The sequence below is a fragment of the Lolium perenne genome, chromosome 3 (genome assembly GCF_019359855.2).
Source record: "Lolium perenne isolate Kyuss_39 chromosome 3, Kyuss_2.0, whole genome shotgun sequence".
Taxonomy (NCBI): Eukaryota; Viridiplantae; Streptophyta; class Magnoliopsida; order Poales; family Poaceae; genus Lolium; species Lolium perenne.
Genome location: NC_067246.2, coordinates 233,234,819 through 233,378,997, shown reverse-complemented (window position 1 = coordinate 233,378,997; position 144,179 = coordinate 233,234,819). Strand labels below are relative to the sequence as shown.

At 42.9% G+C, this 144,179-nt stretch overlaps 6 protein-coding genes and 3 pseudogenes across 8 annotated transcripts; all 9 read right to left on the bottom strand.

Annotated features, from left to right (window-relative positions):
* Positions 1 to 33,088: 33,088 nt before the first annotated feature.
* On the bottom strand, positions 33,089 to 38,116 carry LOC127343697 (uncharacterized). Its single transcript, XM_051369885.2, has 8 exons — positions 37,188 to 38,116; positions 36,759 to 37,070; positions 36,413 to 36,650; positions 36,145 to 36,335; positions 34,905 to 35,140; positions 34,436 to 34,679; positions 34,241 to 34,348; positions 33,089 to 33,423 (listed from the first exon to the last, which is right to left on the bottom strand). The coding sequence occupies exons 2-8, from the start codon at positions 36,975 to 36,977 to the stop codon at positions 33,352 to 33,354; spliced, it is 1,308 nt and encodes a 435-aa protein (XP_051225845.1). The 5' UTR covers positions 36,978 to 37,070; positions 37,188 to 38,116; the 3' UTR covers positions 33,089 to 33,351.
* A 196-nt stretch (positions 38,117 to 38,312) lies between these two features.
* On the bottom strand, positions 38,313 to 47,313 carry LOC127339870 (uncharacterized). The gene is made up of 8 exons (XM_071827468.1): positions 45,835 to 47,313; positions 44,459 to 44,678; positions 44,112 to 44,349; positions 43,844 to 44,034; positions 42,509 to 42,744; positions 40,469 to 40,712; positions 40,274 to 40,381; positions 38,313 to 38,620 (listed from the first exon to the last, which is right to left on the bottom strand). The coding sequence occupies exons 1-8, from the start codon at positions 47,295 to 47,297 to the stop codon at positions 38,495 to 38,497; spliced, it is 2,826 nt and encodes a 941-aa protein (XP_071683569.1). The 5' UTR covers positions 47,298 to 47,313; the 3' UTR covers positions 38,313 to 38,494.
* A 1,473-nt stretch (positions 47,314 to 48,786) lies between these two features.
* Positions 48,787 to 49,355, bottom strand: LOC127339868 (probable calcium-binding protein CML20; annotated as a pseudogene).
* A 492-nt stretch (positions 49,356 to 49,847) lies between these two features.
* On the bottom strand, positions 49,848 to 50,720 carry LOC127339867 (probable calcium-binding protein CML20). Its single transcript, XM_051365671.1, has 2 exons — positions 50,713 to 50,720; positions 49,848 to 50,313 (listed from the first exon to the last, which is right to left on the bottom strand). The coding sequence occupies exons 1-2, from the start codon at positions 50,718 to 50,720 to the stop codon at positions 49,848 to 49,850; spliced, it is 474 nt and encodes a 157-aa protein (XP_051221631.1).
* Positions 50,721 to 50,911: 191 nt separating this feature from the next.
* On the bottom strand, positions 50,912 to 83,691 carry LOC127339866 (probable calcium-binding protein CML20; annotated as a pseudogene).
* Positions 83,692 to 96,090: 12,399 nt separating this feature from the next.
* On the bottom strand, positions 96,091 to 96,978 carry LOC127339865 (probable calcium-binding protein CML20; annotated as a pseudogene).
* Positions 96,979 to 97,169: 191 nt separating this feature from the next.
* Positions 97,170 to 98,012, bottom strand: LOC127339864 (probable calcium-binding protein CML20). The gene is made up of 3 exons (XM_051365670.1): positions 97,951 to 98,012; positions 97,857 to 97,909; positions 97,170 to 97,627 (listed from the first exon to the last, which is right to left on the bottom strand). The coding sequence occupies exons 1-3, from the start codon at positions 98,010 to 98,012 to the stop codon at positions 97,170 to 97,172; spliced, it is 573 nt and encodes a 190-aa protein (XP_051221630.1).
* Positions 98,013 to 99,448: 1,436 nt separating this feature from the next.
* LOC127343695 (uncharacterized) lies at positions 99,449 to 106,287 on the bottom strand. 2 transcript variants are annotated; one of them, XM_051369883.2, is made up of 9 exons: positions 106,216 to 106,287; positions 106,027 to 106,095; positions 104,065 to 104,320; positions 103,719 to 103,956; positions 103,451 to 103,641; positions 102,177 to 102,412; positions 101,713 to 101,956; positions 101,535 to 101,642; positions 99,449 to 100,150 (listed from the first exon to the last, which is right to left on the bottom strand). In XM_051369883.2, the coding sequence occupies exons 3-9, from the start codon at positions 104,281 to 104,283 to the stop codon at positions 100,028 to 100,030; spliced, it is 1,359 nt and encodes a 452-aa protein (XP_051225843.1). In that variant the 5' UTR covers positions 104,284 to 104,320; positions 106,027 to 106,095; positions 106,216 to 106,287; the 3' UTR covers positions 99,449 to 100,027. The 2 variants fall into 2 exon arrangements, with proteins under 2 accessions (XP_051225843.1, XP_051225842.1); XM_051369882.2 differs by having other exon boundaries at positions 104,065 to 104,522; positions 106,216 to 106,267.
* Positions 106,288 to 109,016: 2,729 nt separating this feature from the next.
* LOC127343694 (uncharacterized) lies at positions 109,017 to 118,562 on the bottom strand. Of its 2 annotated transcripts, none has more exons than XM_051369881.2 (9): positions 118,233 to 118,562; positions 118,047 to 118,122; positions 112,184 to 112,223; positions 111,869 to 111,927; positions 111,629 to 111,666; positions 110,163 to 110,226; positions 109,993 to 110,046; positions 109,399 to 109,469; positions 109,017 to 109,322 (listed from the first exon to the last, which is right to left on the bottom strand). In XM_051369881.2, the coding sequence occupies exons 1-8, from the start codon at positions 118,436 to 118,438 to the stop codon at positions 109,401 to 109,403; spliced, it is 606 nt and encodes a 201-aa protein (XP_051225841.1). In that variant the 5' UTR covers positions 118,439 to 118,562; the 3' UTR covers positions 109,017 to 109,322; positions 109,399 to 109,400. The 2 variants fall into 2 exon arrangements, with proteins under 2 accessions (XP_051225841.1, XP_051225839.1); XM_051369879.2 differs by having other exon boundaries at positions 109,399 to 109,500; positions 118,233 to 118,559.
* Positions 118,563 to 144,179: the final 25,617 nt, after the last annotated feature.

Here is a 144,179-nt window from a genome sequence, read left to right as displayed (position 1 = left end):
TATCCCCAAACCCTAGCCGCCCCTTCCTCCTCCCTCTTGCACGGCTACGGCGAAGCCCTGCAGGATTTCTCCACCACCACCGCCACCACACCGTCGTGCTGGCGGGATTCCGAGGAGGATCTACTACTTCCGCTGCCCGCTGGAACGGGGAGAAGGACGTCGTCATCAATACCGAACGTGTGACCGAGTACAGAGGTGCTGCCCGACTATGGCACCGTCAAGATCTTCTGCACGCTTTTGAAAGCGACAAGTGATCGACTACAACAACAACGAGATCTAATCTCGTAGGCTTTGGAAATCTTCGAGGGTTAGTCTCATGATCTTCTCGTTGCTACCATCTTCTAGATTGAATCTTGGCTTGTTATTCGTTCTTGCGGTAGGAATTTTTTTGTTTTCTATGCTACGAATCCCATCAGTGGTATCAGAGCCGTGTCTATGCATAGATTGGTTGCATGAGTAGAACACAATGGTTTTGTGGGTGTTGATGCTTTTGTTGATTTTAGTTAGAGTACTTTGCATCTTGCGGGATGGTGGGATGAAGCGGCCCGGGCTAACTTTACATGACCGCGTTCATGAGACTTGCTCCACGCTCGACATGCAACTTGTATTGCATAAGTGGCTTTGCGGGTGTCTGTCTCTCTCACCATAGTGAAGATTCAATCTACTCTTTCTACTGACAACACTAGTATCACCGTTGCGGTTCATGTTCGTAGGTAGATTGGATCTTGCTCGAAAACCCTAAACCACGTAAAATATGCAAACCAAATTAGAGGCGTCTAACTTGTTTTTACAGGGTTTGGTGATGTGATATGGCCATGATGTGATGATGAATATGTATGAGATGATCTTTATTGTATTTTGGCAACCATCAGGAGCCTTATGGTTGTCTTTATATTTCATGTTGTAGTATTATTTCAAAGTAGTTGTAATAGTTGCTACACACGGTGAACAACCATGAAGACGGCGCCATGGACCTTGACGCTACGCCGACGATGATGGAGATCATGCCCGTTGATGATGGAGATCATGTCCGTGCTTTGGAGATGAAGATCAAAGGCGCAAAGACTAAAGGGCCATATCATATCACATATGAATTGCATGTGATGTTAATCCTTTATGCATCTTATCTTGCTTAGATCGCGACGGTAGCATTATAAGATGATCCCTCACATTAATATCAAGATAATAAAGTGTTCTCCCCTCATATGCACTGTTGCTACAGTTCGTCGTTTTGAAGCATCTCGTGATGATCGGATGTGATAGATTCTACGTTCACATACAACTGGTGTAAGCCATGTTGCACACGCGGAAATACTTGGGTTTGCTTGAAGAGCCTAGCATGTACATACATGGCCTCGGAACACAGGAAACCGAAAGGTTGAACACGAGTCATATGGATGATATGATCAACATGTTGATGTTCACCATTGAAGCTACATCATCTCACGTGATGATCGGTTTTGGTGTAGTGGATATGGATCGTGTACCACTAAACAACTATGAGGGATGTTGTATTAAGTGGGAGTTCATTAGTAATTAGATTAAAACATGAACTAATTATCATGAACATAGTCTGAATAGTATTTTGAATTAAATTTGTAGAATTGGCATCCATTTTCTACCATGCGCTAGTATTGTAATTGAGATAGAAATACTGTTAAGTCTGACAAGTAACTTTACGGACTGGTACCGTATTGTTAAAGAATCAAGAAATGATTAAGTCCTATAGCAAACTTTTAGTAAACCTCACATTGCTGATTCAAAGAACAATATGGTTTCAATTAGTACCTAAAATCATCTTGTCTCCGTGAAACTTGAAGTTCAAATCCGTTTGAAAATTAAGGAGCTGAAAATTTTGTTTTCAGAAATAACCAAGGTATGAGATATATGTGATATCTAAGACCTTATTGCAAGATGATAGAATATAATCTAGTAAGAATACATAAACTCATAAGTTTTATGGGAATGTACGAAGGTTGAAGATGCCAGGCGTCCCAATCCTCCAACTAGTGGGGCACTAACGATATTCGCATATCCATAAAATGATCGTCCTTAGTATGCACCGTTGCTAAGACTCGTCGTTTCGAAGCATCTCGTGATGATCGGGTGTTATAGATTCTACGTGTGCATACAACGGGTGCAAGCCAGATTTGCACATGCGAATACTGAGGTTAAACTTTATGAGCCTAGCATGTACAGACATGGTCTCAGAAAGTCGTCATGATTTGATGGATAAAAATTATGAGTGAAATTCTTCATCACATTAAAAGGTTACTAATAGTGAAATCCGGAACACTTGTCATATAATGATCAACTTCAAAGTAAGAACCTCAAGGTTATTGGTATTTGACCAACAAACCTAGAAGTTATTGAAGGTGAAGTGTTTTCTGAGAATGAGGAAAGCTAAAAGAGAAACTACAAAAGATATTTTGGCAGAAAGAAAGAAAAGACTAGAAAGTCTAGCTCATGTGTATATAGATGATATACATGTTATAGATGTATTCCTTGTTTGGTCACATAATGAAATTCTTGGGTAATTGTACCAGATTGGTTGGTATGAGATGTCATACAATACAACGCAATACAAGAATACGATGGCCTAAGTGACTGATAAGGAATATGGTAATAATGCACGTCTGGAACATAATAAAGTGTTATTATGTTTGCCGTTGGCATTCTACCTAGCCCTTAGAATTTATAATAAAGAACTTAATAATTGTTATTTTGCTCTGGTCAAAAGAAAACAATGAGTTGTTCAAATTATGACATTACACCATGTACGATGGATAAGTTATTATAAATCTTTATGGTGAAACACACATGCATAACACTGACGCTAAAATACTATAAGGCAAATGATTTGAATTCCACTTATTTGTGGAGCCGTCATTTAGGTCATGTTAGAAAGGAGCACATGAAGAAACTCCATGCAAATGGATTTTTGGAGTCATTTCATTTTTGAATCATTTGGCGCTTGCAAATCTTTTCTAAAGAGAATGACTGAAATACCGTTCATAGGCCAAGAGTTGAACGGGCAACTAACTTAGTGGAAACATACATGATGATGTATATGGTTCACTAGGCATAGTTGTGTGCGGAAGATTCTTCTACTTCATGAAAACTTCCAACAATGAATTGAGTATATATATATGTGGATATATGTATTCGATAAGGAAGAAGTTTGAAACATTTGAATGGATTCAAATAAATTTCAGCATGAAGTGGAAATCATCGTAATAGAAAAGTCAAATTTCTATGATTGGATCATGGTGAAAATATTTGAATTACGAGTTTTAGCGAACATCTAAGAGAGTTATGAAATTGTTCTACAACTCACGTTTCTTGGAGTATCATAGTGATGATGTAGTATCCGAGAGATGTATCCAAACCTTGTTGGATTAATGATGAGATAAAATAATATGACGCCATTATATTTTTGTGGATATGCTTAGAGACTACCGCTTTTACACTAAATAGTGCATCATCATAATCCGTTGAAATGACACCATACGAGTTATGGCATAAGTATAAAACCCTAATAGTACTTTCTTAAATTTTGGATGCATAGCATAAGTAAATAAGTTTACAACCAAAATCGGATGAATGTCTTTGTTGATTATCCCAAAAAATTGATTGGGAATTCTTTCCACTATGGAGACAAAGACAAAAGTGTTTGTCGATGTTTCTTATTTCCAAGAAATTGTTTCTGGCGAAGTATTTGAGTGGGAGGACAATAGAACTTGATAAGGTTGATGAACCTGAGCATGATGATCAGAGTAGCGCAGCATCAGAAATGCATGGTTCTGGAAGCGGCCACGATGATCATGGCTCCCATGTCTACAAAGTGTTATAGTCATGAAGATCGAAGTACCTATTGAACCTTGTAGGTATGGTTTACTTTGTGATCAAATAAATGATTTGTGAACAAAGGATTGATTTTTAACAATGATAAACCAACTACATACAAAGAAGCTATGATGGGCCCTGACTCCGTTAAAATGGCTATGCGCCATGAAATCCAAGATAGGTGAATACTTTTTGAAAGTAAATGGATCTATAAAATTGATGGACTGGATGGAATATCCTTGAAGAAGTTTGACTTGTCGAAAATTTGTTTACGACAAAGTTCAAAGAGTTGACTACGATAAGATTAGATCTTCCGTAGCGATACTTATAGTCTATATGGATTATTCTAGTAATCGCTACATATGTTTTTATGAGATATGCTAGTAGGATGGCAAAATACATTGCTTAAGAGAAGTGTGTATGAAAGGTGTATACAAGATACAACCAAGAGTTTTGCTGGTCCGTGGAATACTAGATAGGTATACGAACTTCAATTGGATGAAGTGAGTATCGCGGAGTTGGAATCTTCACCGGATGAAATAGTCAAAGAGTTTTTTGATTTCAACAGAAACGATGAAGAAGCTTGCATTTGCAAGAAATTAAGTGGGAGCGTTGAGACATATTTATAATACTTTATGTAGATGACATATAGTTGGTTATAAATGATGTAGTTATATACTTGATTAAAAAGGTTTCATTGAGAATTAACTTCAATGAAAGGATATGAACTGAAACATATTTAGTGTCAAAATCTATGAAGATAGATTGAAACATATAATAAGTTTAAAGTACATAGAATGAATATTGAAGTAGTTCAATATATATATTAAGAAGGTGTTCTTTTCCATGTGAAGGTTTAACAAGACTTGAGTGTATTTGACACTCGATGAGTAAAAACACATGAGTGATTTTAGATCACGAATAATATGTACAAAATCAGATGTCCTGTGCTCTAAAAGTTTTGAGCATATACCAGAATGATTCATGTGATGATCATTGAACGACAGTAAGAATATCCCTGAGTGCTTTAAAAGAACCAAGGATATATATAGTTTTATATGGGGTAATGACAAACAAATCGATGTAAGGTGTTATACCGATATTAGTTTGGTCACATATAAAATCTCAATTAGGCTAAGTGTTGATTAAAAGGTAGCACAATGAGCTAGAAGATGTCTATACTAGATTTAGATGAGTTCTAAATATTGTGACGGATTCTACAAAAGAAGGCAGAGTATGTCATTGTTTTCACAATGATTGAGGATGTTAAGTCGAGAAGTTCTTTGAGAACTTGGTGTACTTCCGATAGTGTCAGAACTTTGAAGCTATATTGTGTGTGACAATATTAGTGACATATTTCAGACCGCGGAATTAAGGTTCCATCAGAAGACCAAACATATTTAAATGCCGACTGATTTGGAAAATGAGTGATGCGTGAAGACGCAAATGAATTGCAAAATACATACGTTTCTGAGCATGTTAGAGCAGTTGACTGAAACCTCTCCCGTGAGCAAAACATGATAAGCACCAGAAGGCCAAGGTGTTATATCTTTACAAATGTAAACTAGATTATTGACTCTAGTGCAAGTGGGAGACTGTTGAAGATATGCCCAAGAGGCAATAATAAAGGTGTTATTATAATATATCTTTGAGTTTATGATAAATGTTTGCATACACCATGCTATAATTGTATTAACCGAAACATTGATACATGTGTGTTATGTAAACAACAAGGAGTCCCTAGTAAGCCTCTTGTATAACTAGCTTGTTGATTAATAGATGATCATGGTTTCGTGATCATGAACATTGGATGTTATTAATAACAAGGTTATGTCATTAGATGAATGATATAATGGACACACACCTAAATAAGCGTAGCATAAGATCAAGTCATTTAAGTTCAACTTGCTATAAGCTTTCGATACATAGTTACCTAGTCCTTCGACCATGAGATCATGTAAATCACTTATACCGGAAGGGTACTTTGATTACATCAAACGCCACTGCGTAATGGGTGGTTATAAAGATGGGATTAAGTATTCGGAAAGTGTGAGTTGAGGCATATGGATCAAGAGTGGGATTTGTCCATCCCGATGACAGATAGATATACTCTGGGCCCTCCCGGTGGAATGTCGTCTGATTAGCTTGCAAGCATGTGACGAGGTCACAAGAGATGACATACCACGGTACGAGTAAAGAGTACTTGTCGGTAACGAGGTTGAACAAGGTATGGAGATACCGATGATCGAACCTCGGACAAGTAAAGTATCGCGTGACAAAGGGAATCGGTATCGTATGTAAATGGTTCAATCGATCACTAAGTTATAGTTGAATGTGTGGGAGCCATTATGGATCTCCAGATCGCGCTATTGGTTATTGGTCGGAGAGGAGTGTCAACACCCGGATTTTTAAGTCCAGATGCCTATTATGCCGTACATCGCAATCCCAGGAATATTATTTTTGCGAGACATAATAGATTGATATCACAGAACATCATTCATTACAACACATAATTGTCTTACATAGAGGGATCACATGATCCAGTCTCAATACAACATAATGGATCTAGAGATCCTATTACAAAACACATAGCTGAAGCGAAGTAGCGGTCGTGGTCCATCTATTCCACAGGCAACTGTTGACGTCAGGAGTGGTCCTAGTTGTCGTAGACGTCCTGCTGTCCATCTTACTCGTACTGCTGTTCCTCTTCATAGTCTGGCCATTTGAATAGCCAGGGACAAAGCCATGAGTACTTTAAAGTACTCGCAAACTAATACTAGTGTAAACACTATCAATTGTAGTAATGGGGTGCTAAGCTCTAAGTTTATTTGCATAAAGCCAATTTTAGTTCACAAAAATTTAGTAAACGCCTCTTCATTTGCTAACTAACTCAAGTGGGAACATTAGTGTCATTCCCACAACTCTGTTGTGATTCAATTCAAATTCACCATTCACCTTTCAAGTTCAAGTCACAAGTCATATGTCACATTTTTGAAAAATGGTCTGATGACAGAACAATATGGCCTTTCCAACCGTCCATAACCGTGGACGCGGCTATTCGAATAGTTTTACACTCTGCAGAGGTCGTACACTTGTGCCACAACATTTGCAATAATCCTTCAGGGTTAACTGGCCCTGATTTATCACACTCCGTGTGCGGACTACCAACCATAACCTTTTACTTACATATCCTAGTATAGGCACCTCTCCCCATGAGCTTGGCCTCCCAGTGAAGACAAACCGTCGGCCTGGGAACTGCACAGGGCTTGGGCCGGACATTCACCTCATTTCACGTCATTTCACATCATTTCACCTGTAACGGAGGCAGCCTCGGCATAACCCCTATGACGCTTGTTTAGAGGGAACCCATACTAAGATACATAAACTTCCAGTTAAGCCCTTACCCATAATCAGGTATTGTGGGGGTACTTGCAAAATTGGAAATGGTATCGCATCCGAACCCAACCATCAGTTTTTGTAAAGTTCACCATGTCATTCACCAGTCATATTCACCTTCAAAATCTTTCAATCGAAGTACTCATCATTCCAAAGTTTTCCAAAGTCATTTCATTTCACATGCTCCCATCTAGAGTAGTCAATTTTATTTGTTAGCACTAGCAACTAGTCATGAGGGGTGCTAACTAGATTATAGCTTTCTAGGCTAAGTTTGATGCTCTTGTTCTACTCTATATCTAGACCAAGTGAATCATGAATCAAAAAGTAACTTTGATAGATCAAAATCAGTAAAGCTTGCAAAGTAAAAACTTGGGATAGGGTCATTAAGCATAAAGTAAAATGTGGTGATGCCTTGCTCTTGTAGAGCTTTGCACTTTGCAAGAATATTAGCTTGCATTGGTAGTATCTTGCATTAGTCTAGCTTTCCTTGGTTGGTGTATTGATCAAAGTGGTCTTCTTCTCCTTGGAAGTAGACCTCCTCCTCCTCTTGATACTCCTCGGTACTAGCGTCTAAAAACGAATACGATGTACACAATCACCAAAAAAAACTTAAAGGCTAGCCTATGCACACACATGAGTCACACAAGTTAGGCTAGCATCACAACATTATTATTATTTTGGTTGACTTTGTTTTCTTGTTAGGAAAAATAATTTCCTCTCATTATAAATATTTATTAGGGTTTCTATTTAATTCTTTGGAGAAATATTTTCCTCTCATTGAATCTTGTTAAGATTTAATTTCCTCATATGATAATATATGAACTCATGTTGACCAAGGTCAACACTTCATAATCATCATTTGGGAAAGTGATTTAAATGAGGTGATGCACCTCATGCAATTTAATACTATCTCATTAACAATTTAATATCACCAAATAGTATCACATGAGCTAATATATACCGAGGTCCCTACCTCATGTGGTATTACTTGAGACAAAGATTTAAATGAGAGACATACCTCTCATATGACTTAATACATAGTTTTGAATAATTTAAATACTACTATTGAAATGATTTAATATTCTCAAGAAGAACATATGGATTCATGTAGACAAATATCATCACCTCACCTTGAATCACTTGTGAATGTGATTTAAATGAGGTGCTACTCCTCATAGATTTAAAATCCTAAATTTGGAAATAATTTAAATGGGCTAGTATTGACTACATAGACACTTATTGATTCTAGCCCATGATCATATGAAGCAACCCTATCATATTTTTACATAAACAATTAGAGTATTTGAAATGTGAATTATGAGAATTTTAATAACCTCAAAATTCATTTTGGTTGATTTTCTAAATTTATTTGAATTCTGAAAACTCTCTGTCTTGTTATTTTTACTATTCAGATTCTACAAAAGATTTTGGTTTGAATCCAGTGTGGTTGGATAGAGCTTTTCATAAGCTTTCCAAAAATATAAAGTTGGTCAAATTTGGTTTGGTACATTTTGTTTTATTTAAATTTGAATTGGGCACCAGTATTGAAATTTACTGAAGCAAATTAATTTGAATCAAACTGTGGGACGAGGCGGGAAATTAAACGGGCCAGAGGGAGAATGAGAGAGGTGGCCGGCCCAACTGCGCGTCCAGCGCGAGTAGGCCGTCTGACAGGGTGGGGCACGCCTGTCAGCGCCTCATAACTCCCGAACCGGTACGTTTTAACTGGGGCCGTTGGATTAGAACTGGATCGGACGCACGAGGGGCGTCGTCATCTCTGGTGAGCGAGGGCTTACTGGCGGTGAGGGTTTGGTGCTGGCGTGCTCACCGGTAGTCGGCGAGGCAGGGCGTCGATGGTGCTTGAGGTTGTCGACGACGTCGGGTTCAGTGGTGGTCGTGGGAGCGCCTGGGTGGTCGCAATCGACGGTGGCTTGCAGGTGTTCTGGCGGGGCTCCGGCGACGAATTGGCGGGCTCCGGTGATCAATGTGGATGGGAGAGGAGTGGAGGATGCTCAGGCGGAAGAGGGGAAGCGAGGGGTGCGTGGAATTCGTCTCAGGGTGTGTTCTATTTATAGAGGCGACAGGGGCCGAGGCGGAGCGGGGCAGATCAATGGTGACGACGGCGATGGAGTGGCAGAGCGGTCCTGGCGATGACGCAGGTGAATAGGCGACTTCAGTGCGAGTGCAGGGGACTTGCCGGTGCGGAAAAAGATGGTGCGTGGAGGTCAGGAGCATGATGCGAGCGGCGAGTCCTGTGGCGGAAGTCGCCGATGATGACGACGGCGTCCGTCCTCTCCGGTGTCAACGGGCATGTCTGGGAGGTTGGTGGTCCACTGTGGCATGCGTGTGTGCAAGGAGAGGTCAAGGGGAGGGCTGTGCTGACGCGGTGCGAGGGTGAACTGGCGCGTCCAGAGCGCTCGTCGTGCGCGCTCTAGCGTGGCATGGGCTTCACGGGCACGAAGCGTTCCAGCGCTTGTTGCGTCTCCTTAGCTCAGGGCTATGTCCAACAGGATCAGTAGAGTCAGGGGAAGGTGAAGGACATGCTGATGTCGGGTTGAGGTGAAAGGAGAGGATGATGGCATGGTCATGCCGTGCTCACCTCGGCATGGCCTTGTTCTGGTCACCATCGCCAAGGTACTGGGGTACAAGTGCTAGGCTTTGTCTCCTGGGTGCTAGAGGGTGTTAGTGATGACATCGGATTGAGGGTTGAGGTGATTATCCACTGGATTTTAACATGTTTCCCTTCACCCAGATTGTGCACATCAATTGCTCGACATAAGGCCCGCATGAACTCAAGTTTTGAATTTCGGCACCAAATTTTATGGCAGTGATTCATACAAAAAATGTGTTGTAGTGGTGGTGTTGGTTGGTCAAGGAGAGTGGATTTGTGAAATGCCAAAATGGGTATGATCTTGTTTTTGCTTTAGGGTTGCTACTTTGCTTATCACCATTTGAATTTGAGCAAGAATTTGCAGGGGTTGTTTTGGGTAAAGTTATTCATCTTGATGTTGTCTTGGATGAGGTGCAAAGAATTAGAATTGTTTGGTTTAAGAATCTCTCAAAACAGAGGCTCAAAGAGGGCATCATGCTAAAAATGGCAGATTTGACCATTAGTGCATGTGAGCTCATTTTGAATTCAAATTTGATTTGATTTGAGTTTCTTTGATTCCAAAAGTGTTAATAAGTGTTTATTAACATTCTACAACTAATGGCACAAGTCAAAATGGCTTATTTTAAGGATTTGCAAAAATGGCCATAGCCCCATATGTGTATTTCCTATTTTTGTTTTCCTTTCTTTTTCTTTGATCTTCTTTGAACCAAGTGGTGTTGTGTTATGTTCTTATGTACCAATTGAGTTTATATAGGCATCTCATCATTTCAAACCAAGAATTAGGGTTTAGGCTTAAATTGGCAATTTGGCCATTACTCTCATATACCTCTATGGACAATTTTATTTTATCTTTATTTTCTTTTGTTTCACCTTGGATTTGATTTGTTAAGCACTAGATAGGGTTTATTAATGTTTTCTAATTATTGGCACAAGGTAGAAGGGTCTAGGTTAAAGTTTTACCAAAATAGCCATAGCCTCATATATGAAGCTATTTGCATTTTCTCTTTTTCTTATTTATTCCTCTTTAACTTAAATGGGCATGGTTTAGTGTTTATTTAGTGTTAGATTGAGTTTGGTAAAGTTTTCAAACCATTTGGGGAAAGTGTGAGTGCATAGGTCAAGATTTGGTATTATGGCTATGTGCCACATATGCCTCTATGCATATTCTTATTTTCTTTTTATTTCACCTTAGATTTAGTTGGTAAGTGATAGGTTAGGTTTGTTGAGTTTTTGCAAACCATCTAGCAAGATAGGACATGGTGTAGTTTATTATTTGCAAGAATGGCTATGGGTTCACATAGGCCTTTTCTTTTTAATTTGATTTCTTTTTATTTGGTTTTATCTTGGAGGGTAAAATGGAGAGTAGGGTTTAGGGTTTTAGATCATTTCAAAATAATTGCAACAATCAATCATGGCAAAATCACAACATATAAACATGATCACTATGCATCAAACTTAACTTAATAAAAGTTTTTGTTGGTTCCAAATTTTTGAAATAGGGAAATTCATTTTCTTTGTTTTGAAATTTTTGGGATGTTACAAACCCTTCCCCCTTAAACAAATCTCGTCCGAGATTTTTAGAAAAGTTAGGTTCCTAAGAGAGATTGGGCAGTTGAATTAACAGGAAAACATACTTGGCATGGCCTCAGGTGCTTCTTGTGCTTCTGTTGCATTGATGTGGTAGAGGCGGCCGTTGCGGTTGTTCTGGTTTCTTTTTGCTGCAAAGCGGCGCTGTTGCTGAGTAGGTGCAGCGATATTGGCGGCAATCTTGGCAAGCTTCTTGGGGCACTCATTGGAGTAGTGACCCACAACTCCACATTCGTAGCAGTTCACAGTTGACTTGTCTTTGGGGTTGATGAGAACAGCGTTGCTTCCAGTCCTCAGGGCAGTATTGGGGTTGTTGTTGTTACCATTGGGGTGGTTGTTGTTGTTGTTGTGGTTGCTGTTGTTGTTGTCGTTGTTGCTATGGTGGTTGTTGTTGCCTCCGGGCTTCGGTTGTCCTCCATTATTGGTGGGATAGTTCGGGCGGTATGCCTGAGCAGTTGGCTTGTTGTGTCTTGGGGTAAATCCTCTAGAGGAGTTGTTGCAGTACTTCTGGGTATGGTGGGGTCCATTCTGGTTCATCATTCTTCTCTTCCGGTTCTCGTTGGCTTGGTGCAGCTTCCCTTCCATCTGTATGGCTGAGTCCACAAGGGCTTCGAGGTCAGCGAACGGAATGTTCACTAACACAGTTTGCATCTCATCGTGCAGTCCGTTCAGAAATATCTCCTTCCTCTTCTCATTGGTGTCGGTTTCATCCGGGGCGTACCTTGACAGGGTAAGAAATCTGTCGCGGTATTCCACCACGGACATCCTTCCTTGCTTGAGTTCGCGGAACTCGTCTCTCATCTTCTTGATCAGTCCTTGGGGCACGTGATACTTGCTAAACTTCAGCTTGAAGTCTTCCCAGGTCATCATTTGTCCGGCATTCATTGCATGGGCACTTGTCCACCAGGCTCTTGCAGGTCCTGACAGGTAGTGGGTGGTAAACAGTACTTTTTCTGCGCCTTCAACTCCCGCAACTTCTAGGTTGTTCTCCATTTTCTGGAGCCAGTCATCAGCATCAAGTGGCTCTTCTGTTTTGCTGAACATTGGAGGGTTGGTGTTCTGAAAATTCTTCAGCTTCGATCATGGGTGATAATGGTTTCCATGGCCTTGATTGTTTTGAGCTATCTGCTGCAGTGCTGCAATATTGGCTTGTCGTTCAGCTCTCTCGGCTTCACGGTCTGCCATCATCATCCGGATCATCTGCATCATTGCGTCTTGGTTGGTGCTGCGGGTTGGTGGGGCCATTTGAATATTGAGGTAGGTGATACGTCCAAAACGTATCTACTTTCCCGAACACTTTTGCTATTGTTTTGCCTCTAATTTGTGTATTTTGGATGCAACTAACACGGACTAACGCTGTTTTCAGCAGAACTGCTCTGGTGTCTCGTTTTTGTGCAGAAATCCAACTTTCAGGAAAATCCTCGGAATTTATGCCAAAGGTCTTATTTTTCCAGAAGAATTACGGAGCCAGAAGGGCAAGCCAGGTGGAGGCCCGAGGCCCCCACACGCTAGGCCGGCGCGGCCCAGGAGGGGGGCGCGCCGCCCTATTGTGTGGCCGCCTCGGCTGGCCCCCGACGCCCTCCTCTGGACTACTTAACGCCTTCGACCTCAAAACGCACGGGGGGATAGACGAAATCGCCAGAAGACATCCAGTACGCCGCCACCATCGCGAAACTCCGTCTCGGGACCAGAAACTCCGTTCTGGCACTCCGCCGGGACGGGGAATTGGAGGAGACCATCGCCATCATCACCACCGACGCCTCTCCATCGACCAGCCATGTTTCCCCCATCCATGTGTGAGTAATTCCCCCGCTGTAGGCTGAAGGGGATGGTAGGGATTGGATGAGATTGGTCATGTAATAGCATAAGATTGTTAGGGCATAGTGCCTAGTGTCCGTAATTGGTACTTTTATGATATTGTTGCAACTTGTTATGCTTAATGCTTTTCACTAGGGCCCGAGTGCCATGATCTCAGATCTTAACATGTTATCAATTCATGATGATATTCATTGCTTTATGATCTTACCTGCAAGTTGTATACACGTATTGTTGTCCGGAACCCGAGGCCCCAAAGTGACAGAAATTGGGACAACCGAAGGGGAAGGCGGTGATATGAGGATCACATGTGTTCACGGAGTGTTAATGCTTTGCTCCGGTGCTCTATTAAAAGGAGTACCTTAATTTCCAGTAGATTCCCTAGAGGCCCGGCTGCCACCGGCTGGTAGGACAAAAGATGTTGTGCAAGTTTCTCATTGCGAGCACGTACGACTAAATATGGAACACATGCCTATTGATTGATTAGTACTTGGATACCGTTTTATTATTATCTGCAAATGCCCTGCCTTGATTGTTACATGAGTTTCTCTCATCCATGCAACGCCCGTTCATCCATCCCTGTGCCTACAGTATTTTAATCATGCTGTTTACTATAATCACTACTGCTGTCTTTGTTATTCTGCTGCTGTTATTCCACTACTGCTACTGCTATAAAACTGTTACTACTGATAAACTCTTGCGAGCAAGTCTGTTTCCAGGTGCAGCTGAATTGACAACTCCGCTGTTAAGGCTTTCAAGTATTCTTTGTCTCCCTTGTGTCAAATCAATAAATTGGGTTTTACTTCCCGCGAAGACTGTTGCGATCCCCTATACTTGTGGGTCGTCAAGACTATTTTATGGCGCCGTTGCCGGGGAGCATAGCTTTATTTGGAAGTTCACTTGGATTGATATTGTTCGCTGCAAATTCTCCATCATGGGTAAACCTCGCGATACTAAAGTCGCCATATTACCATCCACTACAAGAAAAGGTACAACTCTGAGTACCTCTGCTGCTCTTGATTCACCATCTGTGATAAGTAAACTTGTTTCACCACCACAAGCTTCACATGCTGGTACTTCTGCTAGATCTGAAAGTTCCTCTTATAATTTTGATGATGCTTCTGCTGTGCTTGATAATGATGGTTCATTAGGATCTTTTCTAGATGCTACAATTGCTAGGTCTAGACAAATTGAAAATACTGAAACTCCTAATGAAAATGCTGCTACACCTGTTAATTCACCTGATTATGTTGAATACTCTAGTGATGATCTTGATGAAGATTATGTAGAACTTGATGATGATTTTATTGATAAATGCAATGCTACTACTGATGCAAGAAAAATTAAAAAGTTGCTTGCACAACATACTGTTAGATATAAACAGTCTCCTGATCCTAAATTTGCCACATCTCCTATAAACATTAAGGATAAGGATTATGATTTTTCTCTTGATCTATCTCATATATCTATTGTTGAGAAAACACCTTTTTGTGGTACTGAAAAAGAAAGTGCTGTAGAACACATGATTGAGCTGTCTACTCTAAGTAACTTGTTTTCTGATGATATTAAGAAGCGTACTTATTTTGTTGCTAAAATTTTCCCTTTCTCATTAAAGGATGATGCTAAAACTTGGTATAATAGTTTGCCACCTGATTCTATTAATAGTCCAAAAGAATTGCTTGATGTTTTCTTTCGGAAATACTTTCCTGCTAGTGCTCAACATATTGCTTTGCAGAGAATTTATAATTTTGACCAGGAAGATGGAGAGAAATTGCCTGAGGCTTGGGCTAGATTTTGCTCTCTTATCAGAGCTCGGCCTGGACATGATCTGGAAAAGCATGATTTACTTGATATATTTTATAGTGGACTAACCATTGAGTCTAGGGCATACCTGGATAGTTGTGCTGGTTGTGTTTTCAGGAAAAGAACTCCAGACGACGCTGAAGAATTATTGGCTAGAATAGGCCAGAATCATGATGATTGGTCTACACCTGAACCAACCCCGACACCAATATTGAAGAAGAGGGGTATGATTAAATTAAATGATGAAGATATGAGGGAAGCCAAGAAGTCTCTTAAGGAGAAAGGTATTAAATCCGAAGATGTGAAGAATCTACCTCCCCTAGAAGATTTATGCAAGATAACTCCCCCTTCATCCATGATTGAGGTACACTCTCTTCAACGCTTTACTAGGGATGATATTCCGTATTCAAAACCTCCTGCTCAATGCTTAGATGAGTTTGATAATTATATTGTTAAGCAAGAAAATTTTAATATGAGAATAGAGAATCATTTAATGGAAAATTCTCAAGCTATTAGTGAATTGCATGGTATTGTGGAGAGAACCTCCAATGATGTTAAGATGCTTGTTAAACACTTTCATATGGTTCAAACTCAAATTGATCAACTCACTAAAGTGCAAAATGACTTGTTAAAAAATAATTCTAAAGAAAAACATGCTTATGAAGTAACAACTAGAGGTGGTGTTTCTACCCAGGATCCTCTATATCCTGAAGGGCATCCCAAAAGAGTTGAACAAGATTCTCAACGAACTGAAACTAGTGCTCCATCTAAGAAAAAGAAAAAGAAACATAAAACTGTTGTAGAATCCTCTGAGCCTGTTAATGATCCTAATAGTATTTCTATTTCTGATGCTGAAACTGAAAGTGGTAATGAACATGATAAAGATAACGATAAGAATGATGCTTCTGATAAAGAAGAGTTTTAAGAAGAACCTGAAAAGCATGCTAAAAATAAAAAGTATACTAAAGAAGATTTTATTGCTAAGAAACATGGTAATGAAAGAGAACCTTGGGTTCAAAAGCAAATGCCTTTTCCTGCTAAGAAACTAAAATCAAAGGAAGAAGAACACTATAATAAATTTTGTGATTGGATGAAACCTTTATTCCTGCAAATCCCTTTGACTGATGCTATTAAATTGCCTCCTTATTCAAAGTATATGAAAGATATTGTCTCTAACAAAAGGAAAATTCCTAATGAGGAGATTTCCACTATGCTTGCTAATTACTCTTTAAATGGTAAGGTTCCAAAGAAGCTTGGCGACCCAGGTATACCAACTATTCCTTGTTCTATTAAGAATAATTATGTTAGAACTGCTCTATGTGATTTGGGAGCGGGTGTTAGTGTTATGCCTTGTTCTCTTTATAAGAGAATTTATTTAGATAATTTGATACCAACTGATATATCTTTGCAAATGGCTGATAAATCTATTGCTATTCCTGTTGGTATATGTGAGGATGTTCCTGTTCAAGTTACTAATAACTGCTTGATATTAACTGATTTTGTTGTGTTGGAAATGCCTGAAGATGATAACATGTCTATTATTCTTGGGAGACCTTTTCTTAACACCGCAGGGGCTGTTATTGATTGCAATAAAGGAAAAGTTACTTTCAATGTTGATGACAAGGAGCATACCGTTTATTTTCCCAAGAGGATTGAGAAAGCATGTGGAGTTAATACAATTTCTAATGAGAGAACTATCAAAGTGGGAACTATTGATTGTCCTATATATGAGCCTAAAGAAGAATATCAAACTCTTGTGATTGGATCCATATCAATACAATACAAGGTAACATGATTGATTTGAGGTTTAATTCTTCTTATGCTATGTAAAATTTATTTGGTGGCAAGACTTGATCAACCTTGTTAACAAATTCATTTTATATGCATAGAAGAGCTAAACAACATTTCTTTCTTCCTCCACTTGATCTATTTGCTGTAGTACTTTTGTTTTGCAAAGTTCTTTAGTTAATTAGAGATTTCAAAATCTTTTTCTGCCCAGTAATAATAAATTTGACACCCAGAAATGTGCATTTTTCAAAGTTTTCAAAAATTCACAAAAATTATACCATTGGTCCTATTTTTTGACGAGGCACCTGGGAGCACCTGGGGATGACCAGTGGGGCACCCCAGGGTGGCACCCCACAGGCCAGCGCGACCTGGAAGGGGGGCGCGCCACCCTGGTGTGTGGGCCCCTCCTTGCCCCACCACTTCATCTCTTTCACTCATTGCACTCTCTCTCCCGAAAAAACTCGTACTCATTTTCTCTCACTCGCGTTTCTGCTCAAGAGCTCAAGATTTCTCGATCTCTTTGCTCAGCCCAGATTTCTGTCTGAAATTTGGCACATTTGCTCTCCGGTATGTGACTCCTTCGATTATCCAAGTAGAATTTTGTTTGGTTGAGTATATCTTGAATATTTTGCTGCTGTAGGTAACATGTTTAGTGAGCTTGCATGCTTGTTCTAAGTGGTAAAAACTAGTTTTAATGCATGATTAGTACTCTAGCAAGTTCCTGTAGTAGTTTCCCTCAATTATATGTCACCAAATCAAATTTTATAATGTTTGTTGAAAAATTTCAGAAAATGGAATGGAGTAGGCACCAACTCAACCAACAAGAATTGGAGGTGCAACAGGTTATGAGAGTTCACCGCGAAGAAGGAGTATACCCCTCCTATTACCCGTGCGTTGATTTTATGAGAAGTGCAGGAATCTTGCAAGATGTTCAAAATCTGATTTCCAATGCAGGGTTGGGAAATTTTGCTGTTGGTGAACCATACCAATATGCAAAACTGACCATGTCTGTAGTGCAAGATTTTGAATTTAATTGTTCGTAATCTAACCCCATGGTTCGGTACAAAATTTATAATAAAACTGTCAACTTGCCATTCGATGATTTTTGTGCAGCAATTAGAGTGCCGCAATGGGGATCATGCGAGAAGATAAGGGGATCGCCGCAAGAGCTCTTGAACCTCTTCAAGATGATTTCTCAAGGAAGGAGCTTCTCAGAGGATGGTGGTAAAATCAGTAGTATTCAACTCCCAGCTATTCGCTACTTTGCTTATTTCATCACCAAGTGCGTTCTTGCTAGAAAGAATGCAAGTAAGTTATCTATCCAGGATTTAGCTTTTCTAGCTGCTGCATTACAAAGTGATAGGACTTATAACTTGGGTGCTTTGATAGCCTATAGACTTTCTACTAACCGTGAGAAGGGTGGAATTTGTGGAGGTCTCATCGCCTCTCGCTTATTAGCTATGCACGGTGTAGAACCTCACCATCTTGATATTCAGCTCTCCATAGAGAAACTTGACATAGTCTCCATGATTAAGCATGAATTTGTTTCTGATTTGTCTAATTTGAGTAACCTGTCTTACAAGATAACATTTTATAAGAAAACTTGGAGAATCACTAAGAAAACTGAAAGGCTAGTAGGATTACCTGCACCTTCTTTGCTTAATCTTGATTCCAGGAAGGATTGGTCAGTCACTGAAGGTGACTGAATGCATACATAGAAGGGGAAGGCCATCATGCAGGGGAAAGCACGGAGGAGGCCGAGGAACGCCTCGACTCGTCATCCGATGCAGCAAGTTCTTCGCATCAATATGTTGGGCATGAGGAGCCTTCACCCTTTTCTTCTGCACCGGGACCTTATTATGACTACGCCGTGTATGATCCACCGGCGTGGAACCCTGACCCTCGCTGGGGTTGATCTCCACTTAGGCCAAAAGCCTAAGCTTGGGGGGAGGTATACCAGCATCACTCATTCTTTGCATATTATGGTTGCTGGATACATGTATATACTTCTTTAGCTTCTTAAAGTGGTTTCTAATGAGAGGGAGATGATATTTTGGGAAGTGCTGTCTAAAAAACAGATTCTGGGCTGTTACTAAAAAAATTCCTGTGCGCAGCCAGAACGTCATTTTGAGCTTCCAATTTTTGTGCATGTTCCCCAGGTTGTTATCTAACATTCATTAGTTGAACACTTTTCGATCTGAGCAGTGGAAGATTTTCGTAAAAATAGATTACTGTACTGCTGTCAAGTTTTGGCAGATTTCTGCCATCTTGCTTTTCTGTGTTTCTGCTAGTTTTTATTCTCTTGTTTTTGCTTTGTTTCTTTCCTAAAACACAAAAAGACCAAAAATATTTTTGTTGTTTCTCTTTACCATTTATTTACTTTGGTTTCTTGCTTTTATTTTGCTTTGTTTGCTATCGTTGGTTTGCTATAAGAAAACCCAAAAAGATTTCGCTTTGTTTGCTTGTTTCCTTTTGTTCTTGTTTCTAATTCGAAAACACCAAAAATATTTGCTGTTCTTCTTTGGTTTTGTAAAGTTCATTATGATTTCAATGGTCTTCGGTGGCTGGAGCGTGGTTTTCATTCCATATTATTCAAGCTATACAAGTGAAAAGGCAATAATGACGATCTACGACAATCCAATTGTGGTGAGAGGCTGGTATGAACTCTATTTGTTTTCATTTTTGTACATATACTCATCCATGTGAGCATGCTTAGTTGGTTCATGTGAGGTATATTTCATTTAAGAAAGTCTAGTAGTTCATGATCTCTCATGATTAGCTCCGATTTATTAATATGAGTAGCATGTCATAAATATTTGCTTGCATTGCTTTATTCATAGATAGATATGACATTGTGGTATCCTCCTCTGAATAATTCACTTGAGTCAACTTGGCACATGCTCACGCATGCATATGACTGAACAAAAGTCAATTAAGCCTCGATGATTTACTTTACCTCAGAGTTCTTGTATCACTTTTATGCCTCTGTTAATTTATTTTGTCGCAAGCATGATTATGACGATTCTTTGCTCTCTTGATTGTCGCTTCCCAGTCTATTGCTAGCCTTCATTTGTACTGAGCGGGAACGCTGCTCGTGCTTCCAAACCCCTGAAAACCAAGTTATTCCAAAGTGTCCACCATAAATACCTATGCATGGCATTTCAAACCATTCCAAGTAAATTCTCATGTGCTACCTTTAAAACCTTCAAAATGCTTCTCAATTTGTGTTTATGTTTTATAGCTCATGAGGAAATATGTGGTGTTTATCTTTCAATCTTGTCATTTACTCCTGACAGACTTTCACAATGGACTAGTGGCACATCCGCTTATCCAATAATTTTGCAAAAAGAGCTGGCAACGGGGTTCCCAGCCCCAATTAATCAACTTTCATTAATAATTCTCTTCACATGTTTTGCCCTGATTTATCAGTAAGCAACTTAAATTGCAAATAGACACTCCTCCATGGTATGTGATTGATGGAAGGCACCCGAGGATTCGGTTAGCCATGGCTTGTGTAAGCAAAGGTTGGGGGGAGTGTCATCCATAATAAAACTAAAGTACGTGTGTAAACAAAAGAGAAGAGGGATGATCGACCTTGCTAGTAGAGATAACGTCCTTCATGGGAGCCGCTCTTGGAAGTCTGGTTGATGAGGTAGTTAGAGTGCCCACTATCATTCGTTGACAACAACAAACACCTCTCAAAACCATTTTACTTCTGTCTTTACAAATGAAAAGCTCTAGCACATGTTAATCCCTGCTTCCCTCTGCGAAGGGTCAATCTTTTACTTTTACATTGAGTCTCCATCCTTTCTTTGAGCACTTTCTTGAGAGCACAACTGTCATTCTTAGTATAATATGCTTGTCCCAAAATATGATTAGCTGTGTTATAACTTTGATGTTTTTATCTCTGATAACCTCTACTTCCAGTCTTCCCATGAACTTCAAAGGTGCCCGAGCATTTATGTTTTGCTGTACAAACACGGGCAAGCAAGATACCACTTTATCATATCCTTCTATGAACATTGCAATCCTGTTTATAGACATGATTCATGATGCTTATTATTAATTTGTTGGTACCTTTTCCATGATTGACATAGCTATTAGATGATTTTATTTGCATGTATCTTATTATGAATTGCTTAAGTACTTGCCATATCATGAGAATATTTACATCATATGAACAAATGTGTTCGTGAAAGTTCTTTTATCGCACTCAGTTGTTAACTGAATTGCTTGAGGACAAGCAATAAGCTAAGCTTGGGGGAGTTGATACGTCCAAAACGTATCTACTTTCCCGAACACTTTTGCTATTGTTTTGCCTCTAATTTGTGTATTTTGGATGCAACTAACACGGACTAACGCTGTTTTCAGCAGAACTGCTCTGGTGTCTCGTTTTTGTGCAGAAATCCAACTTTCAGGAAAATCCTCGGAATTTATGCCAAAGGTCTTATTTTTCCAGAAGAATTACGGAGCCAGAAGGGCAAGCCAGGTGGAGGCCCGAGGCCCCCACACGCTAGGCCGGCGCGGCCCAGGAGGGGGGCGCGCCGCCCTATTGTGTGGCCGCCTCGGCTGGCCCCCGACGCCCTCCTCTGGACTACTTAACGCCTTCGACCTAAAAACGCACGGGGGGATAGACGAAATCGCCAGAAGACATCCAGTATGCCGCCACCATCGCGAAACTCCGTCTCGGGACCAGAAACTCCGTTCTGGCACTCCGCCTGGACGGGGAATTGGAGGAGATCATCGCCATTATCACCACCGACGCCTCTCCATCGACCAGCCATGTTTCCCCCATCCATGTGTGAGTAATTCCCCCGCTGTAGGCTGAAGGGGATGGTAGGGATTGGATGAGATTGGTCATGTAATAACATAAGATTGTTAGGGCATAGTGCCTAGTGTCCGTAATTGGTACTTTTATGATATTGTTGTAACTTGTTATGCTTAATGCTTGTCACTAGGGCCCGAGTGCCATGATCTCAGATCTGAACATGTTATCAATTCATGATGATATTCATTGCTTTATGATCTTAGCTGCAAGTTGTATACACGTATTGTTGTCCGAAACCCGAGGCCCCAAAGTGACAGAAATTGGGACAACCGAAGGGTAAGGCGGTGATATGAGGATCACATGTGTTCACGGAGTGTTAATGCTTTGCTCCGGTGCTCTATTAAAAGGAGTACTTTAATTTCCAGTAGATTCCCTAGAGGCCCGGCTGCCACCGGCTGGTAGGACAAAAGATGTTGTGCAAGTTTCTCATTGCGAGCACGTACGACTAAATATGGAACACATGCCTATTGATTGATTAGTACTTGGATACCGTTTTATTATTATCTGCAAATGCCCTGCCTTGATTGTTACATGAGTTTCTCTCATCCATGCAACGCCCGTTCATCCATCCCTGTGCCTACAGTATTTTAATCCTGCTGTTTACTATAATCACTACTGCTGTCTTTGTTACTCTGCTGCTGTTATTCCACTACTGCTACTGCTATAAAACTGTTACTACTGATAAACTCTTGCGAGAAAGTCTGTTTCCAGGTGCAGCTGAATTGACAACTCCGCTGTTAAGGCTTTCAAGTATTCTTTGTCTCCCCTTGTGTCAAATCAATAAATTGGGTTTTACTTCCCGCGAAGACTGTTGCGATCCCCTATACTTGTGGGTCATCAGTAGGTGATAAGATAAGAGGGAAATTTCTATGGTTTGTTTGAGTTAAAGTTCACAAAGTTTCAAAACTTGAGTAGTGTTGAGGGGGTAAAAACAAACAAAACTTTTTCATTCATACCAAGCATAACACATTACAAAGCTAACACACCGTTGGTTTTAAGAACCATTCATTCGCTCTACGATACAAGGGGATCCTGATACAAACTCACACTAGTGCTCTCTTCCGTAGGTGTGAGTTCTACTAAAGTGATCAAGTGTGCAAAACTTTAGGTAGAATTTCAAGAAAAGTAGAGCATGGATTTCTCATTTTGAAAAGATCTCAAGGATAAGAGTGAGAATAAGTTTTTATAAATATTCCCTCATTTGTTTTGGAAACTAAGTTTTTCAGACGTCCATTCTAACTAGGGTCTCCTAAGGTCAACAATGGCTCTGATACCAACTTGTCAACACCCGGATTTTTAAGTCCAGATGCCTATTATGCCGTACATCGCAATCCCAGGAATATTGTTTTTATGAGACATAATAGATTAATATCACAGAACATCATTCATTACAACACATAATTGTCTTACATAGAGGGATCACATGATCCAGTCTTAATACAACATAATGGATCTAGAGATCCTATTACAAAACACATAGCAGAAGCGAAGTAGCGGTCGTGGTCCATCTATTCCATAGGCAACTGTTGACGTCAGGAGTGGTCCTAGTTGTCGTAGACGTCCTGCTGTCCATCTTACTCGTACTGCTGTTCCTCTTCATAGTTTGGCCATTTGAATAGCCAGGGACAAAGCCATGAGTACTTTAAAGTACTCGCAAACTAATACTAGTGTAAACACTATCAATTGTAGTAATGGGGTGCTAAGCTCTAAGTTTATTTGCATAAAGCCAATTTTAGTTCACAAACATTTAGTAAAAGCCTCTTCATTTGCTAACTAACTCAAGTGGGAACATTAGTGTCATTCCCACAACTCTGTTGTGATTCAATTCAAATTCACCATTCACCTTTCAAGTTCAAGTCACAAGTCATATGTCACATTTTTGAAAAATGGTCTGATGACGGAACAGTATGGCCTTTCCAACCGTCCATAACCGTGGACGCGGCTATTCGAATAGTTTTACACTCTGCAGAGGTCGTACACTTGTGCCACAACATTTGCAATAATCTGTCAGGGTTAACTGGCCCTGATTTATCACACTCCGTGTGCGGACTACCAACCATAACCTTTACTTACATATCCTAGTATAGGCACCTCTCCCCATGAGCTTGGCCTCCCAGTGAAGACAAACCGTCAGCCTGGGAACTGCACAGGGCTTGGGCCGGACATTCACCTCATTTCACGTCATTTCACATCATTTCACCTGTAACGGAGGCAGCCTCGGCATAACCCCTATGACGCTTGTTTAGAGGGAACCCATACTAAGATACATAAACTTCCAGTTAAGCCCTTACCCATAATCAGGTATTGTGGGGGTACTTGCAAAATTGGAAATGGTATCGCATCCGAACCCAACCATCAGTTTTTGTAAAGTTCACCATGTCATTCACCAGTCATATTCACCTTCAAAATCTTTCAATCGAAGTACTCATCATTCCAAAGTTTTCCAAAGTCATTTCATTTCACATGCTCCCATCTAGAGTAGTCAATTTTATTTGTTAGCACTAGCAACTAGTCATGAGGGGTGCTAACTAGCTTATAGCTTTCTAGGCTAAGTTTGATGCTCTTGTTCTACTCTATATCTAGACCAAGTGAATCATGAATCAAAAAGTAACTTTGATAAATCAAAATCAGTAAAGCTTGCAAAGTAAAAACTTGGGATAGGGTCATTAAGCATAAAGTAAAATGTGGTGATGCCTTTCTCTTGTAGAGCTTTGCACTTTGCAAGAATATTAGCTTGCATTGGTAGTATCTTGCATTAGTCTAGCTTGCCTTGGTTGGTGTATTGATCAAAGTGGTCTTCTTCTCCTTGGAAGTAGACCTCCTCCTCCTCCTCTTGATACTCCTCGGTACTAGCGTCTAAAAACGAATACGATGTACACAATCACCAAACAAAACTTAAAGGCTAGCCTATGCACACACATGAGTCACACAAGTTAGGCTAGCATCACAACATTATTATTATTTTGGTTGACTTTGTTTTCTTGTTAGGAAAAATAATTTCCTCTCATTATAAATATTTATTAGGGTTTCTATTTAATTCTTTGGAGAAATAATTTCCTCTCATTGAATCTTGTTAAGATTTAATTTCCTCATATGATAATATATGAACTCATGTTGACCAAGGTCAACACTTCATAATCATCATTTGGGAAAGTGATTTAAATGAGGTGATGCACCTCATGCAATTTAATACTATCTCATTAACAATTTAATATCACCAAATAGTATCACATGAGCTAATATAGACCAAGGTCCCTACCTCATGTGGTATTACTTGAGACAAAGATTTAAATGAGAGACATACCTCTCATATGACTTAATACATAGTTTTGAATAATTTAAATACTACTATTGAAATGATTTAATATTCTCAAGAAGAACATATGGATTCATGTAGACAAATATCATCACCTCACCTTGAATCACTTGTGAATGTGATTTAAATGAGGTTCTACTCCTCATAGATTTAAAATCCTAAATTTGGAAATAATTTAAATGGGCTAGTATTGACTACATAGACACTTCTTGATTCTAGCCCATGATCATATGAAGCAACCCTATCATATTTTTACATAAACAATTAGAGTATTTGAAATGTGAATTATGAGAATTTTAATCACCTCAAAATTCATTATGGTTGAATTTCTAAATTTATTTGAATTCTAAAAACTCTCTGTCTTGTTATTTTACTATTCATATTCTACAAAAGATTTTGGTTTGAATCCAGTGTGGTTGGATAGAGCTTTTCATAAGCTTTCCAAAAATATAAAGTTGGTCAAATTTGGTTTGGTAGATTTTGTTTTATTTGAATTTGAATTGGGCACCAGTATTGATATTTACTGAAGCAAATTAATTTGAATCAAACTGTGGGCCGAGGCGGGAAAGTAAACGGGCCAGAGGGAGAACGAGAAAGGTGGGCCGGCCCAACTGCGCGTCCAGCGCGAGCAGGCCGTCTGACAGGGTGGGGCACGCCTGTCAGCGCCTCATAACTCCCGAACCGGTACGTTTTAACTGGGGCCGTTGGATTAGAACTGGATCGGATGCGCGAGGGGCGTCGTCATCTTCGGCGAGCGAGGGCTTACTGGCGGCGAGGGTTTGGTGTTGGCGAGCTCACCGGCGGTCGGCGAGGAAGGGCGTCGACGGTGCTCGAGGTTGTCGACGACGGCGGGTTCAGTGGTGGTCGTGGGAGCGCCTGGGGTGGTCGCAATCGACGGCGGCTTGCAGGTGTTCTGGCGGGGCTCCGGCGATGAATTGGCGGGCTCCGGTGATCAATGTGGATGGGAGAGGAATGGAGGATGCTCAGGCGGAAGAGGGGAAGCGAGGGGTGTGTGGAATTCGTCTCAGGGTGTGTTCTATTTATAGAGGCGAGAGGGGCCGAGGCAGAGCAGGGCAGATCAATGGTGACGACGGCGATGGAATGGCGGAGCGGTCCTGGCGATGACGCAGGTGAATAGGCGACTTCAGTGCGAGTGCAGGGGACTTGCCGGTGCGGAAAAAGATGGTGCGTGGAGGTCAGGAGCATGACGCGAGCGGCGAGTCCTGTGGCGGAAGTCGCCGATGATGACGACGGCGTCCGTCCTCTCCGGCATCAACGGGCATGTCTGGGAGGTTGGTGGTCCACTGTGGCGTGCGTGTGTGCAAGGAGAGGTCAAGGGGAGGGCTGTGCTGACGCGGTGCGAGGGTGAACTGGCGCGTCCAGAGCGCTCGCCGTGCGCGCTCTGGCGTGGCATGGACGTCACGGGCACGAAGCGTTCCAGCGCTTGTTGTCGTCTCCTTAGCTCAGGGCTATGTCCAACAGGATCAGTAGAGTCAGGGGAAGGTGAAGGACATGCTGATGTCGGGTTGAGGTGAAAGGAGAGGGTGATGGCATGGTCATGCCGTGCTCACCTCGGCATGGCCTTGTTCTGGTCACCATCGCCAAGGTACTGGGGTACAAGTGCTAGGCTTTGTCTCCTGGGTGCTAGAGGGTGTTAGTGATGACATCGGATTGAGGGTTGAGGTGATTATCCTTTGGATTTTAACATGTTTCCCTTCACCCAGATTGTGCACATCAAGTGCTCGACACAAGGCCCGCATGAACTCAAGTTTTGAATTTTGGCACCAAATTTTATGGCAGTGATTCATACAAAAAATGTGATGTAGTGGTGGTGTTGGTTGGTCAAGGAGAGTGGATTTGTGAAATGCCAAAATGGGTATGATCTTGTTTTTGCTTTAGGGTTGCTACTTTGCTTGATCACCATTTGAATTTGAGCAAGAATTTGCAGGGGTTGTTTTGGGTAAAGTTATTCATCTTGATGTTGTCTTGGATGAGGTGCAAAGAATTAGAATTGTTTGGTTTAAGAATCTCTCAAAACAGAGGCTCAAAGAGGGCATCATGCTAAAAATGGCAGATTTGACCATTAGTGCATGTGAGCTCATTTTGAATTCAAATTTGATTTGATTTGAGTTTCTTTGATTCCAAAAGTGTTAATAAGTGTTTATTAACATTCTACAACTAATGGCACAAGTCAAAATGGCTTATTTTAAGGATTTTCAAAAATGGCCATAGCCCCATATGTGTATTTCCTATTTTTGTTTTCCTTTCTTTTTCTTTGATCTTCTTTGAACCAAGTGGTGTTGTGTTATGTTCTTATGTACCAATTGAGTTTAGATAGGTGTCTCATCATTTCAAACCAAGAATTAGGGTTTAGGCTTAAATTGGCAATTTGGCCATTACTCTCATATACCTATATGGACAATTTTATTTATCTTTATTTTCTTTTGTTTCACCTTGGATTTGATTTGTTAAGCACTAGATAGGGTTTATTAATGTTTTCCAATTATTGGAACAAGGTAGAAGGGTCTAGGTTAAAGTTTTACCAAAATAGCCATAGCCTCATATATGAAGCTATTTGCATTTTCCTATTTCTTATTTATTCCTCTTTAACTTAAATGGGCATGGTTTAGTGTTTATTTAGTGTTAGATTGAGTTTGGTAAAGTTTTCAAACCATTTGGGGAAAGTGTGAGTGCATAGGTCAAGATTTGGTATTATGGCTATGTGCCACATATGCCTCTATGCATATTCTTATTTTCTTTTTATTTCACCTTAGATTTAGTTGGTAAATGATAGGTTAGGTTTGTTGAGTTGTTTTTGCAAACCATCTAGCAAGATAGGACATGGTGTAGTTTATTATTTGCAAGAATGGCTATGGGTTCACATAGGCCTTTTCTTTTTAATTTGATTTCTTTTTATTTGGTTTTATCTTGGAGGGTAAAATGGAGAGTAGGATTTAGGGTTTTAGATCATTTCAAAATACTTGCAACAATCAATCATGGCAAAATCACAACATATAAACATGATCACTATGCATCAAACTTAACTTAATAAAAGTTTTTGTTGGTACCAAATTTTTGAAATAGGGAGATTCATTTTCTTTGTTTTGAAATTTTTGGGATGTTACAAGGAGTCTCAACCATGTCTGCATAGTTCACGAACCGTAGGGTGACACACTTAAGGTTTGATATCCTTTTAAGTAGATATGGAATATGGAATGGAGTTCGAATGTTGTTCGGAGTCTCGGATGGGATCCAGGACATCACGAGGAGTTCCGGAATGGTCCGGAGAATAAGATTCATATATGGGAAGTCATTTTCCGGGGTTCGGAAAAAGTCCGGTGTTTTGACCGGAGCTTCTAGAAGGTTTTGGAAGGACCGGAATAGTCCGGAATATTGTGGAAGGTTCCGGAAGTGTCCGGGATGACCCGGGCTGTCTAAGGAAGTCCGGCGGGTTCCATAATAGGTGTATCCATGTTTTCCTTAAGGGTTAAGAAGTTTCCCCTAAGGCAGATTCGGATTTGGCAAAAGAGTCCTAGTTCTAGTAGGTTTCGGCTGACAGAAACCTACCGGAACTCTCCCAAACTTTGGGGGCAGGTCTTGGACGACCCAAGGACATTTTCCACCTATACAAGGAGGGCAAGGGGAGCCCCAAGAGCACCACAAGTCGCAGCCCTTGCCCCCTCTCCCCAAACCCTAGCCGCCCCTTCCTCCTCCTCCCTCTTGCACGGCTACGGCGAAGCCCTGCAGGATTTCTCCACCACCACCGCCACCACGCCGTCGTGCTGGCGGGATTCCGAGGAGGATCTACTACTTCCGCTACCCGCTGGAACGGGGAGAAGGACGTCGTCATCAACACCGAACGTGTGACCGAGTACGGAGGTGCTGCCCGACTGTGGCACCGTCAAGATCTTCTACGCGCTTTTGAAAGCGACAAGTGATCGACTACAGCAACAACGAGATCTAATATCGTAGGCTTTGGAAATCTTCGAGGGTTAGTCTCATGATCTTCTCGTTGCTACCATCTTCTAGATTGGATCTTGGCTTGTTATTCGTTCTTGCGGTAGGAAATTTTTTGTTTTCTATGCTACGAATCCCATCACAGTTGACACATATAAAGTAGTAGAGCGCATTCGGGTGCGATATCACGCCTCACAGGACGGATCCTGGGGACTTACCTTCGTAAAGTATTACGGCATCCAGAATTTTCATCGCAGCAGACGCGCTGTGGGAATATATTGCCGAGTGCCTTTTTCGGCTGCTGGAATTGCTAATTTCTTCGAGTTGCTAATGATAATGTCGATCTCCCGATGGGAGTACATGACGAGTTATATGTAACTCGAAGATGTACGACGATAACTTCTCGCCTTGTTTTTTGTCCTATCATCCTATTTTTCCTTCTTCTCTTCATGTTTCATCGGGTGCGCGACCAGCGCTCCCGATGGGAGTAGCCCCCGAGGCTACAGGCGAGTATTTGCACTTGGGTGTAGGCTCAACACATACCATCTATATTTTGAGGTTGAACTTTTCCATTTTCTTTCTTTCTTTATTTTCATCGGGTGCGCGACCAGCGCTCCCGATGGGATCAGGTTTGATCTTATTACCTCCGTCCATCGCGTTGCTTGCTAGTGATGATGTTGTCGATGTTGACAATGCCATCGAGATCAGCTCCTTGTCACCTCCAATCCCCACAGACGGCGCCAATTGACAAGTTTTAACTTGTCAATGCCTACAAGTTGTAGACTAGGATTTCACGGAAAGTAGAGGGCAAGTAGATCTCGAAGGTTCAGCCGAAACAGGTGCTTGACTATGAAAACTAGGGTTTGGGTTCACAATGATTTGATCCTTTCTTTCTCCCTCGGCTCCCCTTTATATAGGAGGTAGAGCCGAGGTTTTCGTATTGTACAAGTTACAAAGTCCGGGAAACTTATTTGAGTCATTCCCGTATTGATACAAGACTATTCCTAATCTATCTCTATTTTCCATATCGATGCTTATTGGGCTTCCGAGCTTCATAAACTTCGGGTCATGGGCCTTTAGTTATCCCCGGGTACCTTATTCGGCAGGCCCATTCGGGATGCCTATGTCACCCTGTTCCGGGAAGGGAACTACGAGCGCGGCAGGAAAGGAACTCCGTGTAGTTCTGGTCAATCTGTGAAGACTGGCGGTCATAGTTTTCATAAGAAAATCAACCATTTGAAGAAATGATTACGAAAACTTGCATTCACCTATGACTTTCTGGTCTATGGTTGTAGCTAGTGCATGATACACCTATTTCCTGTAATGAACTTGCTGAGTACGCTCGTAATCATCTCTCTTTCAATCCCCTGCTTAGTTATGGAGGCACCGAAGGAGAAACTACCGTGGAACTCGAAGTGAAAGGAGTCAAATACAACAAGATGGAGAACCTAATCAATAGAGGCAATTGAGTTAGCTTCTGCATCAGCTAGAGTGGAAACCTAGACTAGAAATATAAGGGAGCAATTTTCCTAATCCTAGCACCTTAGTAGTTAGAGTTCTATATCAGCCTAGTATCTCCAGATCTAGAGTTAGCCATAAGTTAGGCTACCAGCTGTTCTTTTGGAGTTTTATTTGAAGTTTACCTCACTGTAAAGTAGGAGGCTGTGTTAATCTTCTGTAAACAGTTCGTGTATACTTCTATAGACATGCCTTGGACTCGCATATGTTTTTGTTGTACCACTCTGGGGGATGTAATACGAGTGAAACGATTGTGTTATATGTCAACGACTTGCGTATTACACCATGCAGTGGTATGCTGGATCACCGCAGCAATGAACCGGACAATCCTATGTGCAAACCTCCTCACTTGCACGGAAACCCCCATCAGCTCGTAGTGGGTATGATCCACATCTTTCCCACGATCATCCTTTATAATCATGTTATGGTGTCATTTCTAGAGTGAAATGAAGTGGCGTGTGGATGCAATGGTAAGTTGATTCTTGTCCGGTGCATAATAGACCGGACTTGTTGACTACGTAACTTTTGCTGACGTAACATATGTTTTTTTTTCTCTGGGTTTGTTAGAGGGGGTGGCAGTGTTGATCGTTACTAGATCACGAAAAGACATCCTCATGCCCGACCCATATTTATATCAGGCATCCTCGATGATTACATGCCTATCTATCATTGACTTGATATAGTGTGACGTTGTAACCCATTCTTGTATGGCACGCTTAGTTAGGTGTTAATCCACACTTTGGTAGTACTATATTATTGAAACATACTCCTATAGTATGATTCCTTTAATTAAAAGAAATAGTGGCGGCACCATCGATTTAGTATTGAATGACTATATAGTATTGCTAAAATCTAACTCCCAACTTCCAACAGACCTCTAACCCCTTAATAGTTGCTCTAAACTATCAAATGGTAATGATATGTACAAGTTGATTCAAAACTACAGTTTGCATATAAAAGATAAACGACAGCAAGCTTCCGTGATTCAAATTCCGGCTGAGATATTCTTCCCCACACACACCTGGCAAGTTCATAACGCATAGGTCCTACTGATTACATATTCTTCCTAAAAGACTAGACGAAGCCCAAGATTAACGGCCATAGAGAATTGTACTCCTTCCATTCAAAAGAATAACGCTTATAAATTTAGTTACAAGTCAACATTCTCTAAGTTTGACCAATTTTACTGGTAAAATATGAATATTTACAATACCAAATCAATATTAGTTTATTCACTATAAAATCTATTTTTATAATCTATTTTTTCATATTGTAGATGTTTATATTACTGTATTTCTTTTGCCTTTGGTCAAACTTAGTAAGATTTGACTTTTGACTAAATTTATAATCCTTATTCAACAGAATGGAGGTAGTAAGTACTAACTGATGGGGCACACGGTGAGGAGATATACAACCTCACAGCCCACCAGCCCGTGTGAAATAATAAACTTCAAGAATAGCTTCAACCAGTAGATATGCAGCGGAAAATTAAACACAAGCACCCGCACAAGTAACACAACGATTTACGTGGAAGCCCTCCTTAACGTGAGGGTGTGGACCAACCGGATCGCGCAAACTTCACTATAAGCAAAATGGGTACAAAGTCTTCTCTAGAAAATATAGAGATCACAACACAGTTCACCTCATTGTCCACTGGCAGCAGCAGTAGCAGCCACCACCACCACCATCACCACAACAACAACAACTACTACTACTACTACTACTACTACTATCATGTGGTATCAGATTTCTGGGTTTATCATGGTGAGTATTCTCTGTTGATTGATCTGCTGATTGTTCTTCAACCATTCAGTTTTTTAGATCGGCGAGTGGGAAGCTTTTTTTGTCCGTGGTTCCCCCAATATTGTTTGTGGACACGACTGGAGATGCTCTTATGCTAGTTACAATGTGCATCTATGGTGTCATTTTTTTAAGTGGAATCAAGTGGCGTGTGGATGCAATGTTAAGTCAGAAACGTCATTCTTGACCGAATGCATTATAGACCGGCTTTATCTGGTATCTAACGTTTGTTGATGTACTGTCGTACGTGCTCGTATATATGATTTTCTTTTCTCTGGTTTTGTTAGGGAGCGTCAGTGGTGATCTCAACATGAGCACGAAAAACATCTACCCCTCTCATAAACCATTCTCGTATGGCAAGCTTAAATTTTACAATACAGATTGGTACTACTATACTATTGCAACATATGATACCTTTGATTCAAAGAAATAGTGACCGCACCATTGATTTAGTAGACTATACTACTGCTAAAATCTCACTCCCGACTTCAATCAGACCTTCCAACCCCCTTAATAGTTGCTCCAAATTATGAAATGATAATAATAGTGTACAAAAGTATTTCCGAATGATAATGATATATACAAGTTGATTCAAAACTAAAGCTTGCATATAAAAAAGACAAACGAAAGCAAGCTCCCATAATTCACATTCTGACCGAGATTTTCTTCCCCATACACACTTGCAAGTTAATAATGCATACACCCAACGGATTATGTGTTCCATATTTTCCTACAGGACTAGAGGGAGCCTAAGATTATCGGGCCCGGAGAATAGTAAGTAGTAGCAACAAGCAAAATGATTGACTGATCCACATAGCATAAATTTGCAACAACCAAAAACACAGGAAACTTATATGGCATATCTCTGTCTCCATATATGGGGATTCTCTGATACATAAATTATCAAGTGTCCACAAGTCTCATATTGCAACTACTGGTTCACACTACAGGTTGCACGCCCGTTGATGATTATTTATATTTATAATTATACAGTGTAAACATATTCATCGTGGATTGATTTTTGGATGTTTGTCACTACGGTGCCACTGTTCCATTTTGGTCTTGTGTTGCAGGAAGGTGTCCATCCTACGTGCACCTCAGAACATCGGGAGTTCTTCTCAATTTTGGTCCATGCCCCAGGCGTTTTGGCCTTATATCCTATATTAACAATCGAAATGTCATGCACTGGAGTTTATAACAAAGAAATACTCATAATATTGAATCCATGATTTGCCATTATAACTAGCAGCCCCCTTTGCATCTTTTTGAATATGAATAATGCTGGCAGCCAAATTATTCTGAATATTACTGGAAACTGGCCAGGATTAATCACAAAGTCAGCGAATTCGAGAATCGAGATGTCTCTGTGCATTACTTTGCCGCCATATTTGTGAGTACTTCATGCAAACTTCTGGAAATGATATTTACAGGCTATAACATAACTGCAACTGTCAAGAGAGATATTTGCATGCGATTCCGCCAAAAAGAAAATAATTGGATGCTATAGGATTTTGAGTTAAAAGGAATAAATTTATGAACCAAATCACCCACCAAGTGCAATCAGGCTTACTCAGACAACTTAAGCAAATGGAGAAACTAACGAGTGTCTAGATACATGTATATATACAGCATGCCACTACATCAGCTAAGCAGATTACTGGTTGGACTCACAATTTCAGGGAGTAACTGGGCACTTACTTAAAGTGCTTTTGGTTAAACATACCAGTATCGATATTGACCTGCTGTAATACATAAACCCTACATGCATCTGTGTACTAATTGCAACGGATGCCACTCTTTGGTTTCTCCAAACAAGTTATATCAATGAAAGCTTAAATTGGATCTAAGATCAGACAAAAGCATTAATCGCAACCTTGAAGTTCTGCCCTTATTAAGAACAGATAATCGTGCAACAGATACGATGCACATCATTTAAAGTGCCCAAAAGAATTTCTGTTGAGCGATTGCAGGATACCTGGTCAAATATTGCTGTAGGGATGGCAAGTGTCGCCACTGCATTAGGAGCGTCTACTATTCCAGATATTCTACCCTCACATGGACAGCATGATAGTAAAAGATAGACCTGCATATAACCCAAAGTTAAGAAGGTCAGATAACGTTACTTTCACATGACTCTTACAGGATGACAATTAATAACCCTACTGCCTACCTGCTCCTTGGAGTACCCAAATCTGGAAAGGTATTCAATGGCATTGAGAACTGCACACTTGAAGGCAACTGATGCATCAAGGAAATGCTGTTTCCCAGTCTCATCTACACTGATGCCCTCAAAGACTAACCATTCTGAAAAATGTGGCTCCACTGGACCTATCTCAAAGATAGGATTCACATGAAGTGCTGTCGGACCAACAGGAGTCAAGTATTCCTTCATCCCACCTCTTATAATCTCACACCTACACAAAATGCGACAATGAATTAGTGCAATTTTACAAGCACAATGCAAGAAGCAAATCCGCATGGTGTCAGGTTCTCTTGCATTAATGGATCTGGTTTGTTGTGACTGGTTGTTTGGGTCCACCCCTGGAACAAGAGGTCCGGTAGACAACTATGAGATACCAGGCGCATTTAAAGATATAATATAAGTATTGAAAAGTTTAGACAAGAACAAAGTCCATTACTTTAGCTCAAGGAACCCACTCATTTCTATTGCTCCACAAAATGAGACTTCACCGTCACCTTGGGAGAAGTGCATATCACCAGTACTCAAATTTGCTCCTTCAACAAATACTGGTAGATAAACTTTGGAACCTCTGCTTAGATTCTTAATGTCACAGTTCCCCCCGTTCTCTCTTCCAGGAATAGTTCTTGCTGCTTCGTTTGCAATCTTTTGCCATTCAGCAGTCCCTTTTTCAATCTGCACGTGTTGTAAGCATTGTCAAGGATAGCTCTTTAATAATACAAATTCTAAACAGAGTATCAATGAACATGTGGCGTTCCAAGCCTGCCGGTGAATCTTTTTTTTTTATTGTATGGAAATTTACAATCTTCTGAAGTATGTTCAGTTGATCTAGTCAGTATATCTATGCAGTTGTAATAGTTTTGGTGGGATTTTTCCTATCTACACCCCTGCAGTATGGGAGCTTACAGTATCTCACAAATCAATAATTTCTTCTGGCTCATGGCGCGATAGGCGTCAGTAGAAGAGGTCATGTTGATAAAGTCAGTTGTTTACTATTCCCCACTTGTTTTTTGATTGTGTGGTAACTACGAAGTACAAACTTGGTCTGGTGTTTAATAGTGAATGACTCGTGTAGCTCGGCTGTTTTATGGAGTTTACAGAAGCTAAAGAATGATGTGTGTTTTCAGGGGTGCTGCTGGAGAAGCATACTGCATGGATGAACCCGATGCAGTGATGGGATATTCTATGCAAGGATACACAATCTCAGCTGATAGAACACTGCATTTCTCTAGAGGAAAAGGGAGGTGAAGTAATGAGGTTGAGGATCACCTGGGGGAACGCCGAAGATGATTTGTTTATGTAGCTGTGTGATGCACACGTCGCTGTTCACTATCCGACAAAAACATTTAGCAGTAGAAAACAATATGTTATCTTTTAGTTTTTTCAGCGGTGTCTGCATACACTTTTAATTTCAGTCTAGGGCAGATAAATCCCTCTGCCTGAGATCCATCACACTGTAAAACTCATGCTGGTTTCATTAATGCAAAGAAGACGGAGGATCAACCCTGTTTTTTAACACAAATATCTTAGATTTCCTAGATTAACATATGCGTGTAAAATTGTTGTGCTGGAATTCTGGGCCACGTAAGAAATATAACCTAATTTATAAATGCTACAAATAATGTTTGATTTAAACCTTGGAGTTAAAGTGAAACCATTAATCAGGCAGTGGGTCATACCATTCCAAGTAAGCAGTTTTCGGAGGTTGGTAAGATAGCGAGGGGCCTCTGGTGCAGAACTTCACACAGTTTCAGAGACTCATGACTTGTCTCGGTCAATTTCCTTTCCCTTTCGTTCCATATATTAAGAAGTTCGACTGATGGTGCAGTTCCCACTATACCAGGATGAGTTAAACCCGGAAACCGAACACCTGGTATACACGAAATGGAGCTATTGAATGATCTAAAGTTGAAACGCTTCATTAAGAGCAATAGCAAGAACTCTTACCAGGAATCTGAGGGGAGTATGCATAGATTCCTTCAAAATACCAAATGGCTTTTCTTGCACTTGGGAAGTGGTCCGTTAAGAATCCACCTCCACTATCCCTTTCAAATATTCCAGTATAACCCCACTCATCACCAGGAAGCGGACCAAGGTTGCAGATCTCTACCGCAAGAAGATCACCGGGTGAAGCTGGAACCCCTTCAGAATCAACTATTCTAAAGGGGCCACTAAGATAATGAGCCTGTGGAAAATCTATATTCAGTTTGGCACCAGTATTGCTTTTAATGACAATACAACAATAAATAGAACATCAAACAAAATCTCTTGCATAAAGAAAATGTCTACTTACAATTGTGAGATCCAGAAACTTGATATCATCTGCGGAGTCATCATCTCTAACCCGTCCTCCAGTACAATCGACCATCTCAACACGGAATAATTCCCCTTCAATTACATCAGCAACAGGTGGGATATTTGGATGCCAGCGGTTATGGAGATGAACCTTTTGCTCCCAAGGCTTCTTCTTCACATCTATGGGCACTACAAGTCTTGGAGTCAGAGGAGCCATGCTTTGTTATGTTACTTCAACTTCAGAGCTTCATCCTTTTGTAAGCTCGGTGCATCTTAATATGTTACATATCAACTTCCATGACGAGGCACACTGAAGGCAAACGAACAAAGACAGAAAAATCCAAGGAAGACAATTAGATATACATCCACTTTGAAAGCACATTAACATATGAATGGTGGTGCTTCCAAGAGTTACACGCATCTTTACCTAGCAATAATAGTGAATGCTCAGGAGTGATTAATAATTCATAACTTGGTCACCATCAAGTAAGAATATTCATGTTGGCATTTGGATGTTTGTATTGGCAGGCTTGGCATTCCATTCGGTGAAATATTAATATCCTGGGATATTCCAATTGAGATCAATGCGAATATTTCTGTTTGGGTGTTCAGATATTTGGTACAAAGAATTGATATCCTAGTTGAATACCAAATCCTGTTTCGATGGTTAAAGTGATGTATTGCATTTGTATGAGAGTATGATCATGATACATGTTTGAAAATGATTTCTTGTGTAAATGTTGAATATCTGAATGATTATATGACATACAATTAATAAAAGGCAAAGAAAATATTATATAAAATTGTCACATCATCTTATAACTTCAAACAAACATGGAAAATGGAATGAAAAAAATGTACCCAACTGTCACAACATTTTAGTAATCTAGACAACAATCACACATACATTATTAATAGGCCATCCATAGCTAAGACGGCGAGATATTATTAATTGTCCAAAGCGGTACCGTACCAACTACTTGGGTTGTCTTATTCATTTGTATTATTCAGAGGCTTATTAATAGGCTATCCATAGCTAAGACGGCGAGATATCATTAATTGTCCAAAGCGGTACCTGACATAGGCATCCCCAATGGGCCTGCCGAAGAAGATACCCGGGGTTTACTGGAGGCCCATGACCCGAAGTTTTATATAGTTTGGAAAGATAGAATTGTATTAGGAATATTAACTTGTAAATATCGCGGGACGGGTCAGAAACCCTCTCCCGGGTATTTTTCAGTACCAACTACTTGGGCTGTCTTATTCATTTGTATTTTTCAGAGGCTTGTGTCATGCATGACTTATGCTACTGAGCGTCAGTTAGCTTTTATGGCAATATTCAAATATAATCTGTTAGATGCATCACATCACAAATTGAAGAAGCCCCTAATATTAGGAACAGATTAATTATGTCTAATTCTGCACCAAATATACAGTTTACATGTAGTCAATTAAAATTTTATTCTTCATTCCAAGAAGCAAACTCTAACTAATAAAGCAGCGAGAACGCTCTTTTGTTTTAAAGTGATGAACAGCCTCGTGAACCTCAGGGTTAACACTTAAAAATATTACATGGAACCAAGCATGCAAATATATTACTTTTACAAATGAGCAACAAAAATCACATACTGCAACTACTGGTTCACATTACATGTTGCACGTACGTAGATGATTATTTATATTTATTATTACGAGTGTAAACATGATCATCATGGATTAACTTTTAGATATTTATCACTGTGGTGCCACTGTTCCACTTTGGTCTTGTGTTGCAGGAAGGTGCCCATCGTACGTGCATCTCAGTACATCCGGAATTCTTCTCAATTTTGGTCCATGCCCCAGGCGTTTTGGCCTTATATCCTATGTTAACAATTGAAATATCATTCACTGGAGTTTATAGCAAAAAATACTCATAATCTTGAATTGCCTACCAATGAAGGAGATACTCTCGTGAAACATGATTTTTCATTATAACTAGGAGTCCCTTTGCATTTTCAAAAATATGAATAACGCCGAGAAAATGACTAGAAACTGGCCAAGAATAATCAGTCAGCAAATTTGAAATGTCTCTGTGCACTACTTTTCCCCCTATTCACGAGTTCCTCGTTCAAACTTCAGGAAGGGATTTTTTACAGACTATGAGTTGGTCTACCTCTAGTTTGACCTTAACTGTAACTATCTGAGAGAAATAATTGCAAGTGATTCCGCCTTAGAGGCAACAAATGGATTCTATAAGGTTTTGAGTTAAAAGAAAATAATTTTATGATGCACACCCACCAAGTTAAGTCAGGCTTACCCACACTGCTTAAGCAAATGGAGAAAGCAACAAGTATACATATACACTACATCAGCCCAGCGGATTACTGATTAGACCAACAATTTGAGGGAGTAAATGAAGCAGCACAAGATTGTGGAGGAACAAACTCCGCCTTGCTGCTACAATGTGGACAGCACAAATGTTGAAGGAACCACTCCAACGTGCTGAGCTAGATATCGCTCTATGGGCGGGGCTGTCAAGAGTTTAGTCCAAAACTGTCAACACACAACATCTAGTCCAAGATCTAAGATAAAAACACAAGGTTCCATTTATTGGATAGGTGGTGGGTACATAGTCCGATTACACATGTAGAGGTTGGACCTCTATTTATAGGCTGCATGAGTCTTCATTACTTAGCTCTAATAACAACTAGAGTGTTCTAGCGAACATTACATAAACTAGGAAAAGAGATACAAATATCCTAGTTACAACTTATAGCTAGAACATGCTAGAAACTACTACAACACATGTGACTAAAGGATCATATTACCTAAAATATAGTAGAAGTGTGTGAAAGCAAGAACCGGATCTTACTTCTGTTTTATTTTTTATTTTATTTTCTCTACTGTCGCTCATCATAACTGGGCACATGATAGGAACTAGGATCCTACCAGGCCTCGGCCTTAGGTTATAGGGGTGGAAGGGAGGAGGGCGAGGAGCTTGGCGCGGACGACGGCGTGATGGCGCCGTGGCCGCACGGTTGAGGAGGCGGTGATGGCGCAGGGGGAGGCGGCTAGGGTTTAGGACTCCGACTCCTGAGGGAGTCGGCAACAAATATGTTTATTGCGTAAATCCAAACGTGTGATTACAGATGTTTATATAAGCTAAGGAAATAGAGATAACTTGGGCTAAGCCCCTAATTAGGCCCACTATTCGGCTTCCTCCGGCTGTACGTAAGGCCGGTCATAACAGCACATATCTACAATGCTTTTGGTTAAACCTATCAGTATCGATATTGATCTGCTGTGCTACATAAAACCTACACGCATCTCTTTACTAATTGTCAGCGGACGCCACTCTTTGGTTTCTCCAAACAATGTAGCACGGAAGACTTGAATTGGATCCAAGATCAGACCAAAGGCATGAATCACGCCTGTTGTTCTGTTCTTACTAAAAAGATGTAAAGGGCACCACAACAGATATAATGCACATCATTTAAAATGTCCAAAGACTTCTGTTGAGCTATTGAAAGATACCTGGTCAAATATTGCTGTAGGAATGGCAAGTGTGGCCACTGCATTAGGGGCGTCTACTATTCCAGATATCCTACCCTCACATGGACAGCAAGATAGTAAAAGATAGACCTGCATATAACCCAAAGTTAGGTACTTCAGATAGCGTTCCTTTTGCATGACTGTTACAGGATGACAATTAATAACCCTACTGCCTACCTGCTCCTTAGAGTACCCAAATCTGGAAAGGTATTCAATGGCATTCAGAACTGCACGTTTGTAGGCAACTGATGCATCAAGGAAATGCTGTTTCCCAGATTCATCTACACTGATTCCCTCAAAGACTAACCATTCTGAGAAGCGTGGCTCCACTGGACCTATCTCAAAGATAGGATTCACATGAAGTGCTGTCGGACCAACAGGAGTCAAGTATTCCTTCATCCCACCTCTTATAATTTCACATCTATATAAAACGTGACAGTGATATTAGTGGAAATTCACAAGCATGCTGCGAGAAGCAAATCTGCATGAGGAGAATTTCTTTTAATCCAACCAGCAAATTAGTAAGTCTTGCGAAGTGAATCAACTGTGTTTTGTCAGGTAAGCTATGAGTTAGCAGTGTGGTTAGAAATAAATTTATGTAATAGTGGGGTAAGTCGGATCCCAACAAATAATTGCCTGTGCGACAGAAGCATCAGCAAAGTAATTCTATGAAGACATAACACATTAAACCATTGTGGTGGCTATTGTAGGTCTTGTGGCTTAGAGTAGTACTGCTTGATCCAATGAAGTAATATCATTTATATTTCTATCTCCATCTTGTTATAGTATATGTGGATTGCACAATCTTCTCGGTCAGTTCAGATGTTTGGTTCTACTAGTTGGTGCATGAAACTTAATACGGTATATTTGGGTTTGTGTCTAGGTTTTCACAATTTAGATTAAAAATTGCTTGCCCTCTTTCTGTTCATGTTTAGGCCTTACCGAAAAACACATGAGACAGGGTGTTAAAGCATAAGTGGATTGCACAGCTCCCTCCATCAGTTCAGACCTTTGGTTCAATGGTTGGTGCATGAAACTTAATATATCTGCTACTCTGTGTTAAACATCTAAAAGTCACAAGCAAACAGCCATCGAGATGCTTCCTGCTAGTGTGCTGGCCTAATTTATTTCTTGATTTTAAATGTTTGAGTTAGTGGTTAGTTCACTCACCCTCCTGTACTCTTACATGGAGACCTTTTGCAAAAATAGGCAGAAATAAAATACTGGGGCAGCAGAGAGTCAAACTCGGCACCTTATCTAGAGGGTTCTAGCTTCTTACAATCTAACATGTACCAGGAGAATGGCAAAGGATCGAATGGTATCCATTGAAGTACCTCGCAATCATTTCATCATGAGTATTCCATCTGACAGCTTTCTCCTCCAATGGAATTATTTTTCAGGTTTGTGAGCACAAATTCGTTTATTTTGGATTCGGTGTGTGCACTTTGCTAGTCTCAGTTAAGGATTGTAAACCTGTTGAAGTATTAATTGTCCACCTTTATCCATCAGCTTAGACTTTTGGGTGAACTGGTTTGGTGCATGCAATTCTACATGGTACCAGAGCCAAGAGATCTCAAGTTCAAGACCCGGCCAACTCAGTATTTAATAAAAATATTTACGGCTTACATCGATCCCATTCCATTGTCTAAGGTTTGAAGTAGAATTGCATGCACCCTTCTACCCTGATATCTCAGACATTGGAATGGGATCTCAAGTTCAAGACCCGGCCAACTCAGTATTTAAATACTTCTGTTATTGCTTTTAAATGTGCCTGGTATCTCATAGTTGTCCAATGTGACGCGAAGTGTTGATATACATTGCCCACCAATCTCCATTAGGTTTGAAGTCTTAGGTGAACCAGCTGGTGCATGAATTTAATATGGTACCATAGCGAAGAGGTCTCGAGTAATTTGGGCGGGAGGAAGTATTTAATAAAATTATTTGTGGCCTTCATCCATCCCACATGTAAGGCCTGACGGAGTCTGGATGATCTCCATCTACTTATGCTTTTGGGTGAATTCGTTTGGTGCATGAGCATGATCCTACAAAACCTAATAATCAGAAGTTATCTTGCATTAATGGATCTGGTTTGTTGTGACTGGCTGTTTTGGTCCACCCTCTGAGCAAGAGGTCCAGTGGACAACTATTAGATACCAGGCACATTTAAAAGCAATAACAGAAGTATTGAAAAGTGTAGAGAAGAACAAAGGTAATTACTTTAGCTCAAGGAATCCACTCATTTCTATTGCTCCACAAAACGAGACTTCACCATCGCCTTGGGAGAAGTGCATATCACCAGTACTCAAATTTGCTCCATCAACAAATACTGGTAGATAAACTTTGGAACCTCTGCTTAGGTTCTTTATGTCACAGTTCCCCCCATTCTCTCTTCCAGGAATAGTTCTTGCTGCTTCATTTGCAATTTTTTGCCATTCAGCTGTCCCTTCTTGAATCTGCACACATTGCATGCATTGTCAACAATACGCATTCTAGACAAAATATCGATGAACCTGTGGCTTGATGCTGTTCAGGACCTGGCCAGTACATCGTATTTTTCCTGTTTGGCAATTAGCATCTTCAGGAAGATATTCAGTTGATCTGTTCAGTCTATTTATGCAGCTGTGATATTTTTGATGGGGTTGTTCCACAAATCAATATTTTCTTCTATCTCGTGGCTAACGACAGACGTCAGCGGAAGGGGGTCAGGTTGATGACCTCAGTTGTTTACTATTCCCCAACTGTTGTTTGACTGTGTGGTGATTAAAGGCTTCATGTGGTGTTTAATAGTGATTGCCTCATGTAGCTCGGCTGTTTTATAGGGCAAGCACGCTTAACCTAGAGGTTCTTTGGAGATGAGCTTCCGGAAAAGAAGTTACAACTTGTTGGTATGAGTATCCTATCAATCCTATTAAGATCTGGCCCAGGATGTCACAAAAAGCTAAAGAATGATATGCATTATCACGGGTGCTGCTGGAGGAGCATACTGCACGGATGGACTTGGTGTAGTGATGGAATATTCTGTGCAAGGACCAAGGATACACAATCTAAGCTGATAGATCGCTGTATTTTTCTGGTGGAGAAGAAGCGAGGCCAACTAATGAGGATCACCTGAGAGGATTGAATGTGCGCTAAAGATGATCCGGGTCCCAGGCAACAAAATTAACCATTATGTAGCTATGTGATGCACACGTGTCTGTTCATTGTCTGACAAAAACGTTTAGCAGTAGAAAACAATATGTTATCTTTCAGTTTTTTCAGTGGTGTCTGGATACATCTTAAACTTCAGTCTAGCGCAGATAAATCCCTGTGTGCCTGAGATCCTTCACATTGTAAAACTCATGCTGGTTTCATTAATGCAAGGAAGACAGAGCATCAACCCTGTTTTTCTAGCAAAAATACTTTAGATCTCCTAGATTAATGTATCCGTGTAAAATTGCTGTACTGGAATTCTGGGCCACGTAAAACAAATGACATAATTTATAATACTACGAATAATCTTTTATTTGATCCTTGAAGTTAAAGTGAAACCAGTAATCAGGCAGCAGATCATACCTTTCCAAGTAAGCAATTTTCAGAGGTTGGTAAGTTAGCAAGGGGCCTCTGGTGTAGAACTTCACACAGTTTCAGAGACTCGTGACTTGTCTCAATCAATTTCCTTTCCCTTTCATTCCATATATTAAGAAGTTCAACTGATGGTGCAGTTCCCACTATACCCGGATGAGTTAAACCCGGAAACCGAACGCCTGGTATACACAAAATGGAGCTATTGGATGATTTAAAGTTGAAACGCTTCATTCAAAGCAATAGCAAGAACTCTTACCAGGTATCTGAGAGGAGTATGCATAAATTCCTTCAAAATACCAAATAGCTTTTCTTGCACTTGGGAAGTGGTCAGTTAAGAATCCACCTCCATTCTCCCTTTCGAATATTCCAGTATAACCCCACTCATCACCAGGAAGCGGACCGAGATTGCAGATCTCTACCGCGAGAAGATCACCAGGTGAAGCTGGAACCCCTTCAGCATCAACTATTCTGAAGGGGCCACTAAGATAATGAGTCTGTGGAAAATCTATATTCAGTTTGGCACTAATCTTGTTATTAATGATAATACTACAATAAAGAAAACATCAAACAAATTATCTTCCGTAAAGAAATATGTCTACTTACAATTGTGAGATCCAGAAACTTGATATCATCTGCGGAGTCATCATCTCTAACCCGTCCTCCAGTCCAATCGACCATCTCAACACGGAATAATTCCCCTTCAGTTACATCAGCAACAGGAGGGATATCTGGATGCCAGCGGTTATGGAGATGAACCTTTTGCTCCCAAGGCTTCTTCTTCACATCTATGGGCACTACAAGTCTGGGAGTCAGAGGAGCCATGCTTTGTTATGTAACTTCAGAGCGTCACCCTTTTGTAAGCTCCATTCATCTTAACATGGTACATATCAACTTCGATGAAGAGTCACACTGAAGCCAAACAAGCAAAGACAGAAAAATCAAAGGACCCACTTTGAAAGCACATTGACATATGAACGGTGGTGCTTCCAAGAATTAGACACATCTTTACCTAGCAATAATAGTGAATACTCAGAAGTGATTACTAATTCATAACTGGGTCACCATCAAGTAAGAATATTCCTGCTGGTCCCTCAAATCTCTATAGGCCATCCAGAGCTAAGAAGGTGAGATATTTTCTGATCCAAAGCAGTACCAACTACTTGGGTTGTCTTATTCATTTGTATTTTCCAGAGGCTGCGTCATGCATGACTTATGCTACTGAGCATGCAGTTAGCTTTTATGGCAATATTCAAATATAATCTGAAGATGCATCCCGTCACAAATTGAAGAAGCCCCTAATATTAGGAACACATTAATTATGTCTACTTCTGCACCAACTGTACAGTTTACTAGTAGTCAATTAGAAATTTATTCTTTCTTCAAAGAAGCAAACTCTATAACTAATAACAGCAGTGACAATGTTCTTCTGTTAAAGAGTGGTGAACAGCCTTGCAAACCTCAGGATTACAACTTCCAAATATTACATGGAGCCAAGGATGCAACTATATTAATTTTACAACTGAGCAACAAAACTCAGTTGCATAATTCAGATTGATAATCCAATTATTCTTCTTCTTTTTGTCAAAAAGGGCCTTAACCTTCAAAAGTTGAGTGAAATAGGAGTTAAAGGCTTATCTGCTTACCAAAATATTAACATTTATTATTCATGTCTATATTCACATTATCAGCAGTAACTAACAATAATGTAGCCTTAACACACCTCTTCACATCGAACAGATATGTGTGTCCAAAGCAAGCCCATATCTTTGGCACCTATCCCACAATGATGTAGGAATCCCAACCACATGTTTCCACAATTCTTGCTCCCAATCAACGTCCATGATCTTAAGTCCTTGACTTCCCAGCTCGGAGTGAAAGCAAGGTCCTACTTCTCTATGGTACACAGTGATCCGCCTTCCAACATTCCTCGCGAAAAACATTCCACCCATCAGTAATATATATTTTTTTACCTGTGTTACTGTACAAAAGATCCTTGGATCGGCAACATTAGTTTCGGGCTGTCAAACTTTGGTGACAACAGCCTGTCTCCTAACATCCTCAGGCTCCAGCCTGCATCCTTCCTCAATCGATTCTTCTTCATCCACTGCAAGATCTCCTCAGCCTCCTGCCATCTCCCTGTCTCAGCATATAAATTTGATAGCAGCACATAATGTGAAGCATTCTCAGGCTCCAATTCCACCAACCTTCGCATCACATGTTCACTCAACTGTGAGTCACCATGAGCTTTGCAACCGCGCAACAGTAGGCCCCAGATGACTGCATTTGGCTGTGATGGCATCGTCTCAACAACACTGAAGGCATCATCCAGGTGTCCAGAGCGACTAAGAAGATCAACCATGCATCCATAGTGCTTGATCCCAGGTTGAAACCCATACTCCCCTTGCACGATCAGGTGAAATATTTTCCTCCCAATGTCAACAAAGCCAGCATGGGCACATGCACAGAGAACACAAATGAGCGTCACTGCATCTGGCCGGACACCATCAGCCTCCATCCTGTAGAACCACTGCATAGCCATTGTGCCATTCTGAGCAAGAGCAAGCGCTCCAATGATAGAGTTCCAAGTATACACATTCCTCTCGGCCATTTCTGAGAATACACGCACCCCGTCCATGACGTGCCCACATTTCCCATACATGTCTACGAGTGCAGTGCCTAATACAACGTCCAGCTCCCACCCCTGCTTCTGCACGTACTCATGGATCCAAGTGCCGGCTTCGACGGCTCCATGGGCCGCACATGCGCCAAGCGCGGCGACCATGGTGACGCGGTTGGGGGCGACAGAAGCAGCCAGCATCCGCCGGAACGTGGCCAGGGCCTGAAAGGTGCGGCCGCGATTCTTGTATGAGGTGATCATGGTGGTCCAGGCGACGACGTCCGGACGGGTCATTTCGTCGAACAGCTGCTCGGCGTGGGCCAAGTCTGGGTCGCACGCGGCGTAACGCGCGAGGAGGGCGTTGCGGACGTGGATGTCGCGCGAGAAGCCGGATTTTGCTACCTGAGAATGCACGGCTCTCAGGTCGCTGAGGGAGGAAAGGGAGGTGAGCAGGGGAGGGAAGGTGTAGCGGTTGGGGCGGACGCCGAGGCCGAGGAAGCGGCGGAAAAGCGGGAGCGGGGAGCAGTCGGGGCCCGGCTGGAGGGAGCGGAGGATGGAGTTGAACAGGAAGACGTGGGGGCGGGAGAAGGAGGCGAAGAGGGAGAGCGCGGGGCTGAGGTGGCGGAGGCGGCCGCAGGCGAGGAAGAAGGCGGAGACGACGGTGGTGGAGCGCAGCAGGGCGGGCTCGCGGAGGATGGCGTCGCGGAGCGGCGCGAGCGCGGCGGAGGAGGTGCAGGTGTTGATCGCGTGCAGCGTGCGCGTGGCGGCGGGAGGCGGCGGCGTCGCCGACGACGGGCGGAGGGGCGGCGGGAGGCGGGCCGTCATAATGGCGGGGTGCGTGGTTTCGCTCGCTGCCCTGTTTTCGCTTCGCTCGTCTGGACTCCGTGGGCCCTGTATCGAGTTTCATTTTCGCTATAGAAATGAAAATAAATTTTCTCCATTAAAAGGAGTACAGTATATATTATTCTGTTTCGCTATTTCTCAGTATATAATGGGAATGTTTATCAGACAATTATGAATCACCTGAGGAATACACATCACAACAGCATCTCCAAAAGCATACACATACTGCTTCCAATACCTAAAAAGATTTTATTTATACTGAGTAAAAAAACAGTACCAATAGCATAGTCAAAGTGCTTGCGGACCCGAATATTTTGCTAAGGTTTTGGTGGTTTGTCGTTGACAATTCGACGAGTCTCCAGTGAGGGCATGAGGCGAGCCTCACGGAGGGGGGAGAGAGGGGGAGTCGTAGGGTGAGGAGTCACCGGGATGGGGTCACACGAGTTATCCAGCTTTAGACCTTGCAATGGCGACGAGATCCTACGTGCTGCTATAATTCACTATAATACAATAAGTGCGCGATTACAATGAGTTGTGTGTTGCCCTAAAGGCCCCCAGATCTGACTTATAAAGGTCGGACTCTACTAGCACTAACCTAATGAGTACAACTTTCCATACACGTAAGGATCCGGCTACCCTATCGGTACGGATCCGGATAACTATGACTGTCCCGGATCTGGATAGAGCTTCTGTACCTAGAATTTCCGATGTCACCAAAATACCTTGAAATATGTGATGTTACTACTTATATTACCCCCGCTATGAGTAGTCTAATTGAGATGTGCATTTTGTCTATTGCTTGGTCCGCCATCACCTTAAGCAATCTTACAAATCCTATTATAGTTGCTTGTAGAGAGCCTTTTTTATGTTTATGTATCAACTGGATTTAATTAAATATGTGCATCATGGTTATGCAGAGACCGGATGTAGTGCATAAACTCTTAAGTAATAAAACGTCTTTTATCGGAAAAAAAAATCTAGACATCGACCTGTATGGGCCTTGGCGTCCATACCAAGCCCAGGAAGATAATACATCTTCCATACTCCACAAACTCGATCCCTTTTGACACTGCCGACGTACAAGACTCCTTCTTGGGTACCTTCCTTTTTGGAGTCAATATCGTTTGGAATGCGCTCAAAATTGTAACTGAAATTGAAATAATGTTATGAAAAACTTCACGCAAGCAACATGGATAATGGAGAACACTCGATACATGACGCCAATTACATAGAGGAAATTGCATCCAACGATTTTGCAAAAGTTCCCCGCACCATATCATCGTTTATGGATTTTTCAAAAAGACTCGTCAAAACCCCAATTCCAAGTATTACTAAAACCGAAAAACTAATTATCTCATTAGAATCGTAACCCGAAAATTTCCACCCATTACACTTGTGAGCAACTGCAGTTGCTCCGTACGCGCATCGAGAAACGATTCAGAAGAAAGAACACGGACTAAGAACGGGTGGATCACGAAATCTTGGTCGCCGTCATGGCCTTGAACTCGTCGAAGGAGATTACGCTGTCACCATCCTTGTCCACTTCGGCTATTATCTCGGCGCACTTCTCGACCGTCAGATCCTCGTCGGGGTGCACCCGTCGCAGCGCTCTGCACAACTCCTCCGCGGTGATCATCCCGTCCCCGTTCTCGTCGTACTCCTCGAAGGCCATGCGCACCGCGTCAGACTCCCCGTCGTCCAGCAGCGCCCGAACTCCTCGATGCTGATGAACCCGTCCCCGTCGGTGTCCACCGCGGTGACCATCTCCTTCGCCTCCGCGGTCGTGCACTTGCACAGCTTCTGAATCTTCGAGGCCGATATGCGGCTGTCGGCATCGGTGTTGAAGCTCTTGAATACGCGCATGAGCTCTGTGTCGGGGTCCCTCACTGCTTTCGCGTGCGCGCTAGCCTAAGGAACTGGCGGCGGTGGCTGGAAGCTGCGGCGATCGATTGAGGTGGGTTCCGTACGTACGGCTACGGCGTGCGTTTCCTTTTGTACTTGCGTCTGATGTTTTGGGCTTTTCAGTTTTGGTTGGGCCATCGGATCTCGTTTATATATAGGGCTGGTAACCGCGTGAGTTTGGCTCGAGTCGGACACTCGAGTCTTGGTCTCTCGATCCTACGCAAACAAAAGAAAAGGAGACTCCTCTAGACCAAGGTACCTTCCTTTTTTGGGGTCAATATCGTTTGGAATGCGATCAAAATTGTGACTGAAATTGAAATTATGTTATGAAAGAACTTCCCGCAAGCAACATGGATAATGGAGAACAATCGATACGTGAAGCCAGTTGCATAGAGGAAATCGCATCCAACGATTTTGCAAAAGTTCCCCGCACCATATCATCGTTTATGGATTTTTCAAAAAGACTCGTCAAAACCCCAATTCTAAGTACTACTAAAACCTAAAAACTAATTATCTCATTAGAATTGTAACCCAAAAATTTCCACCCCTTACACTTGTGAGTAACTGCAGTTGCCGTACGCGCATCGATAAACGATTCAGAAGAAGCGACAGGAACTAAGAACGGGTCGATCACGAACTCTTGGTCGCCGTCATGGCCTTGAACTCGTCGAAGGTGATTACGTCGTCACCATCCTTGTCCACTCCGGCTATCATCTCGGCGCACTTCTCGACCGTCAGATCCTCGTCGGGGAGCACTCGTCGCAGTGCTCTGCACAGCTCCTCCACGGTGATCATCCCGTCCCCGTTCTCTTTGTACTCCTCGAAGGCCATGCGCAACGCATCAGACTCCCCGTCGTCCAGCATCGCCCTGAACTCCTCGATGATGATGAACCCGTCCCCGTCGGTGTCCACTGCGGCGACCATCTCCTTCGCCTCTGCGGTCGTGCTCCTGCGCAGCTTCTGAAACTTGGAGGCCAAGATGCGACCGTCGGCGTCGGTGTCGAAGCTCTTGAAGACGCGCATGAGCTCTGTGTCGGGGTCCTTCACTACTTTCGCGTGCGCGCTAGCCTGAGGAGCTGGCGGCAGTGGCTGGGAGCTGCGGAGATCGATCGAGGTGGGTTACGTACGTGCGGCTACGGCGTGCGTTTCCTTTTGTTCTTGCGTATGATGTTTTGGACTTTTTGGTTTTGGTTTGGGCCATCGGATCTCGTTTATATATAGGGTTGGTAAACGCGTGAGTTTGGCTCGAGTCGAACACTCGAGGCTAGGTCTCTCGATCCTGCGCAAACAAAAGAAAAGGAGACTCCTCTAGACCAAGGTACCTTTCTTTTTGGGGTCAATATCGTTTGGAATGCGATCAAAATTGTAACTGAAATTGAAATAATGTTATGAAAGAACTTCACGCAAGCAACATGGATAATGGAGAACACTCGATACGTGAAGCCAGTTGCATAGAGGAAATCACATCCAACGATTTTGCAAAAGTTCCCCGCACCATATCATCGTTTATGGATTTTTCAAAAAGACTCGTCAAAACCCCAATTTCAAGTACTACTATAACCTAAAAACTAATTGTCTCATTAGAACTGTAACCCAAAAATTTCCACCCCTTACACTTGTGAGTAACTGCAGTTGCTCCGTACGCGCATCGACAAACGATTCAGAAGAAGCGACAGGGACTAAGAACGGGTCGATCACGAACTCTTGGTCGCCGTCATGGCCTTGAACTCGTCGAAGAAGATTACGCCATCACCATCCTTGTCCACTCTGGCTATTGATAACCCACAAGTATAGGGGATCACAACAGTCTTCGAGGGAAGTAAAACCCAAATTTATTGATTCGACACAAGGGGAGGTAAAGAATACTTATAAGCCTTAACAACTGAGTTGTCAATTCAGCTGCACCTGGAAAAGCACTAGTAACAGGGGTGATGTGAAAGCAGCAGTAATATGAGAGCAATAGTAACAAGAATACAAAGCAGTTAGCGAATAAAGAATACGTAGGCAATGGCACCAGAAAATAGTTGATACTACTTCCAATGACATATAGAACGAGTATATGATGATAAGAGATGGACCGGGGTTCCCAGCTATCTACACTAGTGGTAACTCTCAAATAACAAGTAACAAGTGTTGGGTGAACAAATTACAGTTGGGCAATTGATAGGATTGAAATAGCATTAAGACAGAACATCAAGATTATTAATTATGTAGGCATGTTTTCCATATATAGTCATACGTGCTCGCAATGAGAAACTTTCATAACATCTTTTGTCCTACCAGCCGGTGGCAGCCGGGCCTCTAGGGAATCTACTGGTAATTAAGGTACTCCTTTTAATAGAGCACCGGAGCAAAGCATTAACACTTGGTGAAAACATGTGATCCTCATACCTACGCCTTCCCCTCCAGTTATCCCAGTTTCTGTCACTCTGGGGCCTCGGGTTCCGGACATAGACATGTGCAAACAACTTGTAGATACAATCTAAGCAATAATTATAGAGCTCAAATCTAAGATCATGCCACTCGTGCACTAGTGACAAGCATTAAACACAACAAGATTGCAGCAACAATAACTTCACAAACTTATATAGATAGACTGATCATAATGTAACAATCCATCGGATCCCAACAAACACAACACCGATTACATCAGATGAATCTCAATCATGTAAGGCAGCTCATGAGATCATTGTATTGAAGTACATGGGAGAGAGAGTACCAACTAGCTATAGCTAGAACCCGTAGTCCATGGGGGAACTACTCACGGAGCATGATGGAGGCGGTGGCGTCGATGGAGATGGCTTCCGAGGGCACTTCCCCATCCCGGCAGCGTGCCGGAACAGAGATTATGTCCCCCGAAACGGAGTTTCGCGATGGCGGCGGCGCCCCTGGAGTCTTTCTGGAGTTTCGTCAATTGGTATCGGGTTTTTAGGTCGCGAGGGACTTTATAGGCGAAGAGGCGGAGTCGGAGGGGCCCCCTCCCCATAGGCTGGCGCGGCCAGGGGGCCACCCGCGCCGCCATATGGTGTGGGCCACCTGCTGCCCGCCTCCGACTCTCCTTCGGTGTTCTGGAACTTTCCGAGGAAAATAAGATATTTGGTCTTTGTTTCGTCGAATTCCCAGAATATTGCCCGAACAGCCTTTCTGGAACCAAAAACAGCAGAAAACAGGAACTGGCACTTCGGCATCTTGTTAATAGGTTAGTGCCGGAAAATGCATAAAATCATTATAAAGTGTGAGCAAAACATGTAGGTATTGTCATAAAACTAGCATGAAACATCTGAAATTATAGATACGTTGGAGACGTATCAAGCATCCCCAAGCTTAGTTCCTACTCGCCCTCGAGTAGGTAAACGATAAAAAGAATAATTTTTGTAGTGACATGCTACCAACATGATCCTGATCAATACTATTGTAAAGCATATGAGATGAATGAAGTGATTCAAAGCAATGGTAAAGATAATGACTAAACAACTGAATCATATAGCAAAGACTTTTCATGAATAGTACTTTCAAGACAAGCATCAATAAGTCTTGCATAAGAGTTAACTCATAAAGCAATAAATTCAAAGTAAAAGGCATTGAAGCAACACAAAGGATGATTAAGTTTCAGCAATTGCTTTCAACTTGTAACATGTATATCTCATCGATAGTTGTCAACATAAAGCAATATAACAAGTTGTTATCACCGGATTTTAGCCAAATTAGGAGATGGGCCGTGATTGAGATGGGCTTGGAGGATATGCACATAAAGTGTTTCTGAATCGGCCTCGTGCGAGAATTTGGGCTAGATTGCCCGTATATTTGTACATTATGGTAGATCGTGTTTTAGTTTAGAATTAAGAGATAGAAAGTCCACGGACTATAAATATGTACCTAGGGTTATTGAGAAAGGAGGACGACCACGTTCACAACAAACACAATCTAGGCGCATCGCCACCCCTTGTTTCAAGGGTTTCTTCCGGGTAAGCGTCATGCTGCCTAGATCGCATCTTGTGATCTAGGCAGTATCAGTTTATTCGTTGTTTTGTGTTGCTCGTACTGAAGCCTTGTTGATGGCGAGTAACACTGTTATCATAGATGTTTTGGGGCTAGCATCGATACTTTTCTGATATGTTTGCTTAGTTATGCTACCCCTAAATATCTAGCTGCCTTTGCACCTATCTTGGGTGTAAGGGCAGCATCTTGCTTGGACTTTATTTAGTAGATCTAATATGTTATAGTTGTTCCTTGTTCTTCAAGGATTAGCTTGATATCCGCATGGTCAGGCCTTGCAAACGGGTTGAACGATCCAGTAGTGCGTAAGGTATGGTTTGCCGATCCAAGAGGGGTTGTTCCGGGAATCGACTTTGTGTTGGTTTTTAGGCCCCTTCTAGGATTAGTTTTCTGTTATCTTTCGTATCTGCCAGGCTCAACTACGTGTAGGACGTTCCAATTATGCGGTGAAAGCCCTAGATTATCGTAGATCGATTTAACTTGGTATTGATCAAGCAGGATCACCATGTTATCGTAGATCCAATACGAGCCATGGGTGAATCGGCTCTTTGAGCTGATTCACAGGATAACCTGAGAGCCGATCGAGGCTCGGATTTAATGTTTACGTGTCTGCCATGCAGGAAACTAATTGAAGCAATCCATCACCTTCCTGACCAGGTATAGGTCAGGTGGCACGTCCTCGCAACAGCCAGGACGTGTGCCGGAGTTTTGCGGGCCATCGCCCGAGGGACCAGGGCCCACCAGCAGTTCTGGGAGCCTCCCGACTCTTCGTGTTGCTCGTCCCTGCTCGCCGGTGGGTTTTGGCAGGCAACACAAGTGCAATAGGTAAACATGTAAGAATCAATGCACACAGTTGACACAAGTGTTTGCTTCTAAGATAGAAAGAAGTAGGTAAACTGACTCAACATAAAGTAAAAGAATGACCCTTCGCAGAGGGAAGCATGGATTACTATTTTTGTGCTAGAGCTTTTTATTTTGAAAACATAGAAACAATTTTGTCAACGGTAGTAATAATTCATATGTGTTATGCATAAGACATCCTATAAGTTGCAAGCCTCATGCATAGAATACCAATAGTGCTCGCACCTTGTCCTAATTAGCTTGGATTTACATGGATTATCATTGCATAACATATGTTTCAACCAAATGTCACAAAGGGGTACCTCTATGCCGCATGTACAAATGTCTAAGGAGAAAGTTCGCATCGGATTTCTCGCTTTTGATTATTCTCAACTTAGACATCCATACCGGGACAACATAGAAAACAGATAATGGACTCCTCTTTAATGCATAAGCATTCAACAACAGACAATATTCTCATAAGAGATTGAGGATTGGTGTCCAAACTGAAACTTCCACCATGATTCATGGCTTTAGTTAGCGGCCCAATGTTCTTCTCTAACAATATGCATACTCAAACCATTTGATCATGAAAATCGCCCTTACTTCAGACAAGACGAACATGTATAGCAACTCATATGATATCCAACAAAGGTGTAAAAGTTGATGGCGTCCCCAGAAACATGGTTACCGCTCAACAAGCAACTTATAAGAAATAAGATACATAGCATAATATTCAATACCACAATAGTTTTTAAGGCTATTTTCCCATGAGCTATTATTGCAAAGATAAGGAATGAAAGTTTAAAGGTAGCACTCAAGTAATTTACTTTGGAATGGCAGAGAAATACCATGTAGTAGGTAGGTATGGTGGACACAAATGGCATGGATTTTGTCTCAAGGATTTGGATGCACGAGAAGTATTTCCTCTCAGTACAAGGCTTTGGCTAGCAAAGTTGTTTGAAGCAAACACAAGTATGAACCGGTACAACAAAACTTACATAAGAACATATTGCAAGCATTATAAGACTCTACACTGTCTTCCTTGTTGTTCAAACACTTCACCAGAAAATATCTAGACTTAGAGAGACCAATCATGCAAACCAAATTTCAACAAGCTCTACGGTAGTTCTTCATTAATAGGTGCAAAGTACATGATGCAAGAGCTTAAACATGATCTATTTGAGCACAACAATTGCCAAGTATCAAATTATTCAAGACAATATACTATTTACCACATGAAGCATTTTCTGTTTCCAACCATATACAATCAACGAAGCAGTTTCAACCTTCGCCATGAACATTAAAGATAGAACTAAGAACACCAATGTTCATATGAAACAGCGGAGCGTGTCTTTCTCCCACACAAAGAATGCTAGGATCCGAATTTATTCAAACACAAACAAAAATAAAAACACACAGACGCTCCAAGCAAAGCACATATGATGTGACTGAATAAAAATATAGTTTCACTAGAAGTGACCTGATAAGTTGTTGATGAAGAAGGGGATGCCTTGGGCATCCCCAAGCTTAGACGCTCGAGTCTTCTTGAAATATGTAGGGGTGAACCACGGGGGCATCCCCAAGCTTAGACTTTTCACTCTTCTTGATCATATATCATTCTCCTCTCTTGACCCTTGAAAACTTCTGCCACACCAAACTTCTCATAAACTTCATTAGAGGGGTTAGTACTCAAAAAAACTTTAATCCACTTTGGTCCTGTAGTGACACATTGCAAGAACTCAATAAAACATTAGCTACAGCTCTCCACGTCTAGAAAGCCTTACTTAAAGTCCACAAGAGACAATGCAAAAACAGAGACAGAATCTGTCAAAACAGAACAGCCAGTAAAGACGAATTTTTAAGAGGTACTTCCGTTGCTCAAATCAGAAAACTCAAAACTAATGAAAGTTGTGTACATATCTAAGGAACACGCATGAATTTTTGCAGAATTTGTAGGTTCTCCTACAGAGAGACCTACTCAAATTCGTGACAGATAGAAATCTGTTTCTGCGCAGAAATCCAAATCTAGCATCAACCTTCTATTAGAGACTTTACTTGGCACAACAATGCAATAAAATAAAGATAAGGAGAGGTTGCTACAGTAGTAACAACTTCCAAGACGCAATCAAAACAGTAGGAAAATAAAACATGGGTTATCTCCCAAGAAGTGCTTTCTTTATAGCCATTAAGATGGGCTCAGCAATTTTAATGATGCTCACATAAGGATGAGAGTTGAAGCAAAAGAGAGCATCAAAAAGCAAGTTCAAAACACATTTAAGTCTAACCCACTTCCTATGCATAGGAATCTTGTACACAAATAAATTCATGAAGAACCAAGTGACAAGCATAAGAAGATAAAACACGAGCAACTTCAAAAGTTTCAGCATATAGAGAGGTGTTTTAGTACCATGCAAATTTCTACAACCATATTTTACTCTCTCATAATAATTTTCAGTAGCTTCATGAATAAACTCAACAATATAACTATCACATACAACATGCTTTTCATGATCTACAAACACATAATTTTTATCAAGCTCAAAAATAGTGGGATTAAAACTTTCAAACCCACTTTTTAATAATCTATAACAAGATGATTGATCATTCTCAAAAGATATGGGACTCCTAGATAAAGTCAAGACCTTTCCAATCCCATTTTCATTAGTAGTACAATTAATATTATCAAGTAACATAGGACCATCATCTAGAGCTTTATCATAAACATTTGCTAAGAAAAACTCTTTAGTACCATGCATTTCGATATCAGTCACAAACAAAGCATTATCATAAGATTTTTCGAAATAGCATGGATTATCATAGATAACAGTAGCATAATTATTCTCACAAGTTTTACTCATAGGGAATATTTCAAGAGAATCCACATGAACATAACACTCATCCTCCTTTGGTAAGCATGGAGGACAATCAAATAGTGTAAGAGATAAAGAGTTACTCTCATTAGAAGGTTGGCATGGGTAGCTAATCCATTCTTCCTCCTTTTGTTCATCACTCTCCTCCTCTTTTTCATCCAATGAGCTTTCAGGTTCATCAATTTCCTCCTCTTTTTCATCCAATGAGCTTTCAGGTTCATCAATTTCTTCTTTCACAGGTTCCTGCAAATTGTGAGTGCATTCTTGTGCATTAATGAGTCTCTCTTTATAATCAATGATATAAGGATTATCGCTGTAACTTTCTATGCAAAAATTAAGGATAGAATAGACATAATCTTTAAGGTCCTTACAAACAACACAAGTTTCATAATTTTTAGACATGAAGGATTCGATCTCAGAAGCTCCCATAAATAAGACAAATTGTTCTACCTCTTCGAACCCAAAATGAATATAGTTATTCCAATTATAGTTCTTAATTAAAACTTTTTCACTAAAGCCACATTGGAATTTCAGATGTTTAGTATCCTGTTTAGAGCAACAGTTTATATCATGGCGTTTAAGCAAGATTTTAGCAATTGTATTCAATTTTTCTATCACAACACTCATGACTTTACCCGTTCTTGATTCTCTATAACTGTTATATAATTCTATAAGCTCCAGATAGGTTGTGGGTTCTCCCATAACAACAGTTTTTAATTTTTCGGTTTTTCAAATTTTTATGGATTTTTGGGTATATAGGAAAAATAAAACAAGACAAAAACAAACTAGGCAAAAGTAAACTAAGCAAAATAATACTAGATAGAAATAAACTAAGCACAAATAAACTAGACAAAAGTAAACTAAGCAAAACAAAACAAAATAAAAACAGAGAGAGAGAGGTAGAGTGTACTCCCCAGGTGAACTTATGAGTAGAGCTATGCCTCCCCGGCAACGGCGCCAGAAAATAGTTTGTTACCGTGGGAGGCAATTCTCTGTGGTGTAACTTTCTTATTTTCCCCGGCAACGGCGCCAGAAAATAGTCTTGATAACCCACAAGTATAGGGGATCGCAACAGTCTTCGAGGGAAGTGATACGCCCCAAATGTATCTATAATTTCTTATGTTCCATGCTACTTTTATGATGATACTCACATGTTTTATACACATTATATGTCATTATTATGCATTTTCCGGCACTAACCTATTGACGAGATGCCGAAGAGCCAGTTGCTGTTTTCTGCTATTTTTGGTTTCAGAAATCCTAGTAAGGAAATATTCTCGGAATTGGACGAAATCAACGCCCAGGGTCCTATTTTTCCACGAAGCTTCCAGAAGTCCGAAAGAGGAAACGAAGTGGGGCCACGAGGCGCCGCCACACTAGGGCGGCGCGGCCAGGCTTGGGCCCGCGCGGCCCTAGCGTGTGGGGCCCCCGTGACTCTTCCTGACCTATCCTTCCGCCTACTTAAAGCCTTCGTCGCGAAACCCCCAGTACCGAGAGCCGCGATACGGAAAACCTTCCAGAGATGCCGCCGCCGCCAATCCCATCTCGGGGGATTCAGGAGATCGCCTCCGGCACCCTGCCGGAGAGGGGAATCATCTCCTGGAGGTCTCTTCATCGCCATGATCGCCTCCGGATCGATGTGTGAGTAGTCCACCCCTGGACTATGGGTCCATAGCAGTAGCTAGATGGTTGTCTTCTCCTCATTGTGCTATCATGTTAGATCTTGTGAGCTGCCTATCATGATCAAGATCATCTATTTGTAATGCTACATGTTGTGTTTGTTGGGATCCGATGAATATTGAATACTATGTCAAGTTGATTATCAATCTATCATATATGTTATTTATGTTCTTGCATGCTCTCCGTTGCTAGTAGAGGCTCTGGCCAAGTTGATACTTGTGACTCCAAGAGGGAGTATTTATGCTCGATAGTGGGTTCATGCCTCCATTAAATATGGGACAGTGACAGAAAGTTCTAAGGTTGTGGATGTGCTGTTGCCACTAGGGATAAAACATCGATACTTTGTCTAAGGATATTTTTGTTGATTACATTACGCACCATACTTAATGCAATTGTCTGTTGCTTGCAACTTAATACCGGAAGGGGTTCGGATGATAACCTGAAAGTGGACTTTTTAGGCATAGATGCATGCTGGATAGCGGTCTATGTACTTTGTCGTAATGCCCTGATTAAATCTCATAGTACTCATCATGATATATGTATGTGCATTGTTATGCCTTCTTTATTTGTCAATTGCCCAACTGTAATTTGTTCACCCAACATCTATTTATCTTATGGGAGAGACACCACTAGTGAACTGTGGACCCCGGTCCTATTCTTTACATCTGAAATACAATCTACTGCAATTGTTCTTATTGTTCTTCGCAAACAATCATCATCATCCACACTATACATCTAATCCTTTGTTTACAGCAAGCCGGTGAGATTGACAACCTCACTGTTACGTTGGGGCAAAGTACTTTGATTGTGTTGTGCAGGTTCCACGTTGGCACCGGAATCCCTGGTGTTGCGCCGCACTACACTCCGCCGCCATCAACCTTCAACGTGCTTCTTGGCTCCTACTGGTTCGATAAACCTTGGTTTCTTTCTGAGGAAAAACTTGCTACTGTACGCATCACACCTTCCTCTTGGGGTTCCCAACGGACGTGTGTTAACTGCACGCATCAAACATATTTTCTGGCGCCGTTGCCGGGGAGATCAAGACACGCTGCAAGGGAAGTCTTCCACATCCAATCTCTTTACTTTGTTTTTGTCTTGCTTTATTTTATTTACTACTTTGTTTGCTTCACTAAAACAAAACACAAAAAAATTAGTTGCTAGCTTTACTTTATTTACTGTCTTGTTCTCCATATCAAAAACACAAAAAATTAGTTACTTGCATTTACTTTATTTAGTTTGTTTTATTTACTATTGCTAAAATGGGTACTATTGAGAATACTAAGTTGTGTGATTTCACTAGCACAAATAATAATGATTTCTTATGCACACCTATTGCTCCACCTGCTACTACAGCAGAATTCTTTGAAATTAAACCTGCTTTACTGAATCTTGTTATGAGAGAGCAATTTTCTGGTGTTAGTTCTGATGATGCTGCTGCCCATCTTAATAATTTTGTTGAACTATGTGAAATGCAAAAGTATAAGGATGTAGATGGTGATATTATAAAATTAAAATTGTTTCCTTTCTCCTTAAGAGGAAGAGCTAAAGATTGGTTGCTATCTCTGCCTAGAAATAGTATTGATTCATGGACTAAATGTAAGGATGCTTTTATTGGTAGATATTATCCTCCCGCTAAAATTATATCTTTGAGAAGTAGCATAATGAATTTTAAGCAATTGGATAATGAACATGTTGCTCAAGCATGGGAGAGAATGAAATCTTTGGTAAAGAATTGCCCAACCCATGGACTAACTACTTGGATGATCATCCAAACCTTTTATGCAGGACTGAATTTTTCTTCGCGGAACCTATTGGATTCAGCTGCTGGAGGTACCTTTATGTCCATCACTTTGGGGGCGGCAACAAAGCTTCTTGATGATATGATGATAAATTACTCTGAATGGCACACGGAAAGAGCTCCACAGGGTAAGAAGGTAAATTCTGTTGAAGAAACCTCCTCCTTGAGTGATAAGATTGATGCTATTATGTCTATGCTTGTGAATGGTAGATCTAATGCTGATCCTAATAATGTTCCTTTAGCTTCATTGGTTGCCCAAGAAGAACATGTTGATGTGAACTTCATTAAAAATAATAATTTCAACAACAATGCTTATAGGAATAATTCTGGTAACAACTATAGGCCATATCCTTCTGCTAATAGTAATGGTTATGGTAATTCTTATGGAAATTCTTACAAAAATAATAGGAGTGTACCCCATGGTCTTGAAGCCATGCTTAAAGAATTTATTAGTACACAAACTGCTTTTAACAAATCTGTTGAAGAAAAGCTTGATAAAATTGATATTCTTGCTTCTAAGGTTGATAGACTTGCCTCTGATGTTGATCTTTTAAAATTGAAAGTTATGCCTAATAAGGATAATGAAAATAAGATTGTTACTACAGCAAATGCCATCCAAGTTAGAATTAATGAGAATATAAGATTGATGGCTGAATTGCATGCTAGGTGGGAAAGAGAAGAAAATGAAAAACTTGCTAAAGAGAATAATGTAGCTAAAGTTTGGACTATTACCACCACTAGTAATGATAATGATTCACATGTTGCTAAACCTCCTACTATCATGGTAAAATAATTGGTGTTGGCAATTTATCTACTCCTAGTGCAAAGCGTGCAAAACTGCCTGAAACTGCTTGTGATAAAACTGCTGAAATTTTTTCCAACATTGGGGACAATGATCCCATTGCTGTAGATCATAATGATTTAGATTTTGATGATTGTCACATCTCTGAAGTTATAAATTTCTTACAAAAACTTGCTAAAAGTCCCAATGCTAGTGCTATAAATTTGGCCTTTACAAAACATATTACAAATGCTCTCATAAAAGCTAGAGAAGAGAAACTAAAACTTGAAACTTCTATTCCTAGGAAGTTAGAAGATGGTTGGGAGCCCATCATTAAGATGAGGGTAAATGATTTTGATTGTAATGCCTTATGTGATCTTGGTGCAAGTATTTCTGTTATGCCTAAGAAAATCTATGATATGCTTGACTTGCCACCATTGAAAATTTGTTATTTGGATGTTAATCTTGCTGATAATTCTATAAAGAAACCTTTGGGGAGGATTGATAATGTTCGTATTATGGTTAACAATAACCTTGTCCCCGTTGATTTTGTTGTCTTGGATATTGAATGCAATGCATCTTGTCCCATTATATTGGGAAGACCTTTTGTTCGAACTGTTGGTGCCACCATTGATATGAAGGAAGGTAATATTAAATATCAATTTCCTCTCAAGAAAGGTATGGAACACTTCCCTAGAAAGAGAATGAAGTTACCTTATGATCCTATTGTTAGAAAAAATTATGATGTTGATGCTTCATCTCTTGATAACACTTGATTCACACTTTCTGCGCCTAGCTGAAAGGCGTTAAAGAAAAGCGCTTATGGGAGACAACCCATTATTTTACTTCTGCACTTTGTTTTATATTTGAGTCTTGGAAGTTGTTATTACTGTAGCAACCTCTCCTTATCTTTATTTTATTGCATTGTTGTGCCAAGTAAAGTCTTTGATAGTAAAGTCAATACTAGATTTGGATTACTGCGCAGAAACAGATTTCTTGCTGTCACGAATTTGGGTATGGTTCTCTGTAGGTAACTCAGAAAAATCTGCCAATTTACGTGCGTGATCCTCAGATATGTACGCAACTTTCATTCAATTTGGGCATTTTCATCTGAGCAAGTCTGGTGCCTCTAAAAAATTCGTCTTTACGGACTGTTCTGTTTTGACAGATTCTGCCTTTTATTTCGCATTGCCCTATGTTTGATGGATTTCTTTGTTCCATTAACTTTCAGTAGCTTTGTGCAATGTTCAGAAGTGTTAAGAATGATTATGTCACCTCTGAATATATGAATTATGCACTGACCCTCTAATGAGTTTGTTTTGAGTTTGGTGTGGAGGAAGTTTTCAAGGGTCAAGAGAGGAGGATGATACAATATGATTAAGAAGAGTGAAAAGTCAAAGATTGGGGATGCCCCCGTGGTTCATCCCTGCATATTTTAAGAAGACTCAAGCGTCTAAGCTTGGGGATGCCCAAGGCATCCCTTCTTCATCGACAACTTATCAGGTCACCTCTAGTGAAACTATATTTTTATTCCGTCACATCTTGTGCGCTTTACTTGGATCGTCTGTTTGTTTTTATTTTTCGTTTTGTTTGAATAAAATCGGATCCTAGCATTCTTTGTTTGGGAGAGAGACACGCTCCGCTGTTTCGTATGAACACATGTGTTCTTAGCTTTATCTTTAATGTTCATTGCGAAAGTTGGACTATTTCATTCATTGCTATATGGTTGGAAACGGAAAATGCCGCATGTGGTAAATGGTATAATGTCTTGAATAATGTGATACTTGGCAATTGTTGTGCTCATATAGATCATGTTTAAGCTCTTGCATCATGTACCTTGTACCCATTAATGAAGAATTACATAGAGCTTGTTAAAATTTGGTTTGCATGATTGGTCTCTAGAGTCTAGATATTTTCTGGTTAAGGTGTTTGAACAACAAGAAGACAATGTAAAGTCTTATAATAGTTACAATATGTTCATATGTGAGCTTTGCTGCACCTTTTATACTTGAGTTTGCTTCAAACAACCTTGCTAGCCTAGCCTTGTATTGAGAGGGATTCTTCTCGTGCATCCAAATCCTTGAGCCAAAAACTATGCCATTTGTGTCCACCATACATACCTACCACATGGTATTTCTCTGCCATTCCAAAGTACATTACTTGAGTGCTACCTTTAAAATTCTATTCTTTGTCTTTACAATATATTGCTCATGGGAAAAATAGCCTTAAAAACTATTGTGATGAAGAATATGTACTTATGTGTCTTATTTCTTAATAAGTTGCTTGTTGAGTGGTAACCATGTTTCTGGGGACGCCATCAACTCTTTTACCCTTTGTTGAATATCATGTGAGTTGCTATGCATGTTCGTCTTGTCTGAAGTAAGGGAGATTTTCATGATCAAATGGTTTGAGTATGCATAATGTTAGAGAAGAACATTGGGCCGCTAACTAAAGCCATGAATCATGGTGGAAGTTTCAGTTTTGACACAAATCCTCAATCTCTTATGAGAATATTAACTGTTGTTGAATGCTTATGCATTAAAGAGGAGTCCATTATCTGTTGTCTATGTTGTCCCGGTATGGATGTCTAAGTTGAGAATAATCAAAAGCGAGAAATCCAATGCGAACTTTCTCCTTAGACCTTTGTACAAAGTGACATAGAGGTACCCCTTTGTGACACTTGGTTGAAACATATGTTATGCAATGATAATCCGTGTTAATCCAAGCTAATTAGGACAAGGTGCGGGCACTATTAGTATACTATGCATGAGGCTTGCAACTTATAGGATATCTTATACATAACACATATGATTTATTACTACCGTTGACAAAATTGTTTCTATGTTTTCAAAATGAAAAGCTCTAGCACAAAAATAGTAATCCATGCTTCCCTCTGCGAAGGGCCATTCTTCTACTTTATTGTTGAGTCAGTTTACCTATTCTTTCTATCTTAGAAGCAAACACTTGTGTAAACTGTGTGCATTGATTCTTACATGTTTACCTATTGCACTTGTTATATTACTTTCTGTTTACAATTATCCATGAGATATATATGTTGAAGTTGAAAGCAACCGCTGAAACTTATATCTTCCTTTGTGTTGCTTCAATACCTTTACTTTGAATTTATTGCTTTATGAGTAACTCTTATGCAAGTCTTATTGATGCTTGTCTTGAAAGTATTATTCATGAAAAGTCTTTCCTATATGATTCATTTGTTTACTCATTATCTTCATCATTGCTTCGAATCGCTGCATTCATCTCATATGCTTACAATAGTATGATCAAGATTATGATAGCATGTCACTTCAGAAATTATCTTTGTTATCGTTTACCTACTTGAGGGCGAGTAGGAACTAAGCTTGGGGATGCTTGATACGTCCCAAACGTATCTATAATTTCTTATGTTCCATGCTACTTTTATGATGATACTCACATGTTTTATACACATTATATGTCATTATTATGTATTTTCCGGCACTAACCTATTGACGAGATGCCGAAGAGCCAGTTGTTGTTTTCTGCTGTTTTTGGTATCAGAAATCCTAGTAAGGAAATATTCTCAGAATTGTACGAAATCAACGCCCAGGGTCCTATTTTTCCACGAAGCTTCCAGAAGTCCGAAGAGGAAACGAAGTGGGGCCACGAGGCGCCGCCACACTAGGGCGACGTGGCCAGGCTTGGGCCCGCGTGGCCCTAGCGTGTGGGGCCCCCGTGACTCTTCCTGACCTGCCCTTCCGCCTACTTAAAGCCTTCGTCGCGAAACCCCCAGTACCGAGAGCCACGATACGGAAAACCTTCCAGAGACGCCGCCGCCGCCAATCCCATCTCGGGGGATTCAGGAGATCGCCTCCGGCACCCTGCCGGAGAGGGGAATCATCTCCCGGAGGTCTCTTCATCGCCATGATCGCCTCCGGATCGATGTGTGAGTAGTCCACCCCTGGACTATGGGTCCATAGCAGTAGCTAGATGGTTGTCTTCTCCTCATTGTGCTATCATGTTAGATCTTGTGAGCTGCCTATCATGATCAAGATCATCTATTTGTAATGCTACATGTTGTGTTTGTTGGGATCCGATGAATATTGAATACTATGTCAAGTTGATTATCAATCTATCATATATGTTATTTATGTTCTTGCATGCTCTCCGTTGCTAGTAGAGGCTCTGGCCAAGTTGATACTTGTGACTCCAAGAGGGAGTATTTATGCTCGATAGTGGGTTCATGCCTCCATTAAATATGGGACAGTGACAGAAAGTTCTAAGGTTGTGGATGTGTTGTTGCCACTAGGGATAAAACATCGATGCTTTGTCTAAGGATATTTTTGTTGATTACATTACGTACCATACTTAATGCAATTGTCTGTTGCTTGCAACTTAATACCGGAAGGGGTTCGGATGATAACCTGAAAGTGGACTTTTTAGGCATAGATGCATGCTGGATAGCGGTCTATGTACTTTGTCGTAATGCCCTGATTAAATCTCATAGTACTCATCATGATATATGTATGTGCATTGTTATGCCTTCTTTATTTGTCAATTGCCCAAATGTAATTTGTTCACCCAACATCTATTTATCTTATGGGAGAGACACCACTAGTGAACTGTGGACCCCGGTCCTATTCTTTACATCTGAAATACAATCTACTGCAATTGTTCTTATTGTTCTTCGCAAACAATCATCATCATCCACACTATACATCTAATCCTTTGTTTACAGCAAGCCGGTGAGATTGACAACCTCACTGTTACATTGGGGCAAAGTACTTTGATTGTGTTGTGCAGGTTCCACGTTGGCGCCGGAATCCCTGGTGTTGCGCCGCACTACACTCCGCCGCCATCAACCTTCAACGTGCTTCTTGGCTCCTACTGGTTCGATAAACCTTGGTTTCTTTCTGAGGGAAAACTTGCTACTGTACGCATCACACCTTCCTCTTGGGGTTCCCAACGGACGTGTGTTAACTGCACGCATCAAACATATTTTCTGGCGCCGTTGCCGGGGAGATCAAGACACGCTGCAAGGGAAGTCTTCCACATCCAATCTCTTTACTTTGTTTTTGTCTTGCTTTATTTTATTTACTACTTTGTTTGCTGCACTAAAACAAAACACAAAAAAATTAGTTGCTAGCTTTACTTTATTTACTGTCTTGTTCTCCATATCAAAAACACAAAAAATTAGTTACTTGCATTTAATTTATTTAGTTTGTTTTATTTACTATTGCTAAAATGGGTACTATTGAGAATACTAAGTTGTGTGATTTCACTAGCACAAATAATAATGATTTCTTATGCACACCTATTGCTCCACCTGCTACTACAGCAGAATTCTTTGAAATTAAACCTGCTTTACTGAATCTTGTTATGAGAGAGCAATTTTCTGGTGTTAGTTCTGATGATGCTGCTGCCCATCTTAATAATTTTGTTGAACTATGTGAAATGCAAAAGTATAAGGATGTAGATGGTGATATTATAAAATTAAAATTGTTTCCTTTCTCCTTAAGAGGAAGAGCTAAAGATTGGTTGCTATCTCTGCCTAGAAATAGTATTGATTCATGGACTAAATGTAAGGATGCTTTTATTGGTTGATATTATCCTCCCGCTAAAATTATATCTTTGAGAAGTAGCATAATGAATTTTAAGCAATTGGATAATGAACATGTTGCTCAAGCATGGGAGAGAATGAAATCTTTGGTAAAGAAATGCCCAACCCATGGACTAACTACTTGGATGATCATCCAAACCTTTTATGCAAGACTGAATTTTTCTTCGCGGAACCTATTGGATTCAGCTGCTGGAGGTACCTTTATGTCCATCACTTTGGGGGCGGCAACAAAGCTTCTTGATGATATGATGATAAATTACTCTGAATGGCACACGGAAAGAGCTCCACAGGGTAAGAAGGTAAATTCTGTTGAAGAAACCTCCTCCTTGAGTGATAAGATTGATGCTATTATGTCTATGCTTGTGAATGGTAGATCTAATGCTGATCCTAATAATGTTCCTTTAGCTTCATTGGTTGCCCAAGAAGAACATGTTGATGTGAACTTCATTAAAAATAATAATTTCAACAACAATGCTTATAGGAATAATTCTGGTAACAACTATAGGCCATATCCTTCTGCTAATAGTAATGGTTATGGTAATTCTTATGGAAATTCTTATAAAAATAATAGGAGTGTACCCCATGGTCTTGAAGCCATGCTTAAAGAATTTATTAGTACACAAACTGCTTTTAACAAATCTGTTGAAGAAAAGCTTGATAAAATTGATATTCTTGCTTCTAGGGTTGATAGACTTGCCTCTGATGTTGATCTTTTAAAATTGAAAGTTATGCCTAATAAGGATAATGAAAATAAGATTGTTACTACAGCAAATGCCATCCAAGTTAGAATTAATGAGAATATAAGATTGATGGCTGAATTGCATGCTAGGTGGGAAAGAGAAGAAAATGAAAAACTTGCTAAAGAGAATAATGTAGCTAAAGTTTGGACTATTACCACCACTAGTAATGATAATGATTCACATGTTGCTAAACCTCCTACTATCATGGTAAAATAATTGGTGTTGGCAATTTATCTACTCCTAGTGCAAAGAAACCTTTGGGGAGGATTGATAATGTTCGTATTATGGTTAACAATAACCTTGTCCCCGTTGATTTTGTTGTCTTGGATATTGAATGCAATGCATCTTGTCCCATTATATTGGGAAGACCTTTTGTTCGAACTGTTGGTGCCATCATGTTAGATCTTGTGAGCTGCCTATCATGATCAAGATCATCTATTTGTAATGCTACATGTTGTGTTTGTTGGGATCCGATGAATATTGAATACTATGTCAAGTTGATTATCAATCTATCATATATGTTATTTATGTTCTTGCATGCTCTCCGTTGCTAGTAGAGGCTCTGGCCAAGTTGATACTTGTGACTCCAAGATGGAGTATTTATGCTCGATAGTGGGTTCATGCCTCCATTAAATGCAGGACGATGTGAGAAAGTTCTAAGGTTGTGGATGTGTTGTTGCCACTAGGGATAAAACATCGATGCTTTGTCTAAGGATATTTGTGTTGATTACATTACGCACCATACTTAATGCAATTGTCTGTTGCTTGCAACTTAATACCGGAAGGGGTTCGGATGATAACCTGAAAGTGGACTTTTTAGGCATAGATGCATGATGGATAGCGGTCTATGTACTTTGTCGTAATGCCCTGATTAAATCTCATAGTACTCATCATGATATATGTATGTGCATTGTTATGCCTTCTTTATTTTTCAATTGCCCAACTGTAATTTGTTCACCCAACATCTATTTATCTTATGGGAGATACACCACTAGTGAACTGTGGACCCCGGTCCTATTCTTTACATCTGAAATACAATCTACTGCAATTGTTCTGACTGTTCTTCGCAAACAATCATCATCATCCACACTATACATCTAATCCTTTGTTCTGACAGAAGCGGTGAGATTGACAACCTCACTGTTACGTTGGGGCAAAGTACTTTGATTGTGTTGTGCAGGTTCCACGTTGGCGCCGGAATCCCTGGTGTTGCACCGCACTACACTCCGCCGCCATCAACCTTCAACGTGCTTCTTGGCTCCTACTGGTTCGATAAACCTTGGTTTCTTTCTGAGGGAAAACTTGCTACTGTACGCATCCCACCTTCCTCTTGGGGTTCCCAACAGACGTGTGTTAACTGCACGCATCAGCAAGTAAAACCCAAATTTATTGATTCGGCACAAGGGGAGGTAAAGAATACTTATAGGCCTTAACAACTGAGTTGTCAATTCAGCTGCACCTGGAAAAGCACTAGTAACAGGGGTGATGTGAAAGCAGCAGTAATATGAGAGCAATAATGTGATAACACATCAGCGATACTTGTTAACACGAGGCAATGGCACCAGAAAATAGTTGATACTACTTCCAATGACATATACAACGAGTATATGATGATAAGAGATGGACCGGGGTTCCCAACTATCTACACTAGTGGTAACTCTTAAATAACAAGTAACAAGTGTTGGGTGAACAAATTACAGTTGGGCAATTGATAGGATTGAAATAGCATTAAGACAGAACATCAAGATTATTAATTATGTAGGCATGTTTCCATATATAGTCATACGTGCTTGCAATGAGAAACTTGCATAACATCTTTTGTCCTACCAGCCGGTGGCAGCCGGGCCTCTAGTGACAAGGTATTAACTTGTCAATGCCTACGGATTGTAGACTAGGGTTTAGTTAGATGTAGAGGGCAAGTAGATCTCGAAGGTTTCAGCCGAAAAGTACTCGACGAATATAAAACTAGGGTTGTGTTGACAGTAGATTCGATGCTTTCTTTGTCCCTCGACTCCCCCTTATATAGGAGGTGGAGCCGAGGGATTCGTTTTGTACAAGTTACAGAGTCCGGGAAGGTTTCTAACTCATCCCGTAAGATTACAAACATCATCTCCTAATACAACTCTAGCTTTCCTTAATAACAACTTGGGCTTCCGATTCTTCTTATTCTTCGAGTCGTGGGCCTTCAGTAAACCCCGGGTACTATCTTCGGCAGGCCCATTGGGGATGCCTATGTCAGTAGCCCCCGAGATTTTGCTTGAATCGCAAAGTCAGGGAAAATCTCCACTGTTTAGATTTACTCTACAACTTTAAACTTCTCTATATTTCTTCATACGAATTTTTATATTGTACAGGGATAATGGTGATTGGGGCTAGTTCATCTGACGGATCAGGTACTAGTTAACTGCTCTAGTGGCAATCCGCAAAAACCTACTTCAAGATCACGTCCCCGGACATGATCTCGGGATACTTGTGTAAACTTCGACAGGTGCCGCTTAAGGTCTTATCATTCTGTCGAGTCCCAGTCATATTTTATCGGGTACCTAACGCGTCCGTTAGGATTTTTCTTTGTATCTGTTGATACGGATAAAAGTAGCAAACCGACGTCATAGACAGCGCCACGCCACTCAGAACGGATCTGAGGTCTTACCTTCGCAAAGTTTTGCGGCATTCAGAAATTGTTCGCAACTTTGGCGTCCTGAGAATATATTGTCGAGTGCTTATTCGGCTGTTGGAATGGCACATTTTATTGAGTCAACTGATGACTTATATTGCTTTCCTGATGGGAGTATATGTAGAGTTACTTTAACTCGAAATATACTCTCTTGTTCTTCTATCTTTTTTTTTATAATTTCATCGGGCACGCGAACAGCGTTCCCGATGGGAGTAGCCCCCGAGGCTACAGCCAAGGAGTTGTGCTTTGGTGTAGGCTCCACACTTTATGCCGCTATATTTTCTTTCTCTTCCGAAATTTTTGAATCTCTCGGGTGCGCGAACAGCGCTCCCGATGGGAGTAGCCCCCGAGGCTATGAGCAAATAATTTGTATTTGATCATAGGCTCACACCATATCTATTTTGTCTTTCTCAAACTTTTCATTTGTTTCAAAGTAGCCCCCGAGCATTTGGGCAAAAACTTGTATTTGATCAAAGGCTCCCGAAATAATCAATAATCTTTTGCTGTCGATTTTTTTTGTCATGCGTCTTTGTCGAAAATTTCTCTTGTCAAGGTGACATCATTGCTTACGATAGCCACGATTACTGTATCGGGAATATGCGAGAACCGCTTCTCTCTCTGCCTTGTGGGTCCAATTTTCCTATCCAATTGACACGTCGTGCAAGTGGGGGACACACGTCCTCCGCTTTTTCTGGCACTCATACTGTATCGCCTGTCCGTTCACTTCTCAGTAAAAATCCATTTTTACCCCTTGTCCACATGTTTGCCATCTGCATCATAATTTTTCCATCCAACGGTTGCGTCGACTCGCCGCACCACTACATAAAGCCATCGTCTTCCTCCTTCAGCACTTTCACTCGCGCCGCATCTCTACTCCTCCTCTGCAAATCCTCCATTGCTTCCCTTGCTTCAAGCGCTCAACCACTCTCACACCCTTCGCCGCCAAGTCCATTGATGCCGCCACGCATTCGTTTGACTAGGCATAGCACGCCGGAGTCGAAGATGATGACAACAGATCTGGGAAACGCCGAGTGGGAGAGATCCAAGATCTCTGCCCAAGACATCAACTTGCTGAGGAAGATGGGATTCAACAAGAAGGAGGACTCGCTCCAATTCCCCAAGGAGGAGAGCTACCCGAAACCTCCAATCGACTATCGGGTTAGTTTCGTTGACCACCTCATCCGAGGGCTTTCTCCTCCAATCCACGAGTTTCTCCGTGGTCTCCTTTTTGTCTATGGGCTTCAGTTACATCATCTGACGCCCAATTCCATCCTCCACATCTTGATTTTTATCACACTATGTGAGTGCTTCCTCGGGGTCCAACCCAATTGGGCTCTGTGGAAGCGCATCTTCTGCATCCACCGTAATGGCTCTCACAACGTCGCCTATAACATTGGCGGCGTTGTTATCTGTGTTCGTTCTGATGTCGAATATTTCGACGTCAAATTTCCTGACTCCGTCCAAGGTTGGCGGAAGAAGTGGCTGTACATCCATGAAGAAAGCTCTAATCCAGTGGAGGAAAACATCGCCCCTTTTGACGGAGAAGACAAAATCCTTCGCCGCCGTTCTTGGGATGCTGAAGCTACTGATGCTGAGAAGTTGGCGATAGAGGCGTTGATGACTCGCATCCACGAGCTACAAAACACCCGCGACAAGGAACTTTCGGGTATTGAGATTACCGCTTATTTCCTTAGGACTAGAGTGCAGCCTCTTCAAGCTCGCAAAAATCCCTTCTGGAAGTACGCTGGTGAAAAAGATGTCGATAGGCTCTCAAAAGATCTTCCTTTGAAGGATTTTGAAAAGCTTATCCGCAAAATCTCATCGCTCAACAAGAAGGATTCAGTTCCAAGTTCTTGCCGTATTGCGCCATATAGTAGCGCCAATCCCCTTCCCGAGGTAATTTTTCCCTTTTATTTGCTATGTTGCCTCCTCGAGTTTTATTATTTGTCGACTACTATCTTGTTAACACCCTTTTTTTTCTCAGGACCACCCTGTCCTTGTTTCTCTTCCTCCTCTTCCTGAAGGTGGAGAAGTTGAGGACCGTACCGTTGTCGATGATGACAACCAAGGCACCTCGCGTCCTGCCATTGAAGTCGCGGGTTCCCACAAATCCGCGGCTTCCGCTGAGTCAGAGGCCACTGCCTCGACACACTCTCTTCCTCACGCTTCTCCAAGGATGAAGAGGAAAAGGGATGAAGTCAAAGATTCCGGCACCTCCAAAGCCGAAGAAGCTGAGCCTTCAGATAAGAAGGCAGCTTTCAATCCATATACTGATGCCCTCGTCAGCTCGTAAATTACTTCTTACTCTTTACTTTTTTGTTTTGACGTTTATTGTCTATCTTGCTTCTTATACTGCCACCATTTTTATTGTAGTGATGACGAGGAAGAGGAACAACCTACTGACGCGGCTGCTCGAACGAGTACGTCGCGTACTTTAGTTGTGTCCGAAACTCAGCGTGATGGGGAGGAAACTTCGCCTCCTCAACAAAACGTCGAGCATTCGACTCCACCTGCGAGCCCCCGTGCCTCTTCGCCAAAGAGGGCAAGGGTCGAGCCATCCAAGGAAACCATCATATTCCCTGGTGACTCTTCGACACCTTCATTAGATGATGTAAGTGTTTCAATATTCTCTTTTTTGCTCACGTGCTGAGCCTTTCAGTGTTTTTATCTCTGCTTTGTTTCTTACGATATGCTGTCGACTCCAAACTAGCTATATTGACTTATTTTTCTTTTGGTCCTCCTTTCAGCCTTTAATGAAGGAATTTATCCGTCTTGGTACCCAATTCGTCGGGTATCGTGATCATAGCACGAAACTGGAAGGTACTATCTTCATCCATCTCCTTTGTTGCATTCTCTCCACTATTTTAGTCATAACATTTAATTGTCGCGTATTTTGTCAGGACAACTTGCGGAAGCCAATAAGCGTGCTAACGCTCTTGCTGCTAAGTTAGAGCAGAGCGAAAAAGCTCGCAAAAAGGCTGAAACAGATGCTGCCGCCGTCGAAGATCTTCGTAAGAGACTTCATGACGCGGAAACTTCTTTGAGTGAAAATATATCCGAGCAATCTGCTCGAGAGACAGAGATCCTCAGTCGCCTGGAATCGCAGTGTCAATGTTTTGTTAGTAAGTATTTTGATCCCTTCTATTTCTCTCGAGTTACTTCACATTTTCCAAACATTTTATTTACGAGCTATCCTTTGTTTTGTCTTCAGGGAGAACTCATCAAGACTATGAGGTGGATGGTCCTGTAGGCGACGAGCTGCTCGACGCGCTGACTCTTCTTGAAATTCATGGGGATGAAGCACGCGAAGGCCTTGCTGACGCTGAAGCAGGTCTGTCGAAGCTTTTCCCCTATTTCTTTCCGAAGAAAGAGGAGCCCAATACCTTCGTCGCTCTTGCCAAGTCGTTTAACGTGCCAGAAGATCTTGGGCTTAAACTTCGCCAAGAGGGTCTGAAGATTGGCGTTGAGGGCACCATTGGGCTTATTGCGGATAGCCAACAAAACGTCGACTGGACCAAAGTTGGCGACATAAGGGAGATGGAGACGAAAAAGTGGCAATCTCTGATTAAAGCTGCCAAGCCTCCCTCCAAACCAATTCTTTCCTTCCTTGGTGTGAAACCAACACCTGCTCCAAGTGCATCCAAGCCGGAGGTCAAGTAGACCATCCTGTCCTCTTATTTTTTAGTTCTATCTTTTGATGCTATCGACTTAGTAGTTTCGGCGACAACTGCTTCAGTAGTCCAGTAGTGACCTTTCTTTTGTAATAGCAATGTACATACTTTGAGATTTAATGGAAATCTATGCTTGCTGGATGATTGATGTCGAAAAATCTTTATTTTCAGTTGATTTTTGACAACTATTCTGCAACTCCTCGTCCTTCCGATGTTTCCCTGCCTCTTCTCACTCGAAGAAAGTGCGTGTTGATACTGAACTTGGTGAAGATTCCTTGAGTAAAAATTTAGCTCAAGAATTGGAAGAACTTGATCGACAACTTCAATATGCGAAGAAGCAAACACTTGTGATGATGGAGCAAGCTCGCAAGGCATCCGAAAAAGAGGAATTTGCACTCCAGCAAACTCGAGAAGCCATAGCTGCTAAGGAAGCCGCCGTTTCTGAGGCTGAAAAGGCAGCCGCTCGAGAAAATTTAATGCTAGATTTGATGAATGAAGCCAGTACAGATATGTCAGGTATGCTTTCCCAAATCAACAATTCCTCTGTCTTCTTGTTTGTTCTTTTCTCTGAAATTCCTATGCCATCGCCAAATAGGTTCTTTCCTTGATACTGCTGCTGAAGACGAGAGGGTGAACACAAGGACCAATCTCCTCGTTAATCTTTCTCTTGACCATGGGTCTCTTTTAGGCCACTCCGAGCGTGCCGACAGTTGTTAGGTTTCGGGACCGCGCTGTTAGGTTCGCGAATTCCTTGATTTTACGCACTAGGACCTTGTCCCTGGTGTATAAGACAATGTTTCCTCGGAACGAGGCACCCGATACTCTTCTTGGTCTCATAGAAAAATTTCGGGATGCTCCTCGTATTCATAACTTTGTGCGAGCTCAACTGTCTGCTGGAGCAAGATTCGCCATGATTATGATACAGATCTACTACCGAAAATTAGACCTGACGATGATTGTCTCCAAGTGCCTGGCTAAGCAGTCGAAGAGAAAGAGGAACATTGACAAGATCAACGATATTGTAACTCATGTAGCCGAGGAAATGATGGACGAGCTTCTTCGGATGGACTCTGAATTCTTTGTCAAAGGAAGTTATGCCGAACATACGACGACTGCTGCAAATAACAAAGGGTTGTCCATAGATAGTATATTGGGTAGGGATTGATATTTTTCCTTGTAACTTGTCGAACTTTCTCAGGAATTGCATCTTGTGCGTTGTAAACATATTCTATATTGTAAAGCCAAAGAATATATTTATTTTCCTTCATCCAGCCCCCGAGTATTTCAGAGGTGTATTTTTATCGTGTATGCGAGGTTTTTAAACCAAGGCAACCGATCTTTTATTGACTATATTTTCGGGTACTAGCCCCTGAGTGTTTTGCTCTGTTTTGATTGCTATTTTGTATCTTCGCTTTATTTGGCGAGGTATTTGGTGCCAAGGCGAAATAACTTTGTCAGCTAAACTCATCTATATTGTATATATATTGTAACTTCAAGGCGTAAACTCTTGAGCATGTCGAAGGAAAAGATATATGTTTCCACTATCTTTATTATATTGCAGCACCGCGAGCCCGCCTCATTAAAAACCTTTCCCGGCCCCACTCGGTGCCCCAAAAAAGGAAAAGAGTGCGTCTGAAAGCTCGCGGGCGTTTCAGTACATTCTATTTTTACAGGGAGGACTATATTTTGACACTAAGCGTAAAAACGCCTTAACTGTGCCACGTTCCAGGGGTTTTTCTCGGGAGTCCCTGTCTTCTTGTCCTTAATCATGTACGCTCCTCCTTCGATGACTTCTGTAATGACGTAAGGGCCAAGCCATGGCGACTCGAGTTTTTCAGTACGCTCTTGATTGAGTCGCAAAACTAGGTCTCCAACTTGAAATGACCTTGGTCACAAACGTCGACTGTGGTAATTTTTGAGGTCTTGCTGATATTTAGTGACCCTTGACAGTACTTCGTCTCGAGCTTCGTCGAGTGCGTCAACGTCATCTTCCAATGATCTTCTGGAAGTTTCTTCATTGTATTCCGTGACTCTTGGAAAGTCGTGCTCTATTTCTATCGGCAGCACTGCCTCTGCCCCATGGACCAGGAAAAACGGAGTCTCCTGTGTCGCTGTATTTGGCGTTGTTCGGATGCTCCATAACACGCTCGGCAGCTCTTGTGGCCAAGTGTGTCGAGCTTTTTCCAGTGGCCCTAACAAAGGCTTCTTGATGCCATTGCAGATGATACCGTTGGCTTTCTCGACTTGACCATTGGTTTGAGGATGTGCAACTGACGCGAAGTGCAATTTGATGCCTACCTCTGCACAGTACGCTTTGAATTCCTTGGATGTGAAGTTACTGCCGTTGTCCGTGATGATGCTATGAGGTACTCCAAACCGAAAAACGATGCTCTTCACAAATTTTATTGCTGACGCTGCATCCGGTGAATTTATCGGCTTTGCTTCTATCCACTTGGTAAATTTGTCGACCGCGACGAGCATATACTCGTATCCTCCTGGCGAGGCTTTGTGTAACTTTCCCACCATGTCGAGACCCCACTGAGCAAAGGGCCAAGATAAGGGTATGGGCATCAATTCCGCCGCCGGAGAGTGGGGTTTTGCGGCAAATCTTTGGCACGCGTCGCAAGTTCGCACTATTTCCTTCGCGTCTTCAATTGCTGTCAACCAGTAAAATCCAGCTCGAAAAACCTTGGCCGTGATAGCTTGACTACTTGCGTGATGGCCACACACTCCTTCGTGTACGTCCTTTAGGATTATCCTTCCTTCTTCGGGTGTGACGCACCTTTGTAACACACCCGAAATACTTCGTTTGTACAACTCCCCTTTAACCACTGTGAAAGCTTTGGATCGTCTGATAACTCGCCTTGCTTCAACTGGATCGTCGGGTATTGTTTTTCTTAGGATATATGATATGTACGCCTGCATCCATGGGATTTGCACCATCGGTACTAGATCCTCTTCTTCTTCTTCTTCCAATGCTTCTTTCGCAGCCCCCGAGGGTTTCTCGTTCTTCTCCTTCTTTGTTGATTTCTTCGGCTTTATGGATCTCTCTGTTATCTCCTCCCAGAATACGCCTGGCGGGATTGCGAGGCACTGTGACCCGATGTTTGCAAGAACGTCGGCTTCATCATTGCTCAACCTACTGATGTGGTTTACTTTGCATCCATCAAACAGCTTCTCCAGCTCATTATACATCTCTTTGTACGCCACCATGCTATCATTGACTGCATCGCATTGGTTCATGACTTGCTGAGCCACCAATTGTGAGTCGCCAAATATTTTAATCGAGTTGCGCCGTAGGCTTTCGCCATCTTCATCCCATGTATAAGGGCTTCATATTCTGCCTCATTATTAGATGCGTTTGGGAACGTCATCCGCAAGACATATTTCAATTTGTCGCCTTCAGGTGATATGAGTATCACCCCTGCTCCAGCTCCTTCTAACCTTTTGGACCCGTCGAAGTTTATAGTCCAGGTTCTCGATAAATCCGGAGGTCCTGTGTTTTGCAACTCCATCCACTCTGCGATGAAGTCTGGTAAAATTTTCGACTTTATTGCCTTTCTTTTTTCATATGTGATGTCCCGAGGAGAAAGTTCTATTCCCCAAAGGGAGACACGTCCTGTAGCTTCTGGATTGTTGAGTATATTGGATAAAGGTGCCTCATTGACCACTATTATCGGATGCGCCGAGAAATAGTGCCGCAATTTTCTTGCGGTTGTAAACACTCCGTATGCTAGCTTCTGGTACTGCGGGTACCGCTGTTTTGAAGGCGATAAAACTTCGCTGATGAAGTATACCGGTCTTTGCACTCCATGAAGTTTTCCTTCTTCTTCTCTTTCGACAACTAGTGCCGTGCTGACCACCTGAGGTGTAGCCGCAATGTATAACAGGAGTGGTACCTTCTCTTTTGGCGCCACTAAGATTGGTGGTGTCGAAATTTTCCGTTTGAGATCCTCGAAGGCCCTATCTGCTTCTTCGTTCCACTGGAACTTCTCTCCTTGTTTGATTAAAGCGTAGAACGGTAGCGCCTTTTCTCCCAGCCTGGCGATGAATCTGCTTAAAGCTGCGACTCATTGTTGGCTTCCTCATTGTTACGATAGCTTGGATTTTTTCGGGATTAGCTTCGATCCCTCTTGCTGATACTAGGAACCCGAGAAGTTCTCCTGCAGGGACGCCGAAAGAACACTTCGTCGGATTCAACTTGAGACAAAATTTGTCGAGGTTGTCGAAGGTTTCCTTCAAGTCCTCGATTAATGTTGCCCCCTTTTTTGATGTGATGACGACGTCATCGATGTACACTTGTACATTTTTCCCAATCGGTGTTGCTAAGCACTTCTGCATCATCCGTTGATATGTCGCTCCCGCGTTTTTCAACCCGAAAGGCATTGTCCTGTAACAAAATACGCCATACGGTGTAATGAACGCTGTCTTGGCTTCGTCATCTTCTTTTAATCTGATCTGGTTGTAACCAGAATATGCGTCCAAAAAGGAAAGACGTTCACATCCTGCCGTGGAGTCGATAATTTGATCGATCCTTGGGAGGGTAAAGTGATCCTTTGGACAATGTTTATTGAGGCACGTAAAGTCGACACACATGCGAAGGACTTTCGTATGTTTCTTCGGCACCATCACTGGGTTAGCTACCCAGGTGGCCTCTGTAGATATCTCTTTAATGAAACCAGCTTCTCTGAGTCGATCAATTTCTGACAGCATGGCTTTGCGGTTTGGTTCCGAAAAATGCCGCAAAGGTTGTTTGATTGGTCTCGCTATTGGATCCAAGTTTAGGTGGTGCTCGGCAAGTTCCCTAGGTACTCCTGGCATGTCAGCTGGACACCATGCGAAGATTTTCCAGTGCTCACGGAGGAACTCGACGAGCGCGCTTTCCTATGCGAGGTCCATGTTTGTTGCGATGGACGTCATTTTCTTCGGATCTGTCGGGTGGATCTGCACTTCCTTAGAATCTTTTGCGGTATTGAAAGTTGACTCCTTGTTGGGTCTCCCTACATCTGGCAGCACATCATAATCAGTCATGAGCCTTGACGCTGCATACTCCGATTGCATCCCGAAAGTTTCTGATATTCGATGAAAATCCTTGTCACATTTATCGGCTAACGCGAAGCTTCCTTTGACTGTGATTGGCCCCTTGGGCCCAGGCAACCTCCAAAGCAGGTATGTGTAGTGTGGCACCGCCATAAACCTGGCATACGTTGGTCGTCCCAACAAAGCGTGATACTGCGACGGGAAATTGACAACTTCGAATTCCAACCTTTCTATCCTGTAATTTTCTCGGGTCCCAAACTGAACGTCGAGATTGATCCTCCCCAATGGGTAACTTGGCTTCTCTGGTGTGATGCCGTGGAAACGTGTGTCGGTTGGTTTCAAATTTGCTAAGGAGATGTTCATCTTCCTTAGCGTATCTGCATACATGAGGTTTAGGCTGCTGCCTCCATCTATAAATACTCGAGAGACGTCGAATCCTACAATTACTGCTGGTAAGATAAGTGCTGATTGCCCTGGTCGAGGAACTTGCTGCGGGTGATCCGCTATTGTGAAGCCAATGTCTTGCCCTGACCAATTTAGGTACTCAACCCTTGGTGGAGGCATCTTTTCTGCCATAAACACTTGCCGCGAGATTACCTTCTGAGCCCTATTAGATGGCCTAGCTTTTTGAATCATCGAGACCGCACCATTATTGTTCGGATCAACATATGGAGGTGGTTGTGGTGCTGCCGCTATTCTGAGCTGATATCGATTTTCATCCGTGATCGCGGGAGGGGGTGGCAAGTGGATCTCGCTCCTGGGCCCTTGGGGGTTTCTATTTGCTGCGTGAGCATTAGCCATCCCTGCGACCCGCAGCATTGCTTGGAAATTGCGGCAGTCTTTCTGCAGATGTCCTGATTGCCTTTTCCCATTGATGTCGAGATAAAAATGCATCTGGCATGGCCCGTTCATCATATCTTCGGGAGTTACGAAAGATCTCTGGAACCTTGATCCGCTATTTTGCCTGTTATCTCTATTGTCGCCTTGCTGAGCATTACTTCTTTGGTAATCATCTCTATTGTTTCCTCCATTGTTTCCTCGAAAACCAGCCGATATTTGGCCGGGTGCATCGTAACTTGAGAATTGTCGAGGAAATCGGCGTCTATTTTGAAAATTTCGACTGCGGTCCTCCTCTGGGGACCTATGTCGTTTGTTATGTACTGAATCTTCACCATCTGCCCATCTGTTTGCTATTTCCATTAATGCTAATACTGTCCTTGGGTTTGTCCTTCCCAAGTCCTCCACGAAATCTCCTCGTCGAACTCCTGCTACAAATGCATCTATCGCTCTCTCGTCGGATATATTTTCTGCCGAGTGTTTGATGATGTTCCACCTTTGGATGTATTTTCTCATTGATTCATCATGCTTTTATCGACATGACCTCAGCTCCTCTAGTGTCGCAGGTTTCTTGCAGGTTGACCGGAAATTCTTGATGAACACATCCTCAAAACTTTCCCAGCTGTCGATGGAGCCTGGGGGTAGCTTCTTTATCCACGATCTGGCGGCTCCGCTCAGATGTATTTGAATGCTCTGCATGGCTGTTGCTCTTGTTCCGCCTATCAATTTCACTGTCTCAAGGTAATCGACTAGCCAATCCTCGGGATCTTGCAGGCCATCGAATTTCTTGAAACTATCGGGTAGCTTGAATCCTGATGGAACTCGAGTTTTTCGGACCCGTCGTGTGAAACACGGGAGTCCACACATATCTTCTTCAGCAAGTTCTGGTGAATGCCGACGTTCCCTTCTTTCTTGTCGTGCTCTATCCACTCTGGCCTGAGTCGTTGTATCTCTGGTTCCACTTGCTCTTGGTGGATCTTGTACTGCTGCGGTAGGTCTCGGACTATTTTGCCTTGCAGTTCCTTCGGGAGGTGTAGCTGCAAACGCTGCTCCCATGGCGCCACATCCTGCCATGGCCATGTTATACAACGCTTCTCTTGGATCTCCGGGAGGTGGTCTGGATGCCAGGATGTAAGCTTGTGTCGCCATGTACCCTGCTTCTGGTGTTTTTGGGATAATATTCCCCCTCGTGTCGATTGACATAAAGGACATGTCGAGGTTTTGGATTAAAGTTTCTCTTTCAGCCTCCGGTATATTTTGCAGCCGAGATCTTGCTCTCCTCCGAGCTTCTCTGTGACTATCTCCCGAAGTTCCTGACTGTCGACTTAACTCCGCTCTTCGCCTGCTTGACGCGGAAGCTGCCTCCTTTCTTCTATTAAGAGCAGCTGTCTGTTTTTCCAATTCCCTTCTTTCTCTGGCGAGCCTATATTGATATGCTTGAAGTTCTTCTACCGTGGCAGTTGTCTCCATTGGTTCAGAGCCATCCAAAGCTTTCGCAGCTCTATCCCATGCTGCTTGTGGAAGTTGAACTCTGACACGTGGTGTGGGCCCGACATATTTAGTGCCCAAACCTCTCCTTAGATCTGAGGGATCGACATAGGGATTTCCCAAATCGTCAAAAGCCTCTGATGTTTCCTCTTGATCGCGACTTGCTTCTCCAATGGCATAAACTTGGTGATATTTTGGAGTTTTCACTTTGCTTGGTTTGGTGACACCATCATAGAGATTGGTGAAGACCTTCCCAATAGAGATGGATTTGTCGATGAAGTTGAAGTTGTCGGTGTCGCTCGAATCATCGCTTATATAGGAGTCCGCAGATGACTCGAAGGACATGTCGCTGAAGATCTTGGCGAGTTTTTCGCTTGCCCTGCTGCCGATGAAGCGTGGCGACGAAATCTCCTCGTCGCTTGACTCGATGGATGATACTGAGTTTGAGAAGTCAGGATCAACCGCCGATAATCCCGACGAGATCGGAACTTCGAGACGATACGCTCCTTCTTTCTCGACGCGGAAGTGGAACTTTCCAAACGTCATCTTCATGGGCTCCTCCAGATACGCATATGCATCCAAACGGGAGGGCGGGTGAGGTATAAAATCAACTAGACCAGTTTCGATCTGTTTACCTCTATCCATGATGTTGCTTGCCACCGATGAAGTCGACGATCTTGAACGTGCCATCGAGATCAGCTCCTTGCTGCCTCTAGATCCCACAGACGGCGCCAATTGACAAGGTATTAACTTGTCAATGCCTACGGATTGTAGACTACGGTTTAGTTAGATGTAGAGGGCAAGTAGATCTCGAAGGTTTCAGCCGAAAAGTACTCGACGAATATAAAACTAGGGTTGTGTTGACAGTAGATTCGATGCTTTCTTTGTCCCTCGACTCCCCCTTATATAGGAGGTGGAGCCGAGGGATTCGTTTTGTACAAGTTACAGAGTCCGGGAAGGTTTCTAACTCATCCCGTAAGATTACAAACATCATCTCCTAATACAACTCTAGCTTTCCTTAATAACAACTTGGGCTTCCGACTCTTCTTATTCTTCGAGTCGTGGGCCTTCAGTAAACCCCGGGTACTATCTTCGGCAGGCCCATTGGGGATGCCTATGTCATCTAGGGAATCTACTGGTAATTAAGGTACTCCTTTTAATAGAGCACCGGAGCAAAGCATTAACACTTGGTGAAAACATGTGATCCTCATACCTACGCCTTCCCCTCCAGTTATCCCGATTCTTTGTCACTCACGGGGCCTCGGGTTCCGGACATAGACATGTGCAAACAACTTGTAGATACAATCTAAGCAATAATTATAGAGCTCAAATCTAAGATCATGCCACTCGTGCACTAGTGACAAGCATTAAACACAACAAGATTGCAGCAACAATAACTTCACAAACTTATATAGATACACTGATCATAATGTAACAATCCATCGGATCCCAATAAACACAACACCGATTACATCAGATGAATCTCAATCATGTAAGGCAGCTCATGAGATCATTGTATTGAAGTACATGGGAGAGAGAGTACCAACTAGCTACAGCTAGAACCCGTAGTCCATGGGGGAACTACTCACGGAGCATGATGGAGGCGGTGGCGTCAATGGAGATGGCTTCCGGGGGCACTTCCCCGTCCCGGCGGCGTGCCGGAGCAGAGATTCTGTCCCCCGAAATGGAGTTTCGCGATGGCGGCGGCACCCCTGGAGTCTTTCTGGAGTTTCGTCAATTGGTATCGGGTTTTTAGGTCGCGAGGGACTTTATAGGCGAAGAGGCGGAGTCGGAGGGGCCACGGGGCCCCCTCCCCATAGGCTGGCGCGGCCAGGGGGCCACCCGCGCCGCCATATGGTGTGGGCCCCCTGGTGCCCGCCTCCGACTCTCCTTCGGTGTTCTGGAACTTTCCGGGGAAAATAAGATATTTGGTCTTTGTTTCGTCCAATTCCGAGAATATTTCCCGAACAGCCTTTCTGGAACCAAAAACAGCAGAAAACAGGAACTGGCACTTCGGCATCTTGTTAATAGGTTAGTGCCGGAAAATGCATAAAATCATTATAAAGTGTGAGCAAAACATGTAGGTATTGTCATAAAACTAGCATGGAACATCCGAAATTATAGATACGTTGGAGATGTATCAGCTATCATCTCGGCGCACTTCTTGACCGTCAGATCCGCGTCTGGGAGCACTCGTCGCAGCCCTATGCACAGCTCCTCTGCGGTGATCATCCCGTCCCCATTCTCGTCGTACTCCTCGAAAGCCATGCGCAGCGTGTCAGACTTCCCGTCGTCCAGCAGCGCCCCAAACTCGTCGATGCTGATGAACCTGTCCCCGTTGGTGTCCACCGCGGCGACCATCTCCTTCGCCTCCGCGGTCGTGCACCTGCGCAGCTTCTAAATCTCGGAGGCCGAGATGCGGCCGTCAGTGTCGGTGTCAAAGCTCTTCAAGACGCGCATGAACTTTGTGTCGGAGTCCTTCGCTGCTTTCACATGCGCGCTAGCTTGAGGAGCTGGCGGCGGTGGTTGGGAGCTACGGCGATCGATCGAGGTGGGTTCCGTACGTGCGGCTACGGCGTGCGTTTCCTTTAGTTCTTGCCTCTGATGCTTTGGGCTTTTTGGTTTTGGTTTGGTGCATCGGATCTTGTTTATATATAGGGCTGGTAACCGCGTGAGTTTGGCTCGAGTCGGACGCTCGAGGCTAGGTCTCTCGATCCTACGCAAACAAAAGAAAAAAAAGACTCCTCTAGACCAAGGTACCTTCCGGTTTGGGGTCAATATCGTTTGGAATGCGATCAAAATTGTAACAAAAATTGAAATAATGTTATGAAAGAACTTCACGCAAGCAACATGGATAATGGAGAACACTCTATACGTGAAGCCAGTTGCATAGAGGAAATCGCATCCAACTATTTTGCAAAAGTTCCCCGCACCATATCATCGTTTATGGATTTTTCAAAAAGACTCGTCAAAACCCCAATTCCAAGTACTACTAAAACCTAAAAACTAATTATCTCATTAGAACTGTAACCCGAAAATTTCCACCCCTTAAACTTGTGAGTAACTGCAGTTGTTTCGTACGCGCATCGACAAACGATTCAGAAGAAGCGACAGGGACTAAGAACGGGTCGATTGCGAACTCTTGGTCGCCATCATGGCCTTGAACTCGTCGAAGGATATTACGCCGTCACCATCCTTGTCCAGTCCGGCTATCCTCTCGCCGCACTTCTCGACCGTCAGATCCTCGTCGGGGAGCACTCGTCGCAGCGCTCTGCACAGCTCCTCCGCGGTGATCATCCCGTCTCCGTTCTCGTTGTACTCCTCGAAAGCCATGCGCAGCACGTCAGACTCGAAGCAATTGAAGACGTGCATGAGCTCTGTGCCGGGGTACTTTGCTGCTTTCGCGTGCGCGCTTGCCTGGGGAGCTGGCGGTGGTGGCTGGAAGCTGCGGCGATCGATCGAGGTGGGTTCGGTACGTGCGGCTACGGCGTGCGTTTCCTTTAGTTCTTGCGTCTGATGCTTTGGGCTTTTTGGTTTTGGTTTGGTGCATCGGATCTTGTTTATATATAGGGCTGGTAACCGCGTGAGTTTGGCTCGAGTCGGACGCTCGAGGCTAGGTCTCTCGATCCTACGCAAACAAAAGAAAAAAAGACTCTTCTAGACCAAGGTACCTTCCGGTTTGGGGTCAATATCGTTTGGAATGCGATCAAAATTGTAACAAAAATTGAAATAATGTTATGAAAGAACTTCACCCAAGCAACATGGATAATGGAGAACACTCTATACGTGAAGCCAGTTGCCACTGGTGGAAAAACAGGCTTCGGGTGAGCCCCATAAGTCGCGATGCTGCAGGAACCGCGACTAATGGTACCTTTAGTCGCGGTTCGGGAGGAGAACCGCGACCAAAGGCCTGGGCCCAGGGCGCTCGGTGGCTAGCCGGTGCACGTGGGGGGTCTTTAGTCGCGGTTGGCCATGCCAACCGCGACTAAAGGTGCCCGAAGGCCTTTAGTCGCGGTTGGCCAGGCCAACCGGGACTAAAGCCCCTCCCCTATATATACCCATCCAGCAGCCAACACTTAGCCATTTGGTGCCATTCTCTTCACAAGCTTCACAAGTGGGTGTTAGGTTTGCTTTTGGTTCCTCTTATGCACATAAGGTGTTTGATGAAATGCCCCAAGAGCATGAAACAAACATGATATGAAGTGTTGGAGCCACACTTGAGCTTTCTCATTTATTTTTTCCTCCTCGATCGCGGTTAGCAACTTGAACCTTTGATGTGTCGTTGATAAAATGTGCATGTGTGTGTAGTTCATTGTTTAATTTATATTGTTTGTAGCTAGTTAGTTTAACAAATGCATGATGGTTAATTATATATTTTATATTATAATAATGCATATGAATCGACAATGGATGTACGGTAACCGACTCTCCGGCGAGTTCAGTGCGGGTTTGAAAGATTTCCTCGTAGTGGCTAATGCGAACAAGCAGGGGGGTTTTGTTATCTGTCCATGTGTTGAATGTAAGAATCAGAAGGGTTACTCTTCCTCAAGAGATGTTCACATGCACCTGCTTCGGCACGGTTTCATGCCAAGCTATAATTGTTGGACCAAGCATGGAGAAAGAGGGGTTATAATGGAAGAAGATGAAGAAGGGGATGATTTCATCGATGAAAGCTATCTTGCTCATTTCGGTGATACTTTCATGGAGGATGCTGAAGGTGAAGGGGAAGGTGAAGGGGAAGGTGAAGAAGAGGCACGTGATGATCCCGTTGATGATCTTGGTCGGACCATTGCTGATGCACGAGAGACGCTCGAAACTGAAAAAGAGAGGAGAATTTGGATCGCATGTTAGAGGATCACAGAAGGCGCTGTACTCCGGATGCGATGATGGTCTGAAAAAGCTGGGCTGCACACTTGGATTTCTTGAGATGGAAGGCACAGGCAGGTGTAGCTGACTCGGCATTTGAAAACTTGCTGAAAATGTTGAAGAATATGTTTCCAAAGAATAACGAGTTGCCCGCCACTACGTACGAAGCAAAGAAGGTTGTCTGCCCTCTAGGTTTAGAGGTTACGAAGATACATGCATGCATCAACGATTGCATCCTCTACGCGGTGAATACGAGAATTTGAATGAATGCCCAGTATGCACCGCATTGCGTTATAAGATCGAGGCGATGACCCTGGTGACGATGTTGAGGCCGAAACCCGTGAAGAGGGTTCCCGCCAAGGTGATGTGGTATGCTCCTATAATACCACGGTTGAAACGTCTGTTCAGGAACAAAGAGCATGCCAAGTTGTTGCGATGGCACAAAGAGGACTGTAAGTCGGACGGGGAGTTGAGACACCCCGCAGATGGAACACAATGGAGAAAGATCGACAGAGAGTTCAAAGATTTTGCAGCTGACGCAAGGAACATAAGATTTGGTCTAAGTACGGATGGCATGAATCCTTTTGGCGAGCAGAGCTCCAGCCATAGCACCTGGCCCGTGACTCTATGCATCTACAACCTTCCTCCTTGGTTGTGCATGAAGCGGAAGTTCATTATGATGCCAGTGCTCATCCAAGGTCCGAAGCAACCCGGCAACGACATCGATGTGTACCTAAGGCCATTAGTTGATGAACTTTTACAGCTGTGGGGCAGACCTGGTGTCCGTGTGTGGGATGAGCACAAAGAAGAGGAATTTGACCTACGAGCGTTGCTTTTCGTAACCATCAACGATTGGCCTGCTCTTAGTAACCTTTCGGGACTGTCAAATAAGGGATACAATGCATGCACGCACTGCTTACATGAGCCTGAAAGTGTACATTTGCCAAATTGTAAGAAGAACGTGTACCGTGGGCATCGTCGATTTCTTAGAAAGGTCATCCGATGAAAGAAAGGCAAGCATTACAACGGCAAGGCAGATCACCGACCGAAGCCTGCGGAACACACTGGTGCTGAGGTATTTGATATGGTCAAGGATTTGAGAGTCATCTTTGGAAAGGGTCCTGGCGGACAATCAGTTCCGAAGGGAGCTGACGGGCACGTAGCCATGTGGAAGAAGAAATCTATATTCTGGGAGCTAGAATATTGGAAAGTCCTAGAAGTCCGCTCTGCAATCGACGTGATGCACGTTACGAAGAATATTTGCGTGAACATCCTAAGCTTCTTGGGCGTGTATGGGAAGTCAAATGATACAAAGGAAGCACGGCGGGACCAGCAAAGTTTGAAAGACCCTGATGACCGGCATCCGGAACGGTTTCAAGGTCGTGCCAGCTACGCTCTGACCAAAGAAGAGAAGGTCATCTTTTTTGAATGCCTGAGCAGTATGAAGGTCCCGTCAGGATTCTCGTCCAATATAAAGGGAATAATCAACATGGCGGAGAAAAAGTTCCAAAACCTGAAGTCTCACGACTGCCACGTGATTATGACGCAATTGCTTCCGATTGCTTTGAGGGGGCTCCTGCCGGAAAATGTTCGAGTAGCCATTGTGAAGCTATGTGCATTCCTCAATGCAATCTCTCAGAAGGTAATCAATCCAGAAGTTCTACCACGGTTACAGAACGATGTGATCCAATGTCTTGTCAGTTTCGAGTTGGTGTTCCCGCCATCCTTCTTCAATATTATGACGCACCTCCTGGTTCACCTAGTCGATGAGATTTCCATTCTCGGTCCTGTATTTCTACACAATATGTTCCCCTTCGAGAGGTTCATGGGAGTATTAAAGAAATATGTTCGTAACCGTGCTAGGCCAGAAGGAAGCATCGCCAAGGGCTATGGAAATGAGGAGGTAATTGAGTTTTGTGTTGACTTTGTTCCTGACCTTAAGCCGATTGGTCTTCCTCGATCGCGGCACGAGGGGAGACTAAGTGGAAAAGGCACGATCGGAAGGAAATCAATGATATGTATGGACGGCCATTCTCACGATCAAGCACACCACACGATTCTGACCAATTCCAGCTTGGTGGCTCCGTACTTTGAGAAACACAAGAATATTTTACGCTCGGACAACCACAGGAAGCCTGAATCCTGGATTAGGAAGGCCCACATGGAGACTTTCGGCAGTTGGTTGAGAAAACATTTAATGAGTGACAATAAGGTTGTAGATCAGCTGTACATGTTGGCCAAGACACCATCTTCGACTATAACGACTTTCCAAGGGTACGAGATAAATGGGAATACATTTTACACGATCGCCCAAGATAAAAAGAGCACCAACCAAAACGGTGGTGTCCGCTTTGATGCAGCAACCGAGAATGGGCAAAAGGTCACATATTATGGTTACATAGAGGAGATATGGGAACGTGACTATGGACCCTCCTTTAGGGTCCCTTTGTTCCTGCAAATGGTTCAAGCTAACTGGAGGTGGGGTAAAGGTGGACCAGCAATACGGAATGACAATGGTGGATTTCAACAATCTTGGTTATCTTGACGAACCATTCGTCCTAGCGAAAGATGTCGCTCAGGTTTTCTATGTGAAGGACATGAGTAGCAAACCGAGGAAACGGAAAGATAAGAAAACGATCAGTACATCATGCGATGATCCAAAGCGCCACATTGTTCTTTCAGAAAAGAAACATCGTGGGAGTGGAGGACAAGACAGACATGTCAGAAGATTATAATATGTTTGCTGAAATTCCGCCCTTCAAAGTGAACACCGACCCAAGCATTAAGTTAAATGATGAGGATGCTCCATGGATACGGCACAATCGTAAGCAAGCAGGGACACAAGGGAAGAAATGATGTGTAATAATTTATTGTACCAAACTTTGTTGAATGAATCATGTGAATTATATTACCCGTGATGTGTTTGGTGTCCATTTTCGAATGATTCAATTGACTCGAGATAGCACTTGATGATACATGAAATTTGGAGTGACTAAGTCATACTCACTGCATGCATACATGAAATTTGGAGTGACTAAGTCATACTCCTTCATACAGGAAATTTGGAGTGACTAAGTCATACTCCTGCATACATGAAATTTGGAGTGATTTAGTCATACTCCTGCCTAGGCGTATAATATGCATACTCGTAGTCTTCATAGCCGCTGCCGTTGTACTGGTAGTCGTCGCCTTCTAAGTTGCCGGCGTCGTAAATCATTCTTGTCGTCGGCTGTCGTCGGGCGGCGCTCGTGGCTCGAATCGAGGGTAGCGCGGGCGGGGATATCGCCGGCCGTGATGTAGTCCATGACGCTCTGCAGAGTCCGGCCGTACCACCATAGCCGACGGCCGGCCTCGTGGAAGTTTCCAGGAGGCAGACCGTCCTCCTCATACCTGGCGAGCGCCCTCTCACGCCGATTGATGAAGAAGGCGTCCCAAGTATGCTGGTTATCGGGATGCCAACGGGGATTCATCCGCTGCTCCGGCGTGAGGTCGAGGTAGTAGTGGTTCGTGATGGCCGCCGGCGCGCGGTACCACGAGGGACGGGAGGGACCGGCACGCCGCCGGCGCTAGGCTCCAGCCGGCAGGGACGCGGTAGCCCGGAGGGCAAGGGTAGTTCGAGGCGCAAAGCTCCTCCACCTGCTGGTAGGTTAGAGTGGGTGCGGTGGAAGCCATGAGAGAGTGATGAGAGATTGTAGAGATGTGATGCTGGCCAAGGCGGGCTACCTATATGTAGTGACAAATGGCGGGAAAAATGGGAGCGGGAAGACAGGAGGCGGGAAGAAAGAGGCGGGGAGAAAGTGGCGGGAAGAAATTGGCGGGAAAAAATTGGCGGGAAGAAAGAGGCCGGAAGAAATTGGCGGGAAACAATTGGCGGGAAGAAAGAGGCGGGAAGACAGGGAAGAAATGGCGGGAAGACGAGGAGGGAAGAGGGGGTCGGCGGAAAGAGGCGGGAAGAGGGGGCCAACGAACTTTTGAATTGAATTAGTTTTATTTTTCTGAATTTTTTGATATATTATATGTATTATATGATTTTCAAAAAAGAAAAGTATTTTCAAAAAAGACCTTTAGTCGCGGGTGGCCGGGCCACCCGCGACTAAAGGTCCTTGCGCGCGGGAAATTAAAAACCCGGCGAAAAACCCTTTAGTCGCGGTTGGCGACCCCAACCGCGACTAAAGGGTTGTCCCTATAAATTCTCCAGCGCGCGAACGGCCGCGCCACTCGTCTTCTCCGCCGAAACGTCTTCTGCAGCCGCGCGCGCGCCATCGCCGTCGTCGCCCTCGTCGCCGCGCCCTCGTCGCTGCGCCCTCGTCGTCGCCCTCGTCGGACGTCGTCGCGCCCTCGTCGTCGCCCACGCAGTACGTCGCCGCGCCCTTGTCGTCTCCGCCGTGCGCAAAACCGGCCGCCGCGCGCGCGTTAAACAAACCGCCGCGCGCCGCCGCCCTCGAAACGTCGCCGCGCGCCGTCGCCGTCGCCGTGCCCGACAGCCGCCGCCGCCGCCGTCGATCCGGAGCCACCGGCCAGAGAGAAGGGGGCCGGGGGCGACCCGCGGTGAGAGAGAGAGGAGATCAGAGAGAGAGAGAAGGGGGCCGGGGGCGCCGCCCGGCCGTTTTTTTTTTATTTTTTAGTTTTTTTTATGTAAAAATTCACAAAAATATCACTTAAAAATGAACTAATTAAAATTTGACTTAAAATTTGAGACTTAAAAAACTAAAAGAAGACTTAAAATTTGACTTAAAAAGGAACTAATTAAAATTTAACTTAAAATTTGAGACTCGTGGAATTTTCAATCACTTCCAATGAGACACTGTTTTGACAAGTGCCAAAAAAACAATTTTTAATATATATTTCAGAACGTTTCATTTCGTTGAATTTCATCATACTTATTATTATCTTTCATTTTTGTGAACGAATATTGGAGGGGAAAATAAAAGGCGTTGGGTGTATTAACAGAAAATAACACCTCTTTGTTGGGTCTTTGATCCGAGTAGGAAGTAGGAAGACACATGAACATGCTGAGCTAGGATCCATGTGGCAAAGAAAGCAAAGTAACAGGCTGCGATGAGGACCCACGTGTCAGAGAACGACTCGTGCCGTGCCATCGCACGTCGTCCGCTCGCGAGAAATTCCAAAACCGACGCGTGAATTTAGTTGAACCAACCTCCGCAGCTCCCAACCACCGACATGCGGGCCCAGCCAGACGCGCCTCGCGTCCGGGCCCGCACGTCATGCTGCATCCACCGAGAAGAAAAGAAAAGAAAAGCGGCTCTGCCCTTTCGCCACCGCCACCGCCACCGCCGCCCCCCTTTCGCCACCGCCACCGCGCGCCCACCTTCCACCGCCCCCCTCTCCCACCCTTTCCTCGCCCCCTCCTTTTGCCACCGCCCTTTCGCCACCGCCACCGCCCCCCCTTCTTCACTTAATTAATTTGTTTTTACTACATGTTTTCAGGACTGACATATGGCGGACGATAGAGCTGACCCGATTCTGGACAACTATGATCCGGACGCTGAAGACCATATGTTCGGCATCATAAAAGGCGATATTCCATATGTGCCGACCGGAGAAGAAGAAGATGATATCTCTTCTTATCTGAACCATGAGTGTGAAGATGAAGGGCGCCGTCAGCAAGCAGATGATGCCGAAGAAACGTCGATAAACGACGATCTTCAATTGGAAGTAGCAACCACCTCCGGCGCCGAGGTATATATATATACATATTGAGCGTCTGGTGATACAACTAACTGATTTGAATAAATGTGTGTGTACTAACGCGCGCGACTCTCTTTCTTATTTTAGCCCTCGGCCGGATCGTCGAAAAATCGAGTACGTCGTCAAAGCGTGGCGCAACCAAGACGATGAAAGCAGGAGAAACATGCACCATCGATGTTGTCGACGAAGCAACCGGCAGGCCGCTGGAGCCCAGCAAGAACGCCACCAAGTTTGTCAGCCAATGCGGAGCCGTTGTTAGAGACAACGTCTCGATCACCCGCCAGGAGTGGAATGAGCCAAAGAAGGCACGTGTTGGTTTCACTTTTGTCGATAAGAGAGAAAAAAAAGATTGCTTCAACAAGCTTATGGAACATTTCGTTCTACCTCTGGAATACCGCAAATACGATGAGGAGGGTAACAAGATTGCGGAAAACAAGAAGAGGCGCAAGCTAGTCAAACAGTTCGCTCTTTCTAGGATGGCCAACGCATTCCGGAAATACAAGCAAAATCTAGCCCATGACTTTGTCAACCAGGGCAAGACTCCGGATTTCAAAGGACAATATGAGAAACTGCAACATGATTGGCCAGAATTTGTGAAGCAAAAGAAATCGGAGCAGTTCCTTGAACTATCGAAAAAAAATAAGGAAAATGCGGCCAAGAAGGAGTACAATCATAAAATGGGGCCAGGAGGGTATCGCTTTTGGCAGCCTAGGTGGGAGAAGATGGAGAACGAGCTGAGGGCGCGAGGAATCCGTCCAGTGCGGAGGATGGGACCCAAGGGCCAAAAGCTGGTGGTACGGGCATGGGGGATCGCTGAACCCGGAGACAGGGGAGTGTGTTTATCGGGGCAAAATAATTACACCCACCCAAAAGCTTATTGAGGCAATGAGGGAGGCTCAAGAGGGAGGATCAAGTTCAACAGAGAGAACGACGCCCTGACAAAAGCCCTCGGGAATCCTGAACACGGAGGACGTGTACGAGGCATGGGGCCCATTCCGTGGAAAGTAGGGTTCCCCCAGAATGATGACCCGTACGGTTACAGAAGCCGTAAGAGAAAGATGGATCGGGATGCAGATGTTGTGGCGAAGTTGGTAACGGAAATGGATGTGATGAAGAAAACCGTGAGTGTACTAGTCGCCGAAAGAGATGCAGCTCGGGCGCAGCATGAAGATCATCCAATGGATCTCGGAAGCCAGCAGCGGAGAAGAAGCAGCGTGGCTTCCACGGAGGCCTCACCGGCTGGTGCACCGACGATAGAAATTACTGCACCGGAGCCTCTGGTGGTCGAAATTACTGCACCGGAGCCTCCTCGCTACCCCGTGGACGATATAAAGGAGATGAAAGCATGTCATCTGTATTATCCTATCGGGAACATGTCCATGAAGGTAGCCATCGGCAGTGCGTTGCCACCTGGAGCACACCACCACAACAACCCCATTCAAGATGGCTATGCTCGTGAGACGGAGGAGGAGATAGACCAAGGGTGTGTCGACCGGGACATTGAGAATGCTACACACGAAGGGGTGAAAAGACTTGGAGATGTCAAGCGCCAGTTCATTCTATGGCAGAAGAAGTTTATCAAGTTTCCAGGCGAGGCGCCAACAAGTCCACCCCCCTACGGTGGTGGTGGTGGCGGTGGCGGTGGCGGTGACGGTGGCGGTGGCGGCGGTGGTGGTGGTGCTTCACCTAATACACCTCCTTCACGTCAGCCGACGCCGCCCCCCAGTCCTCGTCCGGCGGGTAAGCAGACGCCGCCCCCTAGTCCTCGTCCGGCGGGTGATCAGCAGACACCGCCCCCAATCAAACTCCGGCGAAGAAGCGAAGCAGTCTGGGTTATTAACCCGGACCCTTATGTACCTAAGAAAACAAAGATACCGAGCCATCATGAAGCCTCTCATCCCGAGGCCTTGGGAACTTAGTGTCGAGGAAAATGCAGCGGCCGTGGCTGCTCGGCATGAGAAATGGAAGGAGGAGTGCAAGAAGAACAGCGAGGGCGAGCCCAAGCCAGTATAGTCTGACAAGCAAAAGCAGTGGGCTAAGTCATTTTTGAACACACCGTCCCAAGCCGCGAAGAATCTGCCTGACGACTATTTACGTGAACTTCGTAGGCAAGCACTCGCGTTCAAGAGGAACCAAGAGTTGGCGGAGAAGAAAGCCTTGGAGGACGAGGCCGAGTCAAAATTAGAAAGGGGGAAAGAAGTTGCCCAGCTCGGGGAACAAAGTAAACAATCGATCGCCCCGCTCATAGTGCAAGCCGCCGATCCGGATGCCCCCGATATCATAGCAGCTGCGGCAGCACATGGATTGACTGTAACGAGTGCCAGAGAACAAGCGGCCGAGTTAGGTATCACTCTTCGTGCACTTTGCTAGGCCTTGATGAGGCGCCAATGAAGGACGTAGTATTTACATATGTGAAGAATGGCCCTCTCGTCGAGCTGCGCGAGAAGAGGATCTACCTCGACAAATGAAAGGTCTGCTAAATTGGTACAAGGGTTACATAAAACATAAAAACGCCAAAGAGTATATCTATGCGGAAGTTAGATATGAGCATCACTTCAAACATTCTTGGGTACAAATTCATCTGAGTGAATTGTTCCAGTGTTCAATCTGCGCGACCTCGACAAATCTATCATCGGTTGCTACGTTACGTAAGTGATTTATTAATTTCTACCCCATCTCGTTCATTGCCTGCCTTGTCCTAACTATCTTGTTGTGTACGCTATTATGCAGAATGAAGAAGCGGAAATGCGAATAAGGAACATCCATGATGTTGGGTTCATTGACCCACAAATCGTTAATTCATATGTGTTAGAACACCACCCCGCCGACGTGGAGGATGACCTGTGGCGGTTTATTAGAAAACAGCAACAGAAAAGTGATATTCTATTTCCTTACCATTTTGGGTGAGTGTTTCTGTCTTGAGCACATTCTCTTTTGTTTACTCCATGCATGGTATGTGGCTAATCGATGAGTTATGCATGATCGTGCATGTATCGTGTCCGCGGGTTCCACGGATTCTTATGGTAATTAAAGTTCAGACCTCCTCAGTTCTCGTCCACGACTCTCTGAATATGGATCCGGCGCTTTGGGGCGACATGAGAAAAATGATGCAAAAGTAATTATTTTCATTCATTTGCGCTCTATATCGATCGGCCTATTTCGTTCATCATTTCCTAATATCAAGTAACTAATTAATAACTCTCTTGTTTATTTAATTTTCTTTGCCTCGTAGGGTTTGGAGACGGTTCGTAGATACCAAGGTCGGTGAATTCAAAAAAGAGCTACATTTTAAAATGGCAGTGCGGACGACTGGGGATATTCAGCCACCGGGGACCAATCTATGTGGATACAATGTTTGTGAGAGGATCCGGAGATACTGCAATGAGCGGGACCAGACGTGTGAGAACAACATCCTGAGGAATAACCTCCGGAAGACGCTTAGTCCAGAAGCTCGCTTCCGACCACTTCAAGAGGAACTAGCTGGATGGTTGGCGAGGGAAGTCATCGATCCTAGAGGAGAACACTATTACGATGACGTAGAACTTTATATGCACCAGAATTTGTAACTAACTTGTTCAAAATTGTATATGGTCATCCGATATTGAATATATATTGTATATGGTCATCCGATATTGAATATATATTGTATATTCCTCTTGAATTCTTTTTGGTTCTAATTTCAAATTTGTTTGAAATTGTACATTCATATGCATGTATGTATACAGTACCGTAGAATATGTGAAACTCCTTCAAAATTAAAACCCAAAAGAAATAAAACAATACAAATTAAAAAGAAACCAGATTTAGGGGGAGGGGGCTAAAACCCTAAACCCTGCGGAGGCCTTTAGTCGCGGTTGGCCAGAAGAACCGCGACTAAAGGTCCTCCGCCCTGGCGCTCGCCTACGGCCCACGTGGACGGGCCTTTAGTCGCGGTTCGTAAGGAACCGCGACTAAAGGGGGGGGGGCCTTTAGTCGCGCTGCTTTGGTCGCGGTTGCGCCACCGCGACTAATGGCAGTTGCCAACCGCGACCAAAGCCCTTTTTTCCACCAGTGTGCATAGAGGAAATCGCATCCAACTATTTTGCAAAAGTTTCCCGCACCATATCATTGTTTATGGATTTTTCAAAAAGATTCGTCAAAACCCCAATTCCAAGTACAACTAAAACCTAAAAACTAATTATCTCATTAGAACTGTAACCCGAAAATTTCCACCACTTAAACTTGTGAGTAACTGCAGTTGTTCCGTACGCGCATCGACAAACGATTCAGAAGAAGCGACAGGGACTAAGAACAGGTCGACCACGAACTCTTGGTCGCCGTCATGGCCTTGAACTCGTCGAAGGATATTACGCCGTCACCATCCTTGTCCAGTCCGGCTATCCTCTCGGCGCACTTCTCGACCGTCAGATCCTCGTCGGGGTGCACCCGTCGCAGCGCTCTGCCCAGCTCCTCAGCAGTGATCATCTAGTCCCCGTTCTCTTCGTACTCCACGAAGGCCATGCGCATCGCGTCAGACTCCCCGTTGTCCAGCAGCGCCCAGAACTCCTCGATGCTGATGAACCCGTCCCCGTCGGTGTCCATCGTGGCGACCATCTCCTTCGCCTCCGCGGTAGTGCACCTGCGCAGCTTCTGATTCTTAAAGGCCGAGATGCAGCCATCGGCGTCGGTGTTGAATCTCTTGAAGACGCGCATGAGCTCTTTGTCGGGGTCCTTCGCTGCTTTCGCGTGCGCGCTAGCCTGAGGAGGTGGCGGCGGTGGCTGGGAGCTGCGGCGATCGATCGAGGTGGGTTCCGTACGTGCGGCTATGGCGTGCGTTTCCTTTTGTTCTTGTGTCTGATGTTTTGGGATTTTTTGTTTTGATTTGGGCCATCTGATCTCGTTTATATATAGGGCTGGTAACCGCGTTAGTTTTGCTCGAGTCAGACGCTCGAGGCTAGGTCTCTCGATCCTGCGCAAACAAAAGAAAAGGAGACTCCTCTAGACTAAGGTACCTTCCTTTTTGGGGTCAATATCGTTTGGGATGCGATCAAAATTGTAACTGAAATTGAAATAATGTTATGAAAGAACTTCACGCGAGCAACATGGATAATGGAGAACACCCGATACGTGAAACCAGTTGCATAGAGGAAATCGCATCCAACGATTTTGCAAAAGTTCCACGCACCATATCATCGTTTATGGATTTTTCAAAAAGACTCGTCAAAACCCCAATTCCAAGTACTACTAAAACGTAAAAAGTAATTATCTCATTAGAATTGTAACCCGAAAATTTCCACCCCTTACACTTGTGAGTAACTACAGTTGCTCCGTACGCGCATCGACAAACGGTTCAGAAGAAGTGACAGGGGCTAAGAACGGGTCGATCACGAACTCTTGCTCGCCGTCATGGCCTTGAACTCGTCGAAGGAGATTACGCCGTCGCCATCCTTGTCCACTCCGTCTATCATCTCGGCGCACTTCTCGACCGTCAGATCCTCGCTGGGGAGCACCCGTCGCAGCGCTATGCATAGCTCCTCCGCGGTGATCATCCTGTCCCCGTTCTCGTCGTACTCCTCGAAGGCCATGTGTAGCGCGTCAAATTTCTGGTCGTCCAGCAACGCCCCGAATTCCTCGATGTTGATGAACCCGTCCCCGTCGGTGTCCACCGTGGCGACCATCTCCTTCGCCTCCGCGGTTGTGCACCTGCGCAACTTCTGAATCTTGGAGGCCGAGATGCGGTCGTCGAGGTCGGTGTCGAAGCTCTTGAAGACGCGCATGAGCTCTGTGTCGGGGTCCTTCGCTGCTTTCGCGTGCCTGAGGATTTGGCGGCGGTGGCTGGGAGCTGCGGCGATCGATCGAGGTGGGTTCCGTACGTGCGGCTACGGCGTGCGTTTCCTTTTATTCTTGCGTCTGATGTTTTGGGCCTTTTGGTTTTGATTTGGGCCATTGGATCTCGTTTATATATAAGGTTGGTAACCGCGTGAGTTTGGCTCGAGTCGGACGCTCGAGGCTAGGTCTCTCCATCCTGCGCATATGGTAACGTTGTTTACGTGTCTGTCTATGATCGATACATCTGAAGCACACGGCGGCGTATGGATCGAGCGCCAGTGGCAACAGCGGGCCCCTGCACGACGAAGAGGAAAGGAAAAGGTCGATCACCATTACCAGCGTGAGGCTCGGGCAACGCTGGAGCCGCGCCGGGACGGATGGATGCCGGTGCCGGCCATGGCCACTTCTTCGTGTTGCCGTTACAGTTGTCCCCACGTCTAGCTGATCACCAGGCCGTCTCGCGATCTCTGTCTCGTGGAGCAGTATATCCCCGTCGAAGAAATCAGTCGGGGCGCCACCCGCATTTTTCCTCAGGCCACCGCCTCAGCGTCCACGGACGGCGGCCTCATTGTCTGCGCATGCGGGAAGGCCTCAGCGGAGGGACTTGATCAGGGAGAACCTGCGGCGTTGGCGGCGAAAACACTAGGCGTGCGGAACCCTAGGGACGCGAGGGGGCAGAGCGGCCGACTGCCATGCGTGTATGATCCCGGGCTCTCAGCCGGCGCTGATCATTGGCCCAGACTCCGGTGCCAGCTTGCTATGTGAGGATGGCGAGAGAAAAAAACTCGCTCACTCAGATCGGATCGGTAATGTGAAAGAAATAGAGACGTGGTGGCTTCCAGGAGAGTGATAGACATGTTACATACGGTATGATAAGCTAGAAAAGGTGCAAGGTATTCCTGTGGCTGGCAGCCAAGAACAGATGCTGGACGGCGGACAGGTTGAGTAGGCGTGGCCTCCCACACCCGGCAAACTGAACGTTCTGCGACCAGGAGGATGAGACGCTTGATCACCTTCTGCTTGGATGCGTCCTGTCTAGGCAGGTCTGGGCGACATGTCTGGGTTGGTGGGGCAAGATCCATTGGATGCCACAGGCTGACACAAGTTTCGTTCCCTGGCTCCAATCGAAGCAAGGTGGTCCGGGCAAGGATCGAGATCTCTGGACAGCTGTCACCCTTGTTTGCTGGTGCTTGTGGCGTCACAGGAACGACATCGTCTTTGAAGGCGCCATCCCATCTTTGAGCGCGGTCGTCTCTCGGATCTCAGAAGAAGCGGAGCTGTGGCGTGTGGCTGGCCTGTTCAGGGGTAGTCTTGTAGACGTGGGAAAGTGGAGATGTCACGAGTAGTTGCGACGCCGTAACCCATTCTGGTATGGCAGGCGTAGTTAGATGTCACAACACACTTTGGTAATATATTTTATTGCAATGTACTCCTCTTGATTTAGTATAATTCCTCCGATTTAAAGAAATAGTGACATCACCATCTATTTGGTATTGAATGACTATATAGTACTGCTAAAATCTCACTTCCAACTTCAAAACAGACGGAAATAGTCGGTCTAGATTATGAAATGATAATGATATATAAGTTGATTCGAAACTATAGTTTGCATATAAAATGCAAACAAAACCAAGCTCCCATGATTCACATTCCGACCGAGATATTCTTCCACATGCACACTTGCAAGTTCAGAACACATAGGTCCTATTGATTATGTGTTCCACGTTTTCCTACAGGACTAGAGAAGATTATCCGCCCTGGAGAATAGTAATGAGTAACAATAAGCAAAATGATTGCATGATCCACATAGCACAAATTTGCAACAACCAACAACACAGGAAACATATATGGCATATCTCTGTCTCCGTATATGGTGATTCTCTAATACATAAATTATCAAGTGTCCACAATGTCAGACCTGCAGCTGAACATGAACAGCAAAGACAGTTTTGGACACGATGATTTTGTGCTGCGATCAACAACTTGCACCTTTTCTCATAACTCAAGATCATATATTTAAGTGGCATGCCCTGAGCTGCTACTAATCGTGCCACCCCACGACCGCTCAGTCATGGCCAAGATCCGATACACGTCTGTGACCTCGTGCCATCCCACGACACAACATGTGCACCTGACTAACTACTCGGTCAGCTCAAGAACCTCAACAAACTGACAGTTATTCAACTAAACTGAGACTTAACTGAATAAATAACAATTGGCTAACTGAGAGATAAAAACTGACACTAGCCTAAAACATGTAAGTGTTTGATCGTCAGGATTATAAGCAACACACAAGTCCCATATTGCAACTTATGTTCCACACACAAGGTTGCACGTCCAGAGATGATTGTTTGTATTTATAATTATAAAGTGAAGACATGCTCATCATGGATTGATTTTTAGATGTTTGTCACTATGGTGTCACTGCTCCACTTTGGTCTTGTGTTGCAGGAAGGTGTCTATCCCCCGTGCAGCTCAGAACATCCGGAGTTCTTCTCAATTTTGGTCCATGCCCCAGGCGCTTTGGCCTTATATCCTATTAACAATTGAAATGTCATGCACTCGAGTTTATAACAAAAAAAATACTCATAATATTAAAAATCCTACAAGTGAAGGAGATACTCTCTCGTGATCCATGATTTTCCATTATAACTAGGAGCCCCTTTTGCATCTTTTTAAATATGAAAAATGCTGGCAGCCAGATTACTGAGAAAATTACTGGAAACTGGCCAGGATTAATCACAAAGTCAGCAAATTCGAGATGTCTCTGTGCATTACTTTGCCGCCATATTTGTGGGTCCTTCATGCAAACTTCTGGAAGTGATCAGACTATAAGTTGTTCTAACTCTAGTTTGACCTTAACAAGTGTCGAGAGACATATTTGCAAGTGATTCCGCCAAAAAAAAAGTATGCTATAGGATTTTGAGTTAAAAGGAATAAATTTATGAACCAAATCACCACCAAGTGCAACCAGGCTTACTCAGACAACTTAACCAAATGGAGAAAGTAATGAGTGTCTACATACATGCACTGGCGGACCTTCGGCTGGGCCAACCTGGGCCATGGCCCCCCCAGCAAAACTGAAAGTTAACTATTACCATTAGTAGTTTTTGGAATACACCCTATTCTATCTTGGACTTGCAGCGATGAGCATGTTTTCAACGGCCTGGAAGTCTGGAACACCAGACTGGTTTTTCTAGGTGGAGATGATGGCCGCATGTGCTTTGGGTAGGATTCAGCATTGATTGACCCAACACTCACACGTCACAAATTTATTTAGCCTAGCTATATGCAAAAAAAACATTACCTATACGATAACTTAGACAAAACAGGGTGCAGTAGGTAGCAGAGTGGGATTTTCCTAGCAAGCCTAACATTTGCCAAAAAAATCCTTATGTTCTTTTTTCAAGTGCAACTCTATTTAGTATGTAATTTTACCCAAAAAAAATCCACATACAATTTAGAGTAGAAAAATAACCAAAAAATTACACGTGGGTGACCTGCTTCGGCCCCCCCTCAGTTTTTATTCAAGGTCCGCTACTGATACATGTATATATACTACATACCACTACATCAGCCCAGCGGATAACTGGTTAGACTCACATTTTCAGGGAGTAACTGCCTAACTGGGCACATACTTAAAGTATTTTGATTAAACCAATCAGTATCTATATTTGACCTGCTGTGATACATAAACCATATACGCATCTCTCTACTGATTGTCAACGCATGCCACTCTTTGGTTTCTCCAAACAAATACAGCATGGAAAGCTTAAATTGGATCCAAGATCATACAAAATGCATAAATCAGAACCTTGCCGTTCTATCCTTACTAACAAGGGATAAAAAGGCACACAACAGTAATGATGCACACCATTTAAAGTGCCCAGAAGACTTTCTGTTGAGCGATTGCAGGATACCTGGTCAAATATTGCTGTAGGGATGGCAAGTGTCGCCACTGCATTAGGAGCATCTACTATTCCAGATATTCTACCCTCACATGGACAGCATGATAGTAAAAGATAGACCTGCATATAACCCAAAGTTAAGAACTTCAGATAATGTTACAGGATGACAAATAATAACCATAGTGCCTACCTGCTCCTTGGAGTACCCAAATCTGGAAAGGTATTCAATGGCATTGAGAACTGCACGCTTGTAGGCAACTGATGCATCAAGGAAATGCTGTTTCCCAGACTCATCTACACTGATGCCCTCAAAGACTAACCATTCTGAAAAACGTGGCTCCACTGGACCTATCTCAAAGATAGGATTCACATGAAGTGCTGTCGGACCAACAGGAGTCAAGTATTCCTTCATCCCACCTCTTATAATCTCACACCTACACAAAACACGACAATTAGTGGAATTTCACAAGCACACCACAGAAGCAAATCCGGATGGTGTCAGGTTCTCTTGCATTAATGGATCTGGTTTGTTGTGACTGATTTTTTGGGTCCACCCCTGGAACAAGAGGTCCAGTCGACAACCATGAGATACCAGGTGCATTTATAGATATAATACAAGTATTGAAAAGTGTAGAGAAGAACGAAGGCCGTTACTTTAGCTCAAGGAATCCACTCATTTCTATTGCTCCACAAAATGAGACTTCGCCATCACCTTGGGAGAAGTGCATATCACCAGTACTCAAATTTGCTCCTTCAACAAATACTGGTAGATAAACTTTGGAACCTCTGCTTAGATTCTTAATGTCACAGTTCCCCCCGTTCTCTCTTCCAGGAATAGTTCTTGCTGCTTCATTTGCAATCTTTTGCCATTCAGCGGTCCCTTCTTCAATCTGCACACGTTATATGCATTGTCAACAATAGCTCTTAACAATACAGATTCTAAACAGAATATCAATGCACATGTGGCTTGAGGTTGTTCAGAGCCTGCCGCTGAATCTTATTTCCCTGTCTCGAAATTTACATCTTCCAGAGTATGTTCAGTTTATCTGGTCAGTCTATCTATGCAGTTGTGATAATTTTGGTGGGATTTTTCCTATCTACGCTCCTGCAGTATGGGAGCTTACAGTATCTCACAAACCAATATTTTCTTCTGGCTCGTGGCTAATGATAGGCGCCAGTAGAAGGGGTCAGGTTGATGGTGGTGTCAGTTTTTTAACTATTCCCCACTTATTCTTTGACGGTGTGGTGAGTACAAACTTGGCGCGGTGTTTAATAGTGATTGACTCATGTAGCTTGGCTGTTTTATGGAGTTTACAGAAGCTAAAGAAGCATGTCTGTTTTCAGGGGTGCTGCTGGAGGAGCATACTGCACGGATGAACCTGATGCAGTGATGGGATATTCCATCCAAGGATACACAATCTCAGCTGATAGAACGCTGTATTTCGCGAGTGGAGAAGGGAGGTGAACTAATGAGGATCACCTGGGGGATCAAACGGAACACCGAAGATGATTTGGGTCCCGGGCGAGAAAGTTAAACTTTATGTAGCTGTGTATGCACATGTCTCTGTTCACTATCCGACAAAAACATTTAGCAGTAGAAAAAATATGTTACTTTTAGTTTTTTTCAACGGTGTCTGTATACACCTTAAACTTCGATCCGGGGCAGATAAATCCCTCTGCCTGAGATCCATCACATTGTAAAACTCATGCTGGTTTCATTAATGCAAAGAAGACGGAGGATCAACCCTGTCTTTCTAACACAAATACCTTATATCTCCTATATCAACATATATGTGTGCAAAATTGTTGCACTGGAATTCTGGGCCACATAAGAAATATAACCTAATTTATAAATACTGCAACTAATGTTTCATTTTAACCTTGGAGTTGGAGTTAAAGTGAAACATTAATCAGGCAGTGGGTCATACCTTTCCAAGTAAGCAGTTTTTGGAGGTTGGTAAGTTAGCGAGGGGCCTCTGTTGTAGAACTTCACACAGTTTCAGAGACTCATGACCTGTCTCAGTCAATTTCCTTTCCCTTTCATTCCATATATTAAGAAGTTCGACTGATGGTGCAGTTCCGACTATACCAGGATGAGTTAAACCTGGAAACCTAACGCCTGGTATACAAAAAATGGAGCTGTTGAATGATCTAAAGTTGAAACGTTTCATTCAGAGAAATAGTAAGAACTCTTACCAGGTATCTGAGGGGAGTATGCATAAATTCCTTCAAAATACCAAATGGCTTTTCTTGCACTTGGGAAGTGGTCAGTTAAGAATCCACCTCCATTTTCCCTTTCGAATATTCCAGTATAACCCCACTCATCACCAGGAAGCGGACCGAGATTGCAGATCTCTACCGCAAGAAGATCACCGGGTGAAGCTGGAACCCCTTCAGCATCAACTACTCTAAACGGGCCACTAAGATAATGAGTCTGTAGAAAATCTATATTCAGTTTGGCACCAGCCTTGTCTTAATAACAATATTACAATAAAGAAAACACCAAACAAATTCTCTTCCAGGAAGAAAAATGTCTACTTACAATTGTGAGGTCCAGAAACTTGATATCATCTGCAGAGTCATCATCTTTCACCCGTCCTCCAGTCCAATCGACCATCTCAACACGGAATAATTCCCCTTCAGTTACATCAGCAACAGGAGGGATATCTGGATGCCAGCGGTTATGGAGATGAACCTTTTGTTCCCAAGGCTTCTTTTTCACATCTATGGGCACTACAAGTCTGGGAGTCAGGGGAGCCATACTTTGTCCCTCTTTTCTGATTCCTTCCCTTTGACCACTGAAAATACAACTTCTAATATCAAAGGCTATGTTTTAGCTGGAGGTCTCGATCTTGCTGTGTGTGAATAAGTGTGTTCTTTTGCACTAATAGTCGTCGTGGATTGACTCGGACTTATAGAAGATGAAACTTCAGAGCTTCACCCTTTTGTAAGCTTAGTGCATCTTACCATGGTACGTATCAACTTCAACAATGAGCCACACTGAAGCCAAACGAGCAGAGAAAAATACAAGCAAGACACTTAGATACACATCCACTTTGAAAGCACATTGACATATGAACGGTGATGCTTCCAAGAACTAGACACATTTTTACCTAGCAATAATACTGAAGGCTCAGGAGTGATTAATAACTCATAACTGGGTCACCATCAAGAAAGAATATTACTGTTGGTCCCTCAAAGTCTCAAACCCCTGATAGGTCTTCCAGAGCTAAGGTGAGATATTTTCTGGGCCAAAGCAATACCAACTACTTGGGTTGTCTTATACTTGGGCCAGAGCTAAGGTGATGCATTCAAGAACTAGACAAAATTTTACCTAGCAATAACAGTGAATGCTCAGGAGTGATTAATAGTTCATAACTGGGTCACCATCAAGTAAGAATATTGCTGTTGGTACCTCAGATCCCTTATAGGCCATCCAGAGCTAAGGTGAGATAATTTCTGGGCCAAAGCAGTACCAACTACTTGGGTTGTCTTATCCGTTTGGATGTTTGTATTGGCAGGCTTGGCATTGCATATTAATATCCTGAGATATTTGCATAGAGATCAATGCCAATATTTCTGTTTGGATGTTCAGATATTTGGTACCTAGAATTGATATCCTAGTTGAATGTCAGATCATGTTTGGATGGTCAATGTGATTGCATTTGTATGAGAGTATGATCATGGTACATGTTTGAAAACGATTTCTTATGTAACTTCTGAATATATTTGAATGATTATATGACATAACAAATAATACAAGGCAAAGAAAATATTATATAAATTTGGCACATCATCTTATAACCTCAAACAGATATGGAAAATGGAGTGAAAAATGTACCCAACTGCCACAACATTGTGGTGATCTAGACACCAATCATACATAGTGGCGGATCCATGTCTAGGCTGTGGGGTCAGCTGACCGCACAGCTTTCTAGCAAACCCTTTTGAGACTAGTGATTACTCATATGAAAAAAATCTAAAAACTAGGCAAAACCAGTGATAATCAAGGCTCTGAAGTCTGAACCCACAGCTTTGTCAGTCTGCCTCCGCCACTGATCATAAGTATACTGAGGACAGTTCATAGGAGCAACAATATTCTCATGCGTGCAAGCAAATGGAGCGAAAAGGTTCACAGCACATTATAGTCTCATACACAATATTGCAACATATAAGTTCTTAGGATATCTAGCGGAGATGGCACTCCCCGGTGGGGAGCAGACCCGTTGCCAAGTTCTCAAAACAATAAGTACCAAACAATCACATAACCACAAGCATATGTGATATGAATCAAAGTCCACTCTTCTCATTCGACTGCTAGGCGCATGTAGTGGGTACGTATCTTTCATTTTTTATTTACTTCAACTTCTTTGTATGCAATTTTGTACACTCTACTGGAAACCTGCATAGGAGGTTACATGGATACAGCACGATGGTTGATTTATTTGTTTCGATGTCTTTCTATATTTACCAACATGGGAGTGCAGAAATCATGGCAGCATACCTGCTCTCTACGCCGGAAGGTAGGGATGGAGCTCGCCCCGGTCCTGCAAAGTGGTGGAGCTCGCCCGACCTGCAGAGAAGCAAATAGTGAGATGAGGCGGCCGGCATGGGCGGGGAGAGGGAGGGCGGGGTGGAGGGCAAGGGCGCCGGTGGAGGGTGAGGCCGGGGAAGGGGACGCCGACGGATTTACCTGCGCCGGCGCTTGATTTGCTTGGGCGGTAGAGCTGGCTAGGTCGCCTCGGGTTTGGGAAGAGACGCTCCAGCCTCCAGCTCCGCTCGATACCCAGCGATGATCCGCCCGAGTGTGCCGGGCGTTGGCCAGTATTGTCGCGACTCGCGAGCCCCCTTCCAGCCTCTGGCCTGAACATCGCAGTGAATCCGAAAAATATGCCCTATGGGATAAAAAAAAAAAAGTTGACCATTGGGGGAATGATCCCTCCCTTGGCTATACCTTGTTAGGTAGGATGAGACTTTCCCGGTTTATTCGCTCCTGCAGCGAAATTACCGCGCATGGGGCAATCGAACCCGGGTGGACTGGTTGCGCACTCGCTTGCCTTGCCACTGAGCTAGAACTCAGTTCTCTACCCTACGGGATAAAAAGTGAGCTTTATTACTTCCCCATCAAAAAACTTACATCCCAATGTAAGGAAAAAAAATGTACAGCCGTTCAAGTATTCTTCTTCAGCGAAGTGCTGCCAGATCTTCGAGGTTTTCTCACGCTTCTTGGAGCCGGTGGTGGTGGAGGTGCCGGCACAAGTGGAAGAATTTTGAGAAGAATTTGCATATGGAGGTGTATAGTTGATGTGGTCGTTGTCACGGTTGGGAGAAGTGGCGTAGGATGCATGTTGGGGGTGTTTCAACCCTCAACTATTCCATACATAAGAGATACTGGTTGAGATCATCATGTTTGAGTGTGGAAAATAAGAGGATTGTTTGAGTATGGAGAATGAGAGGGGTGGCATTGAAAGGAATCGTATGCCGCACCTAGAGGGGGGTGATTAGGTGCTACCCAATTTTTATTTCTTTTAAAATTTAGGCTTGACACAAAGGTAAATTATCTAGATATGCAACTATGTGAATTTACCTAGATGATAAGTTATACAACTAAGCAAGATATAGCTAGACAAGATATAAAGGTGCAATCAAGGATAGAGGTAACCGAGAGTGGAGCACGCGGAGACACAGGGATGATTCCCGTAGTTCATTCCTTTTGAGGGGAAGTGCGTCTACGTTGGAGGGGTGTGATCGCGACAAAAGCCTAACCAACGCCACGAATTCCTCACCCTGTGAGCAACGCCACAAAGGCCTAACCCACTTGTCCACTAAGGGGTTTCCTCAAGGCGGAAACCGGGTTGCAAGGTTCTTGGAGCACACATCCACAACTGAACCGGAGGCTTCCAATAGCTGTAACAACACAACAACAAGAATAAGAACAAATCAATCATAAACAATTAGGGTTTCCAAATAGAACACTAGCAAAGGGGCCCTCGATCACTTTGGTGAAGATGTAGATCCAGGTCTTCTCCTTCGATTCTCCAAAGATCAAGGGCTTTGGAAGGTTGGAGGAGGAGACCTAGTGATTCTTGTGGCTCAACAATGGTGAGATCTTCTTTTTGGGACGAGCAGCCTCCTCCATTGGGGAAGGGGCTATTTATATGAGTAGATACTTCAGATCTGACTGTTGTGGACGTTTTTGTGTAAAACCAGAAGTACCAGTCCCCAACGGCCGGAAGTACTAGCTGGATTCCTTCTCCCGCTAAATTGATGTTGTTGTCGACGCAGGCGGAACAAGGGCGGTAGTACCGGCCAAGTTCCGACCTACTTCCGAAATTGTGGAATTCGCTGCTGGAAAACATCTGCATCTAAAATGGCATTTCCAGAAGTAGGACCGGAAGTAGGGTGGTAGCCGGTACTGCCGCGGTCAACTTCCGCCTGTGGCCTTCTCACTGTGCTGGCGCTGCTAACAGAAGAATTTGGGCGGTAGTTCCGCTAGGTAAGGCCGGAACTTCCACCCGTAGCAAAAACACAGCAGCTACTTCAATTTGAGTGATCTATCCAGCACAAAAATGTGTAGCATCTTTCTATGTACCTGTATACATCAACACACATAAACTTGTACCTGTGTTGACATCAAACACACAAAAGCCAAAAGGGCAGGAAATGTTCTTTGAAATACCCCATTTTTGGTGTTTGATGATGACACATGTATTTGCAAGGAATAAGCAATTTAAGCAACCGGTATATGTAAGATATACATGAGCTCCCCCTAGATGTGTGCATGTATGAAGTTTTCCTTTGAATGCAAAGTCACACATACTAGAATCAATACTCCCCCTACATCTTGCAACCATCATACAAAGGTACATGCAATAATATGTATCACAAGCCTAGATGACACATGTATCATAAACAAAATAAGAACTAGGCTTGAGATAGATCATACAACAGGCATAGATAACCCATAATAACCGATGTCTCACGTAAGGAGTTTACCACATACATAAATAAGGTTCACAAACCATATAGCATCTACGAACGGAGTTCAACAACACATAGCAAATAAAATGAGTTCACAAACAATAAGAACCAAAAAAAGCACGAGCTTGTGACTCCCCCTAAGAAAGCACGAGCTTGTATCCTCGCTTTTGTGCATCTTCCAACCTAAAATACTAAATGTACATATTTTTATATCTATACTTCTTTTTTTTGCAACGACACCTGCTATTGCACGACATTGCTTTCATTAAGGTATAACTATACAGTTTTCAAAAGATGTAAAATCAACCTGATTACCTGAGACATAAGAATTTATTCCGTTGAGCTAGAAATAGTGCCCCTTAGGAAAATTAATGCTTACATGTCCGATAAAATTTACACTAGAAACATCAAATTACATTATAAGTGGGATTTAGGTGGGATTCCACTTGACACCTTATGCACGAGAAACAAAAAGTGGCGACAGTAATCGGAGAAAGGTTAACACAGGTCACAGGGCGCAATCACAGTTTACAGTAGGATAGTTCATGATGCTGAGCACATAGAAATGTCATTACAGGGTAAGTTTACAACAGACCCATGAGGATGACAGAATTGTTTTGCAATCGGTGTAGTTATCAACTGATACCACATCATAGATAAAACTATCTAAAAGGGAAAAAAGATGGAAACGTCAGAAAACATCAGGCAAATATACTTCCTCTTCCGTTACCTAAGGGCACACAGTTCTTTCACAACTCATTTCCTTGGCTCCTGAAACTTGATTGGTATTTGTGCCATCTGAGGCTGATGCCTCCTGACCTGTGATGGATGATGCAGAGTAATGTAATATGTGCCAATACCCAGTGCTTATATTTGAAATGGTTAAAATCAGTACCTTCACACCAGCCATTGATAATAACTTGTGAGAAGCGACATAAACATGATCTGAGTTATCGATCCTTTTCTCTACAAAATAGATGACTTCAGATACACCTGACTGGAAGAAAGATCAACACAATGGTTACAATTGAGTAGTCGATTGTCCGAATCACGTGAGCACATGCATAAGTTACTTCAAGACAAAATAGCACGAGTGATTATTAATTTAGGCATAAGGGAAAATAATAAATAAGTGAAATTCAAAACCAGTAATTTCATAGTGCAGAATTTACATGGAAATTATTTTGGTAAATTTAAGGGAAAATAGTGAATAAATGAAAACAGATGGCTGAAAGGTCATACCAGTAAATCGTTGAAAATGTAATATTTGCACAAATTGAATTAATAAACTTTAAATGCCAGAGCTTGCAGTGAATCAGAATGTTTCAATAAAGCGTGAAAAGATTATATACTAGAATAAACCTAGGTGGACATTTAGAGAGTGCTTCGTTAGAATTTAGAAATATCGAGAAACATTTAATGAAGAAAAAGTGAGATTTGAAAGCATTGCACCAATGCTTGAAATGCATGTGATCTTGTAAGAACTAACCTGGATGATTATCTTCGCACACTCATTGCAGGGGAACATGGTGACATATAGCTTCTGCAGTAGAAGGGAAACAATAAGGGATTCGTCTAAGATTCCTAAAGACCGGCCAGTGATGCTACTGAGTACTAAATACAAGATGGAGTAGGAGTAGGACAACAGAAAGACCAAACCTGTCCAGCTGCTGAAGCATGGTTTGTGTTTAAAATAGCATTAACTTCAGCATGAACAACATAGCTGCAAAGAGTAAAAGATTCTGGTTGTTAGAATTGAGCAGCATTTAGCAAATGCACTGAGATATAAGTACCTCATAATGCCATAACCAACGTTAGCGTTGCTACAAAATCAAGTAGAAATTTCAGATGGTGAAACATTTACTTGTTTGTAACTCGGACAAAATCACGCAGAAATTTCAAATGGTGGAACATTTACTTGTTTGTAACTCAGGGAATAAAGCCCAAATTTCTCAGAAAAAGGTTGGATGACAAAATAATGAGGTGGCAAGATAGGCAGATTAACAACTTTCCAAATGGCAAACCAGACAATCAAGCATGATGTAAATTGCTAACCAGCAGTGCAGCTATATTGCTTGAGATCAATTACTGTTTGCAGAAAATGAAGGGCCAGCTCCCTTCTTGATATAGCACAAAATAGAAAAGGCTATCAAGTGCAAGGCAGCAATGGCAATTTTTATTTGGGACATGAGCTCTTGTGAGATGCTCCTAATTACCACTTAGGAGGTAAGCGGAGAATTTAATCCTGGCCGGCTATTGATCAAGGTATTTTGGCCATATGAGCTCTCTAATTGTAGCAAGTTATCAGATGTATCCGCTCGAAATGATTTTTACTCCTCATAGATAAATTATTCTTATTTATTCAGAAAACTACTGCCATATGTAAACAAATACAAATTTTATATTTCATATCACATATTATGGTTTAGGATTAGGAGCTAGATATACGTACTGCAGATTTTCAGATCATAGATACATGATGATTTTTGTCACGTTAGGTTTGGTATGGTCCAGGCCCACATCTAGATAAATAAGAATCTATCTTGCACCGCACATACGGTGCAGAAACAAAATCATCAGATGTGAACTATTACCCTTTTTGGTACCTAGTAGAAGCACTCAAAGTTAACATATATCATCTACATATTCGTGCTAGTAATAATATAAAAATGAAACTGGTTATCTAAATTAAGTATGTACTCGTCTACTTTAGTTGCATTTAATTCATGTATTATTATTTGCATCCAACATGCTACCAGGTCAAAAAAATAGTCATTACTTTACACTTCTGAAAGGTAGAAAAAGGAAAGAAAATAGATTGATCTGAAGACTTTAGTTTGCAGCACAGGTGATATCCCTTTTATCATTGTTCCATCATGAAAATATTTTTATTTCCTTGTTTTTACTTTCTACATGACCAGTAAATATTAGTCAGTGGATCATGCAAAATTACTGGCCCATATTTGTTTGAGTATAGCTTAAAAATTCTCTTGGGAAATACCCAATTTATCAATATATAGGATTTTATTCAAGCTGCAATTCTTTTCTGCTCGTTAGATGTGCTTAAAGAGTTATGTCCTAAAATAGAAAGCAACAACCATTTGACTGAAGAGTTCATAACTTACGGATATTTTGTCTCCAATGGATCCCCTCTTGCAGATTTCTGTGGTAAGGAGGTAGGAAGAGATATATAAGAAACTATTGAATTCCAGCAAACATGGGAAAATAGTATTTGATTCAATATGGAATGAACATCACACTGGAATGCAAACTTACAGTAGAATCACTAGAGCTAATCATTGTTTCATATTACGGAATGGCACTCAATTTACATCCCTTCTAATTACAGCTTCAAAGAAAACTACCTTTGCCCAAGGAAGCTTATCATCCGAACAACCTCTTGGGAATCCATTGTAGCCAATACCTGGTTGTAAAAACATTGGAGTTATATTATCTACAGATGAGCCATTATGGCACTTGCCTATCACAACAATCCTTGTAATATGCTTATCAGAGCTACAACCAGCAATTAAGATGGGCTTTTGAATGAATTAAGTTGCAGATCATAAAACAGCCATGGGCTTCTTTGATGGCATTCAAAATAGATGCCTCAGATGTTAAAGTCCATTAAGATAAAAATCTGAATGGCTGAATCAGGTATTCTTGAGATTCAGTCTCACCTAGGATAATGCCTTCTTGGCTAACCAAGCATGCTCCAACCTGCATAAAATGGATTTTAGGTACAACAACAACAACAACAACAACCAAGCCTTTTAGTCCCAAACAAGTTGGGGTAGGCTAGAGTTGAAACCCATAAGATCTCGAAACCAAGTCATGGTTCCGGAACGTGGATAGCTAGTTAAAGAACGTAAAGTGTTTTTAGGGTTTTTCGTGGGGCAATGCCTCTCCACGTATCTCTTTATATATAGATCAGCTGTGTACATACAACGTACAATACATGACAGGTATAATACAACTAGACCTACTTTAACATCCCCCCTCAATCTGAACTTTTACTCTGTACAAGATTCAGATTGGTACTAAATCGGTCTAGCATCTGTCGAGTAGCTGGTTTAGTGAACACATCAGCTAGCTGATCACCAGAAGAGATGAATCTGACCTGAAGAGCTCCAGACGCCACGCGCTCACGCACAAAATGGAAATCGATCTCAATGTGCTTGGTCCTTGCATGAAACACTGGATTAGCGGTCAGATAGGTTGCCCCTAAATTATCACACCACAATATGGGGATGCGCTGCCGAGATACTCCCAACTCCTTGAGGAGAGACTCTATCCAAATAGCTTCAGCAGCGCCATTTGCCAATGCTTTGTATTCTGCCTCAGTACTGGACCTTGAGACAGTAGGCTGTTTCTTCGAACTCCAAGAGATGAGATTCGGACCAACAAAGATGGCATAGCCCCCTGTGGATCGACGATCATCCACGCATCCTGCCCAATCCGCATCAGTGAAGACACTAATACCAGTCGAGGCCGACTTGCGAAACAGCAATCCTGTATTCAGCGTGCCCTTAACATAACGCAAGATGCGCTTGACTGATTCCCAATGAACATCGATCGGGTGTGACAAGAAGCGACAGACCTTGTTGACCGCAAATGATATATCTGGTCGGGTGAGAGTCAAATCTTTGAAGGCCTCCAACAACACTGCGGTATCGGTGAGAATCCTCAACACCTAAAGGAGTACCAGATGCACGAGAAAGATGTTCCGTCACATTCAGCGGCGTTGAAGTGGGTCGACAATTCTCCATACTCACACGGTGCAAAAGATCCAATGCATACTTCCGTTGAGTGACAGTCATCCCCCCAGAATTGTAGGACGCTTCAAGACCCAAGAAATACTCGAGTGCACCAAGATCCTTGATAGGAAAACTAGCGACAAGGGCACGCACAAGGCTATCAACCACCCCTGGAGTAGAACCAGCAATGACAATATCATCGACATACACCAGCATATAGACCTGTACACCATCCCGAGAAAGTGAACAACGAAGTATCGGCCTTCGACGAGACAAAACCCAGATACGCAAGAGAGCACTCGGGCGAGCATACCAAGCACGCGGAGGCGCCGGACCATAGAGAGCCCGCGTAGCTTGCACACGTAAGAGGGGTATCGCTCATCCTCAAAACCGGGCGGTGGTGCATATACACATCTTGAGACGAGAAAACCATGAAGGAATGCATTGCGACATCAATCGACGGAGACTCCATCCACGAGACAACGCAAGGGAGAGAACCGATCGCAGTGGCTGGCTTGGACGACGGTGAACGTATCACCATAATCGATGCCATGTCGCCGAGTGAAGCCCCTAGCGACAAGTCCTGGCCTTATGTTTGTCAATAGAACCATCGGCCGATGTTTGGTCTTGAAAATCCACTTGCGGCCGACAATGTTAACGCCGGGCGGTCGAGGAACCAAGACCCATGTCTTGGTATGATGAAGCGCAGCCACCTCATCGGCCATGGCAGCCCGCCAAGCGGTCTCGCGAAGTGCATCGCGATGAGACACGGGCGCGGCAAAGAAAGCACGCCGACCAATGTCATAACGGACGGTGCCATCGGTGTATGTCTTCTCTCGACGAGTGTTGTCACGAGCTCGCGTGACCATGGCGTGTCTGGAGCAGCCGCAGCGTCGCGGTCGAGGAAGCGGAAGGCCCTCAACGGCGGCGACGCCGGCTGATCGGTCTTGGATGGCGCCTCGGGCGGAGAGGAGACGCGGGCGTGGAGCATGCCGGCCCTTCGCATGACGGAGAGCGGACGTCGTGGGACCGGCGGACGGGTGCTCGGCATGCGGCGCTGCATGCGGCATCGGAGCTCGCGCCTCCGCATGCACGTCGATCACCGGGGCGGGCATGGCGGGCACCGCCCTATGCACGTCATTTCTGCACACAAAAACTACCGGGCACATTAAGCGGCAAATGAGATAAGTCATATTTGCGCATACAATCACTCGTAACCGGTTCATCGGAGGGAAAGCGAAATCGCATGTTTCAAAGAGGAGACATCGACGGTAACAAGGAGTGGAGTAAGGGAAAACGGACTCATCGAAACGACATCACGGGAAATATAAATACGGCCCGTGGAGCGGTCAAGACACTTGTACCCCTTGTGCATTGGGCTATACCCTAAGAAGACACACATCGTGGATCGGAAAGACAACTTGCGAGTATTGTACTTCGCAAGCTAGGCCAACAAGCGCATCCAAAAACACGGAGAAAGGTGTAGTTGGGCTGGACTTTGAGAAGACGAAAGAGAGGGGTATCTTCTTTGTAGCACAGGTGTAGGCATGCGATTAATGAGGTAGCAAGCGGTAAGAAAAGCTTCATCCCAATACCGAAGTGGAAGGGAGGAGTGCGCAAGCAATGCAAGGCCGGTTTCCACCAGGATGGCGATGCTTGCGCTCAGCAATCCCATTCTGGCTGCGATGTGTGAGGACACGAGACGCGATGGGAGATGCCAAGACAGCTGAAATAAGCGTGCACATGATACTCACCACCCCAATCCGATGAACGGCTTTGATTTTGGTGTTCAAGCTGCGCTGGAATGTGTAGAAGACATGCTCAACATCGGACTTATGCTTGAGAAGATAAATCCGGCAAAAACGGGAATAGTCATCGACAAAGCTAACATAATATTTATACCCTCCCGAGGATGCAATAGCTGGACCCCATACATCCGAATGAATTAACTCAAGAGGTGCGGTAGAAAGACGATGAGAATTATTATACGACAATTGTCGACTTTTAGCACACCGACAAGCATCACAAACCAAGTCTCGATTATTGGAGGAACAAACTAAATCATTTTGCCTAACAATAGCTTGAACGACATTATTGGTGGGATGACCAAGGCAGCGATGCCAATGAGGTGAAGGAGTCTTCACACCGGAGAGTGCTCGGCGTGACGATGGAGGAAGAACTCGACCAAAGGGAACGGGGTACAGATCGTCTTTGCTTCTACCGTGGAGCAGAATTTTCTTCGTGACCTTGTCCTTTACAAGGAAAAAGAATTTATGAAACTCAACAAAAACATTATTGTCGGAAACAAGGCGATAAAGCGAAAGGAGATGATTATGAATGTGTGGAACACGCGAGGATATTATTCGGTTCGGCGATGAACCGAGTAAAGACGAATGACCAATATGCGAAATAGACAAACACTGCACCGTTGGCCACTTGAACTTGGTCCTTCCCGTGGTAGCGATCATGAACATGGAGGCGCTCGAGATCACTTGTCGAGGTGATCGGAGGCACCGAGTCGAGGTGCCGATCTTGCTCGATGGAGGATGTCGATGCGAGTTGCCGGTGCGGCGCCGGATCATAGCGCTGCGGCGATCACTCGCGTCATGCCCCGGATGTCACAAATGCGCACTGGGGGCGCCACTGCGACGTCCTCCTCCATTGCGGCCACTATTGCCGCCATTGCCGTCGTTGCGTCGACGGTCTTGGCCACCTCCACCGTGACCGCCGGATCCCTGTCCGTTGCCTCCTTGGACGGGGGCCATGCTGTCCCCTGCGAGCCACCACCCGCGGGACGACCACCGCCGGGCGAGACGAGTCGCCCGCGCGCCACCGAGTTGTTGAAGTAGGGGCGAGACGCGGCGTTAGCCGAGGATGTCCAGTCCTCGGGATCCGCCTGCTGCTTCTGCTTCCGAAGGCCCTCATAGTTGAGGACGGTCTTGTAGAACATGGCCGGCGTGACGGCGTGGTCGCGAAGTCCATGGACGCCGCGATCGGATTGAACGCAAAGTGCCCAACCCGGTAAGCATGTAGTCGATGATCTCGTCATCGCGGAGAGAACCGGCGGCGGCCATGGCGTCGGCGAGGGCCTTCACCTTCGCATGTACTCGGCGGCGGACTTGTCTCCCTTCTTCGGTCCTTGGATCTCGCGCCGAAGGGCACGGATGCGGCGCGGTTCTCGGCGGAAAACATGGCGTGGACGGCGGTCCGAGCCGCCTCGGCCGTTGTACGGCCGATGAGCTGGGCGAGACTTCCTCATGCATCGACCCGAGGAGGTGGCCGAGGGACGCGCTGGTCCAGGGTCCACCACGTGCATATGCCGGGTTGGGAACGTCGCGCGCGGCGTCGCTGTGCCTTCCGGATGGTGCGCGGCGGTGCGAGGCCGAGCCGTCGAGGAAGCCGTGTAAACGATGCACCGGCGAGGTTGGGAAGGGCGAGAGCCTTCCACGGCATGAAGTTCGGCCATTCGAGCGAATGGCGATGGCGGAAAGCCAGGACGGCAGCGTGTCGAACGGCGGCGTGACAACGAGGGCCGCGACGGCGGTGGGTAAACTAGCGGCCGGAGGAGGTCGTCGCGCAAGGCTTGAGGAAGGCTGCGAAGCCATCGCAGCGGCGGCGGCGAGCGAGATCGCGGCGGCGGCTGCGGACTAGGCGCGGCGGCGGCTAGCTAGGGTTTGGCTAGCGGCGGCGGCGAAGGAGCACAAGGCTCTGATACCAAGTTAAAGAACGTAAAGTGTTTTTAGGGTTTTTCGTGGGGCAATGCCTCTCCACGTATCTCTTTATATATAGATCAGCTGTGTACATACAACGTACAATACATGACAGGTATAATACAACTAGACCTACTTTAACATAGCTAACTTCCACGCACCCCTATCCATGGCTAAATCTTTGTCGATATTCCAAACCTTCAGGTCTCTCTTAACGGACTCCTCCCATGTCAAGTTTGGTCTAACATAAGTGGCAGAATAAAGAACCTTACATGACTTTCTACTTGCTACATTATGTGAAGACTTATTTTTAGGTCACATTCACTGTATAAAAAGATGTCAAAACAAACTTCATTCAATACCATCAACGGAGCCTCCAAATATCCCTGATATTTTATGCTTTATCTGAGAAGCTTTGAAGCACCATAATAGTTTTAGTTTAAGCAGATTAATCAATTATTCTTTAGATCCACCTAGAACGTGATCAACTGATTTTGTGCAGTGTCTCAGTTATCCAACAGCCCGCCCTTACCATGACCACTATGCCTTCCAAATCCAACCTCACATCTGTCCGCAGCCCACGGCTCATTGTGCCCGGCAGCCAGTGCCACCAGATAAAGAGTGCCCCAACCCCCATCTCCCATCCATTTTTCAATGTTGCCACATCGTAGTTCACTAGAGTGAGTTTGACGCCAAATGTGGTGTTTTTTATAGCAAGTGATTGCCTAATTGCAAAAATGTCATTCTGTTGCAACAGATAAAATAGTTTGTTTATCACATTCAGATATGAGAACCAGCATATGCTGAAAATTGGTATTTTCTTCTATGCTACACCTGACTTCTGGCTACACCTTGCAGGAGGGTGTGCTATGAGCTGTGTTGCCTTTCTATTTGACCATTGGTTATATAAGGATATAACCATACAAATCTAAGTTTCAGTCTGCAACTACACTTTCAGTTATCTAACCGCAGTACGAGACTACCAGTCGCATTGGAATTTATACAAACAGTTCGAGCGCAAGCACCTATTTAAAGTTCAAGGCGGATGTTTTGACAGGCATCAACATTTATTTCACCTGCCGATTAGGATCCTTGGACCGCTCAGCCGAAAGGAATGCAATCGCCATGAAGTAGTCGTCCCACGAGATAAACCTGCAACAGAATCAGAAGCGCCTCAGAGGCAGAAATCTTCACCCATGCTTAGCAATAGCGGCAACAGGCGGCGAGGGGTAGTGAAAGAGGGTTGAGCGGCGAGAACTAACCCTTCCCTCTTGGTTATTTTGTAGTGGTCCTGCGCTGGTGGGCTCCTGGCGGTGGAGCCGTTCACGGTGAGTGGCTCGGCGCGCGGCGGGGGCGGCTGGGCATTGGTTGCCCTGTAGGAGGACAGGAAGCGCTGCGCGGCCACAGCGGCTACGGCTCCCGCGGCGGCCGAGAGGGACACTATGGCGAGATCCCTCGTCGAGGCCATCGCGCTGATGTGTACTCCGGTGCGGCGGCGCCGCTGGCTAGATCCGGTGGTCGCGGCCTATGAAACGCGGGAAATTTTTGGGGGCACTGTGGTTTGCCGCTTCTGTTGACTTCCCGGCAGTGCAAATGATATTTTTTTTCGAAGGAGAACTCGAATCACCAGCAACTGTTAGGTTTTGGGCCTTAGATAAGCCCAACTATATGGTCAACCAACACTGATAAGCCCAACTATATGGTCGACTTGTTAGCATAACCTTCAAAAAAAACTAGGATAACTATTGAATTAACTTTGTTGGGTGATTGGTTTTCCTAAATAATCCGGTCATCCAAATAATCATTGAATCAACCTTCCTAGTGAATAGCTAATCCTACTAGGGGTCAAGTCAAGTTCTTCATGGTGTCTATGTTATCAAAGTCAACAAAAGTTGACGCAGCTAGTCATGGTCAACTAGTCACAGAAAAGGTAGAAATAAAAAACAATGTAGAGAATAAGTCTAACTAAAAGAGACCCATAAAATAGGGAATGAATGTACGGGTTAGTTCACCATGAATATTCACCCTCTCACTCCTAGTCTATCATATATGCATAGACCAAATTTTAGTGCTTCTCCCACTTTCTTTATACCTCAAAGGCAGACTAAGTCTTTTGGTAATGACTCATAGCATATGCAAACCCCGAGTGGGGAATGCAACCATTCACTATCACTTCAATATAACTCAATGGGAGAGGCCTTCAAGGGACCTGACAAAAAACACTTAATGATGAGAAGACAAAGAGAGCATGATTGACATTACCTTAATTGATCCTAGCCGCTAGTCGAGGCACTCCATTCGTATAGATAAGGAAGCCTCGAGAAGGCATTGCCTTAAATGGTCTTACGCTAATCGTATCAATTATCATATTGCCTCTTATGTATGAGTAGGCCGTACTCTAGTAGACGGCCTAAATATTTAAAAACATCGATGTGTCAATTTCTCGATGAACAATTATTTTTTGCTTCAGATACCATACACACATCTCCTACTGATACAATAGTGCACTCGTTGTGTCATGCAAAAAGACATACACTTGGTGGTTCTAAACCCTCCCTCTTTCGCACGCCCTCAACAACAGTGTGCATATGCCCGCCCTCTTTCACACGCCTAGGATGATCACCTCGTCATAGATCTGAAAGAGAAACACCAATAACTATTAAAGAGACAAGAATAAACATACAAATCTGAATGAACAAGATAAAACGGGGGATGTAGATTTGATGAATAACACACCTGCAGATTGGGTTCAAGAGCCGTGCAAGATCCGATGTGGCTTTAAGGGCCTGACAAGCTAGGTCCGATGCGGCTTAGTGGCCCGGCAATATCCGGCGCGGCTATAAGATCCCGACAAGATCCGACCTTGGAGGTTGCCTACTAATTAATAGGGAATACAAGTGTTAAGAACTTGGCTGATTGTATATGGCATTTACGTGGAGAGGGGGAGTGCGACGGGCTAGGGATAAGTTGTGTGAGTGGAAAGTGAGGCTAGGATATCCTCTATATTGTGTAGAGAGTTGTATAAACAAAGTGGAAGTGGGGAGTGAAAAGTTGTAGCAAGTGTGAACAAGCTATATGGGTCGCACTTGCTAGAAAGGCCCATAATGGATATTCAACCACGGATTGGCTGAATTCCAACTCTAAGTTGTCAACCCAAAGTCATCATAGCTATACTCAACTGCTGCAACTAATTAAACGAATTGATCGAGAACACAAGATTTAAGTCTCTCACATAATATTGTTGGTTTCATTTTATATATCGGTACTACAGTGGAGACTATTAAGTTGAAATTTCACATATAACTCTATGTTACACTAGATTGCTACTTGAATAGTGGATTAGGCCTTCAACTGCAAATCTAGCTTCATATAAAGGTTTGATCAATACTAGGCTGTCGTAGGGCTTCCCCGTGAGTAGAGCTTATACCTCATACTTCATGACCTTTCATGAGTTTACTTGAGAGCATCAACTCTCATAGACTGCAATGTTTAATAGTCGGACTCATATACGTGTGTTCTTTAAAACATGTTCTGCATGACAACATCTCTACTTAAATAAGCCAGTTAGAACATATTAAGATAAAATTAGCCTACAATACAAATTAGGAATGCATTGTTGGAGATATGCCCAAGAGGCAATAATAAAAGTGGTTATTATATATCTTTATGTTTATGATAAATGTTTATATGCCATGCTATAATTGTATTAACCGAAACATTGATATATGTGTGATATATAAACAACAAAGAGTCCCTAGTATGCCTCTTAACTAGCTTGTTGATTAATGGATGATTAGTTTCATAATCATGAATATTAGATGTTATTAATAACAAGATTATATCATTGTATGAATGATGTAATGGACATACCCAAATTAAGCGTAGCATAAGATCACGTCATTAAGTTATTTGCTATAAGCTTTCGATACATAGTTACCTAGTCCTTATGACCATGAGATCATGTAAATCACTTATACCGGAAAGGTACATTGATTACATCAAACGCCACTGCGTAAATAGGTGGTTATAAAGGTGGGATTAAGTATCCGGAAAGTATAAGTTGAGGCATATGGATCAACAGTGGGATTTGTCCATCCCGATGACGGATAGATATACTCTGGGCCCTCACGGTGGAATGTCGTCTAATGTCTTGCAAGCATATGAATAAGTTCATAAGAGACCACATACCACGGTACGTGTAAAGAGTACTTGTCAGGAGGCGAGGTTGAACAAGGTATAGAGTGATACCGATGATCAAACCTCGGACAAGTAAAATATAGCGTGACAAAGGGAATTGGTATCGTATGTGAATGGTTCATTCGATCACTAAAGTCATCGTTGAATATGTGGGAGCCATTATGGATCTCCAGATCCCGCTATTGGTTATTGGTCGGAGAAAGTACTCAACCATGTCCGCATAGTTCACGAACCGTAGGGTGACACACTTAAGGTTTGATGTTGAAATGGTAGAACTTGAATATGGAATGGAGTTCGAATATTTGTTCGAAGTCCCGGATGAGATCCCGGACATCACGAGGAGTTCCGGAATGGCCCGGAGAATAAGATTCATATATAGGAAGTCATTTTATAAGATTTAAAATGATCCGGAAGGTTCTACGGAAGGTTCTAGAAGGTTCTAGAAAAATCCGGAAGAAACCACTTTGGAAGGCGGAGTCCCAAAGGGACTCCACCACCATGGCCGGCCAACCCTAAGGGGGAGGAGTGCCAAGTGGACTCCCCTAAGGGTGGCGGCCACCCCCTCCCAAGGAAGGGTGGGAATCCCACCTCTAGTGGGAGTCCTAGCTTGGGTAGGTTTCATGTGATATGGAAGGTTTTGGTTTGGGGTCTTATTCGAAGACTTGTAGACCAACTCTTGGGTGTTCCACCTATATAATGAGGGCCAAGGGGAGGGGGACAGCCACCCCAACACCACAAGGTGGCCGCACCCCTCAAGTGGCCGGCGCCCCCCTCTCCCCAAACCCTAGCCGTCTGATGTCTACGGGTGCTTCTATTCTTGTAGACAGTGTTGGGCCTCCAAGAGCAGAGGTTTGTAGAACAGCAGCAGGTTTCCCTTAAGTGGATCACCCAAGGTTTATCGAACTCAGGGAGGAAGAGTTCAAAGATATCCCTCTCATGCAACCCTGCAACCACAAAGCAAGAAGTCTCTTGTGTCCCCAACACACCTAATAGGTGCACTAGTTCGGCGAAGAGATAGTGAAATACAGGTGGTATGAATAAGTATGAGCAGTAGCAACGGCGCCAGAAAAGTGCTTTGCTGTCCAGGACTGGCGTGTGATGAATGGTGGTAATATTGCAGGCAGTAGAGATGCAGTAAAACAGTAAACAAGCAGTGATTGCAGTATTTGGAAACAAGGCCTAGGGATCATACTTTCACTAGTGGACACTCTCAACATTGATCACATAACAGAATAAATAGATAGATGCTAGACTCTACACTCTCTTGTTGGATGATGAACACCACTAACTGTGTAGGATTACACGAACCCTCAATGCCGGAGTTAACAAGCTCCACAATATTCGATGTTCATATTTAAATAACCTTAGAGTGCACAGCAGATCAACATAACCAAACCAAGTACTAACATAGCATGCACACTGTCACCTTCACGCTACGAAAGGAGGAATAGATCACATCAATACCATCATAGCAATAGTTAACTTCATAATCTACAAGAGATCACAATCATAGCCTACGCCAAGTACTACACGATGCACACACTGTCACCATTACACCGTGCAGGAGGAATAAACTACTTTAATAACATCACTAGAGTAGCACACAGATAAATTGTGATACAAAACACATTGCAATCATAAAGAGATATAAATAAGCACTTCACTATGCCATTCATAACAGTGAATAAGTATTCTGTGAAATATAGCCTAAGAGACCCACACGGTGCACACACTGTCACCTTTACACACGTGGGACAAGGAGTCTCCGGAGATCACATAAGTAAAATCCACTTGACTAGCATAATGACATCTAGATTACAAGCATCATCATATGAATCTCAATCATGTAAGGCAGCTCATGAGATTATTGTATTGAAGTACATAGGGAGAGAGATGAACCACATAGCTACCGGTACAGCCCTTAGCCTCGATGGAGAACTACTCCCTCCTCATGGGAGACAGTGCACGGTGGAGAAGCCTTCCGGGGGCACTTCCCCGTCCCGGCGGCATGCCGGAACAGAGACTCCTGTCCCCCAGATCTTGGCTTCGCGATGGCGGCGGCTCTGGATGGTTTCTCGTCCCGTGGCTTTTTTCGTCTCGATGTTTTAGGCCAGGGACCTTTTTATAGGTGAAGAGGCAGCGTCAGAAGGTCAACGAGGCGACGACACACTAGGGGGGCGCAGGCCACCCCCAGGCCGCGCCGGCCTACCATCTGGTGGGCCTGTGGCCCCCCTCTGGCTCCTCTCAGGTGTTCTGGAAGCTTCGTGGGATCCTAAGATGCTGGGCGTTGATTTCGTCCGATTCCGAGAATATTTCCTTACTAGGATTTCTGAAACCAAAAACAGCAGAAAACAGCAACTGGCCCTTCGGCATCTCGTCAATAGGTTAGTTCCGGAAAACGCATAAAATCATCATAAAGTATGCATAAAATATGTAGATATCATCAATAATGTGGCATGGAACATAAGAAATTATCGATACGTCGGAGACGTATCAGCATCCCCAAGCTTAGTTTCTGCTCGTCCCGAGCAGGTAAACGATAACAAAGATAATTTCTGGAGTGACATGCAATCATAACCTTGATCATACTATTGTAAGCACATGTAATGAATGCAGCGATCAAAACAATGGTAATGCAATGAGTAAACAAATGAACCATAAAGCAAAGACTTTTCATGAATAGTACTTTCAAGACAAGCATCAATAAGTCTTGCATAAGAGTTAACTCATAAAGCAATAAATCAAAGTAAAGGTATTGAAGCAACACAAAGGAAGATTAAGTTTCAGCGGTTGCTTTCAACTTGTAACATGTATATCTCATAGATAGTTGTCAATGCAAAGTAATATAACAAGTGCAATATGCAAGTATGTAGGAATCAATGCACGGTTCACACAAGTGTTTGCTTCTTGAGATGGAGAGAAATAGGTGAACTGACTCAACATAAAAGTAAAAGAAAGGCCCTTCGCAGAGGGAAGCATTGATTGCTATATTTGTGCTAGAGCTTTGGTTTTGAAAACATAAAGAGAGCATAAAAGTAAAGTTTTGAGAGGTGTTTGTTGTTGTCAACGAATGGTAGTGGGCACTCTAACCCCCTTGCCAGACAAACCTTCAAAGAGCGGCTCCCATTTTATTTTTATTTTTGGATGGCACTCCTTCCAACCTTTCTTTCACAAACCATGGCTAACCGAATCCTCGGGTGCCTGCCAACAATCTCATACCATGAAGGAGTGCCTTTTTATTTTAGTTTTATTATGATGACACTCCTCCCCACCTTTGCATTCTCAAGCCATGGCTAACCGAATCCTTCGGGTGCCGTCCAACAATCACATACCATGGAGGAGTGTCTATTTAGGTTAATTAATTTGGGACTGGGAATCCCATTGCCAGCTCTTTTTGCAAAATTATTGGATAAGCGGATGAAGCCACTAGTCCATTGGTGAAAGTTGCCCAACAAGATTGAAAGATAAACACCACATACTTCCTCATGAGCTATAAAACATTGACACAAATCAGAGGTGATAAATTTTGAATTGTTTAAAGGTAGCACTCAAGCAATTTACTTTGGAATGGCGGAGAAATACCATGTAGTAGGTAGGTATGGTGGACACAAGTGGCATAGTGGTTGGCTCAAGGATTTGGATGCACGAGAAGTATTCCCTCTCAATACAAGGCTTAGGCTAGCAAGGTTATTTGAAACAAACACAAGGATGAACCGGTGCAGCAAAACTCACATAAAAGACATATTGTAAACATTATAAGACTCTACACCGTCTTCCTTGTTGTTCAAACTCTTACTAGGAATTATCTAGACCTTAGAGATACCAATTATGCAAACCAAATTTTAGCAAGCTCTATGTATTTCTTCATTAATAGGTGCAAAGTATATGATGCAAGAGCTTAAACATGAGCACAACAATTGCCAAGTATCACATTATCCAGAACATTTTACCAATTACTACATGTATCATTTTCCGTTTCCAACCATATAACAATTAACGAAGCAGTTTCAACCTTCGCCATGAACATTAAAAGTAAAGCTAAGAACACATGTGTTCATATGAACCAGCGGAGCGTGTCTCTCTCCCACACAAGCATTTATTTATTCAAACAAAACAAAAATAAAAATAAACAGACGCTCCAAGTAAAGTACATAAGATGTGACCGAATAAAAATATAGTTTCAAGAGAAGGAACCTGATAATTTGTCGATGAAGAAGGGGGTGCCTTGGGCATCCCCAAGCTTAGATGCTTGAGTCTTCTTGAAATATGCAGGGATGAACCACCGGGGCATCCCCAAGCTTAGACTTTTCACTCTTCTTGATCGTAGTATATCATCCTCCTCTCTTGACCCTTGAAAACTTCCTTCACACCAAACTCGAAACAAACTCATTAGAGGGTTCGTGCATAATCAAAAACTCACATGTTCAGAGGTGACACAATCATTCTTAACACTTCTGGACATTTCTCAAAGCTACTGGAAGTCAATGGAACAAAGAAATCCATCCCACATAGCAAAAGAAGCAATGCGAAATAAAAGGCAGAATCTGTCAAAACAGAACAGTCCGTAAAGACGAATTTTAAAGAGGCACCATACTTGCTCAAATGAAAATGCTCAAATTGAATGAAAGTTGCGTACATATCTGAGGATCACTCACGTAAATTGGCATAATTTTATGAGTTACCTACAGAGAATTAGGCCCAGATTCGTGACAGCAAAGAAATCTGTTTCTGCGCAGTAATCCAAATCTAGTATGAACCTTGCTATCAAATACTTTACTTGGCACAACAATGCAACAAAATTAAGATAAGGAGAGGTTGCTACAGTAGTAACAACTTCCAAGACACAAATAAAAAACAAAAGTACTGTAGCAAAATAAACACATGGGTTATCTCCCAAGAAGTTCTTTCTTTATAGCCATTAAGATGGGCTCAGCAGTTTAAATGATGCACTCGCGAGAAATAAGAGTTGAAGCAAAAGAGAGCATCAAAAAGCAAATTCAAAACAAATTTGAGTCTAACCCACTTCCTATGAAAAGGAATCTTGTAAATAAACAAATTCATGAAGAGCAAAGTGAATAGCATAGGAAAACTAGACAAGCTCAACTTCAAGATTTTTAGCATATAGAGAGGTGTTTTAGTAACATGAAAATTTCTACAACCATATTTTCCTCTCTCATAATAATATCCAGTAGCATCATGATCAAACTCAACAATATAACTATCAAATGAAACATTCTTATCATGAGTCTCATGCATAAAATTATTACTCTCCACATAAGCATAATCAATTTTATTAGTTGTAGTGGGAGCAAATTCAACAAAGTAGCTATCATTATTATTCTCATCATCAAATATAGGAGGCATATTGTAATCATAATCAAATTCATCCTCCATAACAGGCGGTACTAAAAGACTATTATCATTATAATCATCATAAATAGGAGGCAAAGTATCATCAAAGTAAATTTTCTCCTCAATGCTTGGGGGACTAAAAATATCATGCTCATCAAAGCCAGCTTCCCCAAGCTTAGAATTTTCCATATCATTAGCAACAATGGTTTTCAAAGTGTTCATACTAATATGTTCCATGGGTTTTTTAATTTTCGGATCAAACCATCCATGTCTTAAATCAGGAAATAGAATAAGAAGCTCATTGTTGTCCATTATGCCTTACTAGTGTAAACAAGAAACGAAAAGATGCAATCGCAGGATCTAAAGGAAATAGCTTCGAGCACACACACAATGGCGCCAGAAAAGTACTGTTACCTGGAACCGGAGTATGAGTGCCTTTTACCTTTCCTCCCCGGCAACGGCGCCAGAAAAGTGCTTGATGTCTACGGGTGCTTCTATTCTTGTAGACAGTGTTGGGCCTCCAAGAGCAGAGGTTTGTAGAACAGCAGCAAGTTTCCCTTAAGTGGATCACCCAAGGTTTATCGAACTCAGGGAGGAAGAGGTCAAAGATATCCCTCTCATGCAACCCTGCAACCACAAAGCAAGAAGTCTCTTGTGTCCCCAACACACCTAATAGGTGCACTAGTTCGGCGAAGAGATAGTGAAATACAGGTGGTATGAATAAGTATGAGCAGTAGCAACGGCGCCAGAAAAGTGCTTCGCTATCCAGGACTGGCGTGTGATGAATGGTGGTAATATTGCAGGCAGTAGAGATGCAGTAAAACAGTAAACAAGCAGTGGTTGCAGTATTTGGAAACAAGGCCTAGGGATCATACTTTCACTAGTGGACACTCTCAACATTGATCACATAACAGAATAAATAGATAGATGCTAGACTCTACACTCTCTTGTTGGATGATGAACACCACTAACTGTGTAGGATTACACGAACCCTCAATGCCGGAGTTAACAAGCTCCACAATATTCGATGTTCATATTTAAATAACCTTAGAGTGCACAACAGATCAACATAACCAAACCAAGTACTAACATAGCATGCACACTGTCACCTTCACGCTACGAAAGGAGGAATAGATCACATCAATACCATCATAGCAATAGTTAACTTCATAATCTACAAGAGATCACAATCATAGCCTACGCCAAGTACTACACGATGCACACACTGTCACCATTACACCGTGCAGGAGGAATAAACTACTTTAATAACATCACTAAAGTAGCACACAGATAAATTGTGATACAAAACACATTGCAATCATAAAGAGATATAAATAAGCACTTCACTATGCCATTCATAATAGTGAATAAGTATTATGTGAAATATAGCCTAAGAGACCCACACGGTGCACACACTGTCACCTTTACACACGTGGGACAAGGAGTCTCCGGAGATCACATAAGTAAAATCCACTTGACTAGCATAATGACATCTAGATTACAAGCATCATCATATGAATCTCAATCATGTAAGGCAGCTCATGAGATTATTGTATTGAAGTACATAGGGAGAGAGATGAACCACATAGCTATCGGTACAGCCCTTAGCCTCGATGGAGAACTACTCCCTCCTCATGGGAGACAGCAGCGGTTATGAAGATGGCGGTGGTGTCGATGGAGAAGCCTTCCGGGGGCACTTCTCCGTCCCGGCGGCGTGCCGGAACAGAGACTCCTGTCCCCCAGATCTTGGCTTCGCGATGGCGGCGGCTCTGGATGGTTTCTCGTCCCGTGGCTTTTCTCGTCTCGATGTTTTAGGTCATGGACCTTTTTATAGGCGAAGAGGCGGCGTCAGAAGGTCAACGAGGCGACGACACACTAGGGGGGCGCAGGGCACCCCCAGGCCGCGCCGGCCTACCATCTGGTGGGCCTGTGGCCCCCCTCTGGCTCCTCTCGGGTGTTCTGGAAGCTTCGTGGGATCCTAAGATGCTGGGCGTTGATTTCGTCCGATTCCAAGAATATTTCCTTACTAGGATTTCTGAAACAAAAAACAGCAGAAAACATCAACTGGCCCTTCGGCATCTCGTCAATAGGTTAGTTCCGGAAAACGCATAAAATCATCATAAAGTATGCATAAAACATGTAGATATCATCAATAATGTGGCATGGAACATAAGAAATTATCGATACGTCGGAGACGTATCACCGCCCCACTCCTCCTTCTTCCCCGCACGCTTAGCGAAGCTCCGCCGGGATTCTCCACCACCACCGACACCACGCCGTCGTGCTGCCGGATTCAAGAGGAGCTACTACTTCCGCTGCCCGCTGGAACGGGGAGGTGGACGTTGACTTCATCAACACCGAACGTGTGACCGAGTACGGAGGTGCTGCCCGTTCGTGGCGCCGTGATCAAGATCTTCTACGCGCTTTTGCAAGCGGCAAGTGAACGTCTACTGCAGCAACAAGAGCCTCATCTTGTAGGCTTTGGAACTCTTCAAGGGCGAGTCTCGATCATCCCCTCGTTGCCACCGTCTTCTAGATTGCATCTTGGCTTGGATTGCGTGTTCGCGGTAGGAAAATTTTGTTTTCTATGCAACGAATCCCTACAGCGGTATCAGAGCCGTGTCTATGCATAGATGGTTGCACGAGTAGAACACAATGGTTTTGTGGGCGTTGATGCTCTTGTTGTCTTTAGTTTGAGTACTTTGCATCTTTGTGGCATAGTGGGATGAAGCCGCTCGGACTAACTTTACATGACCGCGTTCATGAGACTTGTTCCTCGTTCGACATGCAACTTGTATTGCATAAGAGGCTTTGCGGGTGTCTGTCTCTCCTACTATAGTGAAGATTCAATTTACTCTTCTATTGACAACACTAGTATCACCGTTGTGGTTCATGTTCGTAGGTAGATTAGATCTCTCTCGAAAACCCTAAACCACGTAAAATTAATATGCAAACCAAATTAGAGACGTCTAACTTGTTTTTGCAGGGTTTGGTGATGTGATATGGCCATAATGTGATGATGAATATGTATGAGATGATCATTATTGTATTGTGGCAACCGGCAGGAGCCTTATGGTTGTCTTTAAATTTCATGTTGAGTAGTATTTCAAAGTAGTTGTAATAGTTGCTACATGAGGTGAACAACCATGAAGACGGCGCCATTGACCTTGACGCTACGCCGACGATGATGGAGATCATGCCCGAAGATGATGGAGATCATGTCCGTGCTTTGGAGATGAAGATCAAAGGCGCAAAGACAAAAGGGCCATATCATATCACATATGAACTGCATGTGATGTTAATCCTTTTATGCATCTTATTTTGCTTAGATCGCGACGGTAGCATTATAAGATGATCCCTCACTAAAATCTCAAGATAATAAAGTGTTCATCCTTAGTAGCACCGTTGCCAAGACTTGTCGTTTCGAAGCATCTCGTGATGATCGGGTGTGATAGAATCAACAAGTGCATACAACGGGTGCAAGACAGTTTTGCACATGCGGATACTAAGGTGGCCTTGACAAGCCTAGCATGTACAGACATGGTCTCGGAACACGTGATACCGAAAGGTAGAGCATGAATCATATGGTTGATATGATGAACACTTTGAGTGTTCGCCATTGAAATCACACCTTGTCTCGTGATGATCGGACTTAGGTGTGGTGGATTTGGTTCGTGTGATCACTAAGACAATGCGAGGGATATTGTTTTGAGTGGGAGTTCACCTAGATTTTTAATTATGTTGAATTAAAATTTGAACTCAATTTGTCATAAAATTAGTCTAAACTTTTGCAAATATATGTTGTAGAGATGGCGTCCCCAATCAATTTTAACCAGTTCCTAGAGAAAGAAAAGCTTAAGAGCAATGGTAGCAACTTCACCGACTGGTTCCGTCATGTGAGGATCTTCCTCGGCGGCGGAAATCTGCAATTTGTGCTTGATGCACCGCTAGGTGACCCTCCTGCAGAAACTGAAACCGAGGAAGTAAAGAATGTTTACGCAACTCGGAAAACTCGGTACTCTCAAGTTCAGTGTGCCCTCCTGTGCAGTCTGGAAACCGATCTTCAAAAACGTTTTGAGCACCATGATCCTCATGAGTTGGTCAATGAGCTGAAAGCTATATTTGAAACTCATGCGGCCGTGGAATGCTATGAAGCATCGAAACACTTCTTCAGCTGTATGATGGAAGAAGGCAGCTCCGTTAGTGAGCACATGCTCGTTATGACCGGGCATGCGAAGAAACTCAGTGACTTGGGAATAGTGATTCCTAATAGACTGGGGATTAATCGTGTCCTTCAATCACTGCCACCAAGTTACAAGAACTTTGTGATGAACTACAATATGCGAGAACATGAACAAGGAGTTACTCGAACTCTTTGGCATGCTAAAAGCTGCCGAGATTGAGATCAAGAAAGAGCACCAAGTGTTGATGGTCAACAAGACCACCAGTTTCAAGAAACAGGGCAAGTCTAAGGGAAAATTCAAGAAGGGTGGCAAGAAAGCTGCCACGCCTCCTATGAAACCTAAGAACGGCCCTAAGCCTGATGCTGAGTGCTATTACTGCAAGGAGAAGGGACACTGGAAGCGTAATTGCTCCAAGTATCTGGCTGATCTGAAGAGCGGCCTTGTCAAGAAGAAGAAAGAAGGTATATCTGATATACATATTATAGATGTTTATCTCACTGGTTCTCGTTCTAGTACCTGGGTATTTGATACTGGTTCGGTTGCTCATATTTGTAACTCGAAACAGGAACTAAAGAATAAACGAAGACTACTGAAAGATGAAGTGACGATGCGCGTTGGAAACGGATCCAAAGTCGATGTGATCGCTGTCGGCACACTTCCTCTACATCTACCTTCGGGATTAGTTTTAAGCCTAAATAATTGTTATTTTGTACCCGCGTTGAGCATGAACATTATATTTGGATCTTGTTTAATGCAAGACGGTTATTCATTCAAGTCTGAGAATAATGGTTGTTCTATTTTTATGAATAATATCTTTTATGGTCGAGCACCTGAAAAGAATGGCTTATTTCTGTTAGATCTCGATAGTAGTGATACGCATATACATAACATTGATGCTAAGCGAATTAAATTAAATGATAATTCTACTTATATGTGGCACTGTCGTCTTGGTCGTATTGGAGTGAAACGCATGAAGAAACTCCATACCGATGGATTACTTGAATCACTTGACTTTGAGTCACTTGATAGATGCGAAGCATGTCTAATGGGAAAAATGACTAAGACTCCATTTTCTGGTATGATGGAGCGAGCTACTGACTTATTGGAAATCATACATACCGATGTGTGCGGACCAATGAGTGTAGCATCGCGCGGTGGTTATCGTTATGTTCTAACCTTCACAGATGATCTGAGTATATATGGGTATATCTATTTCATGAAACATAAATCCGAAACTTTCGAGAAGTTTAAGGAATTCCAAAGTGAAGTAGAAAATCAACGCAACAAGAAGATTAAATTTCTACGATCTGATCGCGGAGGTGAATATCTGAGTTATGAGTTTGGCATGCATTTAAAGAAATGCGGAATACTTTCACAATTGACACCGCCGGGAACACCACAACGAAACGGTGTGTCCGAACGTCGTAATCGAACTCTCTTAGATATGGTTCATTCTATGATGTCTCTTACTGATTTGCCGTTATCATTTTGGAGTTATGCATTAGAGACAGCCGCATTCACTTTAAATAGAGCACCATCAAAATCCGTAGAGACGACACCGTATGAATTATGGTTTAATAAGAAACCTAAGATGTCGTTCCTTAAAGTTTGGGGTTGCGAAGCCTATGTAAAGAAGTTACAACCGGACAAGATAGAACCCAAAGCGGAGAAATGCGTCTTCATAAGATACCCTAAGGAAACTATAGGGTACACTTTCTATCACAGATCCGAAGGCAAAATCTTTGTTGCTAAGAACGGAACCTTTCTTGAGAAAGAATTTCTCACTAAAGAAGTGACTGGAAGAAAAGTAGAACTCGATGAGATTGATGAATCTTTACTCGTTGATCAGAGTAGCGCAGTACCGAAAATTGTACCTGTACCGCCTACACCGGCAACAGAGGAAGCTAATGATAATGATCATGAAACTTCGAACAAGGAAACTACTGAACCTCGCAGATCGACAAGGGAACGTGCCACTCCTGATTGGTATGATCCTTGTCTAAATGTCATGATTGTGGACAACAATGATGAGGACCCTGCGACGTATGAAGAAGCAATGATGAGCCCAGATTCCAACAAATGGCAAGAAGCCATGAAATCCGAAATGGGATCCATGTATGATAACAAAGTGTGGACTTTGGTAGACTTACCTGATAGCCGCAAGGCTGTCGAGAATAAATGGATCTTCAAGAGAAAATCAGATGCTGATGGTAATTACTGTCTATAAAGCTCGACTTGTCGCAAAGGGTTTCCGACAAATTCAAGGAGTTGACTACGATGAGACTTTCTCACCTGTAGCGAAGCTAAAATCTGTGAGGATTTTGTTAGCAATAGCTGCATTTTTCGATTATGAGATTTGGCAGATGGATGTCCAAACGGCGTTCCTTAATGGAGACATTGAGGAAGAGTTGTATATGGTACAACCCAAAGGTTTTGTCGATCCTAAAAATGCTGACAAAATATGCAAACTTCAGCGTTCAATCTATGGACTGAAGCAAGCATCAAGAAGCTGGAACCGACGTTTTGATAAGGTGATCAAAGACTTCGGGTTTATACAGTGTCATGGAGAGGCCTGTATTTACAAGAAAGTGAGTGGGAGCTCTGTAGCATTCCTGATATTATATGTAGATGACATATTATTGATTGGGAATGATATAGAACTATTAAGCAGTGTAAAAGGTTATTTGAATAATAGTTTTTCAATGAAAGACCTTGGTGAAGCATCGTATATATTAGGCATCAAGATTTATAGAGATAGATCAAGACGCCTGATAGGGCTATCACAGAGTACATACCTGGACAAGATTCTAAAGAAGTTTAGAATGTACGAAAGTAAGAAAGGGTTCTTACCTATGTTACCAGGCAAAGTCTTGAGTAAGACTCAAGGACCGGCTACGGCAGAAGAAAGAGAAAGGATGAGTAATATCCCCTATGCCTCGGCAGTAGGATCTATCATGTATGCCATGCTATGTACTAGACCGGATATAGCACATGCTGTTAGTTTGACTAGCAGATATCAAAGTGATCCAGGAATGGAACACTGGACAGCGGTCAAGAATATCCCGAAGTACTTGAAAAGAACTAAGGATATGTTTCTTTGTTATGGAGGTGACCAAGAGCTCGTTGTAAGCGGTTACACTGATGCAAGTTGGAACACTGATCCTGATGACTCTAAGTCACAGTCTGGGTACGTGTTTATATTGAATGGTGCTGCAGTAAGCTGGGCAAGCTCGAAGTAGTGCACGGTGGTGAAGTATTCAACAGAATCAGAGTACATAGCAGCTTCAGAGGCTTCATCAGAAGCGGTATGGATGAAGAGGTTCATTGTAGAGCTCGGTGTGGTTCCTAGTGCATTGGACCCACTAGTCATCTACTGTGACAACATGGGTGCCATCGCCAATGCACAAGAACCAAGGTCACACAAGAGGCTGAAGCATATCAAGCTGCGTTACCACTCGATTCGCGAGTACATCGAAGATGGAGAAGTAAAGATTTGCAAAGTACACACTGATCTGAATGTAGCAGATCCGTTGACTAAAGCTCTCCCTAGGGCAAAGCATGACCAACACCAGAATGCCATGGGTGTTAGGTACCTTACAATGTAATCTAGATTATTGACTCTAGTGCAAGTGGGAGACTGTTGGAGATTGACACGCGTACAGCACGCGACCGTTGGGAACTGATACGTCCAATTTGCATCACTATTTTGTATCATAATTTGCTGTTATTCATTGATATATTTCATATTTGGACACAATACTTATGTTATTTCATCTATTTTGCATGTTTCATCATTATTGGAGGATCAAGCACCGGAGCCAGGATTCTGCTGGAAAAATCACCGTCAGAACGCAATATTTCGGAAGATCAACTGTGGAAAGAAATTATACCAAAAATCCTATTTTTCCAGATGACGAAGGAAGCCAGAAGGGGGAGCTGAGAAGACCCAAGGTGGGGCCAGACCACAGGCCGGCGCGGCCCATGGCCTGGCCGCGCCACCCTGTGGTGTGGGGGCCCCACAGCCCCTTTCGCCTCCTTTTCTTCGCGAAACCCTTCGTCCCGAAAACCTAAGCCACAGAGGGTACCTCACGAAGAGTTACAACCGCCTCTGCGGGGCGGAGAGCACCAGAGAGAAAAGAGCTCTCCGGCGGGCTGAGATCCGCCGGGGAAATTCCCTCCGAGAGGGGGAAATCGACGCCATCGTCACCGTCATCGAGCTGGACATCATCTCCATCACCATCATCATCATCTCCACCATCATCACCGCCGTCTCCACCGCTGGACATCGTCACCGCCGTAGCAATTTGGGTGTGATCTTGATTGTTTGATAGGGGAAACTCTCCCGGTATCGATTTCTACTTGTTGTTGATGCTATTGAGTGAAACCATTGAACCAAGGTTTATGTTCAGATTGTTATTCATCATCATATCACCTCTGATCATGTTCCATATGATGCCTCGTGAGTAGTTCGTTTAGTTCTTGAGGACATGGGTGAAGTCTAACTGTTAGTAGTGAACTATGGTTGAGTAATATTCAATGCTATGATATTTAAGTTGTGGTGTTATTCTTCTAGTGGTGTCATGTGAACGTCGACTACATGACACTTCACCTTTATGGGCCTAGGGGAATGCATCTTGTACTCGTTTGCCAATTGCGGGGTTGCCGGAGTGACAGAAACCTAAACCCCGTTGGTATATCGATGCGGGAGGGATAAGCGAGGATCTCAGAGTTTAAGGCTGTGGTTAGATTTATTCTTAATTACTTTCTTGTAGTTGCGGATGCTTGCAAGGGGTATAATCACAAGTATGTATTAGTCCTAGGAAGGGCGGTACATTAGCATAGGTTCACCCACACAACACTTATCGTAACAATGAAGATTATTTAGCCGTATGTAGCGAAAGCACTAGACTAAAATCCTGTGTGTCCTCGAGAACGTTTGGTCATTATAAGTAAACAACCCGGCTTGTCCTTTGTGCTAAAAAGGATTGGGCCACTCGCTGCAATTGTTACTCTCGCACTTTACTTACTCGTACTTTATTCACCTGTTACATCAAAACCCCCTGAATACTTGTATGTGAGCATTTACAGTGAATCCTTCATCGAAACTGCTTGTCAACACCTTCTGCTCCTCGTTGGGATCGACATTCTTACTTATCGAAAATACTACGATACACCCCCTATACTTGTGGGTCATCAAGACTATTTTCTGGCGCCGTTGCCGGGGAGTGAAGCGCTATTGGTAAGTGGAATTGGTAAGGGAAATATGTACTGTTTGTGCTGATTTTATTTCTGCCTGCTGCCATAATTCATTATGGAGAGATCTTCTCTCGAATGTTTATTTGGAAAATCCGCTACTACTGCAAAGGTAGTGGATGAGGCGCCAGGTAAAGAAGAGATACCATACAAAATACCTATGAAAATTATTGAACGCGTAGTGAATAACCGTTATACAGGGGATGGAACTGTCCACCCTGGAGATCATTTATTGTTCTTGCATGAATTATGCGGTTTATTCAAGTGTGCAGGTATTGCTATGGATGAAGTGAGGAAGAAACTATTCGCTATATCGCTGTCTGGTAAAGCAGCGCATTGGTATAAATTACTGGATAATGGGGATTCTCTTGAATGGAATGATATTGTGCCCCGGTTTTATTCTAAGTTCTATCCTCCAAGTGAAATTCACAAGGATCGGAATCGCATATATAATTTTTGGCCTCATGATGGAGAGAGTATTGCCCAAGCTTGGGGGAGATTGAAGTCTTTAATGCTCAAATGCCCCATTCATGAGCTTCCTGGTAATGTTATTATTGATAATTTCTATGCAAGACTTTCTTTTGAAGACAAGACCTTCTTTGGATACTTCTTGTTACGGATCATTCACGCGCAATAAGGAAGAGTTTAAGAGGGACCTTCTTAATCGGATCCGGGGAAAATATCAAGGATGGGAGATCGACAAAGATCGAGAATCAGGTATAAATTATGATTACAAATGCATTGAAGCTTTTATGGATACTGATAAATTTCGTAATATGAGTGCTACTTATGGTCTTGATTCTCAAGTTGCTGCAAATCTTTATAAAGCTTTTGCCTCTCATTATGAATTGCCTAAGAAGAATTTTGATAAGTATCATGAACCGTATAAAGATAAAATTGATTCATCTATTAATAAATGCGTTGTAGTTGAAACTGTTGATCATGTTATTCCTGAAGCTTATATTGAAAAAACTCCTTTCCCTGCTAAAATGAAGGAGTATTCTGTTATAAATAGTGCGGTTCATAAAAGTGAAAAGAAACCTATAGAACCTGAGGAACAAATAAAAGTTGAACTCTTTGTTGCAATAGTTAAAGATCTTGTGACCGAAAATTTGGAGGAAGGTCATATTATTTTACGTGAAGATGCTTCTAATATTGTTTCACATCCTAATAAACCCAAGCAAGCTAGTGTTCCTATGCTATCTGTTAGAATTGGTGATCATTGCTATTATGGTTTATGTGATATTGGTGCAAGTACTAGTGCTATTCCTTATGAGCTTTATACGGAGATTATGCACGAAATTGGTTCTTGTGAACTTGAAGATATTGATGTGGTTATTCAGCTGGCTAATAGAGAAACTATTTCTCCAATTGGTATTGTTCGGGATGTGGAAGTTCTATGTGGTAAGATTAAATATCCTGCTGACTTTTTGGTACTTGGTTCTGCTGCTAGTGATTATTGTCCTATTATTTTTGGTAGACCTTTTCTAAATACTTGTGGAGCTATTATAGATTGCAAGAAAGAGAAAATTTTGAGTAAATTTGCTGGTGAATCATATGAGTTTAACTTCTCTAAATTTACCAAAACTCCTTATAAAGCTGATTTGCCTAGTAATGATTTTAAAATGGAACAGTGTGCATCTATTGTTCTTGTTCCTAATAATCCTTTGCAGCAACATTTGGAGAATAGCGAGAGTGAAGTTTTTAGGAAAGAAAGAGATGAGCTTGAGGAAATTTTTCTCCGCCAACCTATTCTCAAGCATGATTTACCGGTGGAAGATCTGGGTACAACACCACCACCAAAGGAAGATCCTGTCTTTGATTTAAAACCATTGCCTGATAATCTTAAATATGCTCATATTGATGATAAGAAAATATATCCTGTTATTATTAGTTCTAAGCTTACAGAGTTTGAAGAAGAAAGGCTATTGCAAATATTGAAGAAACACCGAGGTGCTATTGGCTATACTCTTGATGATTTGAAGGGGATTTCTCCCTCTATTTGCCAACACGCCATCAATATGGAAGAAGATGCGAAGCCTGTTGTTGAACCCCAATGTCGTCTAATTCCCAAGATGAAGGATGTGGTAAGAAATGAGGTATTACGACTTCTTGAAGCTGGTATTATATATCCTATTGCTGATAGTAGATGGGTTAGTCCTGTGCATTGTGTTCCTAAGAAAGGAGGAATGACTGTTGTGCCTAATGATAATGATGAGCTCATACCTCAAAGAGTAGTTGTGGGATATAGAATGTGCATTGATTATCGAAAAGTTAATAAGGTTACTAAGAAAGATCATTACCCTTTGCCTTTTATTGATCAAATGTTAGAAAGGTTATCTAAAAATACTCATTTTTGTTTCCTTGATGGCTATTCTGGGTTTTCACAAATTGCTGTTAAAACTAAGGATCAAGAGAAAACCACTTTCACTTGTCCCTACGGAACTTATGCTTATAGACGTATGCCTTTTGGTTTATGTAATGCTCCTGCTACTTTTCAAAGATGCATGTCTGCTATTTTTCATGGTTTTTGCGAGAGTATTGTAGAGGTATTCATGGATGATTTTTCTGTCTATGGGAATTCTTTTGATAATTGCTTGCGGATCCTCGATAAAGTTTTGCAGAGATGTGAAGAAACTAACCTTGTTCTTAATTGGGAGAAATGCCACTTTATGGTTAATGAAGGAATTGTATTGGGACATAAAATTTCCGAGAGAGGTATTGAAGTTGATAGAGCTAAAGTTGAAGCAATTGAGAAGATGGCCTATCCCAGGGATGTTAAAGGTATTCGTAGTGTTCTTGGTCATGCTGGGTTTTATAGGAGGTTTATTAAAGATTTCTCCAAGATTTCAAAGCCTCTTACTAATCTTCTTCAAAAAGATGTACCTTTTGTTTTTGATGATGATTGTAAGGAAGCTTTTGAAACTCTTAAGAAAGCCTTAACAACTGCTCCTATAGTTGAACCTCCTGATTGGAACTTACCATTTGAAATTATGTGTGATGCTAGTGATTTTGCTGTAGGCACTGTTCTTGGACAGCGGGTAAATAAAAAACTGAATGTTATTCATTATGCTAGTAAAACTCTTGATGCCGCTCAAAAAAATTATGCTACTACTGAAAAGGAATTGTTAGCTGTAGTCTTTGCTTGTGATAAGTTTAGATCTTATATTGTTGATTCAAAAGTTACTATTCATACTGATCATGCTGCAATCAGATACCTTATGCAAAAGAAAGATGCTAAGCCAAGGCTTATTAGATGGGTACTTCTGTTGCAAGAATTTGATTTACATATTGTAGATAGGAAAGGTGCTGATAATCCTGTTGCTGATAATTTGTCTAGATTGGAAAATATTGCTTATGATCCTGTTCCTGTTAATGATAGTTTTCCAAATGAACAATTGGCTGCAATAAAGGTGAGTGCGCGAGACAGTCCTTGGTATGCTGATTATGCTAACTTTATTGTTTCCAAGTACTTGCCTCCAACCTTTTCAGCTCAGCAAAGGAGGAAATTCTTTTATGACTTGAGGCATTATTTCTGGGATGACCCACACTTATATAAAGAAGGAGTGGATGGTATTCTGCGAAGATGTGTTCCCGAATATGAACAACAAGAGATATTGAGTAAATGCCATGGTAGTGCTTATGGAGGACATCACGCCAGAGAAAGAACCGCGCAAAAGGTTCTACAATCAGGTTTTTATTGGCCAACTCTCTTCAAAGATGCAAGGAAGTTTATTTTATCTTGTGATGAATGTCAAAGGGTTGGTAATATCTCTAGACGCAATGAAATGCCTATGAATTATACTCTTGTTATTGAACCGTTCGATTGTTGGGGATTTGACTTCATGGGACCTTTTCCCTCTTCAGAAGGTAACACTCATATACTTGTTGCTGTTGATTATGTTACTAAATGGGTGGAAGCCATACCTACAAAAAGTGCTGATGGTGAGACCTCTTTAAGAATGATTTTAGATATTATTTTTCCTAGATTTGGAGTTCCTAGATATATTATGACTGATGGAGGTTCTCATTTTATTCATGGTGGTTTTAGAAAAACTCTTGCTAAATATGGTATTAATCATAGAATTGCTTCCGCTTATCATCCTCAAACTAGTGGGCAAGTAGAACTATCAAACAGAGAGATTAAATCTATCTTGCAAAAGACTGTTAATAAAACTAGAAAGAATTGGGCTAGTAAATTGAAGGATGCACTTTGGGCTTATAGAACTGCTTATAAAAATCCCATGGGAATGTCACCTTATAAAATGGTTTATGGGAAAGCTTGTCATTTACCTTTAGAACTAGAGCACAAAGCTTATTGGGCTGTTAGAGAATTAAATAAAGATCCTAAACTTGCCGGTAATAAGAGGTTGTTGCAATTGAGTTCTCTAGATGAATGGAGAAGTGAAGCTTACGAAAATGCTAAACTCTTTAAAGAGAAAGTTAAAAAATGGCATGATAGAAGGATTATCAAGAGAGAATTTAATATTGGGGATAAAGTCCTATTGTATCGGTCTCGTCTCAGATTCTTTGCAGGGAAATTACTCTCGAAATGGGAAGGACCGTATGTTGTCGAGGAGGTGTATCGTTCAGGAGCAATTAAAATTAGCTCTCTCCAAGGCAATGGCACGCAAGTGGTGAATGGACAAAGACTCAAGCATTATATCTCAGGTGATTCTTATAATGTTGATGTTGATATTATTCGAGTGGAAACACCGGAGGCTTTCATCAAAGGACAAATTGACAGTCCGCCAGAACTCGACTTTGAATAGGTAACAGTACTGGTAATGAAAAGTTCGCAATTTACTTTCCGAACAATATTTTTGCTGTTTTTGGAAAATATGAAAAATTACGAGATCGAAACGGAGTGGAAAAGACGCACGAGGGCGTGCCACCATAGGCCGGCGCGGCCTGGCCTGGGCCCGCGCCGACCTATGCTCTGGCCGCCTCGTCGCCCCTTTCCGACTCTGGTTCGATCTGGTACTTTCCTTTTGTCGTGAAAATTTTTGATATATAATCCCCCGGACCCCTGGAGGTCCGTATATCGTTTTCTCGACGTGTTTTGTTTCGAGCTGTTTCTGCCAGGATCTGTTTTCAGTTTAGAAGCACCATGGTCTCCAAGAACAAGGGCAAGGAGCTTCCGGATGAAGATAATCAAGATCTTGAGTGGAAAGAGGAGGACAAGAGTGTCAAGGAAGAGGATGAAGAAGAGGTGGAGGAAGACTCGCGTACACATCCGCGTGCTACCATCGCAAGCGTCAAGGTGGTGGACAACCCCTTCAGTGCAAACAAGAGCGCAAGAATTCGCACCGGAGGAGGGGTTCCACGTCATTACCTATCTCCGAAGACATCTTTCTCAGGCACTCACCATCCCTTCCGCAATCTAATTTTCAATAATCAAATTGAAAGGATTCCCAGGGCAGCATTGCCTAGCAATTGGGATATAGATCGTTCTAACACTGCAGGAAGGACGAAGCCTGAGGGTGAAGAGTGGGGAAATAGCTCCAAAAGTTGGGACTCGCCGTCGGACATACTTCTTAGCCGAGTCGAGCACAATTCGGAGATGATTCGCAACCTCACATACAAGATTGATGAGCTTCAGGAGCTTGTTGAGAAGCTTGTCAGGAATTCATCACCACCATCGCCAAAGGAGTAATTCATCATCGGTATTGGCATCCCCTTGGTTTGTTCCAAGCTTGGGGGAGTGCCGCGGTATCACATCATCACTACCTTTTACTTTTTACTGTCAAGTAGTGTCATATCATGAGTAGGGAAGTTATCATATGAGATGGGTTGCAGTTTGGAAGTATCTCTCCTTTAGTTGGTTGTCTATGTATCCCTTGGTGTGAGTTATCGTTATGGAATATTAATGAGAAGTCTTATCATTTACATATTGCACATCTTATTTTAGTTTGCAATCTCTACTATATGATTTACCTTGTTGATTAGTATTGGTATCACTTTGGGAGCATTAAATAAATCTATTTGGTTTTGGCAAACTTAGCATTGGTCAATAGCAACAACACTTTGAGGTTTAAGTAGAAAAGAGAAATACATGTAGATGTTTCATTGTCTTTCTTTCTTGTTAGCTCATAGCTTATTATTCTGAAGTTAAAATTGTTTGTGCTTACAAGGAAGATGCATGATTGTTTCTATCACATGTACATTTGTTTGTTTCCTTCGACTCTTATGCTTGCTAATTAACCTTGCTAGCCAAAGACCTGTACTGAGAGGGAATACTTCTCGTGCATCCAAACCTTAACCCAAACCTATGCCATTTGTGTCCACCATACCTACCTACTACATGGTATTTTCTGCCATTCCAAGTAAATACTTCATGTGCTACCTTTAAATAATTCAAAATATACTATCTCTTATTTGTGTCAATGTTTTATAGCTCATGAGGAAGTATGTGGTGTTTTATCTTTCAATCTTGTTGGGCAACTTTCACCAATGGACTAGTGGCTTCATCCGCTTATCCAATAATTTTGCAAAAAGAGCTGGCAATGGGATTCCCAGTCCCAAATTAATTAAACTAAATAGACACTCCCCCATGGTATGTGATTGATGGACGGCACCCGAAGGATTCGGTTAGCCATGGCTTGTGTAAGCAAAGGTTGGGGGAGTGTCATCATCATAATAAAACCAAAATAAAAAGGCACTCCTTCATGGTATGAGATTGTTGGCAGGCACCCGAGGATTCGGTTAGCCATGGTTTGTGAAAGAAAGGTTGGAAGGAGTGCCACACAAAATAAAAATAAAATGGGAGCCGCTCTTTGAAGGTTGTCTGGCAAGGGGGTTAGAGTACCCGCTACCAGTCGTTGACAACAACAAACACCTCTCAAAATGTTACTTTTATTATCTCTATATGATTTCAAAACTGAAAAGCTCTAGCACATGATTTAATCCCTGCTTCCCTCTGCGAAGGGCCTGTCTTTTACTTTATGTTGAGTCAGTAAACCTATTTCCCTCCATCTCAAGCAAGCATTTGAGTAGTTGTGATCAAACCATTATACTGTGATCTGCTTCATCATGTCTTTTATTCTTCCTTGTTTAGTACAAGTTTTATCTGAATGAATATAGCTTTGCAAGTTATCAATGATCATGAGGAGACTTTTATGATTGAGTATGCAAGATGTGCCATATAAACTTTAACATGAGAGCGCTGCTCAATGAGATAAGTATAATCTGTTAATTGTTCTCTGACCAAGAACGAAGTTTTCCATCACCAACTAATGATTTCTTATGCACCTTTATTTGTGATTACTTTATACTTGTTTCAAGTTGAGTTATATGACGAAGTTGTTTACTAGAATGTCTTGTGTGAATAAATATGATGCTTCTTGTCCGTATTTTATTTATCAACTCTTCACTCCATAAACATGCGGTCCTGTTTACTGAGTTCAGTTTCGCTTGGGGACAAGCGAAGTCTAAGCTTGGGGGGAGTTGATACGTCCAATTTGCATCACTATTTTGTATCATAATTTGCTGTTATTCATTGATATATTTCATATTTGGACACAATACTTATGTTATTTCATCTATTTTGCATGTTTCATCATTATTGGAGGATCAAGCACCGGAGCCGAGATTCTTTGGAAAAAGCACCGTCAGAACGCAATATTTCGGAAGATCAACTGTGGAAGGAAATTATACCAAAAATCCTATTTTTCCAGATGACGAAGGAAGCCAGAAGGGGGAGCTGAGAAGACCCAAGGTGGGGCCAGACCACAGGCCGGCGCGGCCCATGGCCTGGCCGCGCCACCCTGTGGTGTGGGGGCCCCATAGCCCCTTTCGCCTCCTTTTCTTCGCGAAACCCTTCGTCCCGAAATCCTAAGCCACAGAGGGTACCTCACGAAGAGTTACAGCCACCTCTGCGGGGCGGAGAGCACCAGAGAGAAAAGAGCTCTCCGGCGGGCTGAGATCCGCCGGGGAAACTCCCTCCGGGAGGGGGAAATCGACGCCATCGTCACCGTCATCGAGCTGGATGATGTCTACACCCCCCTCCTTTTCCTGTAGACAGTGTTGGGCCTCCAAGAGCAGAGGTTTGTAGGACAGCAGCAAGTTTTCCCTTAAGTGGATCACCCAAGGTTTATCGAACTCAGGGAGGAAGAGGTCAAAGATATCCCTCTCATGCAACCCTGCAACCACAAAGCAAGAAGTCTCTTGTGTCCCCAACACACCTAAAGGTGCACTAGTTCGGCGAAGAGATAGTGAAATACA

Excerpts from the sequence above, each read along its gene's own strand:
- LOC127339864 (XM_051365670.1), bottom strand. The coding sequence starts at position 98,012 with ATGGCCGGCACCGGCATCCATCCGTCCCGGCGCGGCTCCAGCGTTGCC. Across the intron at positions 97,910-97,950 it reads GTTGCCCGAGCCTCACGCTG|GGGCCCGCTGTTGCCACTGG; the intron begins GTAATGGTGATC and ends TTCGTCGTGCAG. Across the intron at positions 97,628-97,856 it reads CGCCGCCGTGTGCTTCAGAT|CTCCCAGCCACCGCCGCCAA; the intron begins GTATCGATCATA and ends CGATCGCCGCAG.
- LOC127343694 (XM_051369879.2), bottom strand. The coding sequence starts at position 118,438 with ATGGCCTCGACGAGGGATCTCGCCATAGTGTCCCTCTCGGCCGCCGCG. Across the intron at positions 111,667-111,868 it reads ATAAGCTTCCTTGGGCAAAG|AAATCTGCAAGAGGGGATCC; the intron begins GTAGTTTTCTTT and ends TCCTTACCACAG. Across the intron at positions 110,227-111,628 it reads CCATTGGAGACAAAATATCC|CTATGTTGTTCATGCTGAAG; the intron begins GTAAGTTATGAA and ends TACTCTTTGCAG.
- LOC127339870 (XM_071827468.1), bottom strand. The coding sequence starts at position 47,297 with ATGACGGCCCGCCTCCCGCCGCCCCTCCGCCCGTCGTCGGCGACGCCG. Across the intron at positions 42,745-43,843 it reads AAAATTGCTTACTTGGAAAG|ATTCAAGAAGGGACAGCTGA; the intron begins GTATGATCTGCT and ends CAATGTGTGCAG. Across the intron at positions 38,621-40,273 it reads CTACAGCAATATTTGACCAG|GATATAAGGCCAAAACGCCT; the intron begins GTATCTTTCAAT and ends TTGTTAACATAG.
- LOC127343697 (XM_051369885.2), bottom strand. The coding sequence starts at position 36,977 with ATGGCTCCTCTGACTCCAAGACTTGTAGTGCCCATAGATGTGAAGAAG. Across the intron at positions 36,336-36,412 it reads ATACTCCCCTCAGATTCCTG|GTGTTCGGTTTCCGGGTTTA; the intron begins GTAAGAGTTCTT and ends CGTGTATACCAG. Across the intron at positions 33,424-34,240 it reads CTACAGCAATATTTGACCAG|GATATAAGGCCAAAACGCCT; the intron begins GTATCCTGCAAT and ends TTGTTAATATAG.
- LOC127343695 (XM_051369883.2), bottom strand. The coding sequence starts at position 104,283 with ATGGCTCCCCTGACTCCCAGACTTGTAGTGCCCATAGATGTGAAAAAG. Across the intron at positions 103,642-103,718 it reads ATACTCCCCTCAGATACCTG|GCGTTAGGTTTCCAGGTTTA; the intron begins GTAAGAGTTCTT and ends TTTGTATACCAG. Across the intron at positions 100,151-101,534 it reads CTACAGCAATATTTGACCAG|GATATAAGGCCAAAGCGCCT; the intron begins GTATCCTGCAAT and ends AATTGTTAATAG.